The 144,179-nt window shown below is 38.1% G+C and overlaps 1 protein-coding gene, 1 long non-coding RNA gene and 1 pseudogene across 4 annotated transcripts in view; 2 read left to right on the top strand and 1 right to left on the bottom strand.

The window, feature by feature from the left end:
• LOC145163560 (leucine-rich repeat receptor protein kinase HPCA1-like) overlaps positions 1–4,996 on the top strand; it is an 8,270-nt gene extending 3,274 nt beyond the window's left edge. For 2 of the 3 annotated variants that reach the window (XM_079082398.1, XM_079082393.1), the window contains exons 10-19: positions 1–8; positions 256–330; positions 416–487; positions 602–736; positions 1,466–1,938; positions 2,661–2,813; positions 2,907–3,046; positions 3,305–3,524; positions 3,961–4,193; positions 4,260–4,996. The exon at positions 1–8 is cut by the window's left edge and continues 61 nt beyond it. In XM_079082398.1, the coding sequence (XP_078938524.1) occupies positions 1–8; positions 256–330; positions 416–487; positions 602–736; positions 1,466–1,938; positions 2,661–2,813; positions 2,907–3,046; positions 3,305–3,524; positions 3,961–4,193; positions 4,260–4,763 (2,013 nt within the window). In that variant the 3' untranslated portion in view covers positions 4,764–4,996. The remainder of the gene's footprint in view (positions 9–255; positions 331–415; positions 488–601; positions 737–1,465; positions 1,939–2,660; positions 2,814–2,906; positions 3,047–3,304; positions 3,525–3,960; positions 4,194–4,259) is intronic. The other variant, XM_079082394.1, reaches the window with a different exon arrangement.
• Positions 1–5,102, bottom strand: part of LOC145163572 (uncharacterized) — a 5,986-nt gene extending 884 nt beyond the window's left edge. The window contains exon 1 of the long non-coding RNA XR_013739709.1: positions 4,969–5,102. This is a non-coding gene — a long non-coding RNA (uncharacterized LOC145163572). The remainder of the gene's footprint in view (positions 1–4,968) is intronic.
• Positions 5,103–41,455: 36,353 nt separating this feature from the next.
• LOC145126145 (uncharacterized) lies at positions 41,456–98,531 on the top strand (annotated as a pseudogene).
• Positions 98,532–144,179: the final 45,648 nt, after the last annotated feature.

Genomic DNA, 144,179 nt, shown 5'->3' with positions numbered 1-144,179 from the left:
AGTTATGTGTAAGTTAATCCATTTTCTGTATTTGATGTGCATTAGACTGAGACTGAAACTCACACTCACACTTTGTATACAATTTTTTGTATCACCCAAAACGATGGGACATATACTCACTCTCAATCTCTGGTCTATTCAAAAGACGTAAATACCCCTCTCATCCTCTTCATTGAGAATAGCCCTAAAAAGCCATTCCTTCGAGAGTCATAATATGTCCAATTATTTTTTAGTTGTTATGGTTGATTTATGTAGGGACTTGAGTAATAATTCATTTCATGGATCGGACCCTCCAATTTGGTTATCTACCTTGCCATCATTAAGCACTTTGTGAGTTCTTCAAACAAAATATGATTCTGAAAATTTTCTTACATACAAATTAATTTTAAGTTGAACTTTGGTTATTTTTGGTAAGGGTAATGGAATTTGGTTCACTTAAAGGAAAACTACCACAAGATCTTTTCAGTTTATCAGGAATTCAACAAGTGTAAGATTCCAAAACTTTGACTTTGGAGGTCAAACTTATTCGTTTCAGTATCCGATTTTAATGTCCCGAGAAGGGCGTTTTTGACCTTTTAAAATTCATGGGGTTGTTGAACAGGAAACTAAAGAACAATGAGCTGAATGATACATTGAATATGGGAAGCAGCATTAGTGAGCAATTACAACTGGTAGATTTGCAAAGCAATGAGATTGAAGCTGTGACACTGAGTAGTGAATACAAAAACACATTGGAGTGAGACTTTTTCATTTACAATTAAAGCTAAATAGCAATGTCATTTTTGTGTTGACCAGTTTCCAAGCTGACATGGCAAAAAATGACACCTCAGCATTTGTGTAGCTGTCTGAATTTACAACTCAATCTCGAATCCAAACGACTGCATTTATTATTTTTTTTTCCAAAATAATTTCAGGTGCCTTGCTGTCTTCTACAATGGGATCCACTTATCAAAAACTGACACCTCAGCAAAAAAAAATTAAAGAAAAATGCAGCTGCTTGGAATTAAATTCGCAAAAATCAACACCTCACCCAAAAAAAATAATAATAACATAAAAAAAAAACTCCAAGTAGTTGTGTTTTTTGAAGTTTTTTGTTGAGGTGTCAAGTTTTGCCACGTAGGCGTCATGTGTCACACCACATAGCAAAAATTGACACCTCAGCAAAAAAAAAAAAAATCAAAATATGCATAAACTTGGATTTTTTGTTATGGTGTCAATTGCCATGTAGGAAAAATAATTAACACCTCACCAACAAATTCAAATAAAAATTCATTTTTGAATCCAAAAAGCTGCCTTTTTTGAAATGTTTGCTGAGGTGTCACTTTTTTCCACGTGTCTGCCTTGTAGACACCACATCAGCTAGGAAACCGGTCAAACAGATAATTTTTTTTTTTTGTTTTTTTGCTGAGGTGTCAAATTCTTTCCTTGTGTCTGAAATTTAGTCTTTTGCTTTCTTTATTTTCAGACTATCTGGAAACCCTGTGTGTGATACAGCTCTAGCACACACAACTTATTGCCATGTTCAACAACAAACCTCAAAGGCATATTCCACAAGCTTAGCAAACTGTGGGAGTAAATCGTGTCCATTGGATAAAAAACTCAGCCCTCAAACATGTGAATGTGCTTACCCGTATGAAGGCACGTTGTACTTTCGTGCACCCTCGTTTAGAGAATTATCAAGTGTTAATATTTGGCATTCTTTAGAAATGAGCCTATGGGTGAAACTAGGCCTTACACCTGGATCAGTTTCCCTCCAAAATCCGTTCTTCAATTCGGATGATTATCTTCAAGTGTATTTGCAACTTTTTCCAGGAAAGGGTAACCATTTTAACAGGTCTGAGGTTCGAAAAATGGGGTTTTATTTAAGTAATCAAACGTATAAGCCTCCTACAGGATTTGGACCATATTTTTTCATAGCAACTCCTTATGACTTTTTCGGTAAGTTTATATGATTGTAAATCAATACTTACATTTGTACACTGGACAAGACAAGACAAAACAGATCATACAAAATTTCAAATATTTGTCCCACAAAAAAGGTTAAACTAGGTGGGACCGAGACTGATATAGTGGGAAAAAATTTGAAATGTTTGGCCCCACCTAACCACGTGGGACCAATGCAGTTTGTCCTATCCAACAGGTTGAACAACGAAACAAAAAGTTCAATTTTTTGCCACACCCAAAAAGGTTGAACATGGGACAACTTTGATACCAATGGGAAAAAAATTGCAGTTTTTGTGCCACCCAAAAAAGTTGGACATGGTGGGACAGTGGGACAAAAATTACAATTTTTCGTAAAACCTTGTAATTTTTGTCCTATTAATGTCCCGTGTCCCATTTGTTCAACCTTTTGGATAGGACAAAAAATTGTAATTTTTGTCCTATCTAAAAATGTTAAACAAGTGGGACAAATTTGCATTGCCTTTTCCTCATCCAAAAAGGGGAATAAGCTGGGACATTGACATATGTCATTGGGGAAAAACTTGCAAGTTTTGTCCTGCCTAAAAAGGCAATCCCATCTAAAAAGGATAAACATGGTGGGAAGAGGAATTGCTCTTGGGCTCTTGTTTGTGCAAAAGACGTAAATGCCTTTCTCATCGTTATAATCAAAAAATCCCCAAAAAGTTGGCTTTGACTTTTAAATTATGACTATGTTTCAGAAGTCCATGGAGGTGCTTCTATAGGCATTGTTACTATTATTGGGATTGCTACTGGTAGTACCTTTGTGGTCATGATGCTTATTGGGCTTTTTGTATATGCTATTCGCCAAAAGAAACGTGCAGAAAAAGCAATTGTTCTAAGTAGACCTTTTGGTAATTTCTAAACTTCCCATTACAACGACTTTTTTTTTCTTAATTTTTATTTAATATTGAATTTTTAGCTCTTTTTGTATCGTTTTTATGTAGCATCTTGGGCTTCAGGTGGTAAAGATGGTGGAGGTGCACCACAATTAAAGGGAGCTAGATGGTTCTCTTATGATGAACTAAAGAAAAGTACAAGTAACTTCTCCCACACCAATCTGTTAGGATCTGGTGGCTATGGAAAGGTATAACTTTTAAAGATATTAAAATTAGTCTTGTACACTTTTAACGTATGTTATCAACATGTGATGTGACTGTTGTTTGAGTTTGTTTAGTTTTTTAAATAGTAGTTTTTGTGCTTCAAATATTTAGTACTTCAATAAAATACCCACATATTTTTCATAGTGGCAACACAAGGAGTAAATCCATAAGTGAGTTCTCAAGTTTTTGGCTTTATAGTTTAGGGTTTAGGGTTTATGACTTGGTTTTGTGGTTTAATACAGGTTTATAAGGGAACGGTACTTGGAGGGCAAGTAGTTGCAATAAAAAAAGCTCAACAAGCATCCATGCAAGGAGGACTGGAGTTTAAGACTGAAATTGAATTACTTTCACGTGTTCATCACAAGAACCTTGTTGGTCTTATTGGGTTTTGTTTTGAACAAGGAGAACAAATGTTGGTGTATGAGTTTATGCGTAATGGAACACTCAGAGACAGCTTGACAGGTAAATAACAATAACATTAACAATGACAATGACAATAAAAATGACAACGACAATGACAAACGACAACAATGACAAACGACAACTGACAATGACAATAACAATGACAGTAATAGTGATAGTGACAATAACTATGTCAATGACAGTGAAAATGAAAATGAAAATGAAAATGAAAATGAAAATGACAATGACAATGACAACTGACAATGACAATGACTGTATCAATGTCAATGACAATGACAGTGAAAATGACAATGACAATGACAATGACATTGATAGTGAGAGTGACAATGACAATGACAATGACAATGACAATCACAATCACAATAAAAGTGACATGAAAGTGATATGAAAGTGATATGAAAGTGACAGTGTCACTATAGTGACATTGGCATTGACAGTGATAGTACAAATAACAAATCTCACTCTTGATTTACAGGAAAATCAGGAATTTATCTAGACTGGAAGAGGAGACTACGCATTGCACTCGGTTCAGCAAGAGGCCTAGCTTATCTACATGAGCTAGCAGATCCACCTATCATCCATAGAGATATCAAGTCAACCAATATCCTTTTAGATGAATACCTAACAGCAAAAGTTGCAGATTTTGGCCTGTCTAAGCTAATTTCCGACAGTGAAGCACACGTCTCCACTCAAGTCAAGGGTACAATGGTAAGTTTACACCTCATTCCAACAACACTCAACAATTAGGGTTCTAACATTCTTCATCTTTCACAGGGCTATCTAGATCCCGAATACTACATGACACAACAATTAACTGAAAAAAGTGATGTATATAGCTTTGGTGTGGTAATGCTTGAACTAGTAACAGCCAGACCACCTATCGAAAAAGGGAAATACATTGTGCGAGAGGTGAAAAAGAAAATGGATACAACCGATGAAGAGGAATACGGGTTAAGAGCTTTAATGGATCCAATCATAAAAAACATGACATCATTGATAGGTTTTAAGAGGTTTATACAACTAGCAATGCAATGTGTTGAAGATTGTGCTACAGATCGTCCAACTATGAGTGATGTTGTGAAGGCACTTGAGAACATTTTGACTAACGATGGACTTCATACAGATTCTACATCTGCATCTTCTTCTGCTACTGAGTTTGGGTCTGTGAAAGGCGCAATTCAACATCCTTACAGTGAAGCTACGCTTAAGAGGAATGAGAGCTATGGATTTGATTATAGTGGTGGATACAGTATTTCGGCCAAAGTGGAACCTAAGTAATGTATTTCCGTGTCTAAAAAGCTAATTTTGTAATGATTATATGTATTTCGAATCATATATTGTAACATGTTATCCTCCCAACATTTGGGAAGATGTTTTCAGATTCAAACTTTCCATTGTCGTAATGCCTAACGGAAGATTGAAGTTACAGTTGTGCATGATATCTTCAGTTCAATGTAAAAAGCAAAAGGTTTGATCACATTACCAATGACACACGGTTGATACTTGAAGCATTCGTTGATTCCTTGGAATTGATTACTCAATCTCGAGAATTTGTTAACTAAAATGCGCCATTTTGCAAAACAATTAGGTCGAAGACCTTATCTATTAGTCAATCAATTGGTCTGCAGGTTCAAGCGGATTAGTTTAGGAACCGGTTCTTAAGAAGTGAACCGGGTCTTCATTTATATTCTTTTATTATATACATTAACACAAAAATGCCAAAAATAGGGTATGAAACAAAATTTTAGGTTAACAAATTTGAGTAGCAACTTTTTAGTGGTTCACTACAAACTGTGCATTTCAAAACATTCAAAAATGGTATTAGGCCTTTTTTATAAGCTTTTAATATTTATTGGTCCGGTAAGAGGTCATGTTAGATTCGGTCCAAGTCGGAGCGTTTGATAGGACCACTTGAAAGGTTTTTTTAGAACGACTTATTCACGCACACACTACACTACTCCTAAATCTACACATTTTGTCTATAGCGAGACTTGAACACTCAATCATTAGCTTAAGGACACATATCTTTCAAAACCTGATATTGTTGGGCCAAGGGTTCATTGGTACCACTTGAAGGCTCTTACTCGGTCCATACACCAAGTAGCCCCTTCCTCCACCACTTTCTGCCTCTCCAGCGCCTTCTTCCGCCACTCTTCCTTGAGCGTGGACCAGACCTTCATGTCACTCCAGCATCCCCCATAGTACTTATGCAACATTTATTCTTTTGTTTTTATTTTCTTAAATCAGATGTGGTTATGCTTATTTAGTGAAATGAGACGTTGAAAGAAATATTACATTTATGCTTGAATCAGATGTTGAATGTTTCTTTATTTTATGATATCAGAAGTCTTTATGTTTGCTGAAATCAGAAAAAAGGTATGTATACTGAAGTTTGCACTTTGTACGGTGAAATTGTTTTCTGAAATCTTGTACCATGAACTTGATTTCTAAAATTGTTTGCTGAATTTTCTAAAATCAGAAGTTTGTATGTATGCTGAAATCATAACTTTGTATGTTGAATTTTGTTTTTGTATGTTGAAATCGGATTTTTGTATGTTGAATTTTGTTCTTGTATGTTGAAATCGGAACTTTGTATGCTGAATTTTGTTTTTGTATGTTGAAATTAAATATATGAAATTGGTTGCTGAAATTTTGAACTTTGTATGTTTGAAATTATAAACCTATATGATAAAAATTGATTTCTTGAATTTATATGTTGAATTTTTTATCATTGAATATATCCTAGAATGATCATATGATTTTCTCTCCGACTCTAAAACCACTTCGAACGAGCTCACAAACTTATTTCTAGAAAAGTATTTTCCAGAAGCACGACTTTCGAGCCTTCACCGCAAGATCCTTGTATTAAACAACGAAAAACAAGAAACTTTACATACTTACTGGGAGTACTTCAAAACGTTGTGCGTATGATGCCTACAACATGAATTGGTGATTATCAGTTCTACTAGTGTTCGTTTGAAAGCATGGCACCTACATCGCGAAGATTGGTAACTGTTTCAAGTAGCAGATCTTCAGGAGATATGACACTATCTCAAATCTGAGCGCTTATCGAAAAACTGGCTATAGAGTCAAAACATTCCACGAATGAAGATGAGTGGTATCCTAATCAACCAAGCGCGTAATTGATATAAATTATCCTTATCTCTAAGCCCATATTTCTGAACTTACGAAAGTTGTTATGTTATGTGACATCCCCTATTTTCCAGAACCGATAAAAACTTTTCTTTACGCTTTCAAAATCATAATATCTTTTATTAGCGAAAATTCCCAGTATATTACAATTCTTTTGAGTACAAATTATTGTCTCAAATTTAAAAAAACTCTAAGGATGTTATAATCGATACACAACATATGTTACAGAGTAAAGACCTAACAGTCTCGAACACTGTTGCATGTCATTTCTTTAACCACTCTACATCCTATTCAAGTCAACAGTATTAACATTACTACCTGTGATGCATATAAAATGAGTGGGTCAGGTTAGGAAACCTGGTGAAATACATAGGGTTTTCAATCCCACAATATTAATATGATAATATCCCACAATCAACAAACCCACAACACCAATTGTTATCTGTTGTGACATGCTCTGCAGGGAATTGGTTGATTGAAGACGGGTTTGTCCTGGAGGTTTACCTGAGAACACAACACAGAAGAATCGTTAAAGGACGGCCGAGTGTTCTCCCGGGACATCGCTCCGACGATCAAGTTAGTTCTTACTCAGATAAATTTGGGTAAAATTGTATTTGGGAGAAGATGGATCTCTTCCTTGGGCTGGAAAAGATCCTTTTATACTTTTTACTAACGAAATGAGGTGACTCTCCCGTGTGGGAGTGAGACGTGGCACTCTCTTACTGGGAGAAGTATGCCCGCGCTAACTAACAGGCAGGTGATATCAGTTCAGGGCCTCATCAGGCCCTTTGTCACGACCTGATTGGTCGTGAGAGAACGTGAGGATCATGAGGAATATTCTTTCCTCGTGAGGGAAAGTGGGTCGTTATCTCGGCGCTGGCCTACTTGGACCAAGACTAAGTCCCGGCCAAGGTCTGGGCTTGATAACGTCCCGTCAGTGCTTCCCGTCAAGTTTAACGTGGCTGCATACGGTAACGTTAACAAGTCCCTTAGACCAGTAGGCTTCTGCGTTGGTGACGTAGCATAGTCGTTCTGGTCTACTCATAGACACCTGGCGGGCTGCTATTGTTAGCCTGTGTGGTTGTCAGGACAAAGTCGCCATTCTTCGGTGGTTTCATCATGAGACAGTTCGCTACTCCTTTTGTAGCATTTAAACCCTTGTTCCTCCAGGCGTTTTCCTCCTCACTCTCTGCCTTTATCACTTTGCTTCCTTGCTCCAAATAACCCTTTCGACCTTTTCTTGCATTCTTTCATGGCTGCCGCTCGACCTTTAGGAATGGAACTTACTGCAGAGGAATGGGAATCCTTCCAGTTCCGGTTTGGGTTTGTCCCTGAACATGGGGTTCAAATCCCTCTTCCCGATGCATCGCTCTATAGTCCTCCTGAGGGCAACGTCGGCATTCCGATTGCCTGGTTCGAGGCGGGCCTGCGTTTCCCTACTACAATCTTATTCAACTTGATCATCCGTGAACATGGGTTTTCTGTGAGGGAACTGACCCCAATCGCCATAAACAATATTGTGGGCTTTGAGCTTCTCTGTCATGCCCTAGGCCATCAACCGACTGTCCCGGTATTCAAGCACTTTTTCAAAGCTTCCACCCAGTCTGGGACTCGGACCCTTTCTCGTCAGCGATGAGTCCCTAACCTTATCCATGATAAAACAATCCAAAAAGAACTGGCAGGAGAAGTTTTTATGGGTGAACAGTGACCTTGTGGTGCTTAGCTATCCAAGGACCAAGGTGTATGTGGCCCGTGCTCCAACGCTCTTTGGTGCTGACAAAGAGCTGGCAGATTCCCTAAAGAAGGATAGCATCAATGGTGAGGACGGGCTCGACTGCTTCTTGGCCGCTGGTGGGATGAGCGCCGCTTGGAGGGCTCGTGGGAAAATGCCCGAGTTTTTCGTCGAGAGAGAAGGTATGATGCTTCTTTTTCTACTTTCCCTTGCCCCCTCCTTTTTACTCGGTGAAGTACTTCAAAATCGGTAATTTTGTTAATCGCTGTTGCCTCTGTTTTTTGTCAGGTGTGGAGGAGGTTATCTCCTTAGAGAAAGCTCTTCAAGGTTTATTCGATGGTGATATCGAGTGTCACGACGTTGACCTTGTAGAGACTCTTCCTCCCGGTTTCTGGTCGGGGAATCGGGGCTATATCTGGGTTTCCCGTAGGTTTAGAAGGTGTTGTTGGCGCCGAAAAAGAGTTGGATCTGCAGGAGGTTATTGTTACTGGTGCTTCTTAAAATGATCTTGTCCCTTTCGGGTCCCCAAGGAGTCTCCGACGTGTCAAGAGGCGATTCGCTTTGCTTGAAGCCTCTTCCGGTGGTAGCGTTGAGACGACTAGCATCGAGCCCCCGCTTCGCAAGAAACATAATTTGAGTTTGTTGGTAGGGGGTTCCAAAGGTTCCACCAATGCCCTCGATGAAGGTTCTTCGAAACTGCTGGAGGGGGCACACAATAGGGCGACTGAATTTCCCGGTCATACATCGAAGGAGAACATCAACGTGACTGACCCTGATCCTGCTGCTGAGGGAGCCAAGGCGAAGGCTGGATCTGCGCCTTCTCTAGGTTTTATGCCAACTTCTGCTGACAAAACTGTCCCTCCTCCTTCAGGGTCTCATTCAGGTACCTACATGCCGTCTTGGAGCTTAACCCCCAGAGACCACGTGTCCGACCATGACACAACTCTTGAGTGGTGTCGGCATGCTTTTCCCCTTTATGCTCATCTCCACTAACAATGATAGTCTACCTCGAACAGATGAATGCTACGATCCATCGCAGTCTCACAACACTTCTACCCAATCATGATTACCACCCCAGGTTTCATCATTACCCAATGTCCTGAATCGAATCTACATCAGTCAAGAACATGCAACGAGGCTCTACACGACTCTCAGTCGGGGTCCATCCACAAACCTGCTATGCATAATAAGAAAATGTCGACCAACTATCGGGAGTTTCTTTGAACTCCCACTTACAAAACCTCGAACTAAACGGTCAATTGTGTCGTCTCTATACCTAACCAGGATGCGAAACTTGTCCTAGTTCCGCACCCGATCCAATTCCTGGAAATTCTGATTGATTCTCCCCCACTTGGATTCGGCAAAGCTCTTTCGTCCTATAAGTCTGATGGATTACCAACCCATCGAACCTCATATAATAGGCACTGCGTATAACCTGTGATTACCAATCTAACATTCCATGACTATCCAAATCTCAATGATTTCCCAACTACTAGAATCTGGGGGAATGCTCTTGAGACCTTAACCAATCTGATGATCCAAATCACCTCTCATGGCACCATGACATTTCCTTGAGTTCTTATGCATGCGACTAATAACTGTAACCCTTGCCATGCACTGACGAACCTCTATTCTAATTTCTATCATCAAGGAATCATTAAACTCTAACCGACTTCGGTCCATGCAAAAATACAATCCTCTTGACACATCTAATGATCAAACAACTCACCAACTGACACCATCATCTTCCTGCTACCGTTTCCTCCACAGCAACGGTAGTGCCTTGAACTCTAAATTTCTTCAATAGGCAACTATCGGTCATACCCGACAGTTGATCACTGAACCCTGACTCTAATGGAGAACTATCACGCTAACCCTGGCCAAAGATCCTCCAAGCAAAACCCCTGAATTAATCCTGCCAAGGACCAGGATAGACAATGGAACACACTGGAACCCACTTGACAAAATACGGCCCTATAATGATTCATTGAAGACTTCCGACATGGAGAATGGCATATCAGACTTCTGTTGGATTAGTATCTAAGCCTGTAACTATATTTGGTAAGTACTTGATCCGGTTGTGCATGGTCCTTTTGGGTTGCCTTCACCAAAGCAACATGATTGGATGATTTATGAATAAAGAGGTTACTATGATTTATTAACATGTTATATGAATAATATATTAAAAGAGAAATCATATAATTTAATTAATATTAGACAAGAATTAATTAGGAATTAATTCTGTGACTAAAAGAGATTAATTAAATAAAGGGGACTAGGACTGTCAATTGTGTGATAGTTGAATTGGGCTGAGAATCCTTATGGAATTAAGGGGTGGACGAAATTAGAGTGGGAGCCCATCTAATTTTCGTCCAAGGCCTTTATTCTGGAAGGTTCTGTGGACTGCTTAAGGCCTAAGCTATCCAATTAGGGTTTTGACTGAAACCCTAGCAACACAAGTATAAATAGACCCCTTAGGCTTCAGAAATAGGCTAACCCTATTCCTAAGAGTGCAAGAGCCGAATTCTAGAGCCTCCAGCCTCTCTCCAAGATCATCCTCTTGCTATTGATGAATGTAAGCCATTAGAGGAGTGACATTTGTGAATCTAAGCTCCAAGGACAAGAAGATTCAAGATTTGTTCAAGAGGTAATCATCTAGATCTGTTTTTGTAATGTTAATTTAAATTATAATCACTAGATCTAGGGTTTGCAAGACTTGGATGAATGCATGTACAATTAGAGAAACCTAGATCCAAGCATTAGGGTTTGCATGAGCACATAGGATGTTCTTTTAGCTCAAACCCATCAGTGGTATCAGAGCTTTGTTTGGTTTCTATTGTATTGATGCATTGCTTGTTCATCCTCTCTTGAAAATCGATTTTTGTGCTCTCTTCCTGATGAACTCGACGAGTCCCAATGTGGACTCGACGAGTAGGACGAACTTGACAAGTCCATAAGGGGACTCGGCGAGTCGGAGCGTCAGACAGAGGGATTTTCGGGATTTCTTGTTGTTTTGCTTAAGGATAATTGCCTAAATCGTTTTTGGCTAATAAAATTCGAATTTTATTACGGTTTTATGATTATCCTTACCAAATCAAAAGATAATTACCAATTGTTTGAATAATAAATTCCTTATTTGATAATATTTGATTATTTGAATTGATTGTTGAATTATCTTGTAAATAAAATTGACTAGGTCAAATTTAGATAATCATTAAATTAATTGTTTAATTTAAATTATTTGCTATTTGATCCTTTAACTTTTGAAAAAGTTCAAAAACTTGTCCTCAAGTTTTGAAATTTAAATTTTGTGATTAAATGTTTAATTTAAATTATTTAAATTTCAAACCCTAAAATTTTACAAGTTTTATAATTCAACCTTATACTTTATAATATTATAAGATTATAAGATTAATATATATATATATATATATATATATATATATATATATATGTATGTATAACTTAAACGCTAGTCTTACCGTTAGTAGGCGTCATTCACGAAGCCGATCTATAGGGGGGGGATAAGGTTATGGCCTTTAAAATGGTCGTTTAATGGGTGTTCACTCTCACCCACCGCTTCCTTGATTGGTGGAGGGTCGTTATCCGAACGGGTAGGATAGGGCAACCCTTTCCTCATTAATAAGTATAATGAATTATAAAAGTAACTAAATGTTTTTCCAATAATTCCCAATCTTAGTTACTTTAGGCAAAAGTGAAGTGATGCAATTCCATGAAATTACACTTTGTACCCTTGCTAAGACATTAGTGGAGCGTGTGTGGTTAACCGGCACACTAATTGGGTTCTAAGCAAAGGTGGCAAAGGGTGACTCTTTGTTTGTCATAGTTCGATGGAGCGTGTGTGGTTAACCGGCACATCGAATAGGTGACTGTAACAATGAGGGCACCATGTATATTTGCATGGTTATTCACACCCACTTTGTGATCCTCGGCATCCCAGTCACAAACTAGAAGGGCATATCGAGATTTAAACATGCCATTGAAAGGTTCAATGTATCTCAAAAGATCTAGGAGTTTTCAATACATTTAAAACTTAATCTCTTTTTCATTTTTCATGGTGGAAAATTAGTGAATCGTCATTCACTTACCTTCAAATTATTTACTTGTAAGATTACGACATCCATTTTCTAATTTGTAAATAATGTTGTTGGATCCTAGCCCTAATTTCTCATTTGGGTGTTTAATTGGGGATTCATTTCTAATCAAACTTTGTTCTTTTTCCTTTTCAGATGTCGAACAACAACAATGCTTCCGGCTCGAATTCCTCCGGCTCGTTCTCACTCATGAACTTGTGCGGGAGAGTGATTTTTTACGGGTCCAATTTCAATGATTTGATCCGCAACATTCGAATCGTCACTCGTTACGAGGACAAAGAGTATGTCCTCGATGAGAAGCTAAAGGAAATCAACATCAACACTGCCTCTGCTGAAGAGATCGCTGCCTTTGAGGCCCATGAGCGTGATGCCACGAAAGTCCATTGCATCATGCTAGCGACCATGACTGCAGAACTCCAGAAGTCCTATGAGGACATGTATCCCTATGAAATGCATCAAGACTTGCTGGACCGGTACCACCAAAGTGCGAGGCAAGAAAGGTATGAGATCATCACTTCGATGATCACTACCCGAATGGGTAATGGAGAGTCTCTTACCGCTCATCTGCAAAAGATGCAAAGATATGTTGATCGCCTGCTAAAGTTAAAAGTTAACTTTGATGAAGAGCTGGCAATTGACATCATCCTTCACTCCTTGCCTCACTGCTACAACCAGTTCCGCATGAACTACCACATGAATAAGGAAGAGGTCACTTTGAGCAAGCTTCAAGGCTTGCTAAGGACTACTGAGAGCAATCTCAAAGATAAGTCTGTTGCACCAACTCCAACTCCCGCCGCTGCCCCTGTCTTGGCAGTAGGGCAAGGGAAGGGTAAGAAGAGGAAGGTTCCCTCAAAGAGCCACCACAAGGGAAAGTCCCAAGATGGTACCTCTTCTAGTGGAACCAAGGCTGGTTCTGCTAAACCCAACTCTAACCCAAAGGAGGCAGAGTGCCATCACTGCCACAAGATAGGGCATTGGAAGAGAAGTTGCCCAGAATATCTGCAAGCTATCAAGGATGGGAAGATCAAGTTGTCCTTCGTAAGTATTTACACTAGTAAATCTAATGATTCATCGCATGCTATTTCTTGGGTTCTTGATACAGGATGTGGTTTTCATATATGTTCTGATTTGCAGGGACTAAGAAGAAATAGGGATGTGGAGCGTGGGAAGATAAATCTAATCATGGGAAACAGAAGATCGTCGCCTGTCACCAAGATTAGAGTATATTCCTTAATGCTTAGTAATGGATTAGGTTTAGATTTAAACAATTGTTGCTATTCGCCAGATATGGCAAGAAACATCATTTCATTTCATGGTTTATATAGACAAGGTTTGAGATATTCATTTGATAATGAACAGGGTTCTATTTATGCTTATCTTAATGGTGTTTTATATTTTGAAGCACTGCCTTGTAATGGAATATATGAAACTGTGATGATTGTAGATAATTTAGGAAATGATGTATTGTGTGTTGGTTCTTCCAATAGTATGGATAAAGCATGCTTGTGGCATTGTCGTCTTGGACATGTCAACAAGAAACGCATAGCCCAACTCCAAAAGGATGGAGTGTTGGAGTCATTCGACCTTAGGGACGATGACATGTGCGAGTCTTGTTTACTTGGAAAGATGACCAAGTCACCCTTCACTGGCACTTGTGAAAGGGGTGAGGGTTTATTGGATCTCATACACACCGATGGGTGTGGGCCCTTTAGATCCACCACAAGAGACGCGAACCGCTTCTATGTAACTTTCACCGATGATTATTGCAGATATGGTTATATCTACTTAATCAAGCACAAGCCAGAAACCTTTGAAAAGTTCAAAGAGTTTAAACAAGAAGTGGAGAATCAGTTGGGCAGGAAAATCAAGATGCTTCGATCCGAGCGAGGAGGAGAGTACCTAAGTCTTGAATTCCACGACTATCTCAAGGAATGCGGAATCGTTTCGCAATTGACGCCAACTAGGACACCGCAGTTGAATGGTGTAGCTGAGAGGCGTAATCGAACCTTACTAGACATGGTTCGTTCCATGATGAGTCGTGCTTCACTACCTATCTCATTCTGGAGGTGTGCCTTAGAGACTGCCGCTTATATCCTTAACCTAGTCGCTACGAAGAAGGTTTCCAAAACACCTCACGAGATGTGGACAGGGAAAGCTCCCTCGTTGGCACATATCAAGGTTTGGGGTGTTGCGAGGCTTTTGTAAGACGAGAGCCTCACGACAAGCTCGAACCTCATACTGAGCAATGTATTTTCATCGGCTACCCGCAGAAGTCCTTTGGATATCTCTTCTATAGACCGAGTGACAATGTTGTCTTTGTTGCGAGGAGAGGGGTTTTTTCAGAGAACGAGAACTCATAAGCCAAGGGGACACTGGGAGGCAAATCGATCTTGAAGAGATTCAAGAATCGAGCGATGAAGGAACCTCTAACTCTGGCATTCAACCCGAGGAGGAAACTCCGGTTGAACCGATTGACGAGTCCTTACCTCTTAGACGTTCCGAAAGGGTTAGGGTTCAACCCCAGTTTTATGGTTTTCATATTACTACCGAAGGGGATACGTTCATTAGTGATGGTACACTAGTGAATTTGGACGAACCTAATAGCTATAAGGAAGCCATGGCAGGCCTAGAGTCTGCAAAGTGGAAAGAGGCGATGGACAGCGAGATTCAGTCCATGTATGACAACCAAGTTTGAATTTGGTTGACAATGTGCCAGGTCGTAAGACGGTCGGGTGCAAATGGATCTTGAAGAAGAAGACCAACATGGACGGGAATGTGCACACTTATAAGGCGCGATTGGTCGCGAAAGGTTTTACTCAAACTCCCGGAGTTGACTATGATGAAACCTTCTCACCAGTTGCAAAGATAAAGTCTATTAGGGTGATGTTGGCCATTGCTGCATTTCATGATTACGAAATATGGCAGATGGATGTTAAAACCGCTTTCCTTAATGGGAAGTTGGCTGAGGATGTTTACATGGCTCAGCCAGAAGGTTTTGTCAATGCGAAGCATCCCAATAGAGTGAGCAAGCTTGAGAAGTCTATTTATGGACTTAAGCAAGCGTCTCGCAGATGGAATCTTTGTTTCGATGAGAAAGTCAAAGATTTTGGTTTTCTACGAAGCGAGGATGAATCATGTGTATATGTCAAAGCCAGTGGGATTATAATAAGCTTCCTCGTATTGTATGTAGACGACATACTGCTCATAGGAAACGACATCCCGACACTGTAGGAAGTATAGTCCTGGCTCGGGAAGTGCTTCGCTATGAAGGACCTCGGAGAGGCTGCCTATATTCTGGGAATAAGGATAGTAAGAAACAAAAGTAAGAGACTAATAGGATTTAGTCAGAACACTTACTTGGACAAGGTACTAAAACGTTTTAGTATAGAGAATTCAAAGAAGGGAGAGTTACCAATCCAAAGTAATGCCAAATTGAGTAAGACTCAAAGCCCGAGTACCGAAGTCGAGATAGCAGAAATGAGTCGAGTACCTTACGCTTCCGTAGTTGGCTCGATTATGTATGCTATGACTAGTACTCGCCCTGATGTGGCCTTCGCTTTGAGCATGGTCAGCAGATATCAAGGGAACCCTGGCAAAGCACATTGGACCGCAGTCAAGAATATTCTTAAATACCTTCGGAGGACCAATGAATGGTTTCTAGTCCTCGGTGGGAGTGATGACTTAAAGGTGCGGGGGTACAGTGACGCCAGTTTTCAGACCGACAGGGACAACTTCCGTTCGCAGTCGGGTTGGGTCTTTACCCTAAATGGAGGAGCAGTGACTTGGAAAAGTTCCAAGCAAGAGACCGTAGCTGATTCTACGTGCGAATCAGAGTACATTGCAGCGAGCGAAGCATCAAAGGAGGCAATATGGTTGAAGAACTTCATTGGAGACCTTGGAGTTGTGCCGGCCAGACAGGAGCCTATGGAAATTTTCTGTGATAATGAAGGAGCAGTTGCCTTGACCAAGGAACCGAGGGATCACGATAGATCTCGACATATCGACAGAAAATATCACTTTATTCGACATCGGGTGGAAGAAGGACTCCTCTTAGTAAAGAGGGTATCGTCAGAAGATAATCCAGCAGATCCGCTTACGAAGGGACTAAGCAGGGTTAACCACTTGCAACACGCTAGGAGCATCGGGCTGAAGGACGATATTAGTTTAGATTAGATAGATTAGAAATGTGTAATAGATAAGTTGTAATTAACATTTGATGATTAAATAAAAGAGTATTATTTATTAGTAATGTTACTATCTTATGTTAATTATTTAACTATTGTTTCAATTTTTTGCATGTTTTGACTTCCTGAATAATAACAATTATTCGAATGGTCCACAGTCGTTCATATGTTCGAAGTAGGTATGAATGAAGACTGTCTTGAATTAGTGTGTAGATTGTCTAAAATGTATTAGACATAGCAAAAGTTTTGCTACAACGTTCATGAGTGCTTATGAACTTGATTTGAGCATTCGAATAAACCCACGCTTGCTGGAATCACTTCATGGAATTTATCACGAGTGATCGCAAGACGATAATATCATATGGTCTTAAAACCTAGATATATGGTTTATTGTTTGCTAATTGGTTGTGCATTGATAATGCGTAAACGCATCAGTAACTTGATGTTATAAAACACATTGTTGTGTATGATTTGATTAGTGAATAGTAAATGCATATAAGTCGAAGTTTATCTGTTCCTTTTATCCTAGGAGGGTAAAAGCGATATCAGGGCCCCTCGATGATTTAGTTTGACTTATGTGTCGGGCCCGGTCAAGACTGAATTGATGTGTTCAATTAAGTTCTATGTCAAATGAATCTGAGATCGAGAAACTAACTGCTGGACAATAGGTATGATTATGTTTCATGTAATTGTCCGCACGATATCTAGAACAGAGGATTATATGATCCCTTTGTTGGATTAGTGTCTAAGTCCATAATTATTTTGGTATGTACTTGACCCGATTGTGAGCATGGTCCTTTTGGGTTGCCTTCACACGGGTGACTAGACAGGATGACAGTTGAGGAGAGAGGTTGATTAGGGCATATATATATGATTTATTTATTATATTATATGAATAATATATTAATTTGGAATCATATTATTAATTAGTATTTAATCAGAAATTAATTAGGAATTAATTTTGGGATTAAAGGAATTAATTAAAAGTACAGGGGCTGTTTTGTAATTATTTGATAGTTGAGACTTTGGGCTATTGGATCACCTTTATTAAGGCTTGAACGAAAATCCTAGAAGGATCTAGGAGTTTTCGTCCAAGGGCTTAAAGAAAGGAGTCCATGGACTTGCTTAGGCCCTAAGCTAAGGGATTAGGGTTTCCACCTTGAAACCCTAGCTAGCCTCAAGTATAAATAGCACCCTAAGGCACTAGAATTCGATTAAGCCTTGGGAAACCCTAAAAGGGACGAATTTTAGGGCAAGATACCCTTCTCTCCTCTTTCCCATATTCATCCTTTCACCTAGTGTGTTTGTGAGCCATTAGAGGTACTACACTTGTGGTACTTGCTTTCAAGAGCTAAGGAAATTCAAGGAACTAGTTGTTATTGCTATATAACAACAAAAGGTATGTATTCTATTCTCCTATGTAGATTTCGAAAATTAAAGGAGAATTCCAGGTTTCTTTTTGTGTTCATAAAGTTGTATGTCTAATAGTGAAAACATAGATCCAATTAGGGTTGCATGCACACATAGGATTGTTTGTATAAAACCTATCAGTGGTATCAGAGCCTTAGGTTTCTGTTTTCAATTAGATTTGATACAAATGTATGAATATGACAATTAGGGTTTATGGCTCATAAACCCAGGAGGCTTGATTTTCGAAATTAGGGTTTCTAAACCCTAGATTTCGAAATTTTGGTAGGGTTTCCTAAACCCTTTCCTTTGGCACCAAGATTTCGATTTTAGGGTTGTCTAACCCTAGAATTTCAAAATTTGCCTTGTCCCCTAGATAGGATTCCCAAATTTTAGGGATTTGGATAATGCCATATCTTGTAATTATCCTTGATTCCTTAAATAGATAATTAAAGATCTTATGGATTATCTCATTCCATAAATTTTCAAATCTTAGGGGATTTAAGGGATTAGGTTAAATTAATTGTTTAATTTAATAGATATCCTCCAAGATTTAATAATTCAAATTAATTGGTTAATTTTGGATAATTATTAAATCAAATTTTAATATTTAAGATTAAAAGGTTTTAATTTTTCGAAAAATTTTTAAACCTAATTGTTTTGAAAAGTTCAAAACTTGCCCTCAAGTTTTGGAATTTAAAAGTTGATTAAAAGTTTAATTTTGAAAAGTTAAATTCTAAAACCCTCGTATTTTGAAAAAGTTCAAATTACACCCTTATGGTTTTGTTAAGTTAATTAAAAGTTTAATTAAAAGAGAAAGTTAATAAAACCACCTAGTATTTTAAAAGTGTAAAATACACCTTATACTATATATATATGACATTAAAAGTCTAATATTATATATGTATAAGTAAACAGTCAGTCTTACCGTTAGTAGGCCTCATTCACGAAGCTGGTCTATAAGGGGTGTTTAAGGAAATTGCCTATAAAATGGCGATTGAATGGGTATCCACTCTTACCCACCGCACTCTTGACTAGTGGAGGGTCGTTAGCCGAACGGGTAGGATAGGACGAAACCTTCCATTATAAGTATAATGAAGTACAAAGTAACTACATGCTTTTACAAATTCCCAAATTCTAGTTACTTTAGGGCAAAATGTGAATTTGTATGCTAATTCATGGAATTACACTTCGTACCCTTGTCGAACGTTAGTGGAGCGTGTGTGGTTAACCGGCACACTAATTTGGGACTGACATTGGTGGCGATGGGTGGCTCGATGTTTATCATAGATCAATGGAGCGTGTGTGGCTAACCGGCACATTGATTAGGTGATAGTAGCAATTGGGTGCACCACGTGATTCGTATGGTTATTCACACCTTGTTTGTGATCCTCGGCATCCCAGTCACAAATAGAAGGGCATAATCGAGATTAAACATGCCATTGAAAAGTTCAATGAATCTCAAAAGATCTAGGAGTTTCAATTCATTTAAAACTTAAATTTCTTTTTCGTTTTTCATGGTGGGAATTGGTAAATCGTCATTTACCTACCTTCAAATATTCTGCAACTAGATTACGGCATCCCTCTTCTAGGTTGTAGAATGTTGTGTTGGATCCTAGCCTTGATGTTTCATTTGGGTGTTACATTAAGGATTCTTATCAACTAACTTGAATTTTCTCCCATTTTGTAGATGTCTAAATCTTACAATGGTCTTCCCAAGTCCCTTGGAACAAGCTTTCCAAATGAAGATGACGTTCCACGATACGATCAAGGAAATGAGAGTCATGCTTCACTTCCTCCACCTCCTCCAATTATTCTCCCTAACCCACAAGTTCAAAGGCTTGAAAAGTTCAAGCTCACTCAAGCCCTATTGGCAAGTAAACACGAAGATGGGAAACCTGTGTGTGCACACATCTTAGAGATAAAGTCACACATTGATAGGTTAAGGATGATGGGTGTCGATATCTCAGAAATGTTTGTTGTTGACTGGGTTCTTCAGTCACTTCCTGAATCATATAGTGAGTTCGTTAGAGAGTACTATATGATGGACCATGACGTGACCCTCATTGATTTGACCTATTTTCTTATAGCCGCTGAATCAGAAATGATTTGGCGTGCTGATCGAGCAAATTTGTCTGGCAAATCAAACTCCCAAACTTCAATGGACATTGAAAATAGTGACATTGGAAATCCAGAAAAGGTAAATTCTGAGATAGTTCCTTGTGCCATTCCAAAAGAGTCCATCTGCTTCTACTGCCAAGAGAAGGGGCATTGGAGACGAAGCTGCCCTGTCTACCTGAGAGATCTAAGAGATGGGAGAGTCAAGACGTATGGCTCTACTTCAGGTAATATCCAATAACTAACTCTATAAGTTCCTATTCTTTGATTTTCAATACATGATGTGATAAGATTACATTTTGATGTTTTGTAGGGTCGAAGAAAAGAGAGGAGGCTTAAGGGAAGAAGTAAGCTGAATCTGATCGTGAAGAAATGGATTTCGATCGCATTGCTTGAAGATCGGATTTTTGAGCTACTACTTTAGAGTTAGAATAGATTGCTTAGAAATTGAAATAGCATAGTTTTCATTTGAATTGCATTGTAAGGACAAGTTTTTCCGCAATAAAATGAATTTTGATTTCGTCCTATTTATTTATCCTTGCAATGACATATGTGAAAATGGATGTTTATGTATTTCTAATTTTAGCAATGTTGAATTGGATGTGATTCTTGATTATGTTATTTGTGAAATGTCGAGGATTTGCCAAATAAAGGAAGATTCTCATCGCCCAAGTTTCAATTGGACAGAAACTTGGAATCATACAACTTGGTTGCGTGATGAATGAGAAACTTCATATTTTGGAAATTAGACTAAGTCTTTGGCAAAGTGTCAAGAGAAGGACCAGGAGATCGAGTACACTAGGTTGTGCGTTGATCAAGTCCACCACAAGAGTGATAAAGATATTCGTCATGATTTACTAAAGGTTAGTAAATATGATTATACTTATAAGATTAAGTATAATTTTGAGTTGATTGAAAGAGTTTCAATCAATAGCAGAACGAATAAGAAGAATCAAGTAGGCAGAAAGATAAAAGTTTCTCTATTCTAAGAAGAAGGGAGAGTACCTTTTATTGTGTTTTATGATAAGTCTTAATGATTAAGAACCATATCTCAATTGATCCTCTAAGTGAGTCTTAGTGCAATTGGATGTATAAGAAGAGGAATCGAGAATTGTAGAAATGGTTAAATCAAGAAGTCAATCATACTTCGTTCCAATATCAAGTCTTAGAGTCAAGATTCTGACATGAGTGACAAATCTTAAGTAGGTTTATAACACTCGACAAATGTGGAATTTGAAAAGTTTTCTTATTCTTGCACATTTGAAATTGGTAAGTTGTGATGTCTTGGATAAGACAAAGACCAACCAGGACCGATTGTGTAAAGTGTTAAACTTGACAAAAGGCTACACTAAATCTTGAATATTTGTTTGTCAAGAAATGTTTCTTGACAAGAGAATCTTATATGTCAAGGAGTCAGTGGGAGTCTTAATGGTCTTAAAAGTTTCAAGAACAAATCAAGAGTAAACCTAGTTGATCATCACTAGCACACGACTTGAGGTTTAAAGCCTATCGTGGATGACATACTCTTTTTCTGTGCCATTCCAATTGAGTTAATTATGCGTGTGAGTTCTATAAGTTCTCATTTGAATGCATAAAGACAAAGCACCTTGATCAATGGAAAGTACATTGATATGAAAGGATGAGTTGCTTGGAAGACATGGTGGGCATTCATGTTACCATGAGGCAAGAAATCAAGATTGAACAAGTTCAGTCCATATGGTTTTGGATTTGTCGCAAACTTTCATTTTGACAAATTCACATGGATAGGAACACATACATCATAAAATCTAAGTGTCATAAGGTTTTCCTCCTTCATGAAAATGATTGTGAGGAAATGCTTTCACTAAGAGAGATTTTAAGAAGATAGCAATTGTGAAAATTGTATTCTCAAATTCGATTATGATTACGGCATCTCTTTTCATAGTTCGAATTGTGAGATTTGGCAATTGATCTGAACATTTGGGACATAGTAACATAAATTCTGAATTGTTTAGACACACATGTGAGCTATCTAAGGCAAAGGTGTATGAGCTTAAAAAGCTTAGATAAAGGCTTATCAAAGCATTAGGTATTAGAAATATGAACTTAAGGAATTCAATAAGCATTGTTTTCTGGAAGTTCAATTGTTTTCTGAATACATGTCAAAGCTAGTGGGAGCATAAGTGTTATGCTGGTAAGAAAATAATCGTCATGTTAGTGGGAGCATGATTATTATGGTAAGTATTGCAAGTTAGCAATATTAATTATAGAAAACAAAGATTCATTTTGCAAAGTTGCAAGGGTTGAAAAATTGTTTTGCTATAATTAAGGGAGAGAATATTATACTTCGTTTCAAAATTCTAAAGCTTAGATCGAGAAATGTTAATAAATTTAGTCAAGGATACATAGTGCATTCTCAAAATTCGATTATGATTACGGCATCCCTCTTCATAGTTCGAATTGTGGGAACAGGGCACATAAAATATTATGGCAGAAGGATAATGAAGTATCATGTCTTTATGTGAGACATTATGCATCGTGTCCAATACGCTTCGGGTATAGGATCGATTGCATATGCTATAATATTTGACCATTCTAAAATTTTCCAAATGCCTAGGGCATTAAGAGGGAAAAGGGACTAGAACTGGTTTTGACTAAAATAATTAAACAACTATCAAAGGACGATCTGAGGTTCACTGAGGATTTGTCGCTTGTGAGTAGTTGGAAGTATAGTACTGGATGGACTATATTGACATTATTATGAATAGATAAGATTCTATTAAGAATGAGTTGTCATATGGCAAATATGGAAATGTTTCCATTAATGGGAGTTGGATATTAAGAAATATGTCTAGATTAGAAACTTTTATGCGAGAAGCATGTTCAAAGGAATGTACTTTGAATGTGAGACTTCACGTCTATGGAATTGTCTTGTAACAATTTCCGATAGAATACCTTGTAATTTCATTAGCCGGGTCTTGGTGACTTTTGTGCTATGACATTACGAAAGAATCATTGCATAAAATGTTAGAATCTGACATATTCTAAAAGTGGCAAGAATTTGGTATTCTTATACTAATAATAAGGATTGGGGATTGTGAAATGAGTTTCATTGGAAAAGTTTTCAATTGATCTATTTCACAAAGTATGGACCATAGGAAACCAAAGTGTGTATGCTTGGAGCATGGGACAATTGTGGTTATAATTCGAGTAATAAGTTGATTTTCTGAAACAGTAAGCAATGAATAATGAGTAATCAATATGGTGTTTAAATAAAAGTGTTTTTATTTACGCTCAAAAGTTTTGGGACCATATAGGATTAATATTATTATTGCGTTTCATTTTTCATGTTTTGACTTCCAGAATAACTAGGTTATTCGAACCTCCACAGTCGGTCATACGTTGGAAGTAGGTATGAAGGAAGACTGTCATGAATCTGTCAGTAGATTGTCTAAAGTGTTTAGACATAGCACAAGTTTGCTGCAGAGTTCATGAGTGCTTTGATAAGATTAAAGTATTAGATTAAACCCACGCTCACTTGGATCACTTCATGGTTTTATCACGAGTGATTGGTGAGACGATAACATTGTATATTCTTGAAACCGAGACGTGTGAGTTGTTATTTGCTGGTCGGTTGCACATTGATGATAAATAAACACACCAGTAACTTGGTGTTATAAAACTTATTGTTGTGTGTGATTCGATTAGTAGGTGCAAGCAAGCATTTGAGTCAAAGTTTATCCATTCCTTTTACCCAAGGTGGGATAAAAGCGATATAAGTGGGCCCCTCGATGATTTAGTGATGACAAAGGAAAGTGCTCGGCCGGGCCAGGACTGATTTGATTTGTTCAATTAGTCAGTCGTCATAAATCGGAAATCGGGAAACGACACATAGACTGAGAGAATGATTTCAATCCATGTCTCATGTCTATACGATATCTTGTAGAATGGAGGAGTATATGATCCCTTATCTAAAGGACACGCGTATCTGATAAGATCAGAGTTGACAACGGCTTTTGGAAGCTACGATTGCTGATCAGGTTCTAAAGTCATACGCAGAATAGTTATTAGACTTATCCAAGTGGGAGACTGTTGGATTAGTGTCTAAGTCCATAATTATTTTGGTATGTACTTGACCCGATTGTGAGCATGGTCCTTTTGGGTTGCCTTCACACGGGTGACTAGACAGGATGACAGTTGAGGAGAGAGGTTGATTAGGGCATATATATATGATTTATTTATTATATTATATGAATAATATATTAATTTGGAATCATATTATTAATTAGTATTTAATCAGAAATTAATTAGGAATTAATTTTGGGATTAAAGGAATTAATTAAAAATACATGGGCTGTTTTGTAATTATTTGATAGTTGAGACTTTGGGCTATTGGATCACCTTTATTAAGGCTTGAACGAAAATCCTAGAAGGATCTAGGAGTTTTCGTCCAAGGGCTTAAGGAAAGGAGTCCATGGACTTGCTTAGGCCCTAAGCTAAGGGATTAGGGTTTCCACCTTGAAACCCTAGCTAGCCTCAAGTATAAATAGCACCCTAAGGCACTAGAATTCGATTAAGCCTTGGGAAACCCTAAAAGGGACGAATTTTAGGGCAAGATACCCTTCTCTCCTCTCTCCCATATTCATCCTTTCACCTAGTGTGTTTGTGAGCCATTAGAGGTACTACACTTGTGGTACTTGCTTTCAAGAGCTAAGGAAATTCAAGGAACTAGTTGTTATTGCTATATAACAACAAAAGGTATGTATTCTATTCTCCTATGTAGATTTCGAAAATTAGAGAAGAATTCCAGGTTTCTTTTTGTGTTCATAAAGTTGTATGTCTAATAGTGAAAACATAGATCCAATTAGGATTGCATGCACACATAGGATTGTTTGTATAAAACCTATCACCCTTATCTAAGGACAGGTTACTGATAAGATCAGAGTTTGACAGCATCTTTGAGAGCTACGATTGCTAATCGGATTATATTTACATTTGTAGTTACTAGAATTATCCAAGTGGGAGACTGTTGGATTAGTGTCTAAGCCCGTAACTATATTTGGTAAGTACTTGATCCGGTTGTGCATGGTCCTTTTGGGTTGCCTTCACCAAAGCAACATGATTGGATGATTTATGAATAAAGAGGTTATTATGATTTATTAATATGTTATATGAATAATATATTAAAAGAGAAATCATATAATTTAATTAATATTAGACAAGAATTAATTAGGAATTAATTCTGTGACTAAAAGAGATTAATTAAATAAAGGGGACTGGGACTGTCAATTGTGTGATAGTTGAATTGGGTTGAGAATCCTTATGGAATTAAGGGGTGGACGAAATTAGAGTGGGAGCCCATCTAATTTTCGTCCAAGGCCTTTATTCTGGAAGGTTTTGTGGACTGCTTAAGGCCTAAGCTATCCAATTAGGGCTTTGACTGAAACCCTAGCAGCACAAGTATAAATAGACCCCTTAGGCTTCAGAAATCGGCTAACCCTATTCCTAAGAGTGCAAGATCCGAATTCTAGAGCCTCCAACCTCTCTCTAAGATCATCCTCTTGCTATTGGTGTTTGTAATCCATTAGAGGAGTGACATTTGTGACTTTAAGCTCCAAGGACAAGAAGATTCAAGCTTTGTTCAAGAGGTAATCATCTAGATCTGCTTTTGTAATGTTAATTTAAATTATAATCACTAGATCTAGGGTTTGCAAGACTTGGATGAATGCATGTACAATTAGAGAAACCTAGATCCAAGCATTAGGGTTTGCATGAGCACATAGGATGTTCTTTTGGCTCAAACCCATCAACTTCTTGATAACACAATCCCGAGAACAGCAGAAAATCTATCTAAGATGTTGCTTATCCAAATCCCAAGCCAAAATTCCAACACAGAACAAATTCTTGATAACCGCCTAAAAGAAAACAGAAGATATCATATCTACAAAAGTATCAGATGGAATCCCAACCTCTTCCCACCAATCACGTGCCCTGTCCTTCAGGAGGCAGGAAGCAAGTCGGACCTTATCCCTCTCGGGACAACGGCTGGTACGAAAAAGCGTTGGCGACAACTGCCAACCATCTGCTGCTATCAATGGGGTCCTAAGCCCCGTGATAATCGGGATATCCATGAGCTCTGAACTCCTGAAACGTCGATGTGTGCGTCCCTATCATGGCCGCCATTTCGGTGCGGAATGTACCCATCCTCTCATCACAAATCTCCAAAATGCCCTCCTTGACCGTACCGAAGATCACAGGAGTCTGGTCAATGATACTGAGCGTAATATCAGATGAGATGAACTCCCTCATTTGACCATCAAGCTGCCCGGCTCCAGAGTCTGAGCCTGATCCCTCGCCGGCACCAGAACTACCATCTGGTCGACCACGTAGCGTTACCATACTCGAAAATATACCATAACAACCATTAGAATACTCATCATAACTCGAGGGATCTCACACACTACAAGTTCCCTGGGTTCATCTCAGCCTTCCTTGATTCGAGTACGGATCCTCTGCTTTCAGTCAGTATGGGCCCATACTACCTTCCACATCTATCCGTACTTTCCTCAAGAACTGCCTTGACTCCTCCAAGTCCCTTTCGCTACTACTGCTCTCTGTGCTAATCTCATCCTAGGCTTGTCCTAGGGTAATCGTAGTCTCACTCTCCGCCATCAGCTGAATAAGAAATCTCTGCTATATTTCCCTAACTAGCTCGCGAATACCATTACATATTACTAAGACAAGATAATTCTTCGAATGAGAGGTCTCTCCCTACAACGGTTAGACTCAAACGAGAGCTGCAAGATTGGGCTAAACCTAACCTTCTGAAATTATTTAGTCCTTGCAATATGTAACTTAATATATTTGTTTACTAGTTAGTTAAAGATAACTAGAACTCCTAAAAGCACAAAGCAAGCAGCATTCGAGCATTAAGTAACCATAATCAAGCATATCCTATTCAGACCATCATATCACTGACTGATCAGTACTAGCATGTAGTTCAATAAGCTTATACAACAAGCATATAAGGCATCCTTCCTAGATCCTTAGCCCTAAACTAGCATGCAGTTCTCATACACATATAACAGGCATACAGGGCATCATTCCTACATCCTTAGCCCTAATCTAGCATTCCGTTCTCATAATCATAACATAACAAACTTGTATGGGTAGTTTGGGAGAACTTACTTGAGCTCGGCTGATTGCATACACCACACCTTTTTTCTCTTTTCCAAAATCCTTTTTATAAAAATGGTTTTCTTTTGAAAATTTTATACCAAGTCCTCAGTTTGAGTCCCGACATACCCGAGAGCATGCTCGAATCCCTCAAACCAAGGCTCTGATACCAACTTGAAATATCCGAAAAATCCGGTCCAATAATTTCATTTTAAAATCATTAATAAAACCGTAGCTAACAATCCATCACATAAAAACCATAGTCATGTATCTCAAAATATCATAAATATATTTCAAACATATCAGAGTAAAAACAACCCAGGCTAAACCAATGGTGTGTGCATTGCAGTCATCCCGAGCTCTTCCCTTTGCTACCGGAAGTACCTGAAACCATAACTAAAAACTGTAAGCAAGAAGCTTAGTGAGTCTCCCCAAACTACCACATACCATACACATAACATGCAGCTAATGTTGGATTAGGTGTCTAAGCCCATAACTATAATTGGTATGTACTTGAATTGATAGCAGCACAGTCCTTTTGGGTTGCCCTCAACCTAGCAACTGGACAAGGAAATTATGAAAGGAGAGATATTAATTTATAAGATTAATAAATTAATATATAAATGATTTATTAATATGTTAATGGATTAATATATTAATTAGAAATCATTATGTTTAATTAATAGTTAACCAGAAATTAATCAGAATTAATTTTGGGGTTAAAAGAATTAATTATGAAGTGCAGGGACTAGTTTGCAATTAACTAATAGTTGAATGGAAGGATCCAGAAACCCCTTGGAAGGGGGTGGACGAAAACCCTAGGGGAAACCCTAGAGAATTCGTCCAAGGGGTCCAATAAAGGCCCTTGGATCTTGCTTAGGCCCTAAGCAAAGGATAACTAGGGTTTTCCCTAAACCCTAGATCCCTCAGCTATTTAAGGAGCCTCCTGGCTCACATTTGAAGGGACTGATTTCTTTGGAAGAAACCCTAAGGCCGAAATTGCATACTCTCTCCATCCTCTCTCCTCCAAGTTTCCTTCTTGCTAGTTCTTGGGTGTGATTCCATTAGAGGCATTACATTTGTGGTGCTAAGCTTCCAAGAAGATCAAGATCAAGATCAAGAGGATTATCAATTGTTTGCTATAACAATTGAAAGGTATGTAAACCCTAAACCCTAGTTTGTTAATTTCGAAATTAGCCTCTCTCCTCTAGGGTTCTTATTTTGCAATTCAAAGTTGTATGTTCAATAGTTAAAACATAGATCCAAAGTAGGTTGCATGTGAACTTAGGAATTGTTTTCTAGTTTATTTGTTTTACCTAAAACCCATCAGTGGTATCAGAGACATTGGTTGTTTTAAATTGAATTGCTATAATTGTTGAATTGCAAATTAGGGTTTATAGCTATTAAACCCTAAAGGCCAGATTTTCGATTTCTAGGGTTTTGGATAAAAGGGTTTTTTCGAAAACCCTAGCCTCCAAAGAACCCTAATCGAAATTAGGGTTAGGGTTTTGAAAACCCTAGCCTACTCCCTTGTGAATTTCGAAATATGCTAGAGGATAACTAGGGTTTCTTGTTTTGAATAATTGTTACTTAATTAGATTAATTGGATAATTATCCTTACCCTAATTTTCGAAATTTAGAGGGATAAGGATTAGGATTAAATTAATGGATTAATTTAATTAGATAATCCTTACAAGATTTAATAATTTGATTAATAGTTAATTAAAAGATAAATATTAAATCTAGTTAATTGGTTTATTTAAATTTAAATTTAATAGCTTAAATTTCGAAATTTATAAACCCTTGAAGTTTTAAAATGTTTTAAAACACACCTTATATATATATATATTATAATTAAGAGTTTAATATTATATATGTATAAGAATATGGTCAGTCAAATCGCTAGTATGCCTCATTCACGAAGCTAATCTATAAGGGGGGTATAAGGAAACTGCCTATAAAATGGTAGTTGAATGGGTGTCCACTCTCACCCACCGCTTCCTTGATTAGTGGAGGGTCGTTAGCAGAACGGATTTGATAGGACAACTACTTCTCATTAAAAGTATAATGATATTAAAGAAAGTACTAGAACATTATTTTCAAAATCTCAACTCTAGTTACTTTAGGAAAAATGTGAAAAGTATGCTAATCCATGAAATTGCACATTATGCTTTATTGGTCGTTAGTGGAGCGTGTGTGGTTAACCAGCACACTAAAGGGCACTAATAAAGAGTAGTAATGGGTATCTCATAATTGTCATTTTGATGGAGCGTGTGTGGTTTACCAGCACATCAATAGTTAATGATAAAGACAATGAGGTTACCAAGCACATTTGCATGGTTATTCACATCTTGTTTGTGATCCTCGGCATCCCAGTCACAAATAGAAGAGCATAATCTGAGATTAAAACATGCCATTGAATAGTTTCAATATATCTCAAAAGAATTAGGAATTTCACTTCGTTTGTTTCGTCTAATGGTGGAATTGGTGAATCGTCATTCACCTACCTTTATGAAATTTGCACTTGGATCTCGGCATCCCATTTCTAAGTTGTGAATCTTCATAGTTGGATCCTAACCTTGATATTATATCTTTGGGTTATTCTATTAAGGTATCTTGAAATCTAACTAAAACTTTCCTTCTTTTCAGATGTCTACTCCTGGAAACACTTCTGCTTCATCCTCCTCCAACCAGAACTTCTCTTTGCTCAATATCTGCTCCAAAGTCGTTATGGATGGCTCAAACTATAACGATTGGATGCGCAACATCAAGATGGCTCTTCGTTTCGAGAACAAAGAATATGTTCTTGAAAAGGAGCTCAAAGAACTTGATGAGAATGAAGCTACTCCCGAAGAGCTTGCTGCCTACAAGAAACACTACGATGATGCTACTAAAGTGGCATGCATCATGGTAGCAACTATGTCCCCAGAACTGCAGAGGTACTATGAGGACTACTGGCCTTTTGAGATGAACAAGGACCTTATGGAAAAGTACCATAAGCGAGCTCGTCAAGAAAAGTTTGAAGTAGTCAAGTCACTCATGGCTTGCAAGATGAAAGAAGGGGAGTCAGTTGTATCCCATGTGCAAAGAATGCAACGCTACATAGAGCGTTTGGTCAAGCTCAATATTCACTTTGATGAGGAATTGGCCATTGACATGGTCTTGAACTCACTTCCTGAATGTTATGGTCAGTTTATTCTAACTTACCATTTGAACAATACTGAGCAGACCTTGGCCCAATTGCACAACTTGTTGCAGACAGCTGAGGCAGGGATGAAGGGTAAAAGTATACCCTCCACACCTACGAGTGCCCCTGTTTTGGCTATTGGACAGGGAAAGGGGAAAAAGAGGAAAGGTCCTCCCAAGCAAAACTGGAAGAGCAAGGCTCAAGCTGGGTCGTCTGGTAATGGCCCAAAGGCTAAGCCCAATGGTTCCACTCCCCATGTTTCTGATCCAAAAGAGGCAGTTTGCTTTTACTGCAACCAAAAGGGGCATTGGAAGAGATCTTGCCCACAATATCTGCAAGATATCAAGGATGGCAAAGTGAAGCCATCTTCGGCAGGTATTTACACTATTTCTGCTAATAACTCATTATCTTCTCGTTCATGGGTCCTTGATACAGGATGTGGTTTTCATATCTGTTCTGATATGCAGGGTCTAAAGGAAAGTGAGGAGATAGAGCGAGGAAGGATAAACCTGATCATGGGAAACAGAAAGTCTTCACCAGTAACCAAGATCGGAGTTTATCAGCTTCTGCTTAGTAATGATGTTAGATTAGATTTAATAAATTGTTGCTATTCGTCTGAGATGACGAGAAACATTATTTCATTTCATGCATTGTTCAGACAAGGTTTCAAATATTCTTTTAATGATTTGAATGGTTCAATTTCTGTTTATAAGAATGGTGTTTTTATGTTTGAAGGTTTACCTTGTGATGGTGTGTATGAAACAGTGACTTGTGTTGATAGCTTAGGAAATAGTGTACTTAATATTGACTTGTCTAATAGTGTAGACAAGGCATGCTTGTGGCATTGTCGTCTTGGACACATTAACAAGAAACGCATAGCCCAACTCCAAAAGGATGGAGTGTTGGAATCATTTGACCTAAAGTCAGATGATATGTGTGAATCTTGTCTTTTGGGAAAGATGACAAAATCACCATTCACAGGGTCTTGTGAAAGAGGTGAAGGTTTGTTGGATCTCATACACACGGATGTGTGTGGGCCCTTCAGATCAACTACAAGAGATGCTAATCGATTCTATGTGACTTTCACTGACGATTATAGCGGATATGGATATATCTACTTGATCAAGCATAAGTCAGAAACTTTTGAAAAGTTCAAAGAGTTTAAGCATGAAGTCGAAAATCAATTGGGCAGAAAGATAAAGATACTTAGATCCGATAGAGGCGGGGAGTATCTTAGTATCGAGTTTAACGACTATCTGAAAGAATGTGGGATAGTCTCACAATTGACTCCTCGTAGGACACCACAGTTAAATGGTGTAGCTGAGAGGCGCAATCGAACCTTGTTAGACATGGTTCGTTCTATGATGAGTCGGGCTTCGCTTCCTATTCACTTCTGGGGGTATGCCTTAGAGACAGCCGCCCACATCCTCAATCTTGTCCCTACGAAGAAGGTTTCCAAAAACACCTCACGAAATGTGGACAGGGAAAGTTCCCTCGTTAGCACATATTAAAGTCTGGGGTTGTGAAGCTTTCGTAAGACGAGAGACTCACGACAAGCTAGCAGCTAGAAGTGAGAAATGTGTTTTCATTGGTTACCCAAAGCAGTCTTTTGGATATTTGTTCTACAGGCCTAGTGAGAACGTGGTCTTTGTAGCACGAAGAGGAGTCTTTCTTGAAAGAGAGCTCATATTCAAAGAGGACAGTGGGAGCACTATTGACCTTGAAGAAATTCAAGAGTCAGCCAATGAAGGAACCTTAGATGACACTAGCACTCAACCAGAGGAAACAGTTCCTGTTGAACCAATTGATAACTCATTACCTCTTAGAAGATCCACTAGGGTGAGTGTGCCACCTGAGTTGTATGGTTTTCATATTACTTCGGATGGTGACACATTCATAAGTGACAGAACACTGGTAAACTTAGATGAACCAGTCACTTATAAGGAAGCAATGGCAGGCCCTTTCCAAGTGGAAAGAGGCAATGGACAGCGAGATTAAGTCCATGTATGACAACCAAGTTTGGAATTTGGTTGATAGTGCACCAGGTCGCAAGACAGTTGGGTGCAAATGGATCTTCAAGAAGAAGACAGACATGGATGGGAATGTGCACACATTCAAAGCTCGACTGGTTGCAAAAGGTTTCACTCAAACCCCAGGGGTTGACTATGATGAGACCTTCTCACCAGTAGCTAAGATTAAATCTATTAGGATATTGCTCGCCATAGCTGCCTTTCATGATTATGAAATCTGGCAGATGGATGTCAAAACTGCTTTCCTTAATGGGAAGTTGGCTGAAGATGTTTACATGAGTCAGCCAGAGGGTTTTGTTGATGCAAAGTTCCCCAATAGAGTGTGCAAGCTTGAGAAATCCATTTATGGATTGAAACAACCATCTCGCAGTTGGAATCTTTGCTTCCATGAGAAAGTCAAAGAGTTTGGTTTCTCTAGAAGTGAAGATGAGTTTTGTGTGTATATCAAGGCTAGTGGGAGTATAGTAACTTTTCTGGTGTTATATGTCGATGACATATTACTCATTGGTAACGACGTTCCAACCTTGAAAGAAGTTAAGTCTTGGCTTGGAAAGTGTTTTGCCATGAAAGACCTTGGAGAAGCTGCCTATATTCTTGGGATTAGAATATTGAGAGATAGAAAGAAGAGACTGATTGGACTTAGTCAGAGCACATACTTGGATAAGGTACTAAAGAGGTTTAGTATGGAAAATTCCAAGAAGGGAGAGCTACCTATCCAGAGCAATACCAAATTGAGTAAGACTCAATGCCCGAGTACAGATGTTGAAATAGATGACATGAGTCGTGTACCTTATGCTTCCGCTGTCGGATCGATCATGTACGCTATGACATGTACTCGCCCTGATATGGCATTTGCTTTGAGCATGGTCAGTCGCTATCAGGGAAACCCAGGTAGACCTCATTGGATAGCAGTTAAGAATATACTCAAGTATTTGCGAAGGACAAAGGACTGGGTCCTTGTGCTTGGTGGCAGTGATACTTTGAGAGTAGATGGTTACAGTGATGCCAGCTTTCAGACGGATAGAGATAACTTCCGTTCTCAGTCGGGCTGGGTATTTGTACTGAATGGAGGAGCAGTTACTTGGAAGAGTTCCAAGCAAGATACGGTGGCTGATTATACTTGTGAATCAGAGTACATAGCAGCGAGTGAAGCGTCGAAAGAAGCAGCTTGGTTGAGGAACTTCATCGGAGATCTCAGAGTTGTTCCAACCATCCAGAAGCCTATGGAACTATTCTGCGATAATGAAGGAGCGGTTGCCTTGACAAAGGAACCGAGAGATCATGGTAAGACCTGACATATCGACAGAAAGTACCATTTCGTCAGACATAGAGTAGAAGAAGGCCATCTTATAGTAAAGAGGGTGTCATCTGAAGATAACCCAGCAGATCCTCTCACAAAGGGTCTGAGTAGGGTTAAACATATTCAGCATGCTCGGAGCATAGGACTGAAAGATGATATTAGTTTTAGTAGTTAGATTAGTTTTTGAAACTTGTAACAAAGTAAATGTAATTGACTTTTGGTGATTAAATAATAAAGTATTATTTATAAGTTTGGCTACTACCTTTTGTCAATTGTTTATTATTGTGTTTCATTTTTTGCATGTTTTACTTCCTGAATAATGAGATTATTCAAACTCCACAGTCGCTCGTACTCTTGGAAGTAAGTAGTGAATTAAGACTGTCATGAATTGGATTGCAGATTGTCTAAGGATAGACATGGCAATAGAATTGCTGCAACGTTCATGAGTACTCAGAAATTGAGATTTGAGTATTGGATAAACCCTCGCTCAGAGTATTACTTCATGGAATTCATCACGAGTAATACTGAGACGATAATATCTTATAATCTTGAAACGAAGATATATGAGTTGTAATTTACAAGTCGGTTGTGCATTGGTGATACGAAAACGCATCAGTAACTTGGTGTTATAAAACGTATTGTCATGCATAATTTGATGAGTAAAAGATACAAGCATATGAGTCAACGTTTATTTGTTCCTTTTGCCCTAACAGGAAAAGCGATATCTGTGGGCCCCTCGATGATTTGGTGTTGACTTATGTGCTGGGCCCAGCCAGGACTAAATTGATGTGTTCGATTAGAAGTCCTACATCATCACAAATCAGGAATCGGGAAACATAGATTCTGGACAAAGAGATTGATTACATTCCATGTCTTTTGTCTGGGGATATCAAGCAGAATGAAGGGTTATATGATCACTTATCTTAGGACATGTAACTGACTGGGTCAGAGTTCGACATCAGCTTTTTGGAAGCTACAATTTGCTGGTCAAATTTAGAAGGCATACTAGCAATTATAGTTACAGACTTATCCAAGTGGGAGACTGTTGGATTAGGTGTCTAAGCCCATAACTATAATTGGTATGTACTTGAATTGATAGCAGCACAGTCCTTTTGGGTTGCCCTCAACCTAGCAACTGGACAAGGAAATTATGAAATGAGAGATATTAATTTATAAGATTAATAAATTAATATATAAATGATTTATTAATATGTTAATGGATTAATATATTAATTAGAAATCATTATGTTTAATTAATAGTTAACCAGAAATTAATCAGAATTAATTTTGGGGTTAAAAGAATTAATTATGAAGTGCAGGGACTAGTTTGCAATTAACTAATAGTTGAATGGAAGGATCCAGAAACCCCTTGGAAGGGGGTGGACGAAAACCCTAGGGGAAACCCTAGAGAATTCGTCCAAGGGGTCCACTAAAGGCCCTTGGATCTTGCTTAGGCCCTAAGCAAAGGATAACTAGGGTTTTCCCTAAACCCTAGATCCCTCAGCTATTTAAGGAGCCCCCTGGCTCACATTTGAAGGGACTGATTTCTTTGGAAGAAACCCTAAGGCCGAAATTGCATACTCTCTCCATCCTCTCTCCTCCAAGTTTCCTTCTTGCTAGTTCTTGGGTGTGATTCCATTAGAGGCATTACATTTGTGGTGCTAAGCTTCTAAGAAGATCAAGATCAAGATCAAGAGGATTATCAATTGTTTGCTATAACAATTGAAAGGTATGTAAACCCTAAACCCTAGTTTGTTAATTTTGAAATTAGCCTCTCTCCTCTAGGGTTCTTATTTTGCAATTCAAAGTTGTATGTTCAATAGTTAAAACATAGATCCAAAGTAGGTTGCATGTGAACTTAGGAATTGTTTTCTAGTTTATTTGTTTTACCTAAAACCCATCAGCTAAGAGATACGGGCCTCGCCTACACTCAAGGAGATACGGGCCTCGCCCACACTCCACTACTAGGAGATACGAGCCTCGCCATACGGGCCTCACCCACACTCGCATGACGGGTCCCGCCCAAACGAGATACGGGCCCCGCCCACACTCGCATGACAATAAAATATGGGCCCCGCCCACACTCACATAACAATGAGATACGGGCCCCGCCCATACTCACATACGTAAACAAACACATACATGTATCACACAGACAACAAGTATTACAGCCTTCCAAACATACTACTAACCATACTCAAGTACTGATGAGATACGGGCCTCGCACACACTTTATAAGATACGGGCCTCGCCCACACTCAGGTAATGATGAGATACGGGCCTCACCCACACTTTATGAGATACGAGCCTCACCCATACTCAGGTAATGATGAGATACGGGCCTCGCCCACACTCACATTTTATCCCCTTTCTTCATATTTTCTTCATATTAACATCCCCCAAAGCCCCTGTATCGATTATAACCCCAGGAATACGCCACGAAGAGCCCAAGAAGCCCGAAAAATTTATCTTTTCGGTTTCAAAGCCCGACCCTCGCAGAGCCCGGTTTCTGAATAAAACTCCCGGTTTTATTAGAAATGATCGTTTTAGGAAACGAATTGCTGCCCGGTTTTCATCAAATCATGTGAGTGTGTAGTTACTTTCACCTTACACATAGATATGAAGTATTGACCTTAAAATACGTGCTATGTGTAAATATATTAATTGTTTATTTGAGGTGACTGTTGAGTTGATGTTTTATACAAGTTCTAAACTGTATATGTATTTTTATCTACAAATATGTTGGGTAAAACATGGGTAGATAGTTGGTGTGTGATGAAATAAAGTGATGAGAGGCCTCGATGTGATTTGTGATCCTGTCATCTAGCGGAGTTTGGATGACGACTACGGACTTTCTAGATAGTCCAGTGGAAACGCTAGCAGGCCTGCAACCTGTAGGTGTTAATGAACTTGGGCGTTCATTCGCTGTACTCCATCCCCCTCGTGGTTGCCTTTAGGAAATGTATGGTTGAGGAAACCCCTTAGCAGTAGTGTCCATCCCGATGATATTCTTTAGGCTAGGTCCCTTGTGATAAGTGTTTAGGGACGTAAAGTGAGGATAACGGGAAATGGGTAATCAGGGTTATTGTTGATTGATGAACTTAATAAGTTTATTATTACTGTGGGTTGAAAACCCTATATGCTCACCAGGCTCCCAAGCCTGACCCACTCAGCTTTTTATGTTACAGGTAGTGGACCCCGAGCATAGTCGGAGGACGATGAGAGATTTTTGGATTATAGGTCAGTAGTTGTAAATAACAGTTGAAAGGCTTATAATGTCTTGTTTATGCTTTTGATATGTATCGGAACATGACATCCCGAGGTTTTGATATGAAATGAAATTATATATTTCTTTAAGAAAGGTTTTGACAAACTTTTATCATATTTTGTATTGGGGATCAATTCCGCAACATCTTTTATAAAGATTTCTCTGATTTGATTTTAAAAAGCATAAATTAAATCGGTCTTTTCTGGCTGAGAAATTAGGGGATGTCACATATTTGGAAGGTGTGATTGTTTAGAGTTAGGGTACACCCTACATAGATATCCTTAGTTGATTCAGTCTTCCCATTAGCCATTTCCACCGTGAAGGCTTCATTAAGCTTTTGGGGTTGTTGTTTTAGTAAGTGTTTGAACTTATTACTCACAAAACGTCGCTCCGCTCCGCTATCAAATAAGATGCATGCATATGAGTCGTTAAGTAGGAACATACCGGTGACAACGGCTGGGTCCTGCACTGCTTCACCTTGACCCATTGTCAGTACTCTCCCTGCTGCTCCTGTCCCTTGATTGTTCGCGTTGGGGCAATTTCGCCTGAAATGTCCGGTTTTCCCACATCCGTAACAGGTATAGCTAGCTCCAGTATTAGTGTTGTTGTTGTTGTTTTTGTTGTTGTTTGTCATCTGGTTCTGTTGAAGCTGAGTCCTACAATACTTCGTTGTATGGCCTTTCCGATTGCACCTTGTGCAACTCATCTCTCTGTACTCCCCGTGATAGTGGAAGTTGCATTTGCCACACTTGGGAAGATTTCCCGAGTACTGCTTGGAAGCATTTGGCATGGATGAGGTTGGAGCATGTGGCGTGGCAGTAGCGCTTGGTATAAGTGTACCCCTTGCTGATCATCATCCATGGTGACTGCATGGGGGCGCGGGAACAAGTCATGTTTTGATTATTTCTATAGTATATTTCTAGTTATTTGTGTTTGGGTTCCCTAGAGTTTTTGGAGAGTGGGGTAGGCTTTTGGATTCATTTCCCACTGTGATTACTCCTGAAAACATGTTGGTCATATTCTGAATAAATATAGTTGATCAGGCTATATTTATCCCTAATATGACTACACAACTGCCCAGGTTTAATCATAGTGTTCAATCTCCTCCAGAAGCTTTTATTAGATGTTGTTAGATTATTATCCTAGTATGCGCACATAAGTGTGAAAATTTTATTTTGTTCAGAGTTATTTAGTCCCATTGTGTTTATAGTTGCATATCATGTATGGTTAGATATGCTAGTTCACTATAAACATTGCTCTGATACCAACCTGTCACACCCCCGAACCAGACGGCGGAAACGTCCGGGGGCTCATGTGACTAACAATTGAATAATCATCACAATGAATATACATGAAACATAACACATTCATCACCAACATTACATACTACAACTAGCATTGTTCACATCAAGTACATTGTTAAAATACATAAGTTCCAATTGTTAAAAGTACGATAAGTGTTGTTACATAAAACAAAACCATACACACTTGCAAATCTTCCAGCTTAACAATTACCTGAGAATACAAGTTATTTTAAAAACGGTCAACATATATAATGTTGGTGACTTCATAAGTATGTTTGAGTAAAAGTCTTTGTATCTTTCATAAAAACCCAGAAAATCCAATATTTTCTGTAAAATGTTTGAAAATGATGTGGAAATCAAGTATAAATGCATGTGTGAATTTCATAGTTAAAACTTGTATGAGTGTAGTTTAGATTCATTGTATTTTGAATAAATGATAAGTGTATATGAATAATTTCCCCAGAAAATCCGATATTTTCTGTTTTATAACAACGTCTAGATTCTTGTATCATTAGATAAGTCGTTTTGTATTGACACAATTAAAGAGTTTTTCTTCAAAAGGTTAAACTTTTTGTATTGAATCCCTATATGAGTCGTTATAACCATGCATGATAATGACTAGGTCGCCCGTCTTGGTATTTTTCCAAATGTCGGTCTTGCTAAGGATTTTGTCGCCCTAGACTGGCCTAGTCTAGCTGTAGCGAACAGCTAAGGCGTGGGGGGTCACCCCGTATAGATCTATACACAACTCCCGCTTTCCTACCAGGAAACTGTGATTATAACTACAGGCTACGATCGTACACTCAGAGGTGCCAACCGACATGTCTCACTAGATTCTCAACCCCTTTTGTACTATGTTTAATGTTTACATATATGTGGTATGTTTTTGTATTCAAAAGGTACATATATAAGTATACGACGTTTAATGATTTCGCAAAGGTATAGTTACGGCCTACTAACATGTGAAATTTCCATTCCAAGCCCTATTAGCATGTAATTAGACCACAAAGGCCCAATAACATATAAGAGGGTAATTTAGGCCCAAATTAACATGTAAGTGGGTCGCAAGACCCAATAAACACATCATGGAAAACACTGGGCTCAATATACACTTAATTGGGCCCTTAAGGTCCAATGGCCAAGTAATGTGTATATTAGGCCCAATAAATAGTTATCGACGTATTCCGTTCGTTTGTATTATTCCGTTGTTCGTTTTAGCTCGGTGTTTAATAGATTGATGATAAAAATCCTCTTTGTGTAAAAACGACCTTTTTGACCAATAGTCCTCCAATTTTTAATTAAGGCCCAAAGTTTTGTAAAAATAACACTTTAGTCCATAATTTATAAAAATATGCAATATTGTCCCCAATGTATAAAAATTTACAGTTTTAGCCCAAAAAGTTATATTTTCACATTTAGAACCCTGTTTTGCGAAAAAGTGCATTTTCAGCCCCTTGTTTGTAAAAATTTACACTTTCGGCCCAATTTTGGAAAATTTTACATTTTTGGTACAATTTGAAAATAAATGTTAATTTCACCCCTAAATTTGGTTTATTTACATTTATGACTCAAACTTTGGCCAAATGACATTTTTAACCCCAAAACTTCATTTTTTTCGCAAATTGGGCCCAAAACCGCGAGGCCCAAAAGTTTTGGCCCATTAAGCTTAAATTTGCATTTTTGGCCCTTTTTAAAGTATGTTTAACAGAAAAACATTTTTATACATGTACGATCTGTTTGGCACTTATAAAAACATAAATGTCACTTTTTTCCCTTATCTTTTGTTTTCTTGACAATTTTGACCTCTAACAAGGTTTTTGTTGAAATCTTTTGTGTCTTAAACATGTAATCACTTTTGGCTTGATAATGTGATGTATATAAAGTCATAGTTCATAGATCTTTGCTAAATAATACTTAAAATTTCGAGATTTACTAAGATCTAACACATTATTACCAAATAAGCCAAGAATTTACACAAAACATGCATATAACACATAGATCTACACATTTTACTTGCATTCTCCCCCAAAAATCATATGAAAACCGAAAACAAGGGGGTATGAACTCACCTTAGCTTGATGTTTCTGATCCATGCATGGATTATGAAAGCCCAAAAGGTGATGGATTAGTGATTACTAGTGGGCTAGAAGGTGGCTTGGGCTCAATGGTTGGGTTATGCATGGTAACCCACAAATTGAATTAGGGTTGCATGAAGGCTAGGGCAACATTTTTAAGGATTCATAAGTGCTAAAAACGTTACTTTTTGCTTCATAAAGCCTCCTAGCCGTTTTTATCACTCTTTGGTGGATTATGGTTGCACTTTAATGCTTCTTATGGCTCCTTAATGATTCATATGGCTCCTTAATGAAGCATAGACGTTTTTTTTTCATTCTCAAGTGTCTTGGATATTTTTTTGTGTTATTTCAAGAGTTTCCTTAAATTTCATTTACTAGTTTTAATGAATAATTGGTTGGTTGGCTTGTAACCACCAAGTTTGTAATAAAGGCTTCATATAAAGCCAAGTTTATGCATGGGAAAGATAATGCACAAATTTTAATCAAAGAACCCTTATTTTCACTTTGAATTATTGTCATAGTTCACAAATTATCATCTTTTGGACGTGATCCTTGAGTTGATCGAATTCAAACTAATAGGTCTTAGTTTGTCTTCAGATTTACAAGCTATAGGTCTAGTTTGTTTATCAAATCTATCCTTTTCATTCCATATATTTCTGGTTGTTATTCTAGCTTAATTTACCTAAACACTACCCCACTCATTAAATCAAGCCCATACACGCATCATAAGTGGTATCAGAGCACAGAATGGATTTTGATGATCCGGAGTTCCTACAAAATCTTCGTGAAGCATTAAGAAATATCCAAGAAGGTGGAAATCGAAGGCAACCCCGCCGTGGCGAACATAGGGTTGTGGAAGAATTCAAGGTGTCTGACTTGCCTGAATTTGTTGGTGGAACTGATCTTGAACGCTACTTGGAGTAGGAAAGGAAGATTGAAAGAATGTTTGAGTTCAAAGAAGTGGATGACGAAAAAATCTGCAAGTATGCCATTCTCAAGCTAAGTGGTGGTGCTTCATTATGGTTTGAAGGGCTTAAGGCCAAGAGAACCCGTGAAGGCAAAGAAAAAATTTGTTCTTGGCTTTCTCTAAAACGAAAGCTAAGAAAGAGATATGTTCCTTCTACTCATAGAATTGCCACTTACAAGAAGATTGTTGATTTGAGGCAAGAAAAAATGAGTGTTGGAGAATACATTGATGAATTTGAGAAGTTGTCCTTGATGGGGGATATTGAAAAAATTGAAGAACAAAAAATGACTCATTTTCTAAAAGGGTTGAAGTACAACATTGCCAATGTTGTCGAGTTGTATCCTTATGCTGATTTTGGAACTCTTTGTGGTTTGTGTTTGAAGTTGGAGGGGCAAGCCAAAGCACGTTTTGGTGGGAGTTCAAGTTCAAGTCTTGAAAGTCCTAAGTCAAAGTCGTGGTCCAAGCCCGAGTCTAGCAATAGACAAAATTCTGTTTCTACTCCTTCTGGTTCTAGTAGTGTTCCCGTTGCTCCTAAACTTACTAGTGGTACCAAAGAAACTAGTTTGGCGAAAATTAGATGTTTCAAGTGTCAAGGTTTTGGTCATTACCAAAATGCTTGTCCAAACAAAAGGGTGGTGACTTTAAGGGAGGCCATTGAATGCCGTGAAGAGTTGGAGGAAGAAGAGAGGTTGGCGGGTATTTTTCATGATATACAAAAAGAAGAGGAAGAAGAGGAGGAGGTAGAGTATGAAGCACCAGTGTATGATACATTTTTGGTGCTTAGAACCCTTAAAACTCAAGGGGTTCAAACTGTGGCTGATATGGATCAACGAGACCAATTGTTTCACACCAAATGTTTGGTTAGAGACAAGTGGTGTAGTTTGATTATTGATGGTGGAAGTTGTACTAATGTTGCTTCTAATGAAATGGTGACCAAATTGGGTTTGTCTACTACAAACCATCCAAAACCATATGTTCTTCATTGGTTGGATGATGGAAGCAAAATAAAGGTGACAAAACAGGTTAGAGTTGGTCTAACTATGGGGTCTTATGAAGATGAAGTGTTGTGTGATGTTATTCCTATGGATGCATGTCATATTTTGTTGGGGCGTCCTTGGCAATTTGATAGGGACGTGTTACATAGAGGGAGGAGCAATGAATATGAGTTGAAACACAATAATAAAAAAATTGTGTTAAAACCCATGTCCCCAACGGCGATAAGGTCCATGAATTCTAAACAAGTAAAAAAACCTAATCTTTCTGTGTTTGCTAGTGAAAGGGAGGTGGAGCAAGTTCTTGACAAAGGTGATGTGATTTACATGCTTGTGGCCAAAGAGCATGCAAAGATGGAGAAGATCGTGCATGGAGAAAACTCTATTGCTGATTTGCTTTTGGAGTTTCAAGTTGTGTTTCCAAGCGAATCACCACCGGGTTTGCCTCCAATCCGTGGTATTGAACACCAAATTGACCTTATTCCGGGTGCTCCTTTGCCTAATAAAGCTGCCTATAGATGTAATCCGGAGGTGACAAAAGAGTTGCAAAAACAAATTGATGAACTCATGAAAATGGGTTATGTTCGTGAAAGCCTAAGTCCTTGTGTTGTTCCAGTTTTGTTGGTTCCAAAAAAAGATGGTTCTTGGAGGATGTGCGTTGATAGTAGGGCTGTTAATAACATCACCATAAGATACCGATTTCCTATTCCTAGAGTTGATGATTTGCTAGACGAGTTGCATGGTTCTATTGTGTTCTCAAAAATTGATTTGAGAAGTGGTTACCATCAAATTCGTATGCGTGAAGGGGATGAATGGAAAACAGCCTTTAAAACTAAACATGGCTTGTATGAATGGACCGTGATGCCTTTTGGTCTAATTAATGCACCTAGCACTTTCATGCGACTAATGAATGAAGTGCTAAAATCTTTTTTGGGCAGGTTTGTGGTGGTGTACCTTGATGATATCTTGGTATATAGCAAGAGCTTGGATGATCATTTGGTGCACTTAAAACATGTTTTCGAGATGCTTAGAGCTCAAAAACTCTATGGGAAGCAAGAAAAATGTTCGTTTTTGGTGGAAGAAGTGGCATTTTTGGGTTTTGTGGTGTCAAGAAATGGCGTGTCCGTGGACCCATCTAAAACTGAAGCAATCAAGTCTTGGCCTATTCCTACTAGCATTTCTGAAGTTAGATCATTTCATGGTCTTGCTTCTTTCTATAGAAGATTTGTTCGTGATTTTAGCACCATTGTAAGTCCCATAACAGGTTGTTTGAAGAAAGGAGTCTTTGCATGGGGAAAAGAAGCTCAAAAGGCGTTTGAGAAACTCAAGGCATTGTTGTGTGATGCTCCTATTTTGGCTCTTACAGATTTTTCTCAACCATTTGAAGTGGAGTGTGATGCAAGTGGAGTTGGTATTGGGGCTGTTTTGATCCAATCCAAACGTCCTATTGCTTATTTTTCTGAATAGTTGGGTGGTGCTCGTTTGAATTATTGCACTTATGATAAGGAGTTTTATGCTATTGTTCGTGCTTTAGATCATTGGAGTCATTATTTGCGTGCAAATCATTTTATTTTGCATTCTGATCATGAATCCTTGAAGTACATCAATGGGCAACAAAAGTTGAGCACAAGACATGCAAAGTGGGTGGAGTTCTTGCAATCCTTTCATTTTTCATGCAAATACAAGGATGGAAAAAGCAATGTGGTGGCTGATGCACTCTCGAGGCGTTACTCATTGTTGGTGAATTTGGATGTTCGTTTCTTGGGATTTGAAACTCTAAAGGACCATTATCAATCTGATATTGACTTTGCAGATATGTTTTTGAAATGTGCAGGTGGTCCTAATGGTGAATTTGTGATTCAAGATGGCTTTCTATTTAAAGGCAATCGCCTTTGTGTCCCAAAACATGTAATACGGGAGTTGCTGATTCGTGAAGCTCATGGCGGTGGTTTGGCTGGTCATTTGGCATTACCAAAACTTTGGAGGTGCTTAAAGAACATTTCTTTTGGCCAAAAATGTTGGGGGATGTAACCAACATAGTGGGCAAGTGTGTTACATGTCACATGGCGAAAACAACTTTCAAGCATGGTGTTTACACTCCTTTGCCGGTTCCTATTCGTCCGTGGGAAGATGTGTCCATGGATTTCATTATGGCTTTGCCTAGAACTCAAAGGGGGAAGGATTCCATTATGGTGGTGGTGGATAGGTTTTCAAAAATGGCTCACTTTGTGCCATGTCATAAAACCAATGATGCATCTAATGTGGCTGATTTGTACTTTAAAGAGGTGGTTCGTTTGCATGGTATTCCTAAAACAATTGTTTCTGATAGGGATTCCAAGTTTCTAAGTTACTTTTGGAACACTTTATGGAGGAAAGTGGGTACTAAGTTACTTTTTAGTACATCCCATCATCCACAAACGGATGGACAAACGGAGGTGACTAATAGAACTTTGGGTACTTTGTTGAGAAGGTTGGTTAGCAAAACTCAAAAAGATTGGGACATCAAACTTGCACATGCTGAATTTGCCTATAATCGTTCTCCTACTTATGCAACAGGTCATTCTCCTTTTGAAGTAGTGTATGGTGTGAATCCTTACATGCCTTTGGATTTGATTCCATTGCCAAAGGATGAATTGGTTCACAAGGATGCTAATGACAAGTTGAAGGCCATGATGAAACTACACCAACAAGTTCGTGAGAAGATTGAAACGGTGAATGAGTTGTACAAACAGAAGTCAAACAAGCATAGGAAACCACGTGTCTTTCAAGATGGTGACTTGGTGTGGGTGCATATGAGGAAAGAACGTTTTCCTAACAAAAGGAAAAACAAGTTAATGCCAAGAACCGAAGGTCCTTATAAAGTGGTGTCACGTGTCAATGATAATGCTTATAAGGTAGATTTGGGAGGAGACCATGGAGTTCATGCTACCTTTAATGTGGGAGATCTTTCACCTTATCTTGATGATGATGGACTTGATGAATTGAGGTCAATTCCTTTCAAAGGGGGAGGGGATGATCCATGCATGGATTATGAAAGCCCAAAAGGTGACGGATTAGTGATTACTAGTGGGCTAGAAGGTGGCTTGGGCTCAATGGTTGGGTTATGCATGGTAACCCACAAATTGAATTAGGGTTGCATGAAGGCTAGGGCAACATTTTTAAGGATTCATAAGTGCTAAAAACGTTACTTTTTGCTTCATAAAGCCTCCTAGCCGTTTTTATCACTCTTTGGTGGATTATGGTTGCACTTTAATGCTTCTTATGGCTCTTTAATGCTTCATATGGCTCCTTAATGAAGCATAGACGTTTTTTTTTCATTCTCAAGTGTCTTGGACATTTTTTTTGTGTTATTTCAAGAGTTTCCTTAAATTTCATTTACTAGTTTTAATGAATAATTGGTTGGTTGGCTTGTAACCACCAAGTTTGTAATAAAGGCTTCATATAAAGCCAAGTTTATGCATGGGAAAGATAATGCACAAATTTTAATCAAAGAACCCTTATTTTCACTTTGAATTATTGTCATAGTTCACAAATTATCATCTTTTGGACGTGATCCTTGAGTTGATCGAATTCAAACTAATAGGTCTTAGTTTGTCTTCAGATTTACAAGCTATAGGTCTAGTTTGTTTATCAAATCTATCCTTTTCATTCCATATATTTGTGGTTGTTATTCTAGCTTAATTTACCTAAACACTACCCCACTCACTAAATCAAGCCCATACACGCATCAGTTTCGGCTTTTGAAGAAAAATGGAAAGAGATGAAGTGATTTTCGGCCCTAGCAACTCCCTTGAGTAGTTTTCGAACTTAGGGACTTCTAATGAGTTAGAACATGAAAAAAGGTTATGTAATAAAAGATTTTTAGCATTAAGATGGATAATATGTGTTTATATATAATAAACACTTACCAAGAAGTTGAAACCTTGAAGATTACTCTTCAAGCACAAACAAAACCTTGTGATCTTTGATGAAAGAAGGGGATGATTTTTAGAGATGTTTGGAGAGGATTTTTAAGTGTGTGTGTGTGTGTGTTGTGGCTCTCGGCCGAGAGTAGAAGAAGAGAGGGGAGAGAGAGTGGTGAGGTGACTAGCATGGGAACATGAGAAACCATGCCTTGATACATGGTGTGTATTATGGAGGTGACACCTCCAAAGTCAACCCCCCCATTTCACTTCTTTTTTATTTGTTTTATACATGGGCCGAGATTTTGGGCCAAGAAGAAAGGGTGGAGTAGTTTGGGCCCATTAACTTTAGTTAGGATCTTTGGGTCCTAAACATAAAATTTTTCGGCCCATTGGGCTCTTGGAACCATTCATGGCCCAAATAGAATAAAAAGAATGGGCTTATGGCTCACTAAGGTTAATTGGATTAGTTATGGCCCAATAAGGCCCATTAGGGTTAGAATGAATCATTCTAGACCCAAATGGTCCAAAATGTTTTAGATTTATGAATTGGGTCCAATTAGGATCCAATTAGGGCTTCTAAGTCCAATAAAGTTGAATTGGGTGCTTATTGGTCCATTTGGCCCAATAAGGAATTTCTAGTCCAATATGGACTCAAACCGGGATTTTTAGGGTTTTTAAACTCTTTGTTGAACATAATTGATGAATCCAAATGAGCATTGAGTGAGATTTACTTAGAGTGCATGTTTTACAGTAGTTGAATGGTTACACAGGAATAGAATTTCCTAGCTAAAATGCTAGTTGTGACAATAACTTTGTTATATATAACTTTTATTTCAAGATATAATAAATATTCTATTAACTACAAAATTAAAGAGCATGAGTGTACATGACATACCCTTCTCAACCTGTCTCATTGTATGTCATCTTGAAAATCTTTGACAAATATACCAAATTTATAACTTTGTTATATATAACTTTCATTTCAAGATATAATAAATATTCTATTAACTACAAAATTAAAGAGCATGGGTGTAGATGACATGCCCTTCTCGAGCTGTCTCATTGTATGTCATGTCATACAGAGTTGTGGCTCTTCAAAGCATGGGGTATTTACGATCCCACATCGGCCAAAAGTAAAATAAGTTGGTGGCTTATATGGAGTAGCCACTTTTGAAAATCTTTGACAAATATATGAAATTTATAACTTTGTTATATATAACTTTTATTTCAAGATATAATAATATTCCATTAACTACAAAATTAAAGAGCATGAGTGTACAGACATGCCCTTCTCGAGTTGTCTCATTGTATGTCATATTTGACATATATAGGCGCACATACATAAAACGAATAGAGAAAGGATAGCAAATTTAAGTACTAAAGTGCTAGAAAAAACATTACAGCGGAGCAAAAAATATGGTATAAGATAACTGAAGGCCCATTGAAATTATTGGTATATGCTTTACAACATACCCGAAGAAAAGCATAGAATCATGCAAAGGTGGCATTTTATTCTCTCTCCATTCGTGAACGTTGGATTATAGCTGTAGAAGCACCAACCGCAACATATGAACAGCTATCAATCAACAACTGCCAACCTAGTTTGGTTTAACGATGATTATGTCTTGTAGTTGATCCTAAAGGACTGCCGCACAATTGTGACACATACCAATTAGGGTAATACACAAAATAGGGGTTTTTGTTTTTATTCTAAACATCAATAAGATTTTATAGAAGAAAGTTTTCTTTGGTTTAAATAAATGTGGGAATCAACTTGAACCTTAAAAAAATTTTAGGAGTGTGTTTTCTATATGATTATTTGAGTATTATTATTTAACTTTGGAATTTAATCAAATTTTAGTGTTTGTTTAAAATAATTTTGTTTGTACATAGGAGTATCGGGATGGATGAAATAATCAACTTTTGATGATCAATTTAGGATAAGCTTCAACAAAACTATCATCATGGAAAAAAAACATATGATAAAATAAAATGACATACCCGTCTTTTAATCATAAAATAAAGATCTTTTATAGCTAATATATTTATATAAAAAAATTGCTGTGATTATAGAATATAATTTGTAATTATCTATTGATACACGGGAAGATAAAACATTGCTTGGATTGATATAACATAAAATTTTAAATATTAAATTCAATAAAACCGAAGCATAATTTTTTTATCATTTATTTTTCATTAATTATTAAAACTAACGCAAACTTGTTAAGCTCAACCACAAAAGTTGATGACATAATTGTTAAAAATTAAAACTACGAAAACAAATAAAGGGTTACGGTAGAGGGAGTGATCCTACATTCCCTTATTTTGTCACGCTCAAATATCATACACAAGGAATGGTATATCATGAAGAGAGAGAGAGAGAGAGAGAGAGAGAGAGCACTCCTTCGTTTTGCTGCACAACCCAAATCACATAACCCAAACCATATTGGAGGGATGGTGTTCACTACAGTAAAACATGCCGCAGAGGCTCTTACCGCACTCCACTCTCTTTAGTTTTAAAAGCTTAGGTCATCCGTTATACCAACCAATAACCATTATAGTGGTGAGTTTCACATCATCACCACACTTCCGGCTGCTAACGATGATATACCTACCACTAAACACACCACTTCACCTCATTTTTTTAATTAAATTTAAATAAAAAATACATAAAAATCATATAATAATTTTTTTTAAATAGTAGTTTTCATTAATTTAAGATACCAATTTACATTAATTAAAATAAAAAATAAAAAAACATTGAAAATAAAAATTACATTAATTAAAAAAATAAAAATTACATTAAAAATAAAAATTACATTAATTAAAATATAAAAACAAAAAAAAACATTAAAAATAAAAAACCTAACATTACCAAGCTTAACTAAAAAAACAGTCCCCTATTCCTACGTCGAACTAGAATGAAATCCTTCATCAAGAGAAATAGCTCCAAATATTCGCCTTCGAGGTCGTCCGCTTTCATTTTCAAGATTCCATATCGGTTTTTATTTGAATCACCGATTGTGTTTCTATAATTTTTTGTTGTACCCGACTCAACATCTCCGCATTCATTTCTTGAACGTGCTCATAACGATCAAATTTCTCTCCAAATTGATCCATAACACTAGATCTCGAAGTCGTTGAAGCCGATTGTTGGGAAGTTGCATCGGAGTTTTTTTTAACGCTTTGGACCGGAAGATTATGAACATCCTTCCGTTTGCTCTTTCCATTTCGGAGGATCTTTCAACTTTAGCTAAGGTTTCACATATGGAAAAGCTTTGCGGGTTGGTGTTATTTTTTCAAATTGGTCCAAAGCCGCCTTGAAGACATCAAAATCGTTTGACCCGCTTTTCTTCTGTTTAGGAGGTTGTTGTAAATTCTTCCAAATTCGATGCATTTTAGTCGAATATCGCGCCACTTCAAGCTAATTTTATTGGGATTTCGGCTTTCACTGCCCGTTAACTCATAAAACGCCACACAAACTTTCTCCCAAAAACAACCGAACATTTGACTATCGCCTTCGATTGGGTCTTGGGAAGCCGAAATCCACGACTCAGCTAACTTTTCTGTAACATCCGGAATTTCGGGTATGATAGTTCGTGTTTCAATTTCAAGGATTTAGGAGGGACTCGACGAGTCGTAGGTCTGACTCGCCGAGTCACGTCGAGTTGACCGCGTGTATTTAATGAGCGGACTCGACGAGTCCAAGTATGGACTCGCCGAGTAGGTACTGGGCAGAGAAAACCCTAAGTTCCGGGGTTGGAGCCTATTTAAAGGAACTTATGACCTTGGATGCGCCTCATATCCCCTGTGAGAAACCCTAAATCGCCGTTGGAGCCATGGGAGAGTTCTTGTGATGAAATCAAGTAATTTTGGTGTGATTTTGCAAAGGACGTGAATGGATTCAGCTAGAAGGACCAAAGGAGGTTGTTATTCTGAGGCATCCAAGCAAGGATCTCTATTCTGAGGTAGTATTTCGCCCCTTCCTTCTGTTTTGTGTAGAATCCTTGAATCTAGGGTTTTCTTTACCCTTTCTTGGATAGTATACGATGCATATGAGGTCCCAATGTGGAAAAAGTCTTAGATCTAGACCTTAAGAGGTCACAGAGTCCCAACCATTTTTCTTTATGCTATTCCTTTGGAGATATGAGCCTAGGTTGCCATTTTAGAAGCTATTTCACCAAAAGAAGCCTTATGTGTGTTGTATGAGTGTAAAGATTGGACCTTTACGTGATTATTGAGCATTGGGAAGTCAGATCTATAGGTTAGAGAAACAGATCTGACCTCAGAAGGTCTTTTGAGTGTTGCCATGGAGGAAACTCGTCGAGTCCATAAGGGGACTCGACGAGTCGAGTCGGGTTGCCCCGCGATTCGTGACCAGTGGTAACCCGTCGAGTGGAAGGTTAACTCGACGAGTCGAGTGAGGATTTATGAGGATTAAGAGGACACGTATGGACTCGCCGAGTCAAACGAGTGCACTCGACGAGTTTGGTCAAAGTTTGACCGTTGTCTAAAGCTGACTTCAGTTGACCTTTGGGTTTTGGTCAAGCTGGTTCAAGAGAGGTCAGGTGTCACACCCCGAAACCGTGATGGCGGAATCGTTCAGGGGTGGAGGACGTCATGCGTAGTATCACAACAATTGTATCATAGCAAACATAGTAAACACAACCAGACATTGAATACATATATGAAAAGGTTTACATTGTTTAATACATAGTTCTATCCATATCAAAGTAAAATGGTAAAGACGTGACTCTAACGCTCCGACTTCTCCGGACACTTGGAAGTACCTGTCTACTAATTCCCTGAGAATACAAGCATTTTGAAAAATATCAGCATAAAGCTGGTGAGTTCATAAGCATTTAGTTTTAGAGAAAAATGTTCTTTGATTCTTTTGAAAAGTATTTGTGACAATCCGAAATTTCTAGCTTGTATAAACATTCAAATTTATCAGAGTTAGTCTTGTTTGTTAACTTTTAGCCCTATTTGGAGTCTATTCGAGTATTCTAAACTTAGTACATCAAAGGAATCAGTGTTAGGATGAATTGGTTGAAGTTCTAGTCATGAAGCAAACCGAAAACCTCCTCAAAAAGGAGTTTTAGGTCTAGTTCTTTGGGTTTTCGGTCAAGGTGACCGAAAACTCCCTTATACATATATATTTCATGATCATTTTGATCATTCTTTCCTTTACAAGTCAAGAAAACTTCCATTCTCTCTCAAGTATCATCGAGTTCTTCATTCCAATCTTCAAAATTGTAAGAATTCCTTTCATCTAATTTGTTGATACAAAGCTTTATCTAGTACAACCCTTTGATTCCATCCATGAAATCATCTCTTTTGGGTTAGATCTCCAAGAACACTAAGAACACCAAGAACACACACTAGTGTTTTGGTCCAAAATCAACTCTATTAGCCTCTAAATCGTAAGTATTACTTCCCTATACTTGTTATCTAGTTGAAACTCTTGATTTAGAGCCTTGAAATCATCATTTATCCAAGAACAAAAGGTGTTTCGGTCTAGTGCATCTCCTTAGACCGAAAACCCTTATGAAGGGTGCAATATGACTTTAAGCCTTTCCTAATACTTAGTATTGAGTCTAGAACACTTCATTGATTGTGGAAAGCCCTTAAAAATCACCAAACATCATGAGTTTTCGGCCAACCATTTGGACCGAAAACCCTTTTGGGCCGAAAACCTCTTTGGACCGAAAACTCTTTGGACCGAAAACCTCTTTGGACCGAAAACTCTTTGGACCGAAAACCCTTTGGGCCGAAAACCTCAAGAAACATACTACTTGGACCGAAAACTCCTTTAAGTGGCTATACAACCCTTTTATGCAATCCTAAGTGATTGTAACACTTCCATTTAAGGATTTCTTAGTCCTTAAAGTTTTATTCTTTACCTGATTAGTTGAGTAAACACTAATTGTATTCATATATGTGTCTTTATATGCTAAATAGGATCCGTGTGTGCTCAAGTCTTCACTTGACACTTAGCATCCTTTTTCCGATCTTACATTCGCATCACTCACTTCAGGTGAGTTCATACCCTTAATCAACATTTTCAGATGATTTTAAATGCTTTTATAGGGGGGGGGGATACAAGTTGAACTATTATAGTTATTATAGCAATCACATGTGATTAATAACTACCAAACAAGTGGATTTCTTACTTTTCAAACTGTGTTATCAAACAAACTACTTCAAACTGTTTTTACAAACTCTTTTACATGTTAAATACTTTTATTAAACTCTTTTAAACTTATACTTTGTCAAATGTATATCTATATGGATATAGTTATACAAGTGAGATTGAAAGGACTTAGGACTGATAGCTCACCTTGCTTCCTGTTCCTTGTTTGGTTGTGGACTTAGGGTATCGGTTATTTGTCCGAAGGTCGTTTGAATCTTAGTTATATATTATGTATATGTGTATAGATATAAAAGTTCCTTCATTCAGTTCAATACCTTTGGGTAACAAAGGTATACAAACATGTTCATACATACAAACAACATTACTAGTAAACTATAATAGGTATAGTTTAGGAAGTTACAATACTATTACTAGAACAGTGAAACATACAATGAGTCAGTTCATACATGAGTCAATACATACTATGATGAGAAAAAAACATAACATACAGATAGATAACACTATGATGAGAAACAAACATAACATACAGATAGAGAACACTATGATGAGAAACAAACATAACATACAGATAGAGAACACTATGATGAGAAACAAACGATAACATACAGAGAGAACATACATACATACTAGACAGATAGAGCATACAATACAGCTAGTACATATAATACATATACAAGAACATTACAAGTGTTATGTGGGCCACGTAACGGGGCATGGCATCACCTGTCATGGCCCGTTTTGTATCCAAAATCTCCTTAAATGGGGAGCGTTGAATTTGTGTATAGATCTATACTGGATTGACTATCCTACACCTTGCTGCTCGTTACAGTAGGACTTGCAAGTCTATGGGTGCCAAATGTCATTTCTTCCGATGCCTTTCATCGTCGTGTTGATAGTCGGTAGTATGGTACAGGCATATCACATGTTACTTTAAATAACATATTGGTTTAAGGTAATTAGTACAGCAGTAGTTACTTAATACAACACTACAGTACTTTATTATTTCCCCATTGCATTCACTTTGTGATCTTCACACAATGAACAATAATGTAAAACTATATTTTTGGTTAATGAAAGTCATACTTGGGAAAATACACACTTTTACAAGAAACAGACATACAAACATTTGATCCCTTGGTAGAAGGCTACTTTTAGTAGAAAACATAGGGTTTTCTAGGAGAGTTCAAACATTTACAAACAATTACAAACATTTACAAACTTATACATCACATACTTGCAAACACTTTCATAAAAGCAATGACACTAAAATACTTATGATCTCACCAGCTTTAAAGCTGATAAACTCTTTCAAAATAACTTGTATTCTTAGGTCACCAGTAGACAGGTACCGGTGCCAGGTTTTGAGAAGATGGAGCTCGTTCAAGACTCATCTTTTATTTTGTTTAATATTTTTGGTGTCTATTAAAATTAACAGAACACACTTGTATTAAATTATTATTAATGCAATGGATGATGTTGTTGCTTGTTTACTACTATGCATTGTTGTGATACTGTACATGACATCCTCCACCCCTGAACGTTTCTGCCGTTCCGGTTCTGGGGTGTGACAGTATTCCTCAAGAAAATCCTATATTTTCTTGTGAAAGGTAGTGTTGAAAGAGTATCTATTAGTAGAAGATAAACCATCAGTTTTAGAAAACATGTTATCCGTCATAGCGGTAGAGATGCCGGTTTACAAATCCCTGAATGCTATCAGTATATATATAAAAGTAGTTTTATTACTCAAAATAAAACTCATGAAGGGTGGAGTCCGTAAACAAAATTAGTTTATACTTATTTGCGAGTCGTATAACCATACTTTATATGACCGAGAGACCTTTATAACGTTCTTCAGGCGTTATGCTAAATGACATTTGTTCACCACAGGCATGTCTGCCTAACTGTAGCTAGCAGTTCTGGTGTGGGATTGTCAGTCCCGAATAGATCTATTCACAAATCTCACGCTCTCCCTCCAGGAGACTCTGGTTATACTAAAAGGATTTATCACTATACACCTAAGAGTACAGTGTTGAAGTAGAGCCTCACAATTCTGTATAATCTAGTTTACTAGCGAGAAACAGTATAAAACAATAATTATCCTTGAATAATAGTACTTTATACGCTTGAGAAAATATATAACATAAACTAAATCTGCCATAGTTTATATATATTCATTTATGAAATCTGATTAAGTAGAGACTGCCTAGAGGGTTATCCCAAAATATACCCATTATAGTTTATTAGAGTTGATATGGAAAATGCTTTGTAAAAAACTTTCTGAAAGCTATGAAATTGGATTTCCAAAATAGAAGTTTCCCTTATGCTCAACATATTACAAAAAGAGATAAAATATCCGAATATGTTATTAAATGTGGAAATCGTTGGACTTCATTAATAAGTTTAAAACTTAACAAAATACTTAGCGTTTGGCTTGTATTCCCCCCTGAAAACATTAAAACGCGGAATGTAGGGGTATGAACTCACCTCGGGTGATTTGAATGAAGGATCGACACAAAATGCTGGATGTTCAAGTGAAGCCTTGAACATACTTTGATCCTAATTAACATGTAATGACACATAACATAGTCAAATGAAGGTATTTCACCACTAGATGTGAAGAAGAACCACTCTAAGAACTTGAGAGTACTCTGACTAAGTGTTAGAACCTTAAAGGATTGCATGAGGGGAGTGTATGGCCACCTTTAAGGTGTGTGCGGCCGTACACTCATGATGGAAGGTGTTCTTGGGGTGTTTCAAGGTCCATACTTGCAATCCATGAAGTGTCCTAGGTCTATACTCAATTGTAGTGCAAGATAAGGGTCCTAGAAGTGTGTTTGTGGCCCTAAGATGAGTGTGTGGTCGCACACTTGGGTGTGTGGTCGCACACTTGGGTGTGTTGCCGCACACTTGGAGTGTGCTGCCGAACAAGTGTGTGTGCGGCCGTATACAGGTGTGTGCGGTCGTACACTCCACACAAAGATGTCCAAAATGCCAAATCTAGGGTGTAGCAAGGCTAGGTTCACGTCCAACTCGAATATGGAAGTCCAACTCTCACTTTGGAGGGTGTTTTAAGAGTGTATGGCCATCCTTATGAAGGTGTGTGGCCGTACTCCTTCATATGATGAAGAACATGATGAATCTTTGATGAATCAAGGCTTAGATGAAGTGGTCCTTCAAGTACAACAAGCTAAGGGATAGATTACTCACGTTTTTGCAGCCTTGGAAGGTTTGTGGTTGAAGAAGCTTGAGAGAAATGGTGTTGTGTGCTGCCAAGGTGTTAAAGGAATGAAAGTAAAGGGGTCTACCCTTTATATAGGATGGGTGTGCTGTCTAGAAGGGAGTGTGCTGCCAGGAGGTGTGTGTGCGGCCGCACACCCATGTGTACGGCCGTACACTCCCTCTAAAGGTGTGTATGGCCTTGTTTTGACAGTATACGACTTGTTGACTCATTCCTAACCTCACCCTTGGTTGTACTCAAGCTTTGAACCACTTAAACGAACCCTCAGACAGTGCAAGAAGTCAACAAAACCAGTTTCACTTAGATCGAACTGACTAAGTGTGCGAGATAAAAGTTCCGGGTTGTCACATCATCCCCCCGTTAGAGGGATTTCGTCCCGAAATTCAAGAATAAGAATATAACTCATGGCCTTGGAAAAGATGGAGGTACTTAAGGTTCATGGGACTCTCGCGCTCCCAAGTGAATCCAAGTTCCTGGTTGACATTCTAGCGGACCTTCACTATCGGGATGTGACGTTATTTCGTTCCCTTGACTTCTCGATCCGTGAGCTCGGATGATTCTCTCACAAAGTGTAGACTCTCGTCTAACTCGAGGTTGTTGAGGGAAAATCGTAGGTGTCTCATCGGACGGACACTTATTTTGGTTTGGAACGAGGAAGGCGGGATGGACTTTGTTGAGTTCTCGGGGTAACTGGAGTTTGTATGCTTACGAGACCGATCCTAGCAAGGGTCTCGGACGGTCTAATGTATCTTGATTTTAGCTTTCAACGCTTCCCGAATCGTATTAGGCCTTCCAAGGGTAAGACCTGCAAAAGGGCACGTCCACCAATCTGGAACTTCAAGGGTTTTTGTCTCTTATCGGTCGTAGCCCTTTCGTACGATCTTTTCTGCCGTCTCTCAGATGATTTCAGGACTCGTGAGAGTGCTGTCGGGGACTTGAATCTTGTCTATTTGCGTGTCACCCGCCTCAGCCCAGCACAAATGGGGTCTGTATTTATGGCTGTAGAGGGCTTCGAACGGTGCAGCCTTGCTACTGGAATGGTCGCCGTTGTTGCAAGAAAGTTCAATTAAGAGTATATGTGTGTCCCACGACGCATATTCAATTGTCCGGATGGTTCCCTTACTTTGTCCTTCTCTTTGTGGATGATACTCTTCGTATGAATACTTTCGGGTTTCGAAGAGACATGAATTTTTCAAAGTTCGCATCTAGTTGTCGTCACGAGCGACGGGAGTTTCGCGATCGAACGATTTAAGACAAAAGGGTTTGGTATAACATAGACTCAGTCGAGCTAGACAGGATGGTGTCGTAGAATTCGCGCGTCAAGTTAGTCCGGGAGGATCGTTTTGCTAGCACATTGGCATCCCTAAATGAACGTCTCTGGTATTTTCTGCGTTTGATTTTGGACTTGGTGGGTACTACTAATGCGAGGGTCCAGATGTTTTGAAACTATGGGCTCTCGATGGAATAGTTCTCACTAGATTTTCCTGTGATTGCTTGGCGTATACAAGTCATGTGTAATCACAACTGACTCTAATGTATACACTAGGCTACCATAATTTACCCCTTAGGGCATCAACTTTTAAGAGTACGTCGTGATTAAATTTAGACGGGAAAGAAATCACGATTATGAATACTTATTGAGATTTTGAAAACGTACCCAAAACACTGTAAGGTTCTTTGATGCTTCCCTTCTTCTGAGGTCAGACTCCTTCTGTCTCCTCGTCGTTCTTCTCTGTTGGACAGTCTCTTTTGAAATGCCCCATTTCGCCACATACATTGCACACTTGAACTATGCTAGCATCGGTAGTGGAAGGGATATGTTGAGTCGGGGTCTTCGCGAAGCGAGCTTCCTTGTCATCCTTAGCCCTTGGATAATTTCTTTTGAAATGTCCTACACTACCACAGAGGTAACAGGTTGGACTAGCCCCAACATTGGCATTCAGAGTGACGAACTCGACTAGGGTCCTACATCTACTGGAGGTGTGCCCCTTCCTGTTGCATCTGGTGCAATGCAGCACTCGACAGACTCCATGATGATGGTAGTTGCATTTGCTACAGTGCGGGAGATTTCCCAAGTAAGGTGTGGTTAGGGTTGGAACAGTAGGGTTGACTGGGGTATTGACTGTCCCAATTCGTTGCCCTTCAGTAGGTCCTTGGGTTGAACAGCTTCCGTCGAACTTTCGCCTCAGGATGTTAGGTTGGGGATCAAGGGTGTCCTTTCCAGTAGGCACTTGTCGTTGAGGTTGGTTAACGACAGGGTTTGGACTGCCATCAACACTTCCACCCGCATTGGTGTTGTTAGTGTTAAGGACAGTTAGGGCGGCTGCTACGGCTGCTGTGACAGTAGCTTGGAACGTAGTTGAATCCTTCTGAAGGATTGGTGTCTTACCGGTGGGTTGGTTACGTTTCTTTTGGAGGCATGATCTGCTACTTGCCAAGAAAAAAAAATTTGTGAGCAACAATGGTTGCCCCTGGATATATCCTAAATGTTTATCTATGCATTGAGATTTTTCCCCGTTTTGTTATCTGACTTTCATTGATTCGACCCTCATCCCTATGATGTGGTCCTAGCAAGAATAGAAAAGATTTGAACACCACAAAGTTCACATACAATAAATTTACGAACTCTTGGTTGCTCAGCTCGTCGGGCTGGCTGAGTAACTCTCCCATTTCTTCGGCTCCAGATGAGATGGAGGGTTAGTTATAAGAATAGCTCCGGGAATCAAGGCGATACAAGATTCAACTTGATGCTCGGGAGGAATCCCTGGAATATCTTTGGGGAAGACATCGGGAAAGTTGCGGACTTCGGAGATGCTCTCGAGGTCCTTAACTTCTTGCGCAGGAATTGATACGAAGGTTCGAAAAATCTTGTCACTGAGATCAGTGAGGATTTCGTTGAAGGGAAGATTGAGACGAATCGCTTTCTCGAAGCAAAGGATATCAGCACGATTTGAGGCTTAACCATTTCATGCCGATTAGGATATCGAAGCTGATACGAAATTGATGGGGAAAAGGAATAATCATCTAAGTACATCTTATGATTCACGTTTTGAGGACAAAACAGTGATGGGACCTTGATAAAGTTGCTTACTTTTCATGCTATCGATCTAAGGTATACTTTTGACAATGAAAATCTTTAACTGAAATATGATAGTTGCCACCATTGTCGATATTAAGATTACCCAGAGTTTGGAAAATTTGACCTAGGAGTAGGTCTAGCACATACCAACAGAGGAAGAATTTGACAACATAAAGAACTAGTGAATCGGTACTTGCAAGACAAGAATGTCTTCAGAGAAAGGAGCTACTTAGAACATAAATAGGAAAGCTATTCTTTAAACCAAAAGGAAGGACAAGTAGAATATTTCCTACTGGCGACGGGCACTTCTCGGGCGGAACCTTAGGTTAGTCAACTGGCGCTCCATGTCAAGCAGGCGACTCTCGTATACTGATTGGCGTGCTCGGAGCTCTACGACCTCAGCTCGAGTTGCAGCTAGCTCTCGCTGCTGGGCTTCGTGGTCTCTCAAAATCCTCCCATGAGCAACCTCGAGACTGCGAATACGGTTTGTGTTGGCATCCAAGTCTGCCTCGAGTTCCACAGTTCGGTGAATGGCCGCCACGTTCATTTCGACATCGCGGGCCACTCGGCGGACTATGATTGGAAGGGCCCTATCTGTGGAGCCTCCTCCGTCCACATTGTAGAAGCGGTGATCCCCATTATAAGGGCGGGGTTGGCCTTGTTCGTGACTCCACCTATCCAGGCTTCCGACCCACATAGGCGTTGGGCTTTCGAGTACAAGCTGAGGGTTAGGATTTGGTATTGGGACCACTGGGGGTAAGTTCTCGACTTCTGGTTCCGAGTCAGTCTCTTCAGGAAATGGTTCGGCAATGCCATCGTCAAAAGGGATTTCATGGTTTCCTTCTGGCTCTGGTTCGATCCAACCATCATCTCCTTGGTTAGGAAAGTATGGGTCGCCAGGAAGATGGAATCCAACCATGCTATCTACGCGAGGTGAGCGTAAAGGAATAGTTAATAGGCATCGGATCTATTAATACTTCCAATGTATTATAGCTACATACTGGTTCTTGAAGAATTGATTCTTGGGTAAGTTTCAGGTTTGGTTGTTATAGCATCCTAAAATACTCATATAGCATTTTAATCCCTATGTTAAGCTCTAGAACTCTTCTGGTATCTAGGTAAGTTTTAGGCTTGCTGCAACACCATAGTCACTCCCAAGCACCTGTTGGTCATGTCTGGACTGAATATAGTTGATCAGGCTATATTCACCCTAGACATGATTACATAACTACCCAGGTTTAACCGCGATGTCCAACATCCAAATACTTTTGTTTTGTTCTACTTATGACACGGATTCAGATACTCGGGTATACTTATATACTTTAATAAAAATACTTGTATTTTTGAAAGTATACTTTTAGTTTAGAGCACTTAGGCCCCTTAATATTTATAGTTGTATACCATGTAAGGTTCGGTATACTTAGTTCGCTATAAACAAGGGCTCTGATACCAATCTGTCACACCCCGAAACCGTGATGGCGGAATCGTTCTGGGGTGGAGGACGTCATGCGTAGTATCACAACAATTGTATCATAGCAAGCATAGTAAACACAACCAGACATTAAATACATATATAAAAAGGGTTACATTGTTTATTACATAGTTCTATCCATATCAAAGTAAAATGGTAAAGACGTGACTCTAACGCTCCGACTTCTTCGGACACTTGGAAGTACCTGTCTACTAATTCCCTGAGAATACAAGTAGTTTGAAAAATATCAGCATAAAGCTGGTGAGTTCATAAGCATTTAGTTTTAGAGAAAAATGTTCTTTGATTCTTTTGAAAAGTATTCCTCAAGAAAATCCTATATTATCTTGTGAAAGGTAGTGTTGAAAGAGTATCTATTAGTAGAAGATAAACGATCAGTTTTAGAAAAATGTTATCCGTCCTAGCGGTAGAGATGCCAGTTTAGAAATCCCTGAATACTATCAGTATATATAAAAGTAGTTTTATTACTCAAAATAAAACTCATGAAGGGTAGAGTCCGTAAACAAAATTAGTTTATACTTATTTGCGAGTCGTATAACCATACTTGATATGACCGAGAGACCTTTATAACGTTCTTCAGACGTTATGCTAAATGACATTTGTTCACCACAGGCATGCCTGCCTAACTGTAGCTAGCAGTTCTAGTGTGGGACTGTCAGTCCCGAATAGATCTATTCACAAATCTCACGCTCTCCCTCCAGGAGACTCTGGTTATACTAAAAGGATTTATCACTATACACCTAAGAGTACAGTGTTGAAGTAGAGCCTCACAATTCTGTATAATCTAGTTTACTAGCGAGAAACAGTATAAAACAATAATTATCCTTGAATAATAGTACTTTATACTCCTTAGAAAATATATAACATAAACTAAATCTGCCATAGTTTATATATATTCATTTATGAAATCTGATTAAGTAGAGACTGCCTAGAGGGTTATCCCAAATTATACCCATTATAGTTTATTAGAGTTGATATGGAAAATGCTTTGTAAAAACCTTTCTGAAAGCTATGAAATTGGATTTCCAAAATAGAAGTTTCCCTTATGCTCAACATATTACAAAAAGAGATAAAATATCTGAATATGTTATTATACGTGAAAATCGTTGGACTGCATTAATAAGTTTAAAACTTAACAAAATACTTAGCGTTTGGCTTGTATTCCCCCCTGAAAACATTAAAATACGGAAAATGTAGGGGTATGAACTGTTGGATTAATGTCTAAGTCCATAACTATAATTGGTAAGACTTGACCCGACCCGGCATGGTCCATTTGGGTTGCATGACATCATGCATTTGGATAGACTATAATGAGAGAAATAACACTTAAGGTTGGTTAATATATTATAAGTTCTAATATATTAATAAGGTTATTTAATTAGTATTGATCAAGAATTAATTTGGAATTAATTAAGTGATCAAAAGGAGACTAATTAAATATATGGGTTGATTGTGTAAATCATTCATTCTTATATATGTGGGCTTGTGATCCAAGATTCCTTATGTTGGACTAAGTCCATGGGGGTGACCCATGGATACTCCATGGAGGTTAAAATCCATGGAGCATAAGGAATGGGTAAAGTTATGAGTTACATGGTGTAACCCTAATAGCCACCATATAAAAGAATCCCATGGCTCAAGAAATCATGCACTAATGTGTGAATATGAGGGCTAGACGATTTCAAGGAGTGTTCCATTTCTCTCAAGTCATTCCATGTGCATTTGGTGTTGTGTGAACCATTTGAGGTGTCACACTTGGGGCACTAGGCACTCAAGCTTCATGGAGACAAGCTACATCAAACAAAGGTATGTATTCTATCCATTTGATTACCCAAGTATCAAGTATTGTATGCTAGATAGGGTAATACCTTGAAAGTTCATAATTGCATGTATAATAGAGAAAACATAGATCCAAGGTATTTAGGGTTGCATGTACACTTAGGAGTGTTAGAATGCTCAAAACCCATCAGTGGTGTCAGAGCCAAGGCTTGTTTTCTTGTTATACTTGCAAAATTAGCTGAAAAATATTCGACTGTTTTGGCTAGAAATGGACTAGGAACATTACCCTTAGATGTTTTTGGACTTATAAACTTGTTTTTGATGTGGTAATGTTCATGCTAATCCAATTTCAAAGATAATTGTCAATAGATTCATGTTTTGTATTAGTTTAAAAGTTATGCTAATTACTTGAAAAAAAAATTGATGTGAATTATCTTTGTTCATATGAGTTTATTAGATTAATAGAAAAGTTAATTGATTATGTGTTTTCAATCCATTTTAATCTAAGAGTTGATTCTAAAGTGTGTTTTTGTAACTTGTCCTCAAGTTATATGAAAAGTCACATTTAAGTTTCATAAAACTCATAAAAAGTTGGCAATGGTTACAAAAATGAAGAGTCTTGTCCTCATTAAATGGTTTTATGACTCCATAACTTGTCCTCAAGTTATGGAGGTTCAAGAGTCACTTCACTAAATGATAAAATGTGTAACCTTAATTAGTTCCATAAGTTACAAAAATAAAGAAAAGTTACATTCTTTTATTAGTTTAAAGTCTTCCATAACTTGTCCTCAAGTTATGGAACTTGAAGAGTTTTTTTTTAATTAAAAGTACTTTAAACACATAAGTTATGGAATTAATTAGTTTTGAATATTTTCAAAACTTGCCCTCAAGTTTTAGAATTTGTAAAGTTTTCCCCATGAATACTTTAATTCCAAGCTAGCCCTTAGAATTTTAAAAGTTAAAATTCAACCCTTATACTTTATAGTATTATAAGTTAATAATAAATATATGTATAAGAGCAAGTCAGTCTTACCGTTAGTAGGCCTCATTCACGAAGCCGATCTATAAGGGGGGTATAAGGTTACTGCCTATAAAATGGCAGTTTAATGGGTGTTCACTCTCACCCACCGCTTCCTTGACTGGTGGAGGGTCGTTAGCCGAACGGGTAGGACAAGGACTATAATTCTCCCTTCATTAAAAGTATTAATGATAAATACTAAGTAACTAAACACTTATAAATTCCCAATCTTAGTTACTTAGGAAAATGTGAATAAGGTGCTAATCCATGAAATTACACTTTGCACTTTGTTTAAACCGTTAGTGGAGCATGTGTGGTTAACCGGCACACTAACCTGGATTTAACAAAGTAGGCAAAGGGTAACTTAATATTTATCATAGTATCGGTGGAGCTCGTGTGGTTAACCGGCACATCGATTGAGGGATAAATATTACGGGTACCAAGTATATTTGCATGGTTACTTCACACCTTGTTTTGTGATCCTCGGCATCCCAGTCACAAAACCTGAAGGGCACACTCGAGATTGAAACATGCCATTGAAAAGTTCAATGAATCTCAAAATAATCTAGGAGTTTCAAAACCAATTAAAACCTAATAATACATTTCGTTTATCTTGGTGGAAATTGGTGAATCGTCATTCACCTACCTTCAAATATTTTATAGCTTGGATTACGGCATCCCTCTTCCAAGTTATAAAATAGTTTTTTGGGTCCTAGCCTTAATATATCATATTGGGTGTTATATTAAGGACTTAAATCAACTTTACGTGAATTTCTCCCATTGTTGATGTCTGGTTTAGACAATAATGATCTTCCCAAACCAAGCTTTCCTAATGAATATGACTTCCCGAGTTTGGCTCATGGAAGTCATACTTCTCTTCCTCCACCTCCTCCAATTATTCTCCCTAACCCACAAGTTCAAGGTCACTCAAGCCCTAATGGCAAGCAAGGTCTATGTGTGATCACATCTTAGAGATGAAGTCACATATTGACAAGCCGGGAGAGTTGGGTGTCAAAGTCTTGAGAAAGTTGGATGTTCAATCACTTTCTAAGTCACATAGTGAGTTCCTTTGGGACTACTATGAAACAGACTATGACATGAACCTTAATGATCATATCTATTTTCTTGGTGCTGCTGAATCAGCAATGATTTGGAACGATAGTGAAGCAAATTTGATTAGAAGATCAACTTCCCAAAAACTTTATGGACAGTGACAATGGTGACACTGGAAATCCAGAAAAAGCATTCTCTTCCCAATGGAAAGGGATTGGCCATAGTCAACCCGGTTGACCAAATGATAAAGAGAAAGGCTAAGTCTGAGATAGTCCCATTACCAAAGGGTCCATATGTTTATTTTTCCAAAGGAAGGGGCGTTGATTGCAAAGCTGCCAAATTTACCTAAGGATGTTAAAGTCAATAAGTTTGACTCTACATCAGGTAGAGCCCATTATCTAACTCTGTTAAGTTCTATTCTGAGATCCTCATTACATGATGTGACTGGGTCACATGTTGATGTTTTAAGAATCAAAGAATAGAGAGAAATCTTAAAGGAAGTATATGCTGATTCTGATCGCGAAGGTGGATTTCGATCGCATCAGAATTTTGAGCAGTTGCTTAAGAAGTTATGATATATTGCTAAGGAATAGATAACAATAATTTTCCATGTGGATTGTAAGGATAAGTTTTTCCGCAAAGTTTTAAAATAAAAAAAATTGTTTAATTTTATTTATTTGAAGTATCCTTACAATGGCATTTGTGGAAAATTGTTGCTTATATGATTCCACTGACAGCAATATTGGAAAATGGATTTGATTCTTTCATTTGTGGTAGTGTCTAAGTTTACCAAATCAGGAAAGTTCCTCATCACCCAAGTTTCAATTAGACCGAAACTTGGAATCATGCAAGTTGAATAGTATGATGAATGAGAACTTTCAAGCATTGGAAAATCAAGACTAATTACTTGTTCACATGGATGTGTGAGTCAAGTGAAGGACTAAAGGGATCGAGTACACATTCTTGTGCACTGGTCATGTCCACCACAAAGCTCGTTAAGACTATTTGATTTACTAAAGTTTAGTAAATATGGTTATACTTACAAGTTTAAGTATAATTCTGAAACATTGGAAAAGTCTCAATGTATGGCAGAACGAATGGGAAGAATCAAATTAGGCAGAAAGATAAAAGTTTCTCAAATCTGAAAAGATGGGAGAGTACTTTAGTATCATGTTTGTGATCATCTTAATGATTTAGAAATCATATCACAATTAGTCCTCTAAAGGTCATCTTAGTGCATTCTTATGACTAAGAAGAGGAGTCATGAATTGTTGAAATGGTTAGATCAGGAAGATGAGTCGTACTTCGTTCCAAAACAATTCTTAGATTCATACTCCAAGATTGTAACTTGAGTGACATATCTTAAAGAAAGGTTTAAAACACTTGTCAAATGTAAGAGTAAAAGTGTCATACTCTTGTACATTTGAAATTGGTAAGTTGTGATGTTTTGGATAAAACAAAGACCAACTAAGGCCAATTGTGTGAAGTGTTTGTCTTGATAAAGAATCCGCACTATCTCTTGAATATTTGGTAAGATAGTCTTATATGTCAAGAGGATAGTGGGAGTCTTAAAGATCCTAAAAATAATTTCAAGAACTAATCAAGAATAAAACCTGAGGTTCTTCACTAGCACACGACTTGAGGTTTATAACCTATCGTGTTGACATATTCTGTGCCCATTCCAGTTAAAGTTGGCTTTGCATAGGAGTTCTGAAAGTTCTCAATTGGTTGGATAACAACTTGGAAGCAATGGCAGGCCCTGTACTGCCAGGTGGCAAGAAGTTAAGATTGCATAAGTTCAGTCCATATGAGTTTGGGTTTGTCATTATCCTTGTCTTGTGACTATGGTTTTGACGATTCACATGGATAAGAACACATACACCATAAAATCTAAGGGTCATAAGGTTTCTCTCCGGTTCATGAAAATGATGGTGAGGAAACACTTCCACCAAGTAGATTTGAAGCAGATGGCAAAAGGTCTAAACAATTGAGACTATGATTACGGCATCCCTTTTCATAGTTCTGAAATTGTTTAGACACACATGCATGCTATCTAAGGAAAGGTGTATGATTTTGATAAAGTTTTATCAAAGCATCTCGTATCAGAAATCTGAACTTTGGTAAGAAAGTCAATAAAGTATTGATTTCTAGAAGTCCAGCTGATTTCTGAGTACATGTCAAAGCTAGTGGGAGCATAAGTGTTATGCTAATAATCATCATGTTAGTAGGAGCATGATAATTATTGTTAGTGTTGCAAGTTAGCAATGTTAATTATAGAAAACAAAAGTTTCAATTCGTGAGGCTACAGGGATTGAAAAAGTTGTTTTGCTATAATTAAGGGAGATGATATACTTCATTTCAGTTCTAAAGGCTTAGATTGAGACCTTAATCATCTTTAGTCAAGAATATATATATGAATTTCATGTTGGATTGGTTCAACTTAAGGAAATTCTATATATTGCGTTCTCAAAATTCGATTATGATTACGACATCCCTCTTCATAGTCAAATTTTGAAAACATGGCAAATAAAAATATTGTAGCAAAAGACTGGTCTAGAATCATGTCTTTATGTGAGACATCATGAATCGTGTACCATTTTCTTTGGGTACAGGATAGATTGCATGTGCTATAATATTTGTCCTTTCTAAAATTTTCCGAATGCTTGGGGCATTAAGAAGGGAAGAGGTCTAGAATTGGATATGACTAAAAGGATTAAGCAATTGTCGAGGACAATCTAAGGTTTACCAAAGATTGGTTGCTCAAGGACAGTTGGAAGTATACTGTTAATATTAGAAGGACCATATTGACATATTCTGAAAAGAGGCATCTCTCGTTCAGAAGTGATAGTTAAAATGAGAATATGGAGTTGTCTCCATAGGTGGAAGTTATATGTGTAAGATTAGAAGACTTAATGCAAGAAGGATATTCAAAGCAATGTGCTTTGAGACTTCGTCTCCATGGAATTGATCTCCATTGGAATAACCTGTAATGACTGATGACAAGTCTTTGTGACTTTGTACATATTCATTACAAGAGGGTCTGTGCATATAAGTTTAAAATCTAAACAGATTTTGGTAAATGTTAGGAATTTGGAATTCTTACATTTTTCGATAAGGATTTGGGAGTGTGAAATTAGAATCATTGAAAGTATGTTCAATTGATCTATTTCACAAAGTAAGGATCATAGACAAACATAGAGTGCATACTTGATGTATTGCAAAGCTATTGTTTAGAAAAACATAGTGTACATGCTTGGAGCATGGGACAACTAGTGTTTTCTTAATTCAAGTATAAAGTTGATAAAACCGAAACAATGAATAATGAGTAATCAGTATGGTGATAAATAAAAAGTGTTTTATTTATATTCATAGTTTGATACCATATTAGATTCATTTATTTTTGTGTTTCATTTTGCATGTTTTGACTTCCAGAATAAACTAGGTTATTCTTCCTGAATGACTAAGTTATTCAAACCATCCACAGTCGGTCATATGTTGGAAGTAGATATGAATCAAGACTGTCATGGGTTGGCTTATAGAGGTCCAAGTTGGTGGACAAAGTGGTGCTACAACACTCATGAGTGCTCATAAGTTCTGAGTATTGGATTAAACCCGCGCTCATTTGAATCACTTCATGGATTTTATCACGAGTGATCATGAGACGATAATATCGTATATTCTTCAAACCTAGAGATATGAGTTGTTACTATGAGTTGATAGTACATTGATTGCACGAAAACGCATTGGTAACTCGATGTTATAAAACGCGCCTTTGTGTATGATTCAACAAGTAGTAGAACAAGCCATATGAGTTGAAGTTTATCCATTCCTTTTACCTTCGGGATAAAAGCGATATCTGTGGGGCCCTCGATGATTTAGCGATGACACATGTGAGTGCTTGGCCAAGCTAGGACTGATTTGATTTGTTCAATCAGTCAGTCATCATGAATCGGAAATCGGGAAACAACAAATGGACAGAGAGAATGATTGATAATCCATGTCTCAGTCCATATGATATCTAGACTTGAGGAATATATGATCCCTTATCTAATGGACAAGTCATTGACAAAGGTCAGAGTTCATCGACAAGGTCAGAGTTCGACAGAAGCTTTTGAGAGCTACGATTGCTGATCGGTTCCTGAAGTCATACACAATAATAGTTTTAGACTTATCCAAGTGGGAGACTGTTGGATTAATGTCTAAGTCCATAACTATAATTGGTAAGACTTGACCCGACCCGGCATGGTCCATTTGGGTTGCATGGCATCATGCATTTGGATAGACTATAATGAGAGAAATAACACTTAAGGTTGGTTAATATATTATAAGTTCTAATATATTAATAAGGTTATTTAATTAGTATTGATCAAGAATTAATTTGGAATTAATTAAGTGATCAAAAGGAGACTAATTAAATATATGGGTTGATTGTGTAAATCATTCATTCTTATATATGTGGGCTTGTGATCCAAGATTCCTTATGTCGGACTAAGTCCATGGGGTGACCCATGGATACTCCATGGAGGTTAAAATCCATGGAGCATAAGGAATGGGTAAAGTTATGAGTTACATGGTGTAACCCTAATAGCCACCATATAAAAGAATCCCATGGCTCAAGAAATCGTGCACTAATGTGTGAATATGAGGGCTAGACGATTTCAAGGAGTGTTCCATTTCTCTCAAGTCATTCCATGTGCATTTGGTGTTGTGTGAACCATTTGAGGTGTCACACTTGGGGCACTAGGCACTCAAGCTTCATGGAGACAAGCTACATCAAACAAAGGTATGTATTCTATCCATTTGATTACCCAAGTATCAAGTATTGTATGCTAGATAGGGTAATACCTTGAAAGTTCATAATTGCATGTATAATAGAGAAAACATAGATCCAAGGTATTTAGGGTTGCATGTACACTTAGGAGTGTTAGAATGCTCAAAACCCATCATGAACTCACCTTGGGTGATTTGAATGAAGGATCGCCACGAAATGCTGGATGTTCAACTGAGGCTTTGAACACGCTTTGATCCTAATTAAGATGTAATGATACATAACGGAGTCAAATGAATGTATTTCACCACTAGATGTGACGAAGAACCACTCTAAGAACTTGGGACTACTCGCACTAAGTGTTAGAATCTTAAAGGATTGCATGAGGGAGTGTATGGCCACCTTTAAGGTGTGTGTGGCCATGGGTGTGCGGCCGTACACTCATGATGGAAGGTGTTCTTGGGGTGTCTCAAGATCCATACTTGCAATCCATGAAGTGTCCTACGTCTATACTCAATTGTAGTGCAAGATAAGGGTCCTAGAAGTGTGTTTGTGGCCCTAAGATGAGTGTGTGGTCGCACACTTGGGTGTGTGGTCGCACGCTTGGGTGTGCTGCCGCACACTTGGAGTGTGCTGCCAAACAAGTGTGTGTGCGGCCGTATACAGGTGTGTGCGGTCGTACACTCCACACAAAGATGTCCAAAATGCCAAATCTAGGGTGTAGCAAGGCTAGGTTCACGTCCAACTCGAATATGGAAGTCCAACTCTCACTTTGGAGGGTGTTTTAAGAGTGTATGGCTACCCTTATGAAGGTGTGTGGCCGTACTCCTTCATATGATGAAGAACATGATGAATCTTTGATGAATCAAGGCTTAGATGAAGTGGTCCTTCAAGTACAACAAGCTAAGGGATAGATTACTCACGTTTTTGCAGCCTTGGAAGGTTTGTGGTTGAAGAAGCTTGAGAGAAATGGTGTTGTGTGCTGCCAAGGTGTTAAAGGAATGAAAGGAAAGGGGTCTACCCTTTATATAGGGTGGGTGTGTTGTCTAGAAGGGAGTGTGCTGCCAGGAGGTGTGTGTGTGGCCGCACACCCATGTGTACGGCTGTACACTCCCTCTAAAGGTGTGTATGGCCTTGTTTTGACAGTATACGACTTGTTGACTCATTCCTAACCACACCCTTAGTTGTACTCAAGCTTAGAACCTCTTAAACTGTCACACCCCAAAACCGGAACGACGGAAACGTTCTGGGGTGGAGGACGTCATGTTTAGTATCACAAGACATGCATCATAGTAAGCAAAGTAATGAACAACCATTTCATTAGAAAGAAGGTGTTTACAAAGTGTGTTCACAAAATATAGAATACATAAGCAAATAACAATCAATACATGAAGCTATAATGCTCCATCTTCTGAGTTCCCAACACGAATACCTGTCTACTAGGCTCCTGAGAATACAAATTATTTGAAAGAGTTTATCAGCAATTAAGCTGGTGAGTTCATAAGATTTTAGTAATATAAATAAGTCGTAAATTTTGTTTAGAAAAGTTCGCCAGTTCCTCTTAGAAAATCCTATATTTTCTACTTTGGTGAAAGATACGCAAAATGATTCTACAATCCTTTCTATGAGTACTAAATGTATACAAGTGATATACAACTCAGAGTAAACAAACAATCGATTGAGCGCATCTGCTCTAAGGCGGAAAGCGCACATCCCATTGTTTGTTTGATCATTGTAGTATATAACCCCAGTGTATTCACTTGTTACTCATGGAGTTAATTGTAATGGTTCCTTTATATTTAATGAAAAGATTCTTTAAGGAAAACTCTTATTTCCTGTAATAAAATGGTGACCACAGTGATTACTCCTATAATCACTTAGTTTATACTAGCTATATATGATCTAATATTGAATAGAGAGTTAGTTGGGTGAATCTGCCCTAAGCCCATAACCAAACAAGGAACAGGAAGTAAGGCGGAAAGCACACATCCAACTACCTATTGGATATTAATGATATATATATATATATATATATATATATATATATATATATATATATATATATATATATATATATTCGTGATGTATAAACTAAAGTATTATAGAGTTAATCACATAAGGTCCTTTAAGTTTATACTGGTTTAATACAATGGATTAAACCTTTAACTGGTAAGTTTCTAGCTTTGCATACCCAGAGTTCTGATTTGGAAAAGCATATTCCGAACTAGAAAAACTATGCATTGACTTTGTGTCCTATAACTTGACCCATACCTGGTACCCTCATGATGACTCAATGTATACTGGACATATATATCTAGAATCGAATAGATAGTAGACTGGGTGAATCTGCTCCAAGCCCACAACCAAACAAGGAACAGGAAATGAAGCGGAGAGCACACATCCTACTACCTGTCAGATCCTATTGATATATATATATATATATATATATATATATATATATATATATATATATATATATGTATGTATCCTTTGATGTATACATTAAGGAATCATAAGGTTAGCATTATGGTCCTTTCTACTAAATGTAGCCTTCTACCAAGGCATTAAATGTTATGGGTGCTCTTTCCTTGTTTTAGTAGGTCTTTTCCCAAGTGAGCCTGTCTTTAACTAAATATAGTTTATACATTAATGAATATGTGAGAAGATCACAAGCAAATGTAATAGGGAAAAATAATGTTTTACCTCAACAATGACACAGCTGGTTATAAAGTAATAAAATACAGACTCCAGGTAGTATTAAATGAACGATACACCTCGGGGAGTCTAAAGTAGCCTTTAGTCCTAAGTCGGTTAATAAAAGGTTTAAATGTGAACTAGTATATAACTAGGAAGATATATTATGATAGTTTTATCACCTCATGCCCGCTAGTCCTGGTACGTGAAATCGCACCAGTGTCAATGCAAAACCCGGCAAGATATATTATTAGATTTATTATCTCGCGTCTGCTAGTCCTAGTACGTGAAATCGCACCAGTGTCAATGCAAACCCGACAAGATATATTATTAGATTTATTATCTCGCGTCCACTAGTCCTAGTACGTGAAATCGCACCAGTGTCAATGCAAACCCGGCAAGATATATTATTAGATTTATCATCTCGCGTTTGCTAGTCCTAGTACGTGAAATCGCACCAGTGTCAATGCAAACCCGGCAAGATATATTATTAGATTGATCATATCGCGTCTGCTAGTCCTAGTACGTGAAATCACACCAGTGTCAATGCAAACCCGGCGAGATATATTAACGTGATTTTTCCCCGGTACTTAGTATGGTGCATTCCTCCCTATTTCTCTTTATAGTGAGTTCTCTTTATATTATTGTGTATTGTATCTAGCATGAATCGGATTTTTAAACTATACCTATTATAGTTTACTAATGTTTTCCTTGAACTGATATTGAAAAGTCTCTTTTATCTACTAAGTTATGCCAGTACTTTAGAAACGGAGTTTTGTGAAATTATAAAGTAACATAACTTTAAAAGATTTTTTGAAATGTTTTTGGCAACTTATAAATGACATAAGTAATCCTTTTGGAAAAGTTTATAACAAACAATTACACAATTAACATTATGTTCAACTTGTATTCCCCCCCCCCCCTTAAAACATTGAAAACAGTTAAAAGATTCATTACGGGGTATGAACTCACCTGAGGTGGGTGATTCAAACGAATACGCGCGTAAGGATGAGAAGTTCCACAAATGAAGTCCCGAGACTTAACGAGTTCTAAATAACATATAATCACATATATTGGCATAAATATAGTGCTTGGAAGCAAACAAATGCAAGAAAACACCTCACGGGACTAGGAAACACTTTGACCAAGTGTTGGAATCACATATGATTCAAATTAAGGGAGTATACGGCCACTTTGAGGAGTGTGCGGCCATGGGTGTGCGGCCAGGGGAGTGTGTGGCCGAACACTCATGGTAAAGTGTGCACAAAATGTTTTCCAAATGGTGGGGAGGCTTGTAGGACGGATGCTCATCAAGTGTTGAAGCTAGAAAGGCACTTTGGAAGCCCTAAAGCACCAAACAAAGGGGTGTGCGGTCACATGAGTGTGTGCGGCTGCACACACCTTGATGAACATGTTTTGGACGTTTTCTAAGGCTCATATCTAGTAAGCAACAAGCTTGGGGAATAGTACTTACAATATGGAAGCCTTTAGGGGTGTTTGAAGGTTGTTTTGAGGGTTTTTGAGGGGTGTACGGCCACATGAGTGTGTGCGGCTGCACACACCTTGTGGTCTTGAGTTCTGGGCATTTTTAAGGACTTAATCTAGTGTTCTTAACAAGATTCAAGCATAAGGGAAGAGTACTTACGATTCGGAAGCTCGAGAAGGTTGAAAATCGGATGATAGTTGAGAGAGAAATTGAGTTTTAAGCCTTGGAGAGAGAAAAGGGATGAATGAAGGCCAAGCCCCTCCTTTATACATGTGAGTGTGCTGCCAGGAGAGGGGTGTGCGGCCGCACACCCAGTGTGCGGCCGTACACTCCTGATGTTGGAGTGTAAGGCCCGGTTTTGTTGCTAGAAGCGTACGCGATCCATTTCTATGTTCCATGCTTGAATGTACTCACCTTTGGACCTTTAAACGGACTCAAAACGAGGCTAAATGATAGTAGGAATGAGTCTGACACTCCGTTGACTTGACTGGATGAGCTTTGCAAGGCAAAAATTTTAATTTTTTTTTTCGGGTTGTCACATCATCCCCCCGTTAGAGGGAATTTCGTCCCGAAATTAGCTCTCTTAGCCGTACTACTAGGGTTGTGCTCCTCTGGTTGGTAGGATACTCACTCGTAGACCTGGCAACTTTGCCTTACTGTCCATGATAGGATTCATACTCGGTCCATCTATCATTATCTCACGTATACAAGTCGTATATGATTAGGATTAGTTAGACGGTCGGATGTGTGATTCTGCCCCAGGTCCACAACCAGACAAGGAACAGGAGATAGGGTGGAAACACACATACTAGATCTGTGTAATCATAATCATATACCACCCTCGTGTGTAAACTAAATAGTGATAGGTGAGCGGTATTCGTCCTCAGCCTCTGTGCTTGAACTTGGTCCGCTGGACGAGTGGTATTCTGGAAAGCTCTGTGGAACATACGGCGGCAAGGTTTCTGAAGACAAAGTACTCTTCGCACGAGTACTTCGAGGTTTAGAATATGAAGGCAAAATTGTGGACTAGATCAGACTGTCGTTACGAATGACGAAGGTTTCGTGAACTTGACGGTCGATGCGATAGTAACATATGAACTTAGTGTGATGAGGCTCACGCCAACTCATGACGAATGATAGTAACGGACTCTTTACTGAACAAAGTTTTGGCCGATTTGAAAGAAACGTTTGTTATACGATGATGTACTTCCCTAGTGTGCTCGAAAATGTACTCTTCGTAAATGTTTTTGAAATGTTCTCTATTTTCCTCTTGATGTTAACACTTCTACGTATCGTACCGCGATGTGCGCATACATACAAATGAAAGTGTTTTTGAAAACTGGTATTGATACTTTGAACTGTGATCCTCCTTGGTACCACTACGATCGCCTGGAATATACAAGTTGCGAATATTTAAGATAAATTGGACGGTCAACTGAGTAACTCTGCCTCAAATCCACAACCAGACAAGGAACAGGAATTAAGGCGAAATCACTCACTTTACGTCTGCAAAATCTTAGCTATGTGCCCCTTTCTGTGGCAGTTCAGACACTGCATTTTCCGGCACTTTCCGTGGTGGTGATAGTTGCACTTCCCACATTTCGGAAGGGTTCCAGCATATCGACTGGCATGTGCTGGAGTAGCAGGTGTTGTGGCAGTGTACATAGTACTCGTTCGTTCCTCCTGCGGGGTGTCCTGTGTTGTTCGCTTCTTCTTTCCCTTGTTCTCTGACTTCTGTCCATAGTCCTCTTCCCTTGATGGCTCGGGAACCAGGACGTCTACGTCATGATGGACTTCATGGTGAATGAGTAGCTGGGCCAGGCGTTTGGCACTATCGAATGTGGCTGGTTTAGAAGACAACACATTTCCTTGGGTCGGGGCAGTTAGACCCCAGATGTATCTTTCTATCTTCTTGCTCTCCGGGGTAACCATCCCGGGGCATAGTGCTGCCAAGTCGCTAAACCTATCGGTGTAGGCTACTACGTCTGAGCCAACCATCCTGAGATCCTATAGCTCTTGTTCTAGCTTTTGTACTTCGTCCCTTGAGCAGTACTCTCTCATCATCCTTTCCTTCAAGTTTTCCCAGCCCATAGAGTTTGCCACTGATAATGTTGGTGACTTAACATGGCCATTCCACCATGTTAAGGCTCTGCCGAAAAAGGTGCAGGCAGCAAACTTCACCTTGCTCCCTTCGGGGCACGAACAGATTTCAAAGACCGACTCTGTTCTCTCGAACCATTGCATCAGAATGATGACTCCACCATTCCCGTCGAAGGAACTGAGTTTGCATTTCATGAAGTCTTTATACGAATATTCTCTTGGGTGTTCGTGGGTATCTCCGTGGTTGTTTAGGTGAGCACTGTCACCAGATCCACTGGTACCACTTGCGCGGATTTAGGTTAGGGCGGCTGTCGTTGCTGCTGTTACCGCTGCCTGAAAAGCAGCTAGGTCGAACTGTGGTGAGGGTAGTGGCGGTTGAGTTGGAGTTATCTGAACAGTACGTCTGTTCAATTTGCGAGGAGGCATCTTTGCTAAAAGAATGCAAAGATGAGATGGGATAAGTCTATAGCAGTGGACATAAACCAAAAACTGAAAAGACAAGGTTATCCCAGTTCTGAGTGTATCGAGTCCTGACTTCCCCAGGGTTCTAGAAACAATTCATAAAAGAGTTTATGCCTAATAAACTCTTTATGAATTTGAAATGACTATCCTTGAATGAATATCTGTTACTTGAATAACTGATACCAGTTGCATGTAAGAAAAATAATCCTAACACATAATGTGAGCAGTGTTCCCACTTGCTCATTAGGTCAACAAGATTATTATTTATTAATGTGACGCATAAGATGTTTTGGTTACTTCGGTTGATCCTTCTTTGAAAACTTCTCATGAACTTGCTCTTGTTCCTCCTGGATTCTTCTGTTGTCTACTATGAGGAAGTGGTTACATCTATCTAGGTTCGTCGTGCGAGAATGGAAGTGACTAAAGAATCTATGAGGTTTAAGGTAACTTTATGGGGTGATCCTTACAAAGTCCTCCTACAATTGTACAATGTATACAAGTTGGATATAACTTAAGATTAAATAGACCTTCGAATAAGTGATCCTACTCCAGAACCACAACCAAACAAGGAACAGGTAGTGGAGCGTAGATCACAAATTCTAAGTCTATGGATTCCCAATTATATATAACTTTGAAAGTATACATTGCAAGATTATAGATCTATCCGTAAGGGTCTTTTAAGTTATCACATAAGTTGTTTATATAGTGCCTAAAATACTCATATAGTATTTTAATGTAATCTACTTGGTTTGTTTCAAATTTGTTATCGCGTTATAGTATCATAGAATACTCCGATAGTATTCTAACTCAAATGTACTTGTTCTAGTATTCTCTTGACTTAGTATTCGGTAAGATTGAAGATTGTTGCAACACCACATCACTCCCAAACACATGTCGGTCACATCTCGAATGAATATAGTTAATCAGGCTATATTGATCCTAGCTATGATTACATAACTGTTCAGGTTTGACGACAGTGTTCAACCTTTAAATACTTTTAGTTATGTTCTTCTTGTGATACTTGGTCTAGCATGTACATGTATAAGCAAGTAGGTATATTTTTATAACTTACCGTTATACTCTTAAAATATACCATTATACAGAGCACTTAAGCCCCATTGTATTTATAGTTGTATATATTTTATTGGTTGATATACTTAGTTCACTATAAACAATGCTCTGATACCAATCTGTCACACCCCAAAACCGGAACGGCAGAAAAGTTCTGGGGTGGAGGACGTCATGTTTAGTATCACAAGACATGCATCATAGTAAGCAAAGTAATGAACAACCATTTCATTAGAAAGAAGGTGTTTACAAAGTGTGTTCACAAAATATAGAATACATAAGCAAATAACAATTAATACGTGAAGCTATAATGCTCCATCTTCTGAGTTCCCAGCACGAATACCTGTCTACTAGGCTCCTGAGAATACAAGTTATTTGAAAGAGTTTATCAGCAATTAAGCTGGTGAGTTCATAAGATTTTAGTGATATAAATAAGTCGTAAATTCTGTTTAGAAAAGTTCGCCAGTTCCTCTTAGAAAATCCTATATTTTCTACTTTGGTGAAAGATACGCAAAATGATTCTACAATCCTTTCTATGAGTACTAAATGTATACAAGTGATAAACAACTCAGAGTAAACAAACAATCGATTGAGCGCATCTGCTCTAAGGCGGAAAGCGCACATCCCATTGTTTGTTTGATCATTGTAGTATATAACCCCGGTGTATTCACTTGTTACTCATGGAGTTAATTGTAATGGTTCCTTTATATTTAATGAAAAGATTCTTTAAGGAAAACTCTTATTTCCTGTAATAAAATGGTGACCACAGTGATTACTCCTATAATCACTTAGTTTATACTGGCTATATATGATCTAATATTGAATAGAGAGTTAGTTGGGTGAATCTGCCCTAAGCCCACAACCAAACAAGGAACAGGAACTAAGGCGGAAAGCACACATCCAACTACCTATTGGATATTAATGATATATATATATATATATATATATATATATATATATATCCGTGATGTATAAACTAAAGTATTATAGAGTTAATCACATAAGGTCCTTTAAGTTTATATCGGTTTAATACAATGGATTAAACCTTTAACTGGTAAGTTTCTAGCTTTGCATACCCAGAGTTCTGATTTGGAAAAGCATATTCCGAACTAGAAAAACTATGCATTGACTTTGTGTCCTATAACTTGACCCATACCTGGTACCCTCATGATGACTCAATGTATACTGGACATATATATCTAGAATCGAATAGATAGTAGACTGGGTGAATCTGCTCCAAGCCCACAACCAAACAAGGAACAGGAAATGAAGCGGAGAGCACACATGTTATGGGTGTTCTTTCCTTGTTTTAGTAGGTATTTTCCCAAGTGAGCTTGTCTTTAACTAAATATAGTTTATACATTAATGAATATGTGAGAAGATCACAAGTAAATGTAATAGGGAAAAATAATGTTTTACCTCAGCAATGACACAGCTGGTTATAAAGTAATAAAATACAGACTCCGGGTAGTATTAAATGAACGATACACCTCGGGGAGTCTAAAGTAGCCTTTAGTCCTAAGTCGGTTAATAAAAGGTTTAAATGTGAACTAGTATATAACTAGGAAGATATATTATGATAGTTTTATCACCTCGTGCCTGCTAGTCCTGGTACGTGAAATCGCACCAGTGTCAATGCAAAACCCGGCAAGATATATTATTAGATTTATTATCTCGCGTCTGCTAGTCCTAGTACGTGAAATCACACCAGTGTCAATGCAAACCCGACAAGATATATTATTAGATTTATTATCTCGCGTCCACTAGTCCTAGTACGTGAAATCGCACCAGTGTCAATGCAAACCCGGCAAGATATATTATTAGATTTATCATCTCGCGTTTGCTAGTCCTAGTACGTGAAATCGCACCAGTGTCAATGCAAACCCGGCAAGATATATTATTAGATTGATCATCTCGCGTCTGCTAGTCCTAGTACGTGAAATCACACCAGTGTCAATGCAAACCCGGCGAGATATATTAACGTGATTTTTCCCCGGTACTTAGTATGGTGCATTCCTCCCTGTTTCTCTTTATAGTGGGTTCTCTTTATATTATTGTGTATTGAATCTAGCATGAATCGGATTTTTAAACTATACCTATTATAGTTTACTAATGTTTTCCTTGAACTGATATTGAAAAGTCTCTTTTATCTACTAAGTTATGCCAGTACTTTAGAAACGGAGCTTTGTGAAATTATAAAGTAACATAACTTTAAAAGATTTTTTGAAATGTTTTTGGCAACTTATAAATGACATAAGTAATCCTTTTGAAAAAGTTTATAACAAACAATTACACAATTAACATTATGTTCAACTTGTATTCCCCCCCCCCTTAAAACATTGAAAACAGTTAAAAGATTCATTACGGGGTATGAACTCACCTGAGGTGGGTGATTCAAACGAATACGCGCGTAAGGATGAGAAGTTCCACGAATGAAGTCCCGAGACTTAACGAGTCCTAAATAACATATAATCACATATATTGGCATAAATATAGTGCTTGGAAGCAAACAAATGCAAGAAAACACCTCACGGGACTAGGAAACACTTTGACCAAGTGTTGGAATCACATATGATTCAAATTAAGGGAGTGTACGGCCACTTTGAGGAGTGTGCGGCCATGGGTGTGCGGCCAGGGGAGTGTGTGGCCGCACACTCATGGTAAAGTGTGCACAAAATGCTTTCCAAATGGTGGGGAGGCTTGTAGGACGGATGCTCATCAAGTGTTGAAGCTAGAAAGGCACTTTGGAAGCCCTAAAGCACCAAACAAAGGGGTGTGCGGTCACATGAGTGTGTGCAGCTGCACACACCTTGATGAACATGTTTTGGACGTTTTCTAAGGCTCATATCTAGTAAGCAACAAGCTTGGGGAATGGTACTTACAATATGGAAGCCTTTAGGGGTGTTTGAAGGTTGTTTTGAGGGTTTTTGAGGGGTGTACGGCCACATGAGTGTGTGCGGCCGCACACACCTTGTGTTCTTGAGTTCTGGGCATTTTTAAGGACTTAATCTAGTGTTCTTAACAAGATTCAAGCATAAGGGAAGAGTACTTACGATTCGGAAGCTCGAGAAGGTTCAAAATCGGATGATAGTTGAGAGAGAAATTGAGTTTTAAGCCTTGGAGAGAGAAAAGGGATGAATGAAGGCCAAGCCCCTCCTTTATACATGTGAGTGTGCTGCCAGGAGAGGGGTGTGCGGCCGCACACCCAGTGTGCGGCCGTACACTCCTGATGTTGGAGTGTAAGGCCCGGTTTTGTTGCTAGAAGCGTACGCGATCCATTTCTATGTTCCATGCTTGAATGTACTCACCTTTGGACCTTTAAACGGACTCCAAACGAGGCTAAATGATAGTAGGAATGAGTCTGACACTCAGTTGACTTGACTGGATGAGCTTTGCAAGGCAAAAATTTTAAATTTTTTTTCGGGTTGTCACATCATCCCCCCGTTAGAGGCAATTTCGTCCCAAAATTAGCTCTCTTAGCCGTACTACTGGGGTTGTGCTCCTCTGGTTGGTAGGATACTCACTCGTAGACCTGGCAACTTTGCCTTACTGTCCATGATAGGATTCATACTCGGTCCATCTATCATTATTTCACGTATACAAGTCGTATATGATTAGGATTAGTTAGACGGTCGGATGTGTGATTCTGCCCCAGGTCCACAACCAGACAAGGAACAGGAGATAGGGCGGAAACACACATACTAGATCTGTGTAATCATAATCACATACCACCCTCGTGTATAAACTAAATAGTGATAGGTGAGCGGTATTCGTCCTCAGCCTCTGTGCTTGAACTTGGTCCGCTGGACGAGTGGTATTCCGGAAAGCTCTGTGGAACATACGGCGGCAAGGTTTCTGAAGACAAAGTACTCTTCGCACGAGTACTTCGAGGTTTAGAATATGAAGGCAAAATTGTGGACTAGATCAGACTGTCGTTACGAATGACGAAGGTTTCGTGAACTTGACGGTCGATGTGATAGTAACATATGAACTTAGTGTGATGAGGCTCACGCCAACTCATGACGAATGATAGTAACGGACTCTTTACTGAACAAAGTTTTGGCCGATTTGAAAGAAACGTTTGTTATACGATGATGTACTTCCCTAGTGTGCTCGAAAATGTACTCTTCGTAAATGTTTTTGAAATGTTCTCTATTTTCCTCTTGATGTTAACACTTCTACGTATCGTACCGCGATGTGCGCATACATACAAATGAAAGTGTTTTTGAAAACTGGTATTGATACTTTGAACTGTGATCCTCCTTGGTACCACTACGATCGCCTGGAATATACAAGTTGCGAATATTTAAGATAAATTGGACGGTCAACTGAGTAACTCTGCCTCAAATCCACAACTAGACAAGGAACAGGAATTAAGGCGAAATCACTCACTTTACGTCTGCAAAATCTTAGCTATGCACAACCCTAAATGTACATACTAAGCCATCATAGCTTCTCAGAACGGATCTCTTAGTTCTTTTTAATGCTGTGACTTATTTCAATAAGCGAGTTATTATAACTACTTTTAAATGTTATCCCCAAGTTTCAAATCTTATATATAAGTATAATTTAATTTCCAAGGCAATTATTATGTCGAAAACGTACCGCCGCTCGAAGGCGACTCCGAGGTCGATTCCCCTGCGGTGATCATTAGAATTCCTCCATCCGCGCCTGAGATCTTTGCTATCGGGCAGTCTTCCTGGTAGTGTCCAGTCTCGCCACAGCCATAGCAGGCTTGGTTCTCTTCAACTCCGGGGACTTGGGAGATCGGTCGAGCCGGTGCCCTGCAGAAACGGACTGTGTGCCCCTTTCTGTGGCAGTTCAGACACTGCATTTTCCGGCACTTTCCGTGGTGGTGATAGTTGCACTTCCCACATTTCGGAAGGGTTCCAGCATATCGACTGGCATGTGCTGGAGTAGCAGGTGTTGTGGCAGTGTACATAGTACTCGTTCGTTCCTCCTGCGGGGTGTCCTGTGTTGTTCGCTTCTTCTTTCCCTTGTTCTCTGACTTCTGTCCATAGTCCTCTTCCCTTGACGGCTCGGGAACCAGGACGTCTACGTCATGATGGACTTCATGGTCAATGAGTAGCTGGGCCAGGCGTTTGGCACTATCGAATGTGGCTGGTTTAGAAGACAACACATTTCCTTGGGTCGGGGCAGTTAGACCCCAGATGTATCTTTCTATCTTCTTGCTCTCCGGGGTAACCATCCCGGGGCATAGTGCTGCCAAGTCGCTAAACCTATCGGTGTAGGCTACTACGTCTGAGCCAACCATCCTGAGATCCTATAGCTCTTGTTCTAGCTTTTGTACTTCGTCCCTTGAGCAGTACTCTCTCATCATCCTTTCCTTCAAGTTTTCCCAGCCCATAGAGTTTGCCACTGATAATGTTGGTGACTTAACATGGCCATTCCACCATGTTAAGGCTCTGCCAAAAAAGGTGCAGGCAGCAAACTTCACCTTGCTCCCTTCGGGGCACGAACAGATTTCGAGGACCGACTCTGTTCTCTCGAACCATTGCATCAGAATGATGACTCCACCATTCCCGTCGAAGGAAATGGGTTTGCATTTCATGAAGTCTTTATACGAACATTCCCTTGGGTGTTCGTGGGTATCTCCGTGGTTGTTTAGGTGAGCATTGTCACCAGATCCACTGGTACCACTTGCGCAGATTTGGGTTAGGGCGGATGTTGTTGCTGCTGTTACCGCTGCCTGAAAAGCAGCTAGGTCGAACTGTGGTGAGGGTAGTGGCGGTTGAGTTGGAGTTATCTGAACAGTACGTCTGTTCAATTTGCGAGGAGGCATCTTTGCTAAAAGAATACAAAGATGAGATGGGATAAGTCTATAGCAGTGGACATAAACCAAAAACTGAAAAGACAAGGTTATCCCAGTTCTGAGTGTATCGAGTCCTGACTTCCCCAGGGTTCTAGAAACAATTCATAAAAGATTTTATGCCTAATAAACTCTTTATGAATTTGAAATGACTATCCTCGAATGAATATCTGTTACCTGAATAACTGATACCAGTTGCATGTAAGAAAAATAATCCTAACACATAATGTGAGCAGTGTTCCCACTTGCTCATTAGGTCAACAAGATTATTATTTATTAGTGTGACGCATAAGACGTTTTGGTTACTTCGGTTGATCCTTCTTTGAAAACTTCTCCTGAACTTGCTCTTGTTCCTCCTGGATTCTTCTGTTGTCTACTATGAGGAAGTGGTTACATCTATCTAGGTTCGTCGTGCGAGAATGGAAGTGACTAAAGAATCTATGAGGTTTAAGGTAACTTTATGGGGTGATCCTTACAAAGTCCTCCTACAATTGTACAATGTATACAAGTTGGATATAACTTAAGATTAAATAGACCTTCGAATAAGTGATCCTACTCCAGAACCACAACCAAACAAGGAACAGGTAGTGGAGCGTAGATCACAAATTCTAAGTCTATGGATTCCCAATTATATATAACTTTGAAAGTATACATTGCAAGATTATAGATCTATCCGTAAGGGTCTTTTAAGTTATCACATAAGTTGTTTATATAGTGCCTAAAATACTCATATAGTATTTTAATGTAATCTACTTGGTTTGTTTCAAATTTGTTATCGCGTTATAGTATCATAGAATACTCCGATAGTATTCTAACTCAAATGTACTTGTTCTAGTATTCTCTTGACTTAGTATTCGGTAAGATTGAAGATTGTTGCAACACCACATCACTCCCAAACACATGTCGGTCACATCTCGAATGAATATAGTTAATCAGGCTATATTGATCCTAGCTATGATTACATAACTGTTCAGGTTTGACGACAGTGTTCAACCTTTAAATACTTTTAGTTATGTTCTTCTTGTGATACTTGGTCTAGCATGTACATGTATAAGCAAGTAGGTATATTTTTATAACTTACCGTTATACTCTTAAAATATACCATTATACAGAGCACTTAAGCCCCATTGTATTTATAGTTGTATATATTTTATTGGTTGATATACTTAGTTCACTATAAACAATGCTCTGATACCAATCTGTCACACCCCAAAACCGGAACGGCAGAAAAGTTCTGGGGTGGAGGACGTCATGTTTAGTATCACAAGACATGCATCATAGTAAGCAAAGTAATGAACAACCATTTCATTAGAAAGAAGGTGTTTACAAAGTGTGTTCACAAAATATAGAATACATAAGCAAATAACAATCAATACGTGAAGCTATAATGCTCCATCTTCTGAGTTCCCAGCACGAATACCTGTCTACTAGGCTCCTGAGAATACAAGTTATTTGAAAGAGTTTATCAGCAATTAAGCTGGTGAGTTCATAAGATTTTAGTGATATAAATAAGTCGTAAATTCTGTTTAGAAAAGTTCGCCAGTTCCTCTTAGAAAATCCTATATTTTCTACTTTGGTGAAAGATACGCAAAATGATTCTACAATCCTTTCTATGAGTACTAAATGTATACAAGTGATAAACAACTCAGAGTAAACAAACAATCGATTGAGCACATCTGTTCTAAGGCGGAAAGCGCACATCCCATTGTTTGTTTGATCATTGTAGTATATAACCCCGGTGTATTCACTTGTTACTCATGGAGTTAATTGTAATGGTTCCTTTATATTTAATGAAAAGATTCTTTAAGGAAAACTCTTATTTCCTGTAATAAAATGGTGACCACAGTGATTACTCCTATAATCACTTAGTTTATACTGGCTATATATGATCTAATATTGAATAGAGAGTTAGTTGGGTGAATCTGCCCTAAGCCCACAACCAAACAAGGAACAGGAACTAAGGCGGAAAGCACACATCCAACTACCTATTGGATATTAATGATATATATATATATATATATATATATATATATATATATATATATATATATATCCGTGATGTATAAACTAAAGTATTATAGAGTTAATCACATAAGGTCCTTTAAGTTTATATCGGTTTAATACAATGGATTAAACCTTTAACTGGTAAGTTTCTAGCTTTGCATACCCAGAGTTCTGATTTGGAAAAGCATATTCCGAACTAGAAAAACTATGCATTGACTTTGTGTCCTATAACTTGACCCATACCTGGTACCCTCATGATGACTCAATGTATACTGGACATATATATCTAGAATCGAATAGATAGTAGACTGGGTGAATCTGCTCCAAGCCCACAACCAAACAAGGAACAGGAAATGAAGCGGAGAGCACACATGTTATGGGTGTTCTTTCCTTGTTTTAGTAGGTATTTTCCCAAGTGAGCCTGTCTTTAACTAAATATAGCTTATACATTAATGAATATGTGAGAAGATCACAAGTAAATGTAATAGGGAAAAATAATGTTTTACCTCAGCAATGACACAGCTGGTTATAAAGTAATAAAATACAGACTCCAGGTACTATTAAATGAACGATACACCTCGGGGAGTCTAAAGTAGCCTTTAGTCCTAAGTCGGTTAATAAAAGGTTTAAATGTGAACTAGTATATAACTAGGAAGATATATTATGATAGTTTTATCACCTCGTGCCTGCTAGTCCTGGTACGTGAAATCGCACCAGTGTCAATGCAAAACCCGGCAAGATATATTATTAGATTTATTATCTCGCGTCTGCTAGTCCTAGTACGTGAAATCGCACCAGTGTCAATGCAAACCCGACAAGATATATTATTAGATTTATTATCTCGCGTCCACTAGTCCTAGTACGTGAAATCGCACCAGTGTCAATGCAAACCCGGCAAGATATATTATTAGATTTATCATCTCGCGTTTGCTAGTCCTAGTACGTGAAATCGCACCAGTGTCAATGCAAACCCGGCAAGATATATTATTAGATTTATTATCTCGCGTCTGCTAGTCCTAGTACGTGAAATCACACCAGTGTCAATGCAAACCCGGCGAGATATATTAACGTGATTTTTCCCCGGTACTTAGTATGGTGCATTCCTCCCTGTTTCTCTTTATAGTGGGTTCTCTTTATATTATTGTGTATTGTATCTAACATGAAACGGATTTTTAAACTATACCTATTATAGTTTACTAATGTTTTCCTTGAACTGATATTGAAAAGTCTCTTTTATCTACTAAGTTATGCCAGTACTTTAGAAACGGAGCTTTGTGAAATTATAAAGTAACATAACTTTAAAAGATTTTTTGAAATGTTTTTGGCAACTTATAAATGACATAAGTAATCCTTTTGAAAAAGTTTATAACAAACAATTACACAATTAACATTATGTTCAACTTGTATTCCCCCCCCCCCCCCCTTAAAACATTGAAAACAGTTAAAAGATTCATTACGGGGTATGAACTCACCTGAGGTGGGTGATTCAAACGAATACGCGCGTAAGGATGAGAAGTTCCACGAATGAATTCCCGAGACTTAACGAGTCCTAAATAACATATAATCACATATATTGGCATAAATATAGTGCTTGGAAGCAAACAAATGCAAGAAAACACCTCACGGGACTAGGAAACACTTTGACCAAGTGTTGGAATCACATATGATTCAAATTAAGGGAGTGTACGGCCACTTTGAGGAGTGTGCGGCCATGGGTGTGCGGCCAGGGGAGTGTGTGGCCGCACACTCATGGTAAAGTGTGCACAAAATGTTTTCCAAATGGTGGGGAGGCTTGTAGGACGGATGCTCATCAAGTATTGAAGCTAGAAAGGCACTTTGGAAGCCCTAAAGCACCAAACAAAGGGGTGTGTGGTCACATGAGTGTGTGCGGCCACACACACCTTGATGAACATGTTTTGGACGTTTTCTAAGGCTCATATATAGTAAGCAACAAGCTTGGGGAATGGTACTTACAATATGGAAGCCTTTAGGGGTGTTTGAAGGGTGTTTTGAGGGTTTTTGAGGGGTGTAAGGCCACATGAGTGTGTGCGGCCGCACACACCTTGTGTTCTTGAGTTCTAGGCATTTTTAAGGACTTAATCTAGTGTTCTTAACAAGATTCAAGCATAAGGGAAGAGTACTTACGATTCGGAAGCTCGAGAAGGTTCAAAATAGGATGATAGTTGAGAGAGAAATTGAGTTTTAAGCCTTAGAGAGAGAAAAGGGATGAATGAAGGCCAAGCCCCTCCTTTATACACGTGAGTGTGCTGCCAGGAGAGGGGTGTGCGGCCGCACACCCAGTATGCGGCCGTACACTCCTGATGTTGGAGTGTAAGGCCCGATTTTGTTGCTAGAAGCGTACGCGATCCATTTCTATGTTCCATGCTTGAATGTACTCACCTTTGGACCTTTAAACGGACTCCAAATGAGGCTAAATGATAGTAGGAATGAGTCTGACACTCAGTTGACTTGACTGGCTGAGCTTTGCAAGGCAAAAATTTTAATTTTTTTTTCGGGTTGTCACATAAACGAACCCTCAGACAGTACAAGAAGTCAACAAAACCAGTTTCACTTAGATCGAATTAACTAAGTGTGCGAGATAAAAGTTCCGGGTTGTCACGTCAGGGAGGGGTAGAATGGTCTTCTACCCATTCCTTAGGAAGGAGGACAAAAGAAAGTATTGAGTAGAAGTGTTATTATGTTGATAGGAGGAGGCTAGGTCAGGTTAGCGAGCACGAGAGGTTATCCGACATCGTACGAGGTGAGTCTTCTCACTATACTTTACCTGGAGTGGTAATTATGTGTGACCGGAAGGTCTTATGTGCTATGACGAGTATGTGATATATGTTGCTATGTGACATGTATATGTTATGTATGTTTTGAGCAGCAGTGCATGGACCGGAAGGTCAACAGTGTATGGACCGGAAGGTCAGTATGATATGGACCGGAAGGTCAGTATGGTATGGACCTTAAGGTCGACAGAGTAGGACCGGAAGGTCTACTCAGATTGTGGGACCAGAAGGCCCCTGAGACACATTGACCGGAAGGTCTCGTAGAACTATAGCCTCGAGTGGCTAGTTGTATGTACGTGGTGTTTTGGGGAACTAACTAAGCATGCGTGCTTACCGTTTATGTGATATGTGTTTCAGGTACTTCAGAGGACCGCGGGAAGGCACCGACATGATTGTACACACACACACACACTATGTTTTGGGAGAAGCTACTGTGGATCCTGGATTTTATGTGAAGATTTTGAAAACTTTGTTAAGTGAATAATTGGTGTTGAACAATATGATATATTTTTTATGAAATAAGAATGAAAAATTGGTTTGAATTTCCACGACGTTACAAGTTGGTATCAGAGCCTTGGTTTGAGGGATTCGGATACACCTTCGGCCATATCTGAACTCAAACTGAGGATTTGAGAAAAGTTTTCAAAAGAAACAGTTTTCTAAGATAAGTAAAAGATTTTCAAGAAAGCGGAGAAGAGCAGTGTGTACAATAAGCCAGCGCCCGAACGGTGATTTCCCAAAATACCCTTACGTTATATGTTATGAGATGTTATGTGATATGTTATGCATGCTAGAGAGTTGGCTAGGTATTCATATCTAGGACTAGAGTGGCCTGATTTGTGATACCTTAGCCTAGGAGTTATTGCTACTATGAGTTACTTCGAGAGTGAGTAGGTAGCAGAGAGGAGCTTACGAGAGGTTTACTGGAAAGTGGCCTGTGTGTGATAAGATGTAGAGTAATTGTGATCTGGAATCTTAGGAGGAGGACTTGGGGTGAATACTGATGTGGTGTGGAAGGTAGTATAGGGCCTGTACTACTGCAAACACCGGATCAGTGAGCAGTCCAAGTAAGAATCCTTAGCATTCCCAGGAACAAGTAGGATTGGGTGATCGAGTACGAGTATACTTGAACGAGTCTCTGATTTCGTTTATGTTGTGAGACATCATGATGGGTACACGTCACACACCAGAGAGCAGCGGAGTCAGCGATGACGAGATTCGCAGGATGATTCATGACGAGGTGGCCGCAGCTATACGAGAGGCCATGCCGGAGATGTTTGGGTCTATTAAGACCACGTTGATTGAGACGTTCGATGAGCGATACACTGCTGTTACGGAGGCTGCTGCTGCTGCAGCCACCGCAGCTGTCGCAGCTGCTAGGCCACACGGGGGGTGACTCGTTGCTGTACCGAGAGTTTAGCAACACGAAGCCACCAGAGTTTGATGGGACTCAGGACCCGATTGCTGCGATGAGATGGATTTCTGATATTAAGGGATGCTTCTACACCTATTCGTGTCCGGAGCATCTGAGGGTACGGTTCGCGCTGAACCAGCTCCGCTTGAGAGCGAAGGATTGGTGGAAGTTTGTGACGGCAAACTTCACTCTTGCAGAGATCTCAGAGGTGACCTCGGAGAGGTTCACCACCATGTTCAAAGACGAGTATGTTCCCCCGGTGGAGAGGGAACGGTTGGCACAGGAGTTCTTGTCCCTCAAGCAGGGAACGGAGTCTGTGATTGTGATTACACGGATGTTCCACGAGAGGGCGTTGTTTTGCCCTGAGCATGTGTCGTCTGAGCAGGCACACATGAGTCGGTATTTGAGCATTCTGAGGAGGGACATTCGGGAGTTTGTGGCGAACTCGACATACCGGATATTTGCTGAGCTCCAGGTAAATTACCCGGAAGAGGGAGATTGAGCTAGAGACTCAGGCCAGGGAGGAGGCCGAGTCTCAGAGGAAGGACAGACGACCGGTACAGGTACAGCCGGCAGCCAAGCGGGCTAAGCCCGCTGATACGAGATCTGGAGGCCAGAAGGGCCGCACTTGTGGGAAGTGCAGTAAGGGACATGATGGAGTTTGTCGAGCAGGTGCTTGCTACAAATGTGGCAAGGAGGGGCATATAGCCAAGGATTTCCCCAAGGGATTCATGGTTTGCTTTCATTGCAACCAGACTGGCCACCGGAGGGCCGAGTGTTCGCAGCTGTTACAGGGATCTGCCCCTGCTGCTACCCGAGCTACTAAGGGTCGGCCAGCGAAGGCCGATGCATCAAAGGCATGAGGGAGAGCCTTATAGATGACATCGGAAGGAGGTCCGCACAGCGCCTAATGTTGTGGCTGGTACTATTCTTGTGAATTCCGTACCTGTTTTGGTGTTATTGGACTCGGGTGCGAGTCTGTCACACCCCCAAACCAAGGATGGCGGAAACGTCCGAGGGTGGAGGACTTCATGTATAGTATCACAACAACGAGTATAATAGTGCTCAAAGTAAATACAACCATCATAAATATAATTGAAAAAGTTATACAATAGTATGTGTTTACATGTTTCCAATCAATTACACTTATGATGACAAAAATGAAATGTTTGACGATTTAACGTCCCATCCTCAAAAGCGGTTGATTTCCTGTTTCACTGAATTCCTGAGAATATAAGTAGTTTGAAAACGCGTCAACAATTAAGTTGGTGAGTTCATAAGAGTTTTATTTGAGAAAGAAGTCGTTTTCCTTGTAAAAAGCGATAGAGTATAATTTCAGAAAATTCAATATTTTCTTTATTAAACGCTAAATGAACTCTCCTATGTTATGCAATAATGTACCCTAGAAAGACCTATAGATTCCTTCTAGAATCACCCAATGTATATAAGTTATATAAAATTTAAGTTAAATAAACTGTCGAATATAATGGGTCTGCTCTAGGTCCACAACCAAACAAGGAACAGGAAGTAAGGCGGGCCCACCAATTCTAGGTCGATTGCGACTAGATTCTTATATAACTCTAGCATATACACTTAGCAATTATAGCTGAAGTCTAACAATTCTAGATGAAATGTAGTTTTGATAGAAATATGTTTTCCAAAGAAAATCCAATATTTTCCTTATAAAAAGTCATGTAGTCTGAAACGTCAAGACAGAGAATATGTGTGTTTTGTACTTATAATGTTCATAATGGTAATGTGTTTCCAAAGAAAATCCAATATTTTCCTTATAAAAAGTCATGTAGTCTTAAATGTCAAGACAGAGAATATGTGTGTGCTTTGTACTTATAATGTTCACAATGGTAATGTGTTTCTAAAGAAAATCCAATATTTTCCTTATAAAAAGTCATGTAGTCTTACACGTCAAGACCGAGAATATACAAGTATTTTTCCATACTTAAAGTAATACATGCAAGTTTAAATCAGCATAAACTCGTTTAATTTAGAAGTAAAACCCCTTTTCAAAGTAGAATTTTTCCTGTAAACTTGAAAGATTGTTAACTCCCTATGTGAGTCGTTATGACCATACTACGACAGAATAACCTGCTGCGACGTTCTTCAGGCGTCGGAAACGAAATGACATTTGTCACCCCCGATCGGCCGATCGGGCTTATGCAAGCAACATGGGTGTGGGTTGTCAATCCCAATATAGATCTATTCACAATTATCACGCTCTCCCTACAAGAGACTCTGGTTATAAATAATTCAGGATTTTCTGTGGTACTTAAGAGTACCCCGAAGGAGAATGTCTCATAACTTACGTTAACTAGTTTGCATATAGTTTTGAGTATAAAACCTCTTCCGTGGAGGAAGTGAAATCACCTTTTATGAAAATACATTTGTGATATAAATCCATAAACCATTACTATTATAGTTTATCAAGTAGTATATGAAAAACCCATTTGTTTTGAGAGTAAAACCTTTTCCATGTAGTATGCTTTTATCGAAAATTCATAAACTATACTTAATGTAGTTTATTATATGTGTTCGAAATGAATGGAGGAAAAACCTTAACATGAATGACTAATTTCTGTTTATAATGATAAACTAACAATAATGCATCCAAACATTGAGAAACTTATCATTATGCACTTTGCTCAACATACTACAAAGTGTTGTTAATATGGTAAACTATGTAACTAGTTTTTATCCTTTCTGCACTGTTTTGAAATCATCATAGAAAAATCATACGAAGTCGAAAACTAACTCCGTAAACTCTGAGAGTTTAGAAAATGTGTCTAGTTTATTCATAATTTTTATTATGATTTTTAGAAGTCTCTAACTTATGTGAAAGTGCTCATAATCACAGACTGGTCTGAATTCGTTTCTGAAATGATAGGCAGATTTGTAAAAATCACCATAAATCGTAGAAAAATCATATTGAGATGTGAAAGTAGTCATTTTAAAGGTATAAACCTGAACTACTTGCATATTAAACAGTTTTGAAAGATATTAAGTTTAAATTAGGTAAAACAGTTCGTGAACAGGTCACAACTTTTCTGTTGTAATCTGTCAAGTTAAGTTTTGAATATGTTTTGGTGTTTTAACTTGTATTCCGCCCCTGAAAACTGAAGAAAAACTAGAAAATGTAGGGGTATGTACTCACCTTGAGTGATTTCTTGAAGAGTGGAAAGGTTGAAGATGATGAGTTTCAAGTCTACATCACTTAATGAACACACGAAGTTTTGGATGATCCTAAGAACGATTTTAGGTGTTAAGATATGAGTCGATGATCCAAGAGTGTTATGAAAACATGTAATAGCACTTGAGTTAGAAGTAAATACTTACCAATAAGTGAATAAATGACTCAATAACACATCAAAAGTGTGGCTGAAAGTTGAGAGAAAAGAGGCCCTCTTGATGGTTTAAGAAGTGTATAATGTTTGATGGTGAAGCAAATGATCAAGGAAATCCCAGGCATTTCCTTATATGGAGGGTTGCTGGAGCAAGTGGCTAAGGTGAAGGGATGTTTGCCTTGGTTTGTGTGATGTGGATAAGGTTGGACCAATGAGAAAGTGACACATAGGAGGCAAGTGGGCACACTTGACTCACTTGTGGTGTAGGATATTCTTCTTATTATAAAATAATGTTTTTTAATTAATAAATCCTTGAAAAATAATTAAAATAAGAGTTTTGGGGTTAAAAATGATAAAAATATGAATTTGGTGAAAAAATCCCGTCAAAAACATCAAAAACGGGCTTAGAAGGCGAAAGTAGTTGAAAACCGGCATTAGGGACCGAACCTGCGAGGTTCGGCTCTAAGAGGTTCGGCTCCTAAGAGGGGTATCAGTTCTATATAGCTCTTTTTCGAGAAATCTTTCCGTTTTGCGTGATTTTTGACCAAGTTAAGGGTCGGGATGACCCGGATGACTATAAAAAGTTTGAGAGATATTTGGGAGAGATTTCACATACTTGGAGAGATTTCTCATACTTGGAGAGATTTGGGAGAGATTTCACTTACTTGGAGAGATTTCACATTCTTGGAGAGATTTGGGAGAGATTTAACATACTTGGAGAGATTTCACATACTTAGAGAGATTTGGGAGAGATTTCACATGCTTGGAGAGATTTGGGAGATATTTCACATACTTAGAGAGATTTGGGAGAGATTTAACATACTTGGAGAGATTTCACACACTTGGAGAGATTTGGGAGAGATTTCACATACTTGGAGAGATTTGGGAGAGATTTCACATAGTTGGAGAGATTTCACATTCTTGGAGAGATTTGGGAGAGATTTCACATATTTAGAGAGATTTGGGAGAGATTTCACATACTTGGAGAGATTTCACATTCTTGGAGAGATTTCACATTCTTGGAGAGATTTGGGAGAGATTTCACATACTTAGAGAGATTTGGGAGAGATTTCACATACTTGGAGAGATTTGGGAGAGATTTCACATACTTGGAGAGATTTCACATTCTTGGAGAGATTTCACATACTTGGAAAGATTTGGGAGAGATTTCACATACTTGGAGATATTTGGGAGAGATTTAACCTTAGCCATTATTATCGTATAATCTCGTGATGCTAGGTTCGTGAACCCCGTTATGCTTCGTTAATGATCGTTTTAAGTCCCCGAAAGGGTCCTTAGTCGTGTTTTGATGCGTTTAACTCCCTTTTTAGGGTTTTTACATTGTTAACACATAGATTCTTCGAGACACTTGAATTTTTGACATACAAATACACATTTTCATACATAGAGTAACTTTTTAACATACAAGTACTAGTTAAGTTTGACCGGTTTGACTTGTTGACTTTGACTTTGACTTTGACTTGAATTTGACGGTTGTCACAAAGTCGATCTTTCGTGTCATTAGCATTTAGCCAGCACATCAGTATCCGACGAGAAGCGATGAGTCGACCTCTACGAGTTTCTACAGCCGATGAGCGAACGGTGTATGCTACTGGGGTGATTCGAGGATGTGTACTCAAGATATTCGGTGCTGAGTTTCCGATAGATCTGGTCCCGATTGCGATGGGGGACGTTTGTGTCATTGTAGGTATGGATCGGTTGAGCCGATTTGGAGCTGTTATAGACTGTGAACGTCAGATGGTGACGATACGAGACCCTAGTGGGGGAATACTGACAGTATATGGCGAGGGTACCCGATGTGGGTCAGCATTTTGCTCGGCTGCCAGAGCGAGACAGAGTTTACAGCAGGGCTGTAAAGGGTTTGTAGCATATGGGATGGAACGATGGTTTGGGAGTCAAGGATTAGGAGTATGATGATTCATTATTCCCGAACTAAGAGTCAGGGTTTTTACTGGGCAGTCGAGATATCTGGAAATGGATTGGTATGAGATTCGAAATGATTAAAGGCAGTCATGATGAGAAGTTTCTGAGGATTTCATCAGAAATTCGGGATATTGGAGTTGCTTAATCTCCATCGGGGAGATTATCGCACAGCACCTTCCAAGAGTAAGTGTGATGTTTCCGGCGGAAACGGTCTATGAGATAGATTGTTAGTACGCCAATTGGTGATGGTCTGAACCCTAAGTGGGGGAGAACCAGGTACTTTATTGAGGGGATCTGAGATTTGTTCAAAAGCGGTTAGAGATCCGGATATAGAGATCTACAGTTCAGGTTCATGAGATCATGGGTATTGGTGGTCGAGGCGAGACGTAGAGCGAGATAATGCATGTAGTGCATGTTGAGAACGGATGAGTGTCCCCACGGTAAGTAGCCGTTGGTCGGAGACCTTGAGGTGGTTAGGAAATTCTTTGAGATTACTATGGTGAACTCGAGATGGTCGGCTCGTAAGATTTGTCCGGCAATAGAGAGAATTCTGGTTCATTGTATGGGCTGTTATGCGGTTCGGGAAAGGGCAGGAACTGATTAAGCAACAACTTCGAGGTCATTAAGAGTATTCTTGCATGAGTTTTGAGCTATATAGAAGGAAGTTTCAGATTGTCGTCAACATGTTCTGGGTCATTGGCGATTCCTTCATGTTTCAATTGAGAGTTGGGATACTCCATAGTGGCGTGAGATGAAAGGAAAATTTGTTGTGAGATTTTAAGGGAATGCATGGGTGTATCTGTGAATGATGAAGGAGATCAGGGGTTGAGGCAGTACATCATGAGGTTCTGTGGTAATTTGCCGAGATATCCGAGTATGATGACCTGAAGTTCGGATTAGTTTTGAGTCTTGGGTTGAGACTGCAAGTGGCGTATTGTGTATCTGCGGTACCAGTAGGAGCCCTTGGGTATTGACATCAGGAGGGATTATTTAAGAATGAGGATTTCAGGAAAGAGAGGTTGTGGTGATGCTACGGGAAGCCGTAGTACTCACTAGTCAGAGGTTGTTGTGATGCTACGGGAAGCCGTAGTACTCACTAGTCAGAGGTTGTTGTGATGCTACGGGAAGCCATAGTACTCACTAGTCAGATGTTGTTGTGATGCTACGGGAAGCCGTAGTACTCACTAGTCAGAAGTTGTTGTGATGCTACGGGGAGCTGTAGTATTCACTAGTCAGAGGTTGTCGTGATTGCTACGGGGAGCCGTAGTACTCACTAGTCAGAGGGAGGTTCTTGCGATGCCACGGGGAACTGTAGTACTCTTGAGTCAGCAAGAGGTGGTTATGAGGAAGTACTCTTTGATCAAAGCACGACGCAGAAGAGTTTTGGGTGAGGGTAACCCTAATAGTTGAGTTTTTGGGAGCCTGGCGGTCGAACCAGGAAAGAGACTGGGGTCCCCATATTTTTCGGGAATCGTTAACTTCTGACTTGAGTGGTGGTTGTCGCATCATGAGGGAATTGGAAAAAAAAAGTGGTATTCGCGCGGATTTCAGGTTGAGTCATGAGATGATTGTTTCATTGGGACAAGTGGTTCCAACTTTGGGTCGGACCAGACTCTCGAGTTTAAGTTTGGCTTTGGTAGTACATTGGGTAGGCGAGAGGAGATTCTGGATTCTGAGGTGGATTATTGGTTGAGGGGTATTGTTGTCACCCGATATCTTAGACCCGAGTGAGGTCAGTTCGTTAGTACGGGAGATACCAAGAGGTGCATGAGGCAAATGATTATTATTTCGGCTGAGGTCGAGGGTGAGATGATTTCAGTTGGGAGTATAGTATTCGTTGGGGTAAAGAGAACTTCGTGACTTGTGTGTCACTGGGCCGAGATAGTTGATGTGAGAAGGAAGTCAGTGAGACACTTGGAATATGTTATGAGTAACCTTTGGAAGTGTATTCGAGATTGTTGGGTACGTATGGCATGGGTGATCGGTAACCGATTGTTGGGTTTATATTTGGAAGTCAGAAGGGATATCTTAGTGGCAGAGGGGCTGGATTTGTTTCGAATTCAGGAGTTCCTGGTCGGGTTCAAGTATTCATAGAGGAAGATATCGATTTGGTGTGAGATCCTTTTAGTGGTGCTTTTCGGGTGTTTGGTTTCTATTTATGTGGTTCGAGAAGCGATTTCGAGGGCGAAATCAAATTAAGTGGGGGAGATTTGTAACATCCGGAATTTCGGGTATGATAGTTCGTGTTTCAATTTCGAGGATTTAGGAGGGACTCGACGAGTCGTAGGTCTGACTCGCCGAGTCACGTCGAGTTGACCGCGTGGATTTAATGAGCGGACTCGACGAGTCCAAGTATGGACTCGCCGAGTAGGTATTGGGCAGAGAAAACCCTAAGTTCCGGGGTTGGAGCCTATTTAAAGGAACTTATGACCTTGGATGCGGCTCATATCCCCTGTGAGAAACCCTAAATCGCCATTGGATCCATGGGAGAGTTCTTGTGATGAAATCAAGTAATTTTGGTGTCATTTTGCAAAGGAAGTGAAGGGATTCAGCTAGAAGGACCAAAGGAGGTTGTTATTCTGAGGCATCCAAGGAAGGATCTCCATTCTGAGGTAGTATTTCGCCCCTTCCTTCTGTTTTGTGTAGAATCCTTGAATCTAGGGTTTTCTTTACCCTTTCTTGGATAGTATACGATGCATATGAGGTCCCAATGTGGAAAAAGTCTTAGATCTGGACCTTAAGACGTCCAGAGGGTCCTAACCATTTTGCTTTATGCTGTTCCTTTGGAGATATGAGCCTAGGTTGCCATTTTAGAAGCTATTTCACCAAAAGAAGCCTTATGTGTGTTGTATGAGTGTAAATATTGGACCTTTACGTGATTATTGAGCATTGGGAAGTCAGATCTATAGGTTAGAGAAACAGATCTGACCTCAAAAGGTCTTTTGAGTGTTGCCATGGAGGAAACTCGCCGAGTCTATAAGGGGACTCGACGAGTCGAGTCGGGTTGCCCCGCGATTCGTGACCAGTGGTAACCCGTCGAGTGGAAGGTTAACTCGCCGAGTCGAGTGAGGATTTATGAGGATTAAGAGGACACGTATGGACTCGCCGAGTCACACGAGTGCACTCGACGAGTTTGGTCAAAGTTTGACCGTTGTCTAGAGCTGACTTCAGTTGACCTTTGGGTTTTGGTCAAGCTGGTTCAAGAGAGGTCAGGGAGGGGTAGAATGGTCTTCTACCCATTCCTTAGGAAGGAGGACAAGAGAAAGTATTGATTAGAAGTGTTATTATGTTGATAGGAGGAGGCTAGGTCGGGTTATCGAGCACGAGAGGTTATCCGACAACGTACGAGGTGAGTCTTCTCACTATACCTTACCTAGAGTGGTAATTATGTGTGACCGGAAGGTCTTATGTGCTATGACGAGTATGTGATATATGTTGCTATGTGACATGTATATGTTATATATGTTTTGAGCAGCAGTGCATGGACCGGAAGGTCAACAGTGTATGGACCGGAAGGTCAGTATGATATGGACCGGAAGGTCAGTATGGTACAGACTGGAAGGTCGACAGAGTAGGACCGGAAGGTCTACTCAGATTGTGGGACCAGAAGGCCCCTGAGACACATTGACCGGAAGGTCTCGTAGAGCTATAGCCTCGAGTGGCTAGTTGTATGTACGTGGTATTTTTGGGAACTCACTAAGCATGCGTGCTTACCGTTTATGTGATATGTGTTTCAGGTACTTCAGAGGACCGCGGGAAGGCACCGGCATGATTGTACACACACACACACACACACTATGTTTTGGGAGAAGCTACTGTGGATCCTGGATTTTATGTGAAGATTTTGAAAACTTTGTTAAGTGAAGAATTGGTGTTGAACAATATGATATATGTTTTTATGAAATAAGAATGAAAAATTGGGTTGAATTTCCACGACGTTACATTTTCTTCTTCCTCTTTTGTCCATGGGACCCTTTCTTGGGTGGTGTTGGGTCAGATCAGTTTTTTTTTTCCTTTTTTTCTTTTTAGGTTGAGGTGATGGTGAAGGTTGAGTTTTCGAAAAAAAATTCGGCGAATGAGGGGGTTGTGATGGTTGTGGTTGGAGTTGTTGTTGGAATTGTTGGAAAGCTTGATATTGTTGAAGTTCTTGTTGTTGGAAGGCCAAGAATGCTTTGATATTGTTGTTGAAAAAGTGTTGTTTGTTGGATAGGGAAACCAGTTTGAAGCAAATTTACAAAACTACATTGAGGTGATTCATGGTCGGGAATTGGCGAGGGGTTGTGTCTAATGCAAAAGCGTTATTAGGTTTGCGATTTTAAAGTTTGGGGGCGGGGTGTTTTTGTTGGGATCCATTTTTGATTGATATGAAATTGTTGTGTTTGTATTGTGCATATAGAAAGAAAAGAATTATGTAAAGAAATGAGTGTAAAAATGTGGTATTTTTAGGTAAAAAATAAGTTGTTTAAAAAATGTAGCCGTTCATCGGCTACTTTCTTCTCCTCTTCTCGCATTCGTCGTTGTCCCTTGTTCTCCCAAGCACGAAGCTCCACGACCACGACCGACCAGGATAAGCCGGGGTGGTGTGCACGGACCACTATCGTGACCATGTAGACCACGAACCGACTCGTGGCCGGTATACCTGAAGGTTTTAGAGCCATCTCCAATGAATAAGATGTTAAATCTCAAGATTTAACCATATGATGCTTGCATTTTTTTTTTCTAGAGTATCAAAGTTAATAATTTTAAAAAAATAATATCAACCATGTTTATTGTATAAAAACCATTTTTTAGTTTCCTAATCACATTTAATAATATTTGATTTTATTTACTTAATCATATTTAAGACTTTATTATTTTTGACACTAAATATAATAGCACTTAGTTTAATTATATATATTATAAAAATATTATTTTTTTAATAGTATTTAAGTATTTTCTTTTAATTTTATAGTAACATTTTTTTTTGACACGGCTAATGTTGACCACCATCATACCTCCCTATATATTCATATAGAACTTCAAACTTTATTGTTGTTATTGTTTAGTTTTATAATTATATATGTGCTTAAAACGAAAAACTAGATTAAAATATTTTATACAGTATATCACAAAGATAATAATAAATTACTTAATTAATTTTTTTATTAAAAATATCATTAATCAATAAGTGTTTTAATCAAATTTTTATAAATATAATTATTTTAGTAGGAACCAACATCTGTGTTTTTCAAAGTCTGTTCAGCAAAAATAAAAGACGAATGATGTGCCACAACAACCAAGCAAACACGTGCACGCTGCCACGAACTTAAATTATCGACCCAAAACGCGGAACAGTTGTGCAAGGTTCTACATAAGGAACTTTCATAATTGCCCCTACTTTTTAAATGAAATGACAGTCTATGCCCATTTGGTTCTTCTAGCATGTATTAACATTACTAACAATTCACAATGTCATTAAACCGTCGTAAATTTTATCATCGATCAATGGTAAAATTTTTATAGTTTATCTCAATATAAAGAGATTATCAAAATACAAAATTTGACCAATTGTTTTGTTTTTCCATATAACGTACTAAACGAATTTACATAAACTAATAAATAATCTTAATCCACGATTTTGAATTCAATCAATATGTAATCAAATTCTCTAATATCGATAAAAAAATTATATCTTTTCATTTAATCAGTTTCAGAGTTCCCACTGCATGATGCGGATACAATGCATAGTTTACACACTTATACTACTAGATCATATGATAAATAGTAACTTAGATCATATGAAAAAATTTGAGGTCCAAACTATGCCAAATGGTTAAAATAATAACCTCACTAAATGCGTAAGTTATAAAATTCAATCGTTGCTAGATCTTCTATGTAATTTTACGCATTTTTTTTTATCTTTTTCATAGTTCTTAATAAAAATTTTGCTTACAAAAAAGACTAAATTCCTAAATAATAGAAGGTTTTCATCTTTAATTATTTATTCTTCCCACCTTTTGAAGAGCATTAAAACACTAAAATAGCAACTTTACATAACCCAAGAGGTGTAAAGTGCAAAATTCTCACAAACCTTTCCAAATCGAACGTCTATTACAATGGCATCTTCCTATCGTTCTCATAAAAATCCACTATAAATACCTTGCTTTGATTTTGCAAGAAACCTATCTCACATTTCAGGGAAACCGTCCCAAAACCGAAACGTATAACATATACAACATATAGAATAAACTTAAAAAATGGATGAGAAAAATACAGATTTCTCGTTCTTTTTTAAGAGGTTAAGAGGGAGGAACAAGAAGGGAATATGGAGGAAGATGGGAAGTGTCGGGTTTCCATGGAAGATGAGGTTCAGCTTACATTTGTGGTTAGTCGATGGTTTGCTTTTCAAGATTGTTTCGGCTGTTGAAACTGTTGTGTTGGTGTCTGAGCTCTGTGTTTATTACGTCTGTTGCGGTTGTCATATATGAATTCTCATGGTTTGAACTTCCTTCAGAAAATCGTTGCTCCTAAATACAAATATTGTCCTGTTATGGAGGATCAAGAGAGATGTATCAATAGATAGGTAGCACAAGTTTTATTTTTTATTCTTTAATTCAATGGATAATTTAATTGGAATAATAAGGTCGGTACTTTATGAAAATGTGCGTGTACAATCGAATTCGTTGGATGGGGAAAGTTGATCGAAAATGCTTTTTTTTTTTTTTTTTTTTTTTTTTTTTTTTTTTACTAATAATCAATGTTTTAATTAAATGGTGAAGTTTAATGATACTATTATCATATTATTAATTAATGTAACGTTTCTTTTAACATACTTCTATTGTATGTAAGTGTATTTTTTTTATTTTTTATTTTTTTTATCATTTTACTTAGTTTTACATAAGAGGTGGAAAAATACCATGTTTATTATATTAAACTAGAAAGGTTACCCCCGCTACGCGGGGGCCAGAAGTTTTCAATGTTGTTTCCGAATTTATAAATATGACAGACATAGAAAGTGCAAGGATGAAAAGTCCGGGCTTTGCCCCGGACAAAAAATGTAAAAGTTTTGACTGCAAGGACCAGAAGTGTGAAAATGACTAAAGAATTAAAGGGGTAGAAATTAGCAACTTTTTAGAAAAGGGATCAAAGTTGTCAAACCGTTAAAGTTTTGTGGCCAAACTTTAAATATTAAAATGTTCCAAAAAAGTGTAAAAATATTGATTGTAAGGACCAAAAATGTCAAAATGGGTAAAGAATAATGAGCAAAGTTGCCAAAAAACATCCAAATTTAGTATTTCTGACTTCCAACAATAATACAAGGACCAATTCTGCCAAAAAAATGGGAAGTTGAATGGAAGACAAACAAAAGGACATGAATAAATTAGTTAAAGAAGTACAGGGACCGGATATGTAAATCAAGGGACCAAACCTGGATAAAATATCAAGGGACCGGATATGTAAAAAATATATAATGTATTAATTGATAAAATAATTAATGTCTAGTAACAACAAAAAAACAAAAAAATGTGAATGAAAATCAATATTATAAATATATTATACTACTTTATAATATGAATTGGATTTTTATTAAAATATATGTAACTAGTATACAGGTATAATATTTTAGTTTTCTATTTTTTATAGTTATTGATAATTTAAGCTAGGGCATTTTATCTAAAAGGATTATTGGTAAAGTTAGCAATGAAAATATTAAGTTTGTCATCATTTAGTCGCTAACATCAAGAGTAACTTACACGAATGGTCCCTATGGTCTGGGGTAATTTATGCGTTTGGTCCCTAACTTATTTTTTTTAACTCGGAAGGTCCCTACTGTTTGTTTTTGTTATGTGTTTGGTCCTTATCTTACATAAAAAGACTATTATTTAAATAAAGAAAAATGATGGGGTAGGTAAGGTAAGGTGAGGGGGTGGGGTTGGGGGTGTATTTATTTAAATAAATTAAAAAATTAAGGGAAAAATAGTCTTTTTAGGTAAGACAGAACCAAACGCGTAACAAAAACAAACAATAGAGACCTTCCGAGTTAAAAAAATAAGTTAGGGACCAAATGCGTAAATTACCCTAAACTAAACTATAGGGACCATTCATGTAATTTACTCAAACATCAAGTAAGCCATGTAACATCAAATAAGCCATGTCATCATTTCCAGTTGCAAATTGCTATGTGGCTCCACGTGACACTAACATGGCATTTTAGGTGGAAATTGATTGCCATGTAATAGAAGGGGATTAAACAATGTCATTTTCGGGTTGTTTTGCATGTGGACTAAACGACTAGTCTACTTTACAATCATATTCCACTAAAACCCTCTTCTCATTTTCCGTAACACTCATAATTAGCCTTGTTTAACTGGAAGGGGCTTAAACAATGTCGTGTTTTGGGTTGTTTTTCATGGGGCCAAAACGATTTGTCATTTCTACTTTACAACCATACCCCATCAAAACCCTCTTCTCCTTTCTTTGTAAAAGTGATACTGTCACACCCCAAAACCGGAATGGCGGAAACGTTCTGGGGTGGAGGATGTCATGTCAAGTATCACAACATATGTAGTATAGTAATCAAAGTACAACAACCATTGCATTAATAGTAATAATTTTACATAGGTTACATTTAGCAACAACATCAAAAGTAAATACAGAGAATAACATAAGATGCAGCTTGGTACTAGGCTGACTTCGCAAAAGCTCCCGGAGTGTACCTGTCTATTGATGACCTGAGAATACAAGTTATTTTGAAAGCGAGTATCAGCATTTTAATGCTGGTGAGTTCATAAGTATTTAATGACATTGGTATAAATATGTGTTTTACTTCAAAATAATCTTACACAATGATGGTGATTAGAATTTACAGAGTATTAGTATTTCTCCCAGAAAATCCTATATTTTCTAATAAAAGTAGTCTTCTACCAAGACCCAATCGTTTTATATTTAAGAAACATTTTCCCTTAAAGGTACTATCATTATCAAAATATAATTTATACTTTAAAGAATATGTGAGAAGATCATAATCAAAAGTAATAGGGAAAATCATATTTTTACCTCAGCAGTAACACTGCTGGCTAAAAGTAAATAAAACATAGACTCCAGGTGTTATTGAATGATCAACACACCTCGGAGAGTCTAAAAGAATGAAATACAGACTCCAGGAAGTATTAAATGAACAATACGCCTCGGAGAGTCTAAAACAAGGAAATACAGACTCCAGGAAGTATTAAATGAACAATACGCCTTGCAGAGTCTAAAACAAGGAAATATAAACTCCAGGAAGTATTAAATGAACAATACGCCTCGGAGAGTCTAAAACAAGGAAATACAGACTCCAGGAAGTATTGAATGAACAATACGCCTCGGAGAGTCTAAAACAATGAAATACAGACTCCAGGAAGTATTAAATGAACAATACGCCTCGGAGAGTCTAAAACAAGGAAATACAGACTCTAGGAAGTATTAAATGAACAATACACCTCGGAGAGTCTAAAATAACCTTTAATCCTAAGTGGGTTGGTTTTAAAGGTTTAAAATGTGGCCTAGTGTATAACTAGGAAAATAGGTTATAATAGTTTCCTATATAGAAAATACCGTGATAATACTTATTACCTTAAAGCCATGAATTATAAGGTAAGTGTAAAGATACTCGTAACCATACTGATTGACAATCGAATACTTGACGACCTGCTGTCGTCGGAATGAATGTGACATTTGTCACCCCTTGGCTTTGTCAGCCGGGACTGTAGCTAGCAGTCAGGATGTGGGAGTGTCTGTCCCGTATAGATCTATACACACAATGCCCGCTTGTGACAACCCGAAATTTTCAATTGTTTTAACTCCGCAGTCAAGCACTTCAAAAATTAGCCAAATTCATCTCAAAAACATTTTTGGCCGGTTTTAAGTCCGTTTGAGTATTTTATTTTAATTTTTCGTCAAACGAGCAAATAAATGGAAGTGTCCGTTAGGTGCGTTGTGTAACGAGATAAACAATAAACACCTTGACTAGGTGTTTACGGCCAAACAAGGGGTTTGGACCGTAAACTCCCTTTGACATGAACTCATGCATATAGCATGAGTTTACACTCCATTTCCCACTTTTTCACTTCCCACTCAAGAACACCAAGCCTTTTTCCTCTCAAGTATCATCACACACTTCTTCCAAATCCACCAAAAATGTAAGTTTTCCTTCCTAAATTCGTTCATACAACACTTAATCTAGTGTTTATACACCATTTCATGAATGAATTCTTCATTTTTAACTAGATCTTCAAGTGTTCTTCAAAACACCAAGAACACCAAGAACACACACTAGTGTTTTTGGGTCCTAAACACTCCTACAAGCTTCATATAAGTAAGTACACTCCTCCTAGCTAGTTATTAGCTTAGTGTACTTGGTAATCCATGGAATGAACACCAAAAATCCCCAAGAACATGTGTTTACGGTTTGGGGATCTCCCAAAACCGTAAACACCTCTAAAAGGTGTTTAGATGCCCCTAATGCCTTCTAATGTTTGTTTAAAGGAGTAGAACTTTGCATGCATGAACTAGAAACCCCAAAAGCATGAAAGGAAGGGACAAACATGAGTTTACGGTTTGGGAATGTCTCCCAAAACCGTAAACACCTTCAAAGGGTGTTTAAGTGCCCTTAACACCTCCTATGGCTTGTATAAGTGACTAGAACCTTGCATGCATAAGATAGAAACACCAAAACACGAAAGAAGAGGACAAACATGAGTTTACGGCCGTAAACCCATGTGTTTACGACCGTAAACTCCCAAGGAGTGGTCCAAGGACCGTAAACTCCAAAGGAGGGTCATTTCAAGCCCTAGTCACTTCCTAAGCCCTTGATTCGAGTCTAGCTCACTTCCTTGAGTAGCATAAGACCTGAAAACATCCAATGGCACCATTCCCATGAGTTTACGGCCGTAAACTCATGGGGGAAGTGGTCCAGAAACCGTAAACACCCCTAAGGGCCACCATTTGAAGTGTAAACTCCATAGTGAGGTCATACACTCCTTATAGACAACCCTTAGTACTCTTAGCACTTGTAGCAAAGTGTTTTCATGTATTAGGGTGTCCTAACTCACTTAATTAGTTATTAAACGACTAATTAGATGCATAAATGTACCAATGCATGTTCAATAGGATCCGAGTGTGCGTTCAAGTCCTCACTTGACACATAGCATCCTATACCATCCGTCCATCCGAATCACCCACGACAGGTGAGTTCATACCCCTATACTTTTCCGAGTTTTTTTTTCATGTTTTCAGGGGGGGGGGGGTACAAGCAAAAGTACAAGGAAACTTGTACTCGATTTATCTCTTTTTGTATAAAATGATTTCATGTTCAGCATGCTTTTAACTCAGAAAACTGTTTTACAAATCGATTAAGAAATCAACTCGTAGTAATAGTTTTCAAATCTAAAGCAAGGAACTCGTGAACCTTATCATAGTATGTATTATTTCATAAAGGACTCATGCGAATCAAAAAAGGATTTTTGTATTATCACTGGTAAATTCGTTAGGCTAAGTTTGAGACATGTCCTCGGTAACACTCCCCCGGATTCGTGAGTGGAGGGCTACGACTTATAACCATAATCTCTTGGAGGGAGAGCGTGACTATTGTGTATAGATCTATATGGGACTGACTATCCCACACCCTCGCTGCTAGCTACAGTGGAACTCTTTGGTTCAGGGGTGACAAAGTCATAAATGATACTGGCCCATTTATGTGCCTTATCCTGTCTTAGTACGGTTATGGCACTCATAACTTAGGTAGCGGAAATTTACTCTTCTAATATAATCCTCTGGGTGTAACCAGAGCTTCGAATATAATCCTCTGGGTGTGACCAGAGCTTCTAATATAATCCTATGGGTGTAACCAGAGCTTCGAATATAATCCTCTAGGTGTGACCAGAGCTTCTAATATAATCCTCTGGGTGTAACCAGAGCTTCGAATATAATCCTCTGGGTGTGACCAGAGCTTCTAATATACTCCTTTGGGTGTAACCAGAGCTTCGAAAAGAAAACTGCCATCCAAGTATGATAAATACTTGCGTAAAGATAACCAACTTTCAACCTTTAGGAAAATATGGGATTTTCTGGGATAACCAAATCTTTCGTAAATAGTCTGTTTAACGTGTAACTAATGGATAGTCAAAACCTCTTTCATAAGAAAATATGGGATTTTCTTGGGAAAACAACTTTTCAAAGAATCAAAGAAACATGTCTTTTACCAGAATTAACAGCTTATGAACTCACCAGCTTTATGCTGATATTTTAAAACTGCTTGTATTCTCAAGGCATCAATAGACAGGTACTCCTACCAACTTTTTGAGAAGACGGAGCGTATCGGATTCACGTCTTTTACTTTTGCTATACACTGATATGTATAATCTTTGTATTAAGACAATGTAAATCTTTTCATGTATGTATTCAATGTTTGGATTGTGTTTACTATGCTTACTATGATACAACTGTTGTGATACTACGCATGACGTCGCTCCGCCCCGGAACGTTTCCGCCTTCGGTTTCGGGGTGTGACAGATTGGTATCAGAGCTATTGTTTATAGTGAACTAAGTATACCGAACCTTACATGGTATACAACTATAAACACTAAGGGGCCTAAGAGCTCTAAACTAAAAGTATACTTTCAAAATATAAGTATTTTTACAAAAGGTATACAAGTATAACCGTATTCCAGGAACCGTACCATAAGTAGAACAAAACAATAGTATTTTGGATGTTGGACACTGCGGTTAAACCTGGGCAGTTATGTAATCATCTCTAGGGTCAATATAGCCTGATCAACTATATTTATTCGAGACATGACCAACATGTGCTTGGGAGTGACTTTGGTGTTGCAGCAGGCCTAAAACTTACCCCGTATCCATAACTTAAAATACTATAGGAGTATTTTAGTCAGAGCCGAATACTTTGTAGAAATTCATTCCAAGTGTTGCTACTCATTCCTCTTAGCGATAGCTTACTTGCATCAGTAATCTTTCTTTGCTTATCGCTTAGTAGAACACTCTAATCATCATATTGAGATACATCTTGCCTTATATCTCTTGATTCAATTCAGAGGACTTGCCATCCTCTTCTTCCTGATTATTTCTTGAACAAGATGCCTCCCCGTAAAAGACCCAACAGAAGGAATGAAGACACTCCACCACCACCACCACCCTCTTAGTTCAATCCCGTTATGTTCCAAGCAGCTGTTACTACTGCTGTGGCTGCCGCGATGTCACAAATGAATTCTGGCGGATCTGGTGGACAGGGAAGTGGTACACATCCCCAAAATCATGAAGGTGGTCATGGACACCAGAAGGAGTGTTCCTATAAGGACTTCATGAGCGCGAAACCCAAATCTTTCGACGGCACTGGAGGTGTCATTGTCCTGACTCAATGGATCGAGAAAATTGAGTCCATTTTCGAAATCTGTTCCTGTTTGGAGGTCAACAAAGTAAAGTTCGCCGCTTGCACTTTCGCCAACAGGGCGCTGACCTGGTGGAATGGTCGGGTGAAATCCCTAACCCTACCAGTGGCAAACGCCATGGGTTGGGAAAGCCTAAAGGAACTCATGATACCTGAATACTGCCCACGGGGCGAAATGCAGAAGCTAGAGCACGAACTCTGGAATCTAAAGATGAAGGAATCTGACATTGCTGCTTATACATCTAGGTTTGAAGACCTAGCGCTCCTCTGTCCGGGGATGGTCACCCCGGAAAGCAAAAAGATCGAAAGATACATTTGGGGACTGACCCAGCCGACCAAAGGAAATGTCCTGGCTGCTAGGCCAAACACTTTCGACAGCGCTAAGTGTCTGGCGCAGACTCTCATAGATCATGGAATTTATCTTGATGAAGTGACCGCCACTGCAGAACCTGCTAAGGAGAGGGGTGAGAAAAGAAAGTCCTGGAAACAGAAAAAGGGCCAGTCTTTGCAGGAGTCCTCAAAGAAGCAACCCACGGTAGCAGTCCACGCTGCTACTACTCCTGCTACTACTCCTGCAACTCAAGCACCTACCAGTAGGTATACTGGTAATTTTCCTTGGTGCGGTAAGTGCAGTTATCATCATCGCATCCCTGGCCCTGTCGTGAAATGCTCTGCAACAACTGTGGCAAGAAGGGCCACCTGACTCGAGACTGCAAAACACCAGTTCAACCAACCCCTCAGGCCCCTGGAGCAGGTATTGGTCAAGCCTGCTATGGATGTGGAGAAGTCGGGCACTACAAGAGAAACTGCCCCAAGGCAACAACAGCTGGAGGCACAGGGAGAGTACTGGCAATGAGCCAGGAGGAGTTTAACCCTAATGCCTAAGGGAAACATCAAGGAACCCGATAAAATGTTGGTACGTCTCTCAATCCTAAGTAGCTAACCGAGAACTTTAAATAAATCAATTCTAATTGTAATTACTCCCTCGTTAAGGCGAAAGTCGCAGCACTGTTGTAAGAATTCAAAAACCCATTAGGTAAAGCTATGATGGCTTGATATATATGTTAAGGCCATTTATAATTAAGATTGATAGACCTCGAGTGAGTGATGCTTCCTTATCTCCTGTTCCTTGTTTGGTTGTGGATTTAGGGCGAAGCCGCTCAGTCAACAGTCCTTTTAATCTTAATTACACATGACTAGTGTATACTAGGCGGTTATAGAGAGGCCTCGTGAGAAATCCATTCATGAAAGGTACATTATTCCAAAACATCAGGACCCCCCTAGAGTTCCGCATTAATTCTATCGGTCCAAGTATCCGCGATAGTGATACCATGGACGAAACCCAAGACGCTAAGAACTTGTGTGCCCTGCTCAGCACATGGACCTATCGATCTTCATTCCATATCGTGTCGATGATTGTAAGTTTCGACACTGCCGTCAATCATGGTTCGACTTGGTGCGACCATGTGAAAATTCCTAGTGCTGCGTAAAAAGAACTTTCACCATAGCCTATGCGTCAAATAAAGGTTCTTCCGAACCTAATAAGAAAACCTAATGCGAAACGTCAGTCGTCTCTCTTATCCGAACCTTCCGAAGTACCCAGGAGAAGAATACCACGAGCTTCCTGCAAACTGGAAGGAGCCAACTCATTGAGAATAGGGCATGTCGTAGAGATTTGTTGGGCTACTAGGTGTCCAAGGAATACTATCCCTAAAGAGATACTAGAACCACCTCCTGAAATAGTCAAGCGCTTCAGAAAATATCTAAGGGCGAAGTTAGCCCTGATCAGAGGCTTCTATCCATGAAACAGCGAAACAAGTAATAGAATGATTCTTTCCAGTTAGGAATCATACTGTGAAAGCATCGCCAGGTAAAACCCCCCTATCTCACCGACTTTGAGGGTTTCCGCTAGAAACGCATCGAGAGTCAGAAATGCAGGTCTATTTTTGCACTAGGTCGAGATAAATGTTCCGTAACCAATAGAGGCCAGTAAATAGCCAATACCTCCCATGATCCGGAAAAACCTCCGAAAGCCAACCATTAGGAAGTACGAATCCGAAGACGACCTGAGCCTTCTAAGAACCAACTCGGAGAACTACACCCTCAGTAAGAGAGAACTTTTGGAACTTCAAAATGGCGATCGCGCCAGTGATGATCTCACCATGGAAATACATTATGTTCTAGTACCGAAACATTCTATCTTCTCAAGAGCTTAGGACCATCAGGAATTCTTGTTAAGAATTGGTCCAACCCCCGTTAGACCTCAACTACTTTTGGAATTCCATAAATTCCACCCAAATCTATCCCTGTCTTAGACTCGAAAGAGTGCTTGTCCGACGCGACTCTCGAAATCCCACTCCTCAAGATCGAAATCAATGAGAGCCCCAACTTCGTGTAGGAACCTGTAAAGGTCGTGGACCGAAAAGTCAAGTGAAACGAAACAAATCCACACCCCAACTGTGGAGGTCCGCTGGAGCGCCAAACAAGTACCGGAGTTCACTTGGGGGTGCGAAGAGAAATTGAAACTTAAACTACCCCATCTCTTTGCTTAGTTATTTTGTGATAACTAGGTGGCTCGAACTCTAATTTCGGGACGAAATTCCCTCTAACGGGGGGATGATGTGACAACCCGAAATTTTCAATTGTTTTAACTCCGCAGACAAGCACTTCAAAAATGAGCCAAATTCATCTCAAAAACATTTTTGGCCGGTTTTAAGTCCATTTGAGTATTTTATTTTAATTTTTCGTCAAACGAGCAAATAAATGGAAGTGTCCGTTAGGTGCGTTGTGTAACGAGATAAACAATAAACACCTTGACTAGGTGTTTACGGCCAAACAAGGGGTTTGGACCGTAAACTCCCTTTGACATGAACTCATGCATATAGCATGAGTTTACACTCCATTTCCCACTTTTTCACTTCCCACTCAAGAACACCAAGCCTTTTTCCTCTCAAGTATCATCACACACTTCTTCCAAATCCACCAAAAATGTAAGTTTTCCTTCCTAAATTCGTTCATACAACACTTAATATAGTGTTTATACACCATTTCATCCATGAATTCTTCATTTTTAACTAGATCTTCAAGTGTTCTTCAAAACACCAAGAACACCAAGAACACACACTAGTGTTTTTGGGTCCTAAACACTCCTACAAGCTTCATATAAGTAAGTACACTCCTACTAGCTAGTTATTAGCTTAGTGTACTTGGTAATCCATGGAATGAACACCAAAAATCCCCAAGAACATGTGTTTACGGTTTGGGGATCTCCCAAAACCGTAAACACCTCTAAAAGGTGTTTAGATGCCCCTAATGCCTTCTAATGTTTGTTTAAAGGAGTAGAACCTTGCATGCATGAACTAGAAACCCCTAAACACCTTCAAAGGGTGTTTAAGTGCCCTTAACACCTCCTATGGCTTGTATAAGTGACTAGAACCTTGCATGCATAATATAGAAACACCAAAACACGAAAGAAGAGGACAAACACGAGTTTACGGCCGTAAACCCATGTGTTTACGACCGTAAACTCCCAAGGAGTGGTCCAAGGACCGTAAACTCCAAAGGAGGGTCATTTCAAGCCCTAGTCACTTCCTAAGCCCTTGATTCGAGTCTAGCTCACTTCCTTGAGTAGCATAAGACCTTAAAACATCCAATGGCACCATTCCCATGAGTTTACGGCCGTAAACTCATGGGGGAAGTGGTCTAGAAACCGTAAACACCCCTAAGGGCCACCATTTGAAGTGTAAACTCCATAGTGAGGTCATACACTCCTTATAGACAACCCTTAGTACTCTTAGCACTTGTAGCAAAGTGTTTTCATGTATTAGGGTGTCCTAACTCACTTAATTAGTTATTAAACGACTAATTAGATACATAAATGTACCATTGAAAGTTCAATAGGATCCGAGTGTGCATTCAAGTCCTCACTTGACACATAGCATCCTATACCATCCGTCCATCCGAATCACCTACGACAGGTGAGTTCATACCCCTATACTTTTCCGAGTTTTTTTTCATGTTTTCATGGGGGGGGATACAAGCAAAAGTACAAGGAAACTTGTACTCAATTTATCTCTTTTTGTATAAAATGATTTCATGTTCAACATGCTTTTAACTCAAAAAACTGTTTTACAAATCGATTAAGAAATCAACTCGTAGTAATAGTTTTCAAATCTAAAGCAAGGAACTCGTGAACCTTATCATAATATGTATTATTTCATAAAGGACTCATGCGAATCATAAAAGGATTTTTGTATTATCACTGGTAAATTCGTTAGGCTAAGTTTGAGACATGTCCTCGGTAACACTCCCCCGGATTCGTGAGTGGAGGGCTACGACTTATAACCATAATCTCTTGGAGGGAGAGCGTGACTATTGTGTATAGATCTATATGGGACTGACTATCCCACACCCTCGCTGCTAGCTACAGTGGAACTCTTTGGTTCAGGGGTGACAAAGTCATAAATGATACTGGCCCATTTATGTGCCTTATCCTGTCTTAGTACGGTTATGGCACTCATAACTTAGGTAGCGGAAATTTACTCTTCTAATATAATCCTCTGGGTGTAACCAGAGCTTCGAATATAATCCTCTGGGTGTGACCAGAGCTTCTAATATAATCCTCTGGGTGTAACCAGAGCTTCGAATATAATCCTCTGGGTGTGACCAGAGCTTCTAATATAATCCTCTGGGTGTAACCAGAGCTTCGAATATAATCCTCTGGGTGTGACCAGAGCTTCTAATATACTCCTTTGGGTGTAACCAGAGCTTCGAAAAGAAAACTGCCATCCAAGTATGATAAATACTTGCGTAAAGATAACCAACTTTCAACCTTTAGGAAAATATGGGATTTTCTGGGATAACCAAATCTTTCGTAAATAGTCTGTTTAACGTGTAACTAATGGATAGTCAAAACCTCTTTCATAAGAAAATATGGGATTTTCTTGGGAAAACAACTTTTCAAAGAATCAAAGAAACATGTCTTTTACCAGAATTAACAGCTTATGAACTCACCAGCTTTATGCTGATATTTTAAAACTGCTTGTATTCTCAGGGCATCAATAGACAGGTACTCCTGCCAACTTTTTGAGAAGACGGAGCGTATCGGATTCACGTCTTTTACTTTTGCTATACACTGATATGTATAATCTTTGTATTAAGATAATGTAAATCTTTTCATGTATGTATTCAATGTTTGGATTGTGTTTACTATGCTTACTATGATACAACTGTTGTGATACTACGCATGACGTCGCTCCGCCCCGGAATGTTTCTGCCTTCGGTTTTGGGGTGTGACACCGCTCTCCCTCCAGGAGACTCTGGTTACCGCTCGACAACGGTGAAATCCGCATCATGAGGATGTATCCCGTGTTTTGATTTCTATAAACCTTTCCTTTACTAAAAGTATAAGTTTTTAGAATCTAGATGTAACTAAGTTCTCCTTCATGAAAGTTATGGTTGGTTTCTAAACTATACCTATTATAGTTTACTTGAGAGGTTATCTAGATGCCTTTGCTACCCAAAGGTGATGAACTGGCTGATAGAACTTTTTATGACTATATATGTATACATGATATATAACTAATATTTAAACGACCTTCAGACGGATAACCGATACCCTAAAGCCACATCCAAACAAGGAAAAGGAATTAAAGCGAGCTAGCCTTCCTAAGTCCTTCAAACATTACTTATATAACTATACATATATAGACATACATTTTACAATATAAAAGCATATAAGAAGTTTTGGTAAGAACCTTTGAAAAAGCTTTAATAATCTAAAAAGGGAATTTCATACTTTAAAAGAGACTTGAAAACAGGATTTGAAAACCTTTAGCTGGATAAAACAGTTTAACATACAAAAATCTATTTTCTATACAGTTATTAATCACATGTGATTGATATAATAACCCTATAGTTCAACTTGTATTCCCCCCCCCCATAAAAGTATTTAAAATCATTTAAAAGGTTGATTCAAGGGTATGAACTCACCTGACGTGGGTGATTCGGATGAACGGATGGTATAGAATGCTATGTGTCAAGTGAGGACTTGAACACACACTCAGATCCTATTTAACATGTAATGATACATTTAAGTATCTAATTAGTCATTTAATAACTAATTATGCAAGTAAGGACATCCTAATGCATGAAAACACTTTGCTACAAGTGCTAGGAGTACCAAGGGTTGCATATAAAGAGAGTACGGCCTCACATTGGAGTTTACTCCTTAAATGGTGGCCCTTAGGGGTGTTTACGGTTTCTGGACCACTTTCCCCATGAGTTTACGGCCATAAACTCATGGAAGTGGTTCCATTGGGTGTTCAAAAGTCTTATATCACTCAAGGAAATAAGCTAGACTCGAATCTAGGGCTTAGGAAGTGACTAGGGCTCCAAATGGACCCTTGGTGGAGTTTGCGGTCGTAAACACATGTTTGCCCACCCATTTCGTGTTTTGGTGTTTCTAGGTTAAGCATGCAAGGTTCTAGTCATTTATACAAGCCATAGGAGGTGTTAGGGGCACAATATCACCCCTTTATAGAGTTTACGGCCAAAGGACCATTTCCTTATGAGTTTATGGCCGTAAACTCTATGTGGACATGGTTTCTTTGATGTTTAAGGTCCCTAGTTCAATGGTGGTTGGTTCTAGGCTAAGTTTTGGGCATAAGGAAGGAAGAAAGGGCATCATTGCACCCTTAAAGGGAGTTTACGGCCCAAGAACATGTCTTGGCCGTAAAATCTCATTCATCCATTGATTCTTGATGTTTCTAAGCCCTAAACATGTTAAACCTAGTATACAACGAGTTAGAACAAGAGTACTTACGATCTAGGAGCTCGAATGGTCGATTTTGGCCAAGAACACTAGTGTGTGTTCTTGGTGTTCTTGGTGAAACTTGAAGATCTACACAAATGGAATGATTTCATGGATGAAATAATGTAAGATCACTAGACCAAGTAACATATCAACTAGTTAGGACAAGAAACTTACGAGTTTTGAAGATCGGGGACGAAGATCGGGATGATAGTTGAGAGGATTTCAGCCAAAGGGAAGGGAGGAATGAACAAATGGCTAACCTTTCACCATATAAGGTGGAGTTTACCGCCGTAAACTCCCATGTGGTGGCCGTGAACTCCAGGTCAAAGTGTTTCAGCCCGCTCGTTGTACTATAGCTTCGGCAGATAAACCCCGACACTTATCCCTTAAGTGTACAAGGCTCGGAACGCTCTAACAGACTCTGAATTTTGCTAAATGATAGCAGGAATAGGTCTGACACTAATTTGGGTTGACTGGCTGAGCTTTCAAAGCAATAGAAAATTTTGGGTTGTCACATCATCCCCCCGTTAGAGGGAATTTCGTCCCGAAATTAGAGTTTAGGCAAGGAAGTAGGTATGAACAATCGAGTAAAGAGATGAGGGTACTTCCTATTCGATCGGTCCTCGCGCTCCCAAGTGACTCCGGTCCACACTTGGCGTTCCAGTGAACCTTCACGATTGGGATGCGGATTCGTTTCGTTTGCTTGGCCTCTCGGTCCATGATTTCTACAGGTTCTTCCACGAAGTTGGGGTTCTCAATGGTTTCAATCTCGACGAGTGGGGTTTCGAGGGTCACGTCGGACAAGTACTTTTCCAAGTCTAAGATGTGGATAGATTTGGGTGGAATTTATGGAATTCCAAAAGTAGTTGAGGTCTGACGGGGGTTGGACCAATTCTTATCAAGAATTTCTGATGGTCCTAAGCTCTTGGAAAGGTAGAGCTTTTCAGTACTTAGAACATAATGTGCTTCTATGGTGAGATCATCACTGGCGTGATCGCCATTTCGAAGTTCCAAAAGTTCTCTCTTACTGGAGTGTGGTTCTCCGAGTTGGTTCTTAGAAGGCTCAGGTCGTTTTTCAGATTCGTATTTCCTGCGGATTGGCTTTTGGAGGTTTTCTGGATCATCGGATGTATTGGCTATATACTGGCATCTATTGGTTACAGGACATCTATCTCGACCTAGTGTAAAAATGGACCTGCACTCCTGACTCTCGAGGTGTTTCTAACATAAACTCTCAAAGTCGGTGTGTGATATGGGGGTTTTACCAGACGATGCTTTTACAGTATGATCCCTAATCGGAAAGAATCATGCTCTCACTCGCATCGCTGTTTCATGGATAGCAGTCTCGGATCAGGGCTAACTTAGCCCTTAGAGATTTTCTGAAGTGCTGGACTATTTCAGGAGGTGGTTCTACTATTTCTTTTAAAATAGTATTCTTTGGGACACCTAGTAGTCCAACGGACCTCTAAGACATGCTCCATTCTCCGATGGGTTGGCTCCCTCCAGTTTGTAGGAAGCGCGTGTTCTTGTATAACCCATCGACTAACACCTAGACTGGTGTCGAGTCTACAACCTCTTTATGATCTGGGTTATAAGGCTTAGCGCAACATACCATTTTACTTTATTCAAGTATTCTTGGTTGCGGAGGTGATCATGTGGCTCTTAGCATTCTAGTATTAACTTCGATGAATGCGGTCAATCGTCTGTAGGGTGACGGTGACTTTTCTCGCATGAGGAGGCATTGTGTCCTAGGCACTACTTGTCTGTAACGGGATGGACGAAGTGCCTGAGTAGTGCGAGTATTACTTGCAACTACTCTTCCGGTGTTTTTGAGTTTTCTTGATCTAGATTAAATCTAGAGAGTATAGGGTTCCGTCACTCGGAACTTCTAATTTCCTCATCCACTCTTCTCAGAATTTAACCTGTCACAGCTTCCAGGTTTCTGGAATCTCTGTTGAGATGCTTAATTCGTGGGGTTAAGCGTGAATGGATGGTCGTAGTCAATGCTTTTGACTCTTACGACTTGAGTTACTTTTCTAACTGAGGGTGTTGGCTACTATGTTGGCTTAACCGGGATGACAACAAATTTCGAATTTGTGGTCATTTTAGTAGCTCAACCCGCAGTGGTTCTCTTGACTCCAGCTCCTTTTCTATGGGATAGGATGAAGGGTCTTATTATAAGGTTCGTGGTAGACCTCATACTCGGCTCAATCACTATTACTCCGTGTATGCAAGTCGTATATAATTGAGATTTGACGGGATGTTCAGATGTGTGGCCCCACCCCAGACCCACAACCAAACGAGGAACAGGGAGTAGGGAGGAAGCACACATCTTAAATCTTATTGATCTAAATTATATACCACTCTCATGCATATACTCAGTAGTAGTAAGTTAATTCCATGAGTTCTTTCTCTTGATTCACGAACCTGATTGTGCGGTGCGGATGGCCTTTCTGGAGGATTTACCGAGTAGGCTTCGGGCGGTTATTGTCTTCCGTGAAATCTGCGGTGTCTTCCGCTTCTTGTTCTAACGGTCTAAGGAGGGGTTGGTTAACCGCGCGTGGTACCCTTTTCCTGGGTACTTCGGAAGGTTTGGGTAAGAGAGACGACGTACGGTTCGCATTAGGTTTTCTTTATTAGATTCGGAAGGACCTTTATTTGACGCATAGGCTACGGTGAAAGTTCTCTTTACGCAACACTAGGAATTCTCGCATGGTTGAACCAAGTCAAGCCATGACTGACGGCAGTGTCGAAATTAACAAACATCGACATGATATGGAATGAAGATCGATAGGACCATGTGCTGAACAGGGCACACAAGTTCTTAGCGTCTCGGGTTTCGTCCATGGTATCACTATTGCGGATACTTGGACCGATAGAATTGACGCGGAACTCTAGGGGGTCCTGATGTTCTGGAATAATGGACTTTTCATGAATGGATTTCTCACGAGGCCTCTCTATAATCGCCTAGTATACACTAGTCATGTATAATTAAGATTAAAAGGACTGTTGACTGAGCAACTCCGCCCTAAATCCACAACCAAACGAGGAACAGGAGATAAGGCAACATCACTCACTCGAGGTCTATCAATCTTAATTATAAATGGCCTTAACGTATATATCAAGCCATCATAGCTTTACTTGATGGATTTTCAAGTGTTATAACAGTGTTGTGACTTTCGCCTTAACGAGGGAGTAATTACAATTAGAATTGACTATTTAATGTTTTCAGCTAGTTACTCAGGATCGAGAGACGTACCAAAATTCTACCGGGTTCCTTGATGTTCCCCCTAGGCATTAGGGTTAAACTCCTCCTGCGCCCTTGTCATTTCTTTCAGTTGGGCAGTCCCTCTTGAAGTGCCTAATTTCACCACATAAGTGGCATACTGGACTAGTCCCAACATTGGTGGTTGATGTAATGAACTCAATCGGGGTTCTGCAGATACGAGAGGGATGCCCCTTCCTGTTGCATCTGACACAAAGGAATTCTCGACAGATACCATGATGATGGTAGCTACACTTGCTGCAACGGGGGAGGTTTCCTAGGTATGGTCTTCTTTTAGTCGAGACGGAAGGGTTGACAGGGGTATTGACTACCTCAGCTCGTTGCCCTTCGGAAGGTCCTTGAGTGGAGGTACTTCCCTCCTCGTTCTTAAACTTTCTTTTCAGTGGATTTGGTTGGGTTTCTTGGGTGGCTTTACACACCGGTGCTGGTTGCTGCTGTCCAGTGCTTTGATCGGGATTCCCGATAGGGCTCTTGCTAACATTGGCGTTGTTAGCATTTAGGTGAGCCATGACAGCTGCTACGGCTGCTGAAACTGCAGCTCGGAACGTAGCTTCATCGAATTGAAGGACCGATGTCTTACTAACGGGTTGGTTACGCCTCTTCGGAGGCATGGTTTTTCCTACACGAAAAGGAATACAAGCTGATGAGAGACGATAGTTAACCCTAGACGTATCTTTCTTTACTATGATAGGTATAAATTTTCCCGTGCCTCGAATTCATGGTTATCTGAGCGTCGACCTACATCCCTATGATGCAGTCCGGGTAACAGGGTAGGAGTATGTGTATCGGAAAGCCATAAAATGGGTGTCGTTCCTACTAAGTTATCTTTACATTGGAGAGGTTCACTCTCCGGCCTTGAAAAGATTTGAGAGAAGTTCGGAACGAAGATCATAGAAGAAAAGGCTCATGAAAACTTATGGCTAAACACTCTCAATCGAGGTTTTGAGATCCGATCTATTCTTATTAATTGCGAAGGGAAAGACGGTTTGCCTAACACATAGTGTGAGCAGTGTAATCACTAACTCACTAAATTGTATTATTTCATGGATTATTATCATGACGTTAAGGAGGTAGAGACACTTCCCGGGTTCCATGTATTGGCTCCCTCTGTCCAGCTCCTATTCCTGACTGGAATCAGCGTCGGTTTCCTCCGGGTACCTATGTAGGGTTCTCTGCTCTTGTAGACATATTGAATTTCCACTCCATCTTACTTCCGATTCTGACTCTGAGTGTCATCACTTCATGATGGATGACTGGAATCTCGGAAGTTCAGGCGAATTTCCCACCGATGTCCCTAAAAGGTATAGGCACATGGTGGTTTCAATAGTCTCGTCCCTGTTCATTTATTTCCTAATTGGAAATCTTCTCAATGAACTTCTTCCGGGTCTGTATCGACTCTTCTGCCGATTACTGAAGAGGATAGGGTTTTCTAAAGGGGTTCGTGCAAGAATGGAAATGTCTAAAGAATCCTAAGAGATTATTAAAACATTTCACTGGGTGATCCATATCGAGTCCTGCTACAATTTCATAGCGTACACAAATCATATATAACTTAGATATGATAGGCCTTCGAATATGTGATACTACTCTATATCCACATCCAAACAAGGAAAAGGAAGTAGAGCGAAACCACACATTCTTAGCCTATGAGATCCTTACTATATATAATCTTGGAAGTATACACTTGGTAATCATAGGTCTATCAATAAGGATCTTTTTAGTTCTCACGCAAGGGTATTTATGGTTCCTAAAATACCCCTATGGTATTTTAATTACATGCTTGATTCTTATCTTCTGAACATGCTTTTGGGTTTATTGTGAGTCTTTTAGTATCCTAAAATACTCCCATAGTATTTTAAACTTTATGTTTGGCTCTAGCATTCCTATTTGGTAAGTTTCATATTTGTTGCAACACCACCATCACTCCCAAGCACACGTTAGTCGCATCTCGAATAAATGTAGTTGATCAGGTTACATTTATTCCAGCTTACGATTACATAGCTGCCCAGGTTTGACAGAAATGCTCAACATCCGAAGACTTTTATTCTTGTTCTTCTTGTGATACTTGTTTGGGTTTTTATGTTCTGGATGTTCTTATACTTTTGTAAAATATGGTTATATTTTAAAGTATAATTCTTAGTCAGATTGTTTTATCCCAATGTATTTATAGGCTGTATATCTTTTATGATTTGATATACTGAGCTCACTATAAACAATGCTCTGATACCAATCTGTCACACCCCAAAACCGGAACGGCGGAAACGTTCTGGGGTGGAGGACGTCATGTCAAGTATCACAACATATGTAGTATAGTAATCAAAGTACAACAACCATTGCATTAATAGTAATAATTTTACATAGATAACATTTAGCAACAACATCAAACGTAAATACAGAGAATAACATAAGATGCAGCTTGGTACTAGGCTGACTTCGCAAAAACTCCCGGAGTGTACCTGTCTATATATGACACGAGAATACAAGTTATTTTGAAAGCGAGTATCAGCATTTTAATGCTGGTGAGTTCATAAGTATTTAATGACATTGGTATAAATACGTGTTTTACTTCAAAATAATCTCACACAATGACGGTGATTAGAATTTACAGAGTATTAGTATTTCTCCCAGAAAATCCTATATTTTCTAATAAAAGTAGTCTTCTACCAAGACCCAATTGTTTTATATTTAAGAAACAATTTCCCTTAAAGGTACTATCATTATCAAAATATAATTTATACTTTAAAGAATATGTGAGAAGATCACAATCAAAAGTAATAGGGAAAATAATATATTTACCTCAGCAGTAACACTGCTGGCTAAAAGTAAATAAAACATAGACTCCAGGTGTTATTGAATGATCAACACGCCTCGGAGAGTCTAAAAGAATGAAATACAGACTCCAGGAAGTATTAAATGAACAATACGCCTCGGAGAGTCTAAAACAAGGAAATACAGACTCCATGAAGTATTAAATGAACAATATGCCTCGGAGAGTCTAAAACAAGGAAATACAGACTCCAGGAAGTATTAAATGAACAATACGCCTCAGAGAGTCTAAAACAAGGAAATACAGACTCCAGGAAGTATTGAATGAACAATACGCCTCGGAGAGTCTAAAACAATGAAATACAGACTCCAGGAAGTATTAAATGAAAAATACGCCCCGGAGAGTCTAAAACAAGGAATTACAGACTCCAGGAAGTATTAAATGAAGAATACGCCTCGGAGAGTCTAAAATAGCCTTTAATCCTAAGTGGGTTGGTTTAAAGGTTTAAAATGTGGCCTAGTGTATAACTAGGAAAATAGGATATGATAGTTTCCTATATAGAAAATACTGTGATAATACTTATTACCCGAAAGCCATGAATTATAAGGTAACCGTAAAGATACTCGTAACCATACTGATTGACAATCGAATACTTGACGACCTGCTGGCGTCGGAATGAATGTGACATTTGTCACCCCTTGGCTTGGTCAGCCGGGACTGTAGCTAGCAGTCAGGATGTGGGAGTGTCTGTCCCGTATAGATCTATACACACAATGCCCGCTCTCCCTCCAGCCGGGACTGTAGCTAGACTCTGGTTACCGCTCGACAACGGTGAAATCCGCGTCATGAGGATGTATCCCGTGTTTTGATTTCTATAAACCTTTCTTTTACAAAAAGTATAAGTTTTTAGAATCTAGATGTAACTAAGTTCTCCTTCATGAAAGTTATGGTTGTTTTCTAAACTATACCTATTATAGTTTACTTGAGAGGTTATCTAGATGCCTTTGCTACCCAAAGGTGATGAACTGGCTGATAGAACTTTTTATGACTATATATGTATACATGATATATAACTAATATTTAAACGACCTTCAGACGGATAACCGATACCCTAAAGCCACATCCAAACAAGGAAAAGGAATTAAAGCGAGCTAGCCTTCCTAAGTCCTTCAAACATTACTTATATAACTATACATATATAAACATGCATTTTACAATATAAAAGCACATAAGAAGTTTTGGTAAGAACCTTTGAAAAAGCTTTAATAATCTAAAAAGGGATTTTCATACTTTAAAAGAGACTTGAAAACAGGATTTGAAAACCTTTAGCTGGATAAAACAGTTTAACATACAAAAATCTATTTGCTATACAGTTATTAATCACATGTGATTGATATAATAACCCTATAGTTCAACTTGTATTCCCCCCCATAAAAGCATTTAAAATCATTTAAAAGGTTGATTCAGGGGTATGAACTCACCTGACGTGGGTGATTCGGATGAACGGATGGTATAGAATGCAATGTGTCAAGTGAGGACTTGAACACACACTCGGATCCTATTTAACATGTAATGATACATTTAAGTATCTAATTAGTCATTTAATAACTAATTATGCAAGTAAGGACATCCTAATGCATGAAAACACTTTGCTACAAGTGCTAGGAGTACCAAGGGTTGCATATAAAGAGAGTACGACCTCACATTGGAGTTTACTCCTCAAATGGTGGCCCTTAGGGGTGTTTACGGTTTCTGGACCACTTCCCCCATGAGTTTACGGCCGTAAACTCATGGAACTGGTGCCATTGGGTGTTCAAAAGTCTTATATCACTCAAGGAAATAAGCTAGACTCGAATCTAGGGCTTAGGAAGTGACTAGGGCTCCAAATGGACCCTTGGTGGAGTTTGCGGTCGTAAACACATGAGTTTACGGCCATAAACTCATGTTTTCCCACCCATTTCATTTTTGGTGTTTCTAGGTTAAGCATGCAAGGTTCTAGTCATTTATACAAGCCATAGGAGGTGTTAGGGGCACAATATCACCCCTTTATAGAGTTTACGGCCAAAGGACCATTTCCTTATGAGTTTACGGCCGTAAACTCTATGTGGACATGGTTTCTTTGATGTTTAAGGTCCCTAGTTCAATGGTGGTTGGTTCTAGGCTAAGTTCTGGGCATAAGGAAGGAAGAAAGGGCATCATTGCACCCTTAAAGGGAGTTTACGGCCCAAGAACATGTCTTGGCCGTAAACTCTCATTCATCCATTGATTCTTGATGTTTTAAGCCCTAAACATGTTAAACCTAGTATACAACGAATTAGAACAAGAGTACTTACGATCTAGGAGCTCGAATGGTCGATTTTGGCCAAGAACACTAGTGTGTGTTCTTGGTGTTCTTAGTGAAACTTGAAGATCTACACAAATGGAATGATTTCATGGATGAAATCGTGTAAGATCACTAGACCAAGTAACATATCAACTAGTTAGGACAAGAAACTTACGAGTTTTGAAGATCGGGGACGAAGATCGGGATGATAGTTGAGAGGATTTCAGCCAAAGGGAAGGGAGGAATGAACAAATGGCCAACCTTTCACCATATAAGGTGGAGTTTACGGCCCACATGGAGTTTACGGCTATAAACTCCCATGTGGTGGCCGTGAACTCCAGGTCAAAGTGTTTCAGGCCCGCTCGTTGTACTATAGCTTCGGCAGATAAACCCCGACACTTATCCCTTAAGTGTATAAGGCTCGGAACGCTCTAACAGACTCTGAATTGTGCTAAATGATAGCAGGAATAAGTCTGACACTAATTTGGGTTGACTGGCTGAGCTTTCAAAGCAATCGAAAATTTTGGGTTGTCACACATACTTAGCCTTGTTTTGTTATTGTTTTCAAGTAAGGTTCTTCGATTTGAAGGAATTTTAGTGAAAACCCTAGATATTTGGTTGTTGGAAGATGTAATCATCTTAATTTCATAAAAATAAAGTTTAAAAGTAACAACAAAGGTGACTATACAATGGATATCAACTGTCACGACATTTTCGATTCAATTCCTCAATCATATTTAAAAGACAAATTAGAATATTTCAACTTTGAAGAGTTTACTATTGAAGATTTGAAGGACGCTTTTAAAAAATAATTAAAGATATATGTGATATTATATGTGTAGGACACTCTATCAAATGGGTTACGAAAACTGGATGATGATATGGATTACATTTGATTTGTTGATGATAGTTAAAGAAGTAGAGTACGATATAAGTTTATATGGATAAGTTAATATGACTCTATTTGACTGGATTCACGATGAAATTGTACCCATAGCGGTTGATGAAGTACTCATATTGTCAAAAGAAGATGATGAATCAACGTATTCCATTTTAGTTATAGACAATTCCTTTGAGCATGTTCTATAAGGTGAGGTAAATTGTGACAACCCGAGCTATTTGGATCAGACAAGGTCTAAACTTGCAACCTATTACACTCAGAAATCTTGAAAACCATTAGGGCATAAGTGCATGTATATGAAAGTGTATACTTCGAGAGTCACATACAAGGTAACCCCTTTGGAAGTAAACAAGTTTATCAAGGCAAAAACTAGATGAATGAATTTGGTTAAGAATCACAGAATATAGATGTAAGAACTAGTGTTGTGTTGCAACCTTAAATGCTTGAACTTTAAGGCTATCATTTTGAGCTTTCTAAACACTAGAAAGATATACACACATATAGAAATCACCCACAATGTGAATGCACTGAAGGATGCCATCTAAGACCATAAACACTTTCATTGAGCCATGAATGGCCATAAACACTTTAAAAAGGCCTTAGTTTGGCCGTGAACCACCCTTAGTGGACTACTTTTGGCCGTGAACACCTTCCTAGGAGGTGTCATGGGCATAAACACATTTAATAATCCAAGCTTTGACCATAAACCCCATCCTAGGCAACATCTAGGGCGTAAACACCATAAGGACTCTAACCTTGACCATGAAGACTTCCCTAGGAAGCATCTTGGCCGTAAAAACCATTCTAGGAAGGACTTTGGGCGTAAACTCAATGCTAGAAGGCTTTTAGGCCGTAAAGAACTCCATTCCATGGAGTTTACGGGCATAAGAGGTGAATAAGACAAATGCATTTGACTTTATTATGCAACATTTCAACCATTTTCAAGGTGTTCACAGATAAACATATATTATCCACCAGATGACTAAGCAAACATCATCTCAACATCCACGTCCTTACTAGAAGCATAAACCCCATTTCTAAACTCACAAACTCATGTCACTTTCTGTGAACTCCTAAATCACACTCAAACATATTCCAGATTCAAGACTTAATTCTTCAAAGCATTCCCTAGTTCCTAGTAAGTATTTCAAGTTTTAGTTAGTGATACTACATATTATTTTGTTTAATTCATTATATTTACACATAAAGTTATGTGTTAATATCCTTAGGATGTTCCAAAGTTCAAATAGTTTATCAAACTCTTCAAGTGTTAGGATTTGAACTCCTCATCATATTTCAAAATCATCCACCAAATCAAACTAAAGTGAGCTTCATACCCCTATTTTTAAGTTTTTCATTGTTTTGGGGGAGGATACAAGTAAAAGTCTTGTGAAATCTTGGTATAATTGCTTGTCTATACATGCATGTTATGATGCGTGTGTTTAAGATTATGAAACTCCATATGAATAATCCAAAAATTCGAGATTTTGGTTAAGTCTCAAGAGTTTGGATTATATTCCATATCTTATTTGTTGGTTTGAAACAAAAATTAGTGTTTATTTGAACTATGAACTAATCCCTCAAACCTTATGCAAAGAACCACAAGGAATTGTTTCAAAATTTGTTTTAAACAAAGTTGTTGTCATAATATTTTTGGGAAATGTATTATTTCGAAAATATTAATATTTTGGGGACCATCTTCGGCCAAATATATATATATATATAAATATATATATATATATATATATATATATATATATATATATATATATATATATATATATATATATATATATAAGGGTCATTTTGGAACATGGATAAATTTGAGTAATTATTGAACACTTCGATTTCTAGAGGACTAAAAACGAAATTATTGGATAAATAAGGGTCTTTTTGAGCATTTTCCTAAATACGAGTCCAAAATGGATATTTTAGAAGAAATAGACTATTTTCAACAATTCTTGTATTTTTGGATCACTCATGACACTTTTTGACAAATGTGGGTCTTATTTGATAATTTATAAAAGAAAGGTCATTTTTGCCAACGTCGATAATATTGAGTCATGTTTGATAAATATGATTTAAAGTGAATTATTTTCAATAAACGAAACGAAACGAAACACCGAGTCAACGAGTACAACTCAAGCTATGAAACGAAACGAAACACCTAGTCAACGAGAAAAACTAAGGTTATGAAACGAAACGAAGCATCTAGTTAACGAGTAGAACTATTGTTATTTATTAAATAAATAACGGATTTCAACTATTTGCATAAATATCGGTTAGTATTCTAGTCAGAGGCACCTTCACCGTACCTATATATCCTAGCGTACGTTTAAAGTCATGTATGAGTTATAACCAGAGTCTCCTGGAGGGACAGCGAGAATTTGTGTATAGATCTATACGAGGTTGACACCCCTCACCTTCGCTGTTCGCTACAGCTAGACCGGCCAGTCTAGGGTGATAAATGTCTTAAACGAAACCGACGCCTGAAGAAACGTCAAGACGGGCACTCTCTCATATTAGTATGGTTATAACGACTCACTAGAATATAACAATATCATTAGAAATTTACGTGGGAACACATTACAAACAGTTAGCACATTGTGTTGATCCTCCCCAGGCATGGTATTGACTGTCTACATTCGTTGTGTCGATCGTCCACATGCATTGCGCGGATTGTTCACAAACACCCGTTAACTACTCACACCACACCAGTCTTAGGGTTTTAAGACCACAAACGATTACACAATATACGCAGATTACACCTTTTGATTATAAACGACTATGGTTTGGTTAACTCAAAACAACTTTATCACACAAGTCTTAGGGTTTTAAGACTGCTATTTTTATATATCATAAAATATAGGATTTTCTGGAGAAAATGATTTTGCACGATTTTCGAGAATGGTAAACTAAAACACACATGCAACTATACTTGATCGGAAACAAGACTCACAACTATTTTGGCAAGAAAATATTGGATTTTCTGGGTTTCTCAGTTATCACAAATTTTTATACAAAAATGCTTATGAACTCACCAACATATTTTATGTTGATGCTTTTGAAGCGACTTGTATTCTCAAGAAATCGGTAAGCATGTTTATGGAACACGGACTCAGGATTATTTTGCTGTAGTTTGGAATTTACTTACTAATGTCTCTTTTGTGTAATTCGAGAACAAATACATGATGTAAAAACAATGTAAGTTTGTTATCTTAATGTATGATGTTTGGATTTGCTATGTTTCATGTATATTCAATTATTATGATACTGCACAATGAAGTCACCCGCCTCCGGACGTTTCCGCCGTTCTGGTCCGGGGGTGTGACATAAATCAAGATTTTAACAACAAAATGAATGATAAAATTTTAAGTAAACTTTTTCTAATTGTTTTTTTGGAAATGGAACTTCCCTAATGAAGGTTTCCCAGCCAACTTTCGTGCACCGACTAATCCCCTGCTGCAACATGAGGCAATGCTGCATGGAGTCACTGCAGGAAAACCTCCATGGCCAGAAGGGCTGAGTAGTGCTAGGATTTGAACACGGGTCAATAGGTTATCCAGTATATCTTCCACATGTCTTACCAAGTCACCACAATCCAAGTGGTTAATTTTTTTCTAATTGTTGAAGCCAAAGGATATAGGATATGTAGTTGAATCTTTGGAATTTTTGAAAAACCATATTTTCTTCACCACGATCCTAAACAACATTGGAAGCTAATGAAACTAGTTTTAGGAATGATTTGGATCGTCAAATTAGTTAAAAGAATGATTTAAAACCTAAAAAGTGGATAATGCTTATAGACATTGGTGGAAAAAAACATTACAGATTTTTAGTTGGATGTGCTAGAAAAAACACTATAGATTGTTAGTTGGATTTGATAAAGTAGAAATGACTAAATTATTAGTCATTTCTACTTTACAACAATACCCCATGAAAACCTTATTCTCCTTTCTTTGTAACAGTCATACTTACCCTTGTTTTGTTATTGTTTACAAGTAAGGATCTTCGATTTGAAGGAATTTTGGTGAAAACCCTAGTTATTTGGTTGTTGGAAGATGTACTCATCCTAATTTCAGAAAAATAAATCCAAAAGTACAAACGAAGGTGACTATGCAATGGATATTAACTTCCACGACATTTTCGTTTCAATTCCTTCAATAATCTTTAGAAGACACGAGTGATAGATTTGGATATCTCAACTTTGAAGAGTTTACTATTGAAGATCTGAAGGATGGTCGAAAACATAATTAACGATATATGTAATATTGTATGTGTGGGACACTCTATGAAATGGGTTACGAAAACTGGATGATGATGTGGATTACATTTGATTTGTTGACTATAGTTAAACAAGTATAGTACGATATAAATTTATGTGGATAAGTTAATGTGCCTCTATTTAACTAGATTAACAATGAAGTAGTACACATATGGGCTAATGAAGTACTCATATTCTCAGAAGAAGATGATGAAATATAGTATTCCATTTTAGTTAAAGACAGTACCTTCAAGCATGTTCTATAAGGTTAGGTAAATCCACCTTTTAAGAACACAATGAATGATAAAATTTGAAGTAAGCTTTTCCAATTGTTGAAGCCAAGGGATATATAGTTGAATCTTATGAAAATTTGAAAATCCATATTTTATTGATAATGATTCTAAACAACATTGGAAGCTAATGAAACTAGTTTTATGAATGATTTGGATCTTCAAATCACTTAAAAGAATGATTCAAAACCTATAAAGTAGATAATGGTTATAGAATTTGGTGAAAAAAACTATAATTGTTATTTAAATGTGCTAGAAAAAACAATATAGATTGTTTGTTGGATGTGGTAAAGGAGAAGATAAGGTTCATTATACATTTAAGCTGTGGGCTTCTTAGACTAGTAAAAATGAAGGGACATTAATAAAATCCCTTGCCATTAACCACTCTTTCTCTAGAAGTTTCAAAGTAGGTTACATCATAACATACAAGTGGATTGGGAGACATTTTCAAATGGAATGTATAGATAACCAAGATTTTTCAATAAGGCAACTTAAATATGCTGTCAATAAGAAATTCTATATAAAATTTAGTTTGTCTTAGTGTCATAGCGCAAAGGAACATGAAGTAAATGAGATTGAAGGATCAATAAAGTAGCATTATGTTATGTTGTGGAGTTATGTGGATGAAATAGGGAGACCAAACCCTAGTTAAAATAGATGTTGACAAAATGGAACTACTTATTTTCGTAAATTATAGTTTAGGGGGCTAATTATGGATGGAAAGCATCATGCAAGAGATTTATTAGTTTAGATGGCTTCTTTTTAAAATTTGTGTGTATTGGAGAATTTATTTTAGTTACGAGACATGATAGGAACAATCAAATATACCATAAAATGGGGTGTTGTTTTTGTGTAAAAAATATAATTGGAAGTGGTTCCATAAGAATTTAAAGGATGATCTTGGCATTGACATTTGTGGAGGAATTGTTATGATTTTTCATTGCAGACCAACATAGGGTTTGATTTACATATTTTCATTTGAGATTCTATGTTTTCATTTAAGTTACTATGATTTAATTGTTTAGTGTTTGAAGGGTATTGTGATATCCCCATTTTCACAACCATTTTAAAACATATTATTTATGCTTATTTAAAACATAGTTTATTTATAAGTACGAAATTTGGTTCCATAAAAGTATTTCCAAAGAAATTTTCTTCATTGATCTATAAAAGCTTGGGATGTCATAACTGATACAAAACATAAGCATAAACAACTCTTACATTGTCTTAGACTAACAATCTACATCTCCTATGAATCTCTCATCATTCATGTACCTTTTTACTGCTACCTGTGATACAAAGAAACTGAGTGGGTTAGGTTGGGAAACCTGGTTAGTACATAGGGTTTTCAACCTACAATAATATGGTTAACATGTTAAATTATCAAACAGTTAACCCAATTTCCCATCCCCGTTTACTTCTTTATTCTTCCATAAGGATCTATTCTAAGGGTTATCATGGTCATTGTAGCTGACATTATTGTTCCATGGATTTCTCCGCAATACATTTAAGTAGGATTCTTTCTATATTTTTTCCTAAGGGTTTATCTTGAGGAATAGGCACAAAGTCCATCGTTGCATATGTTCCACGAGACTATCAAATAGGCACGAACTCCGTTGCTACATGTGTCTATCAAATAGGCACGAAGTCCATCACTGCATATGTTTATCAAATAGGCATGAAGTGCACCGATGCATGTGTTACATGAGAGTGTCATTAATTAGTCTGGTGGTTGTCACATATACTCTACTAAGTGACTACATCGACAATACACTAGTACCATTCCCAAAAGTCGTGGAATCCTATCTTTTCCTATAGCTTTCATCATATTATGGCATCTTATCGTACTATGGCATCTTTCACTATCCTTCGTTACTCAATGTATTATATTTATATAATACATATACGGTATATATCATACAAGACCTATCTTTATAGTAATTCATCTAACAAATAACAGTACTTTAACTATTTCCTGACGATTAATGGTAGTCTAGATTCCTCACTAATCCCAATGTCTACATCAAGATCTTTCAAGTAAGGAACAGCTAGGTAGGATCATATCAGAGGTAGGGTCCGTTTAGTATAAAAAGTATACTGTTTGGAAATTCTACTTTAAACACCTCTCCAAATCCAGCCTAGACATCATCCTGGTAAGTAGATCAATCAGTATAATGACTTGGAATCACTGATGAATCTTGTGTATAGGTTCGTAATAACGAGTTATGACTATAAATATAAGTTACACTGAAAGAAATAGAGTGTAGCTTAACTTACAACGGTTTTAGCGAAAATCAGGAAAACGCACAGACAATACTCAAGCCCATATACTTCTTTTCGTTGGGCTCCTAGAGCTCTAGAGTTTTTACTAGAATATTCTAAAAGTTCGGAAGACAACATAACTCGAAAGCTAGACAGGTTAGAGAGAGATGATGAGTTTTCTAGGTTATAAAATTTCATGTGGCGGAAAAATACCTAAAACCCTAAGTTGACATGCAACCTAGAAAGGATCTATGTTGTCTCTATTGATAGAAATAAACTATGATCATCAAGAAACCCTAGAGAGAGACTATGAAAATCAAAATTAACATAAAGATGAGGGTTACACACCTTTTGATTATTGTAGAAAAAAATATAATGAAATCCTAGGTTATAAAATTTCATGTGGCGGAAAAACGCTTAAACCCCTAAGTTCACATGTAACCTAGAAAGGATCTATGTTTTCTCTATTGATAGAAATAAACTATGATCATCAAGAAACCCTAGAGAGAGGCTATGAAAATCAAAATTAACAAAAAGATTAGGGTTACACACCTTTTGATTATTGTAGCAAAAAATATAATGAAATCCTCTTGAAGTTCCTTGGAAAGAAAGCACCAAAAGGAAGATGACTCTAATGTCTCACACCCAAACCCTAGAACTAGAAGACAATTGAGGAAAGAGGAGGAGAGGAAAATTTCGTTCCTAAGGCAAGATTGAATAGATTTAATCCTAATCCAAATCCCATCCTTATATGTATCCAAGAGGCTTCTAGAAACCTCAAGGAGGCTACCAAAACCGTCCACCCCTTGGACGGTTGTAGAATTGCTTCTTTTGTTCAACTATCGAACAATTACAGTTCACCCCTTCCTCCTTTAATTAATTCCAATTAATCCCAAATTAATTCCAGATTAATAATTAATTAATTAATTCTAACTGATTTCTTATTAATTAGTAACCTTATAAATTAACAAATCAATTGTTTAGCTATTAATCTCCTATTAATTTTTTAATCAAATAATAAATAACAAATCAATTATCTATTTCCAATTAATATATTAATCACATAATATATTAACAAATCACTTTCTCATAATTTCCTATCAGTTTATTAATCATATAATAATCTAATAAATCATCCCCTCACTATAAATGTCATTCTAATCATGTTCTAGTTATGAGGGAAACCCAAGAAGGACTTTTTTTTTCTAATTACAAGAATATACCAATTTAGTTACTTACTTATGTAACACCCTTTTTCCAGGATGGATCAATTTAAGTTTCAAGGAGTCAAAAGGTTGGTGTTTGGAGGAAATCGTGTGTCACGACGTGACCATTGGGTAGTCACGACGTGACAAGGGTATATTGATGGGTTTTGAGCACTATAACATCCCTATGGTGCATATACAACCCTACTGCTTTGGATTTAAGTTTTCTCAAGTTATATATGCAATAAAATTAACCAAAGCATGAAACGTACAACTAGCATACAAATTTGATATTTGAAACATAAAAAAACTAGTTAGATGAATACCTCTTTTTTGTAACTTGTAAAACTTGACCTTTCAAGAGCTTAACACCTCAAATGTGATGCCTCAAATGAGTCACAAACACCACCAACAATGGAGGATAAAAAGAGAGAGGCTAGGAGGCACACAAAACGGGTAGGGTTCTTCTTGGAACTCTTAGGGGCTTTTTTGGTGATGTTAGAGGTTACATTTATAGTGTGGAATTCCTAGGGTTTCAACATGTAAACCCTAATTCACTTCCTTAGGCCTTTAGTGCAATAATCCATATGATAAGCCCTTTGGAATAACTCTTCATGGACTCCCACATAAAATTAGTCCATCCTAATCAACATGGATCATTAGCCCAAACTATATGTAATACTGATTTACTTAATCAGTCCCCATTAATTTAATCAGTCTCTTTTGATCACTAAATTAATTCCAAATTAATTCTTGACCAATACTGATTAAATAATATGATTATTATTCTTATAATATATTAATAAATCACAAATAACCTCTTTCTCAAATATTCATCCTATCAAATTGCTCCGATGAAGGCAACCCAAAAGGACCATGCTACTATCGGGTCAAGTACATACCAATTATAGTTATGGGCTTAGACACCTAATCCAACAGTCCCCAACTTGGATAAGTCTAATAACTATTATTGCAAGTAGGACTTCAGAATCCGATCAACAATCATAGCTCTCAAAAGCCGCTGTTGAACTCTGATCTTATCAGTAATGCGTCCTTTAGATAAGGGATAATATATTTCTCTATTCTTCAAGATATCGTATGAACTAAGACATTGATTATAATCATTCTGTTGGTCCGTGTTCTGTTTCCCGATTTCTGATTTATGTTGACTGACTAATTGAACAAATCAAATCAGTCCAGGCTTGGCCAAGTTCTTAGGGTGTCATCACTAAATCATCGAGGGGCCTACAAATTTATCCCTATTAGGGTAAAAGGAACAGATAAACTTCGACTCATATGCTTGTACTATTTACTCATCAAATCACACACAACAATACGTTTTATAACATCAAGTTACTGATGCGTTTACATATTATCAATGTGCAACCGACTTGTAAACAACAACTCATATCTATCCGTTTCAAGAATATAAGATATTATCATCTCACAATCACTTGTGATGAAATCCATGAAGTGATTCAAGTGAGCGTGGGTTTAATCCAATACTCAAATTCTTATTATAGGAGTACTCATGAACACTGCAACAAATCTTTGCTATGTCTAAGCTTTTAGACAATCTACAGACGGATTCATGACAGTCTTTCCTCATTACTTACTTCCAAAGTATGATCGAGTGTGGATGTTTGAATAACCTAGTTATTCGGGAAGTAAAACATGCGAAATGAAAAACAAGAATAATTTAATCCAATATGGTCTCAAAACTTTTGAATTTAAATAAAGACACTTATTATTTAATCACGATAGTGATTACACATTATTCATTGTATAATGTTTCGACTAATCAACTTAATACTTGAATTAAAACAATAGTTGTCCCATGCTCCAAGCATGCATACTATGTTCATCTATGGTCCTTTCCTTTATGAAATAGATCAATTGAACACATTTTCCAATGATGCTCATTTCACAATTTCCTAATCCTTATCACAAGTGTAAGAATACTAGATTCTTCCCACTACTAGAATCTATTCGAGTCTAAACTTACATGCAATGATCCTTTTGTAATGCCTAGGCACAAAAGTCACAAAGACTTGGCCAATGATATTACAAAGTATTCCATTTGAGAATGTTACAAGACAATGCCCCAGAATTGAAGTCTCACATTCAAAGAGCATTCCTTGAACATCCTTCTTGCATTAAAGTTTCTAACTCACACAAAGATTCTTAATATCCAACTCCCATTATGGAAACATTTCCATAATTTCTGTATGACTATCTATTCTAAGTAGAATCCTATCTATTCTGAATTATATCAATATGGTCCATTAATTAATATACCTTCAACTGTTCACAAGCAACCAATCTTCGGTGAACCTTAGATTGTCCTTGACAGTTGTTTAACAACTTTGGTCATATAAATTCTGGTTCTTTTTCCCTCTTAATGCGCTAGGCATTTGGAAAAATCAGAACAGGCGAATATTATATCATATGTAATCGATCCTATATCCGAAGCATATAGGATACGATTCATAATGTCTTACATAAAGACATGATACTTGACCAGTCTCTTGCTATAATGTTCCTATATAGAATTTCCAATGTTGAAACATTTCAACCTGACATTCATATATGATCATGACTAGTTCTTGATTAATCCTTCAATCTACACTTTTAGATTCGAAATAAAGTATAAGTATCCTATCCCTTACTACAACGAAACAACTTTTAAAACATTGCAACTTTGCAATTTAAAACTTTGTTTGCTATAAACAACATTGTTGACTCGCAATACTTAGTAGAACAATTACGCTCCCACTAGCATAATAATTACATACTTATTAGCATAACACTTATGCTCCCACTAGCTTTGACATAGACCCAGAAATTAGATGGACTTTTAGAAGTCAATACTTATTGAATTTCTTAAAAAATTTTAGATTTCTAATACGAGATGCTTCGATAAGTCTTTATCTAGGCTTCTAAAACTCATACACTTTCCTTAGATAGCTCATATGTGTGTCTAAACCATTTCAGACCTTACAACAGTAAGTCCTGGATGTTCAGGCTTTTTTCCATTTCTCACAATTCGAACAATGAAGAGGGATGATATAATCATAATTGAATTTGAGAACGCAATTAACACAACTGCTATCTCCTCAAAATCTTCTTAGTGAAAGTGTTTCCTCACAATCATTTTCATGAAGTGGAGAGAAACCTTATGTCACTTAGATTTTATGGTGTATGTTGTCACACCCCCAAACCAGACGGCGGAAACGTCCGGGGGTGGAGGACTTCATTTGTAGTATCACAACACATGCATCATAGTAATCAAAGTACAAACAAGAATTGTATTTAAAAAGTATACGTATTTACATGTGTTCAATCATTGTATATTGAAACCAAAATAGTTATACAAAGGAAGAAGATATGACTCAAAATAGCTCCATCTTCTCAAAAAGCTCGGGGAGTACCTGTTTATTGTTTCCCCGAGAATACAAGTAATTTGAAAAGAGAGTATCAGCATAAAGTTGAGTGAGTGCATATGTATTTATGTTTAAAAGAATGTTTCGGTATCTCGAATATGTAAACTGTTCTAGAAAATCCTAAATTTTCTGCTGTATATGAAAAGTAGTTTTATTCCCATAAAACCATTCCATTTTTAAACCATTGTTCTATATTTGTAAAACTTGTGACTGAGAGTGTGCCTGGTTCCACTAGCGGTTATTGAAAACTGTAATTGTAGCTTGTATTTTGTAAACTGGTACTTTGAAGATGTACTTACGTTTAGTTGATTATACACTAACGTATTGTTAATATCTTTTTAATGAGTTCTTATAACCATACTATGACTGGATGGCCTGAAACAAACGCTTGTAGGCATTTAAACTGTTGATAACAATTGTCACTCATTGGCGTGTATGCTTGACTGTAGCTAGCAGTCTGAGTGTGGGGTTGTCAATCCCAACATAGATCTACACACAACTTGTTTCGATCCCCTGACTGGAGACTCTGGTTATAATATCAGGACTTTACCTTGGTTGTCTAAATGAATTAAACAACCTGAATTGAGTGACTCATAAAAAGCATATAAACGTTACATGTACATTAGTCATGAAAACCCAATCATTCTGAAATAAACGATTGACAGTATGTTCTTGAATTAGTATTCCGAACATGTATTTGATAAGTGTAAACCCTTGATTTGTTTTGAATCAAAACCCTTGTTTCTTGTAAAACAGTGTATTCTTGTATACTTGAATCATGAATTATTGTTCTATGTATCATAAATTATACCTATTATAATTTATATGTACTTTCTGAATCGGTATTTAACTATTTTTGCATGTAACCCCTTGCTCAACATGTTACAAAGGTATATGAACTGATGAAATAACTTTTATATTTATATACATACACCATTCTATATATAAGTAAAATATAAACGACACTCGGACAAATAACCGGTATTATAAGCCCACATCCATACAAGGAAAAGGACCCATAATGAGTTATCAGTCCTAAGCCTTTTAAATCTTATTTATATACATACATATATATATATATATATATATATATATATATATATATATATATATATATATATATATATATATATATATAAATATGAATTTTGGGGAAAAATATAAGTTTATAAAAGAGTTTAATGTTTTGAGTATTTTTGATGATTTAATGTCGTTTTATCATGATTTTATAACACAAAGTTCTTGTGTTATACTTGTATTCCCCCCTTAAAACAGTAGAAATTATGAAAATACGGGGGTATGAACTCACTTGATAGGTGGTGATTTGGACAGCGTTTCGTTTCCTGGAAAGGAGTTTATTTGACGAAAAACCGGCTTAAATCGAGCAGAGTTTCGACTGGAGAAAGTTGTTTTTCTCGGGAATCTCGGGGCTTTGAGGCTTGCTGTGGGTTTTAGACTTGATACCGGGGCTTTAGGGGTTGTATATAAGTTTGTGGAAGTGAAAGAAGTGAAAATATATGGAAAATGGGGTGAAAAGTGTAAAAAATCCGGAAGGTCTCGCATGCCCCGAAGCCTCAGATCCGAAGTTGGGGGAGGCTGTCGCGTGTTCGGACAGGTGGCGAAGGGAAGAGGCTCGCTTTGGACAGCTGGCTCGGTGTGTCGGACCAGGAGTGGACCGAACTTCGGTCCAATTGGAAGAAGGCGCGTGTCCGAGGGGTATGGTCCTGCGAGGGTGTCGGCTGGCTATTGGACCTCGGCTGCGGTTCAATCAGAATGCGACACGGAGAATTTCGGTCCAATCAGAAGGTGACACGGGGAAGGCTCGCATGCGAGGGTGAGGTGGCCAAAGGTACACCATGCGAAATTGCCCGATTTTCAATATTTCTCGATTTTTGTGCCAAAAACTTGCGAAAATCATAACTTTCGCATACGAGCTCCCTTTTCGACGTTCTTTATATGCACACGTAGGTAAAATTATACTCTACGACTTTCGTTTAGACTTCGTCGGCTAATTTTGACTTTATTTTTAATATTATTATTTTTAACAGACCGGGACACGAAATCCGTTAAAAATTCATAACTTCTTCATCCGACGTCCGTTTTTGTCTGTCTTTTTACCGTTGTACTACTATTGATGAGACCTTCAATTTTCGTTTAGGTTGTGTCGGCTAAAAATCACTCGATCATTATTTCGAGTTTTTAGCTGTATACTACTCTACTGAAACTTAGAAAAATCATAACTTCTTCATACGAATTCAAATTTTGACGTTCTTTTTATGAAAGTTCTCGGTTTAACATAAGCTACAACTTTCATTTAGATTGCTAAGGATAAAAAGCCTTTTATTGAAAATTCAATTTTTAAACTGAGCAGTGTTTTGCCGGTTTTGTCGCGGATCTTCGATTTTTCATAACTTCTTCGTTATAACTCGGATTTTAGTGTTCTTTATATTTTTGGAAACCTTGTTACAATCTCTACCACTTGGTTCATCCCAATCGAGATTGTTTAATAATTTATTTTTGAGGGTCAATTACGTAAATATACACAGTATGCTAAAGTTTCTCTTTATTGTTTTAAAAAGAACTACAAATTGACCTACATTATTAAATAGGTTTGAAATAACGGTTTGTTACATATGTGTTCCTATCCATGTGAATTTTTCATTTCCAATCATTATAATAAGACAAGGTCTATGACAAATTCAAACTCATATAGACTGAACTTGTTCAATCTTAATTTCTTGACATATGGTAGCACAAGGGCCTACCATGTCTTCCAAGTTGTTCAACAATTCATCCTTACTGATCAATGTACTTTCACTGATCCGGGTGGTTTGCCTTATGAAAACAATTGAGAACTTACATAATTCACATGCATAGTCAACTTTAACTAGAGTGGGCATAGAAATAAGAATATGCCAACACGATAGGTTATAGACCTCAAGTCGTGTGGTAGTGATTAACAATAGGTTTATTCTTCAATAGTTCTTGAACCTTTTCAAGATCTTTATGACTCCTAATGACCTCTTGACATATAAGATTCTCTTGTCAAGAAACATTCTTTGACAAACAAATATTCAAGGGTTAGTGTGGGTTCTTATCAAGACAAACACTACACATAATTGGTCTTAGTTGGTCTTTGTCTTATCCAACACATCACAACTTACCAATTTCAAATGTAGATGAGTAAGAAAACTTTTCTAATCATCATTTCATGATGTGTTTATAGACCTACTTAGGATATGTCACTCAAGATACAATCTTTGAGTATGACTCTAAGACTTGATTTTGAAACGAAGTATGACTCATCTTCTTGATTTAACCATTTCAACAATTCCCGATTCCTCTTCTTAGCAATACTAAGGTGTCCTTAGAGGATCGATTGTGATATGGTTTCATAATCACTAAGATGATCATAAAACACGATTCTAAAGTACTCTCCTTTCCATTCAGATTGGAGAAACTTTTATCTTTCTGTCTAATTGATTTTTCTTATTCGTTATCTATACTTTGAAAATTTTTAAGGTATTAGAATTATACTTAATCTTGTAAGTACAACCATATTTACCAAACTTTTAGTAAATCATGATGAATAGTTTTATCGCTCTTTGCGGTGGATCTGACCAGTTCACATCAATACATATGAGAACAGCGAATCAGTCTCGATTTTCCCAAGTACCAAGATTTTCATACATCATATAATTCAAGTCACATGATTCCAAGTTTCTATCTAATTGAAACTTGGGCAATGAGAATCTTTCTTTACTTAGAAAATTACGACACTACCACAATCGATATTACTAAGAATCAAACATTTTCAACATTGCTATAAATAGAAACATATAAACAACAATTTTCACAAATGTCATTGCAAGGAAATATAAAATAGACAAAATCAATATTTTCTTTTATTTATAAAATGAGGAAAAACTTGTCCTTACAATGCAAATACAAATGAAAACTATGTTACTAAATACTTCTAAGCAATATATCATATCTGTTAAGTAGTAGCTTCAAAAATCTGATCATCGAACCATGCGATCGAAATCCATCTCTTCGTGACCAGACTCAACTTACTCTTCCTTTAAGCTTCCTCTATTTTCTTCGATCCGACAAAACATCAAAATGTAATCTTATCACATCATGTATTAAGAATCTATAAATAGGAACTTAATAGAGTTAGATAGTGGACTTACCTGAAGTAGAACTATACATTTGATTTTAACATCTCTTAGATCTCTCAGGTAGTCAGGGCAGCTTCACTTACAATGTCCCTTCAAATGGCAGTAGAAACAAGTGGACTCTTTGTCATTTGCACATGGAGCTATCTCAGAACTGACTTTTCTCTTATGGTCAAATCTTTTGACCATGGCCAATTCCCTTCCCATAGGAGAAGAGATTATTTTTGGACTATCTATGTGATTGCCTATGTCTATGGCAGCTTGGGAAGTAGATCTTCCAATCAATTTTGCTTTACTAGTGCGCCAAATCATTTCTGATTAAGAAGCAATTAGCAAATAGGTAAGATCGATAAGGATCACGTCGTGATATGCCATATAGTAATCTTTAATGAACTCACTATATGTCTCTGGAAGTGACTAAAGAACCAAGTAAACAGCTAGCTTCCTTGGGAAAACGACACCCAACATTCCTAGTCTATCAATATGTAACTTCATCTCCAAGACGTGAGCACATACAAACTTTCCATCTTTGTGTTTACTTGTCAATAGGGCTTGAGTGGTCTTGAAATTTTCCAGTCGACGAAAATATGGGTCAGGGAGAATTATTGGAGGAGGTGGAGGAAGAGAAGTTCCACCAACGCATGATGAAGGAATTGATCTTTCACCTTGATCGTCATGTGGAATATCATCTTCATGAGGAAAGCTTTTTCCAAAAGATTTGAGAAGACCATAGATGTTAGAATTAGACATCTACAAGGGAGAAATTCAAGTTAGTTGATTCAGTCCTTAATATATCACCCAAATGAAATATTAAGGCTAGTACCCAACATAATAATTCACAATTCAGAAGAGGGATGCTGTAATCCAATTGTAAATTATTTCTCGGTAGGTAAATGACGATTTACCAATTTCCACCATGAAAAACGAAAGTGAACATTAGGTTTTAAATGAATTGAAATTCCTAGATTATTTGAGATTCATTGAACTTTTCAATGGCATGTTTAATCTTGATTATGCCCTTCAAGTTTGTGACTGGGATATCGAGGACCACAAAAAAGGAGTGAATAACCATTAAAATTAGCTTGGTACTCTCGAAGTCAATTATCACCTAATCAATGTGTCGGTTAGCTACACACACTCCATTGATCTATGATAACCTACGAGCTACCCATTTCCATCCTTCATTAGTCCCATATAATAGTGTGTCGGTTAACCACACATGCTCCACTAACGACCAATAAGGTGGAATATGCAATTTCATGGGTTAGCATCAAATTCACATTTTTCCTTAAGTAATTAAGATTGAGAATTTATAAGAGGTTTAGTTACTTGTATTTTCATTATACTTATTAATGAGAATTTCCTATCCTACCCATTCGGCTAACGATCCTCCACTAGTCAAGAGTGCGGTCGGTAAGAGTGTATACCCATTAACGGTTATTTTACAGGCCGCTTCCTTAAACACCCATTATAGACTAGCTTCGTGAATGAGGCCTACTAACGGTAAGACTGACTTTTAACTTATACATATATGATATATTAGACTTTTAATTTCATATAGTATAAGGGTGTATTTTAAACCTTTAAAATACTTGGAGGTTTAATCTTTTAAATAAATTAGACTTTTAATTCAATTAAAACTTTAAACCATTCATTATGAATTTATTAATTCTCTCTTTTAATTAAACACTTAATTAATTTAATAAAACCATAAGGGTGTAATTTGAACTATTCAAAATATCAAGGTTCTAAATTTAAGATTTCAAAATTAAGACTATTTAATTAAATTTTAAGTTACAAAACCAAGAGTTACACCTTTTGAATCCTTTTCAATTACTAGGGTTCTGGAATTTAATGTTTCATAAATGAAACTCTTCAAAACCTTTTGAATTCCAGAACTTGAGGGCAAGTTTTGAAGCTCTTTAAAACCATTTAGATCAAATTTTAAACTAAAAAAAATAATCATATAATTTTATCTTTTACCAATTTGACCTAATTCAATTCATATAGAAAGATTATTTCAAATCAAATAATACAAATAATTAGTTTATCATATAAACTAGTAATTATCTTAGAATTTGACAATTTATCTTTTGATTGGATGAGGACAGTCACTACCATATCAGAAAAAACAGATTTTATGATACAATACAATTTATGGCAATGATCCTAATCCAATTCAGGCCAAAAAACTAGAAAATATGCAAGCAGAAGATCCTACCCGTCGAGTGCATGAACTGGACTCGTCGAGTTGTCAGTCTGTGAGTGAACTTGTCGAGTCCATCAGTCAGAGGCCATGAATGAGACTTTTTCAGCTTTGAAAAATTAACCAATCCATCAATATAACAGAAAACACCCTAGGCTCTGATATTACTGATGGGTTTTGAGCACTATAACATCCCTATGGTGCACATACAACCCTAATGCTTTGGATCTACGTTTTCTCAAGTTATACATGCAATAAAATTATCCAAAGCATGAAACCTACAACTAGCATACAACTTTGATATTTGAAACATAAAAAAACTAGTTAGATGAATACCTCTTTGTTGTAACTTGTAAAACTTGACCTTTCAAGAGCTTAGCACCTCAAATGTGATGCCTCAAATGAGTTACAAACACCACCAACAATGGAGGATAATGAGAGAGAGGCTAGGAGGCACATAAAATGGCTAGGGTTCTTCTTGGAACTCTTAGGGGCCTTTTTGGTGATGCTAAGGGTTACATTTATAGTGTGGAATTCCTAGGGTTTTAACTTGTAAACCCTAATTCACTTCCTTGTGCCTTTAGTGCAAAAATCCATATGATAAGCCCTTTCGACTAACTCTTCATGTACTCCCACATAAAATTAGTCCATCCTAATCAACATGGATCATTAGCCCAAACTAAATGTAATACTGATTTACTTAATCAGTCCCCGTTAATTTAATCAGTGTCTTTTGATCACTAAATTAATTCCAAATTAATTCTTGACCAATAATAATTAAATAATATGATTATTATTCTTATAATATATTAATAAATCACAAATAATCTCTTCCTCAAATATCGATCCTATCACATTGCTCTAGTGAAGGAAAACCAAACGGACCATGCTACTATCGGGTCAAGTACATACCAATTATAGTTATGGGCCTAGACACCTAATCCAACATATATTAAGAATAGTACTTCAGAACCGATCTCACGACGTGAGACATAAGGTCTCCTGACATGATAACTATTGCAAGCTAAGCCCATTGTCTTTTAGGATTTCCTTCATATTTAAGGCCCTCTAAGTTGTTTTTAGGGTTCATTACCAGCCTCCAACACGCTTTTACCTAAGAAAAACCCTAACCCTCATTCCTTGGTTGATTCTTGGCCTTTTGGAGCATTTCTTGCCTTGAAGAAGAAGAGAAGAAGGAGAAGAAGGTGATATATTGTGAAGCTTGAAAGGAAACATTGTCATCATCATCTTATATGGTTTATGGACCTTTGTAAGTGTCAAAGGCACAAACCTTTTTTCTTAAAGTGGTTAGATCTAAGTTGTTGTGCCATGGCTTTCATGATTAAGCAAGTTTGAATGGAATGAGTACATAAAGTTGGCAACTCTATGTATTTTAAGGGTCCTTGGAGTATGATTATGGTTCAGATCTAGAAGTTGGTTGATTATTGGACCCCATACATGTGGATTTTGGCTTAATCTCTTCATTTAGATCTAGAGTAGATGGAGGACATGCATGAGACATGCATGTCCATCAAGTAATCATTTTTATGGACCTTTAGAGTCCTCTTTAGCTTTTCAAAAAGTTATAGTGAAAGGATTAATGGGTTAAGGACTTGAATCTTTAGTTTTTTGGTTCATATTATGTTCACGACGTGAAGCATGGGACTCATGACGTGATGACAGGATGTTCACTTCGTGAGGTCCGTCCAATGAGTTATCCATGATTAATTTGGCTGAGTTGGGCGGCTCATGTTGGAATTGGGTTGAGTTAGATCTCACGACATGATGAAGGGCTGACCACGATGTGAGGGTCATTGGTTGACATTATGGGTTGTTGACTTTGACTTTGACTGTTGACTTTTGGCATGGGTTGACTTTGTGGTCAAATTTCTATTTTTAGAAGGGACACTTAGTGTTTAACTTGTGTGGATTGTTACGAGGTGTTTAGCACCCATCATTTGACAAAGAGAGTAGTTAGCTGTGGTCGCCACGGTTTTGAGTTCAGCTCTAGTTGGCTTTGTGAGTCAGGTGAGTCTTCTCACTATACTTCCATATGTGGTAGTGTATGCATGCCGACCAGCTGGGTCTTATTTGTTGGTTCTGTTATATTTGAAATGAGTTGCTGATAATTCCCAAATTGTTGTAAGTTCACGGGACTGCTGATAATCCCTAGGGATGCTGATAGCCCGTGAGATGTGCTGTTAATCCAAGAGGCATGTTGTTAGCCTGTTAGGACTACTGATAGTCTCCAGAGTTTGCTGATAATTTTTAGTTGATTATTATGATGTGATGTATGTGGTATTTTGGGGAACTCACTAAGCTTTGTGCTTACAGTTATGGATTAAATAGTTTGAATGTGCTTATCAGATTGTTAGCATGTGACTGTATATACACATAAGCAGTTTGATGATCCGAGATTTCATACTGTCTTCATTATAACTCTAATTTCTGAATAATGGTTTATGGACAAATGATTTATCTTAAATGTAACTTTATTAAAAATAGATGTTAAATTATGTTAAAAACGAAAATTTTAGCCTGGGTTTTTGGGATGTTACGAGTTGGTATCAGGAACATTTGTGGGATTCCAAACTTAAACTATGGAGCTGAGAGTTTCTATAAACCTTTTTAAAAAATATTCATTTCAAGATCAGAAAAGAGAACATGCGATGTGTATAAATAGCCGGAGCTTGGAAAAGTGATTTCCCA

This window comes from Lactuca virosa, chromosome 1, assembly GCF_052849685.1.
Source record: "Lactuca virosa cultivar CGN04683 chromosome 1, Lactuca_virosa_CGN04683_v6, whole genome shotgun sequence".
Lineage (NCBI taxonomy): Eukaryota > Viridiplantae > Streptophyta > Magnoliopsida > Asterales > Asteraceae > Lactuca > Lactuca virosa.
This window is presented reverse-complemented; position numbering and strand designations above follow the sequence as displayed.